The sequence below is a fragment of the Ascidiella aspersa genome, chromosome 8, assembly GCF_963924565.1.
Source record: "Ascidiella aspersa chromosome 8, kaAscAspe10.2, whole genome shotgun sequence".
Classification (NCBI taxonomy): Eukaryota; Metazoa; Chordata; class Ascidiacea; order Phlebobranchia; family Ascidiidae; genus Ascidiella; species Ascidiella aspersa.
In genome coordinates, this window is record NC_139454.1 from 15,632,444 (window position 1) to 15,763,281 (window position 130,838).

Sequence of the window (130,838 nt, forward strand, 5' to 3'; positions counted from 1 at the left end):
ATTAAGCAGAGGTTTAACACCTAGTAGGGCAACCATATTTTCAGCACCAAAAAAGAGGACATTTTTTGGCCAGCAAGTGAAACGATAGTATGAATTGTTACGTTTGAGAAAAACGTGCCATATCCATAAGTAAATGCATTCAGCTTCGAAATTAATACGTCCTTTTCTGAAACAAGGATACTTCTGGCGTAGCTCATCAGTAAACAGTGTTTTCCTCTTCGGCATTATAATATATAGCGTATTTTGCTTTATGCTTATCTAAATTAAAAAGAATAATAAAGAAAAATGAAAGCATCTGCTGAAAACCACTTGTATGCGATATACCAGTGGTTCTTGACCTTTTTTCAGCCGCGCCCCTTTGGTAATTTTCCTATGCTTTGCGCACCCCTACGAAACGCAATTCAGCATTTTCAATTAAATATCACTGAGACAAATTAAAAATATTGAAGATTGTTGTCGGTCGAGCGAAACGCGAAAACATTGAGTTTAGCTGGTTGAATTGGCACTAAACTGTAAATTCAGGAGGCTTTTCTCATTGGCACACAACAAATTGCTCGTGCACAAGCTAATTTTGGCAAACGTGTTGTGAGGGAATTTACTCGTTGTAAGGCTGTGATGTCGAGCGAAAACAAAAATGCCAAGCGCAAAAATTAAACATTGCGTTATCGTGTTTCAAATTATGTGACGACACACAACACAACGGCAATATTTGCAAAAAACATTATTGATTTGCGCAAAAAAGTTTTAGTCCCCCTGTTGATAGCCTGTTATCATATATAAAATATAATTAAAAAATAATTCGAACGGTGGATGACTTTTATTGTATAGGCCTATCTATAAGTTAGCAAATTTGTAATTATAGGGCCGTTATATTTACATGTTATGAAAACATGCAATGACACTCAAAGAGACTTTGTGGTAAAAAAGTTAAGGAAAGTAGAAAACCCAAGATAAGTGCAAAGCGCGAAATTTTTTTGCAGCTTTAACATTCAAGTTGGCAAAAACAGATTTTGTACAGCGCTGTCGGAGTGGTGTGCAACCCAAACAAAACCATTAGAATCATTGCAAAAAAAATAAATATTCACTTAGGGCGGCGCAAAAAGCATGGGTTAAACAAATTGCAAGATTCCATCAAGCTGGCCTCTTAAAACTATTTTTATGTTGTACTCTGCGTCATGAGCCGGGTGTTATTGCCGATGATTTAAAAATGTAATTTACCATGTTACTAAAAAGTATAATGTTACGGATAGCGTAATATCCTGGTTTGAGTGCTAAATAGTTCTGCAAAGTGGTAAACATTTTAATTTTTTCGAAATAAAACATTTTAATTCCTCTGATCGTAAATTGTTACAGCATATATGTAAATATTATGGTCCTCCGTTGACTTTTTTTTGGGGGGGGGGGGCTTGTTTTATTTTATTTTTTTTTGCTTATTTTGCCTGAAATGGGTTAACTACAAAAACAAAAAAAACAAACTAGCCGCAGCAACCTCATTTGCTTGACAGCCTTACCAACCAAAAATGTAAAGTAAGAAGTATTACTTAGTTTTGAGAAAGAATTGCTAAAATGGCTAACTTAAAGAGTGTTTACATTTTTAAATTTTTTTTGTAAATCTCAGATTTTTGTAAAACTGAAAAATCCGGGACAAACTGGTTAACCTGGCGGGACACCGGGACAAGGCCTTAAAACCGGGACTGTCCCGGCTAAACCAGGACGTATGGCAAGCCTAATTTGGACATATGTATTAAAGAGTATTGCTGTCTTTTTTCGCTTGTGATCTGTAATTAACTCATTTCCTATTTCGACAACTAGGTTTTTGTTCATTTTCTGCAATTATTTTTACGTTGTATTTGTTTATGCAATATTTTCCTAAAATAATAACGAGCGTCTTGTTTTTTTATGGCATTTTTATAGTTGTCTTTTGATATGCCAAAATATCAACTAAGCTTTCAAGAGTTTTGCATAATCTTAACAAAATATTTAGTTTGTGAACCACCAATCGTCAGTAAAACATCTAAAACGTTTGGTGGACGACGCCAAGACAATAAAGCAGTACTGAACAACAAGATCTTGTTTAAATTAACGTATTTCTAATAGGTCAAGATTTTGTCAAAAAAAATATATATTTTGAGGTTAAAATTTGTCAAAATTTCAATTTTTTAGGTCAAAATATATTCGCCCTAATTATTATATATAAAACAAAGAGTGACTTATTTCAAAAGAATGCTTTAAATATCCTTATTTTGACAAGATTGCAAGTAGGGATAGGTTAAAATGGTATACAAGTGTAATTTAATGGTATACAAATCTAAGTTAATGGTATACAAGTGTAATTTGAAGTTATACAAGTATAATTAATGAAAAAAAGTTAGGGCCTATTATGAGTCGCGCGCTGGGTTAAATTACTTGACTGCCAGATGCCGCCCGCGGGTTTCATTAAGTTCAATAATTTCTAGATGGGAGCATTTCTTTGTAGCAAAACAAGCTGAAATTTCGCATTAAAAAAGTTGTAATAAATTTGCTTTCCCGAACATTTGTTGTTTTTTTAAAGCCGGTCAGCGACAAAATTTTAGTTTTAAATCTTTTAGTTAAAAGTTACGTTGCTTCGTGAAAAAATCACATAGGTTCTTCCTGACAGCTGAGGTAATATGTAGGCTATACACTTTGGTGTACCTTTTGTCAGTTGTGCACCTCAAGTCCGATATACACGTGGATATGCAATATACCCGGTTAATAGGCACTGCTTTAGGCGATTAAACGCAAAAAAACATATTTATAGCTCCAATATCTGACAAAAAGGAGAAGTTTTTTCGGTCTTAGGGCTGGAGGTCAAGCACAGTTGTGAAGAGAGGTTGGGTTTGTAAGTAATTTATGTCATCATGAATGCGCAGGCGCGGATCTAGGATTTCAGTTTGGGGAGGGCCATGAATTTTTTTCAGATATGACGTCACAATTTTTTCAGATATGACGTCACAAAAGTATACCATTGCGTGACGTCATAATTCAGGTAAAAATAACATCGGCTGGCCGAATAAACTAATTCTTGCAAAATAACTTACTTTTTCCCAAAAAGGCGAGAGCAACCGCACATGCTTCCAAAAAAGCGCCGAGGCCACGTCGCCATAAAACCATAGCGTTGTCTGCTGCGGTCAGCTGTGGTTCTTCCATGACACTTCTCTCAATTTTTAAGTTACTGTAGTTGGTTTTTGCCAAATAAGGTTGCTGAAATGAGCAAAACTCTATGCAGAGTTAATCCTAACATTGGATAACTTATTCAAATCCGTACACAAGGGTCGGCAACCTTTGTGTAGTAGTCGCAGGCCAAAACCAAACTCAGAAAGGTCTCTGTTATTACAACTTTATAACAATTGTGAATGAGGTGGGCCTCGGATTTTTTTTGCACTTTAAAAACGTGTTTATAATTACTTTTAAGGAGGCAGTAAAGTCTTGGCGCAAATTCGCTAAAAAAGGCGTATACTTGGTTTAAAATTCGAGTCCACACGTCATCATCCCCCTACTACTGTTAAAAAAGTGTTATAAAACTACTTTGAGAAAACGCGATAAATTTGATAGTTAATCTATTTTAGTGTTTGTTAACCATTTGGGGCAGACCTGGCGAGCGAAGCGAGCGCGATTTTTTTAGTATACCGGTATTAATTTTAATTTCTTGTTTTTGTTACATTTAAAAAAAAATGGAACACTATATACGGATCTGTTCATAAGTTTAATGGTGAAAATAACGGCCCAAATAGACGTTAAAAGCGACATACTTTATTTTCAAACGTTTCAGCAATTTCTAATGCCATCATCAGTGATGCAAAAAAAATGGTTAAAAAATATTTGTCGATTATGTTTGAATATGTTTTCCGTTTTTCCGCGACGCACTTGGCAGCTTTCCACGGCGCAACAGTAAAGAAGCGCTGATCTAGTTCAAAAAGAGCATCAAAACGTAAACACGCTGGATGCATAAAGATCATTAGCGCGAAGCGCGAAAATTTTTCGCATTTACACACATAAAATAGTCAAAACGTATTTAAAATGGACTCGTGTCTAATTCGTCAAAGAGGCGGCGGGCCGTATGAAGTATATTGGCAGGCTGGTTCTGATACAGATGTGCATTAACAACAAAAAAGATTTTAATTGTACTTGGATTTAAGTTAGTTATTATATAGTCGAGGTCAGCGAACGGTCACTTAAGCCGTCTCTGCAAATCTGAAAAACGCCACTTTGCGCGAGTGCGCGAAACGAATTTTACCATTTTTTTTTTAAATATTCATTATATGGCGCTATAAGCTCGTACACCACTACAAAGCTTAAAAATATGTTTTATTTTGGCGAAAATAGGCCATACTACCTATAGGGAACATGTACATCTTTTTTAGTTTGGGGGGGGGGGGGGGGGGGGGGGGGCATGGCCATATCAATGACGTTTGACGAAGTAAATTTATTTTGGTAAAACCCGAATTAGATTAAAACTAGAATTAGTGCACACAAGCTCTTGGTGAAATAGATTAGAATTAGTCGCATTTTGCTCTAATTCTTTGAACTGAGTTGTCGAAGTTTGGTTCAGAAGCCCTAGTTAGCACTTTTTTCACCTGCCGAATCAGTTTTGTAAAATGTTGTGTTTACTAACAAACGTAAACTAGGTCGAAGTTTATAGGGTCTCCAGGCATAAGACCGAAATAAGAACAACATCAACGTCGGAATAAAACACAGTTCGAAATAAGTGCAAAAAATAATTGGAAGTGCATAATTTGAGATACCGAGAAGCTTGGGAGGCCGTTTACTTTCCCTAAAACACTTTAAAAAACACTGAACACATGTGAAGTTATTGTTAATATTGTCATTTCGTTCACATTTGGATTGAACGATTTGCCAACTAAAGATTGTCTATGTGCCTTAACTGCTTCGCCAGTGGTTACCAAACTGCAGTTCGTTGCCAATCATGAATATTTTTCGCACGCTCTTTGGGTCAACAGCCAAATAAGATGTATTTATCTGTCCTTGCTTTAAATTAAAGACGGGTTAAGGAAAAAGATGTGATGGTTTGGTTTAAAATTGGATTTCACACGGCGCCATCCTTGATAAAAAGGAAAATGTTAATAAAAATATTTTCAGAAACGCGATAATGTAGATAGGCGGAACTTTCTTTGGTGATATAGTTTCAGTGTAAGTTTGACGCCTGTAGTCGAAAGAGATTCGGGTATACTAATGCAAAAACAAGATTCTCGCGAAACGAAATACAATTTTGTGTATTGTGCTTATAGTTTATAAAAGAGGTTGGGGGAGGGTGATATTCGTTGGCGGGCCGGATGAAGTCTGTGGTCCGTAGGGTTCTGACCCCTGGTGTATAAAATAAAGTTTCTTAGTCACTGGGGATGTTTAAAGTAGAATCCCTTTGTTTGGGCGAAGGGGGGAGGGGCTAATCATAAAAAACCCTACTGTGACAGCTATTATTCGCACAACATTTGCTAACATTTGTTTATACATTGTAAAAAAAGACAATCTTTCAATTGTTTACCAATCAGAACAACTCCCATTTAAAGCAGTCGTGTAAACTGTATTGCACAAATATGTAAAAAAAAAACATTAAACAAATACCAGGTTGTTGTGAACTTTATATTTTGCCTATATTGTGAGTACAACGCAACAAAAAAACTCTTTAGCAATTCAGTTTCGTTATACAAAACATTTACCTGATCTGTTATGCAATCAAATAATGCACTGCAAAGAATATAAAAGTTTCTATTGCCAGTAATGCGTATCCAAAACGTGTCTATAGCGCTGTGCGTAACCTCGCTGAATATTGGCCTAAAGTTGACCTTGAGTAACCCCGTAGCGCATTACTCAAGTAACTCCGTAGCGTTTTACGATGGAATATTACTTTTGTAACTAAACGCAATTAACAAAATTGCGAGCTATGCACCTGACTATACACGTTAACTCGTCCAATAACGCTTGATTGACACTTAATTAGGCGAAGGTAATCGTGAGACGCGAAGAAATTGGCCGTCTGGAAAAACCCTGACGCGCACTACAAGGCTACATTTAAAACAAGCACCACTATTTTTTTCGTCACTACAAGCCTTTATCATACTTGCCACTCGCGTATCAACAAATATACGCAACCATACGGGAATAAAACGACGAAATATATGTTTCAATTACCCGAAATAAACCGTAAAATTGGATACGAATTCAAGTTGGTATCGAATCCAAGTGTTCGATATTCTAGTTTGAACATCCCTAGTAGTCACAAGAAACTTTGATAAACTAACAATTATTTTAGTAAAAAAACATATATGCAATATTTTTAAACAGTTCCATAGCCCACTGATAAGGGATTGATGTCCACTACTCGGCCATGGTCCACAGTTTGGGAATCACTGTGCTAGGGCTAGGCGATCAACCACATATTGGAAACAAGCCCGTGGAGGGTTTGGAGGTTTAACAATATGTTCAAGTGACACAATAGCGTTATATAAACAAAGGAAACAAAGCGCCTTCGCAACGTATCTTATAACAACACACGGACCTTTGTGAATCGGCCAGAATTAAAAGCCAGAAAGTCGAAATTATTATTAATCTCTCAGAAGGAACAGAATAGCGATTTAAATCTAGACATCGAGCAAATATAGGTTTCAGTTTTATGTAGTGAATATGTGTTAGGTATAAAAAACGTTTCAAAAACTGTAGGCTATATTTATTGTTTTTACAATAATGTAACAACATGTCCGGATGTAAAAGTGTTTCAAAAAGTTTCAAAAGTAGGCACATGCTGGATTACTTTACTAAATGTAAATTCCATATTATTAAAGGAAAATATAAATATTGGTTTAAATCAGTGTCTCTCAACCGGGGTGCCGCGGAACTCTAGGGTGCCATTTTTAAAACTCAAGGGTGCCGAGAGTTTTTTCAAATTCTTTAGGATTTCAATTTTTGCTCTATTGGTTAGCTTTTTAATACAATTTTTTGTGAACGATGAGAAATACTGAAAAGGTTTTATCAACCTTGTTGCAGAGTTAATGTGCTATTTCATTCTCGTTTATTGTAACGTTACAGTTAACCACTCAGCAAAAATACGAGCAAGGGTGCCGCGAACTATAATAATTTCTGTAGGGTGTCGCAAGCCAAAAAAGGTTGCGAAACACTGGTTTAAATGGTGTTAAAGTTTCTTTTCGCCTTGAACGTTATTCTGTTCGGTCAACAGGAATTTTATTTTAGGTTATGCGTTTATTTCGTGGTGATCAGAAAGCACTTAACTTACATCGTAAACCAGAAAAGGCGCTTGTTGTCCCCAAGCTACTCGCTGATGATTGTGTCTGAAAGGGGTCAACTAAATACTTCCCAGCAATAAGATAAACAAAACATGTTATAGGGATACTATCCATATGGAAGCGACATTTAATTACTGGCACAATATTAAAACAAACAAAAACGACCTAACAATCAAAAGCAATGCTTACTGTTAAACCAGCTGCAATAAACGCCATAGTTTTTGTACTTCGCCTAAATTTTGCGTGGTTAAACATACTGTAAGAAGCAATTAAACATTATCCCGTTACCATTAGGAGAAGTGTAAAGGCGCTCAGTTAAGCGGAACATATTTACTGTATAGGAATAGGTGATATACCATTTCCGTGTTGTTTTCCCGACGCCTCGTAATATGACATACTGGCGATAATTTAAAAATGATTGTGACAACTTAACGTGTACAGCAATGTTACATATGGCGTAAAATATTTGTTAGAGAAACAAGAATTGCAAAAACATTGTTTAAAATGGCCTAACAGTTTTCGTTCGTCCTAAACGCTGCACTACTGGCGCGAGTACAAATAACAATTGAGTCAGCCATAGCTTGACTTTCTCAGTGGGAGTTCCTGATAACAATCGTTGATTAACGTGACTCCAGATGCGAAACCCATTTAAGCAAAACCACCTTTGTCAAACCGGCACTTTTGATTGGCGATTGCAACTAGCGCAAGCGTAATATTACAGGTTCTAGGCGCCACATTTTCGGTAAATGGGAGTTTTTTTGTCATACGATGTATTCCCATGGTATTTTGTAATATACGCAAAGCTTTCTTTGGACTGAGGTTTCGCAGAAAGAAATTTAAAGCGATAACCCTCCTCTGTGAGTTTGTATATTCAGTTTTAAACTTTTCCATGGCTAAAAATTTTTTTCTGTTGGTGCTCAAAAAACAGAAAAGAAATGTTCCTGGTCAAGCGCCAAATTGAAACAAACACAACAGCTATAATAATGACGTCTTTGGTATTTGATCGAAATGCCGCATTTGTTGTCCGAAATATCGAGTATCGACAAAGTATCAGACAGCCCTAAATGTGATTCAACAAAATAAAATCTGATAGCGCCGTTTTCACCATAAAAATTCCCGCATCAGCAAATAATAGAGAGGAATTACTCCACTGTTTTTTATGCAAAAATAAAAAAAGTAGTGTTTTATGTAGTAAAATTATTGTTTTTTTATATGTTTAGATATTCCACACAAAATATGTAATGATATTTATTTTTACCTATTAATACAATATGAAACCAAAAGCAAAACGCGCTAAAGCAAAAGCGCAAAGTGATCCACAGCTTACTAAAGCGAAAAAGGCATTCGATTGTCCCATGAATGCAAACGGTAGCCAAAAAAGAAAAGAAAATCTAAACCAAAATGAAACCGTGTCGAAGTCAACTGCCGACCAATGGGAGTTCAATCAAAATGTTTGCCAAATATTTTCAACCGAAATTCCTGAAAATGGGGAATTAGGAAAGAAGAAAAACACTCCGAAGTGTGATGCAAAATCACAGATAGGAACACATAGAGTAAGTGATATAAGGATTGAAGAATCTGTTAAAAAGAGTTAAACGTATAGACCGTAACTTTTAAGTATGTTTCGTAATAGAACATTCCTTTAATTAAAATGTTTTGATTATACAGTACGAGCAAAGCCAGAACTCCGGTACATTGCCTATGCCACCTGACAGAAATATGTACTGTAAAAGCACCAGGAAAACCATTAAGGCGAGAAAGGCAACTCCTGACAATAGAACCTTCGACGCTCAACCCAGTACATTCAGCAGCAGCTTTGAGGAAGCTAGCAATAAAATTCAACAAAGTCCACATTTTATCAAGCATAGACCTACATTGTCCAAGAAAGCGCAGTATGATTATTTTGTGCCCAAATCGCACAGCTTAACGGTCGACGAAAAACGAAAGAAGTTATTGCCAACTCGAAATTCAAAAGGTTAGTTTTAGACTGTTTTCCACTCGTATCTACTAATTTAAGATATTTATTCTGTTGAAACGACTTTTTAGTAAAGAAATAAAAAAAAATTGATTCCATCCTATATAACGAATTATAAGTAGGCTACATGATAACAAGTTTACTTGTTTGTTTTCGACAACAAAATATTTTTAAAGAATAAATAGAGGCCTTTTGTAGGATTTTCAATGTTTTTAATGATATTGTCTTTTGGTGTGCTTATTGCATAATAATAATAATAATCTATTGTTTGAGCTACTTCGAAAATCATTTGGATTTTATTTGTTTGGTCCCATTTGACGTTAGTGTAACTGATATTATTATTTATTTAAAACTAACAAAATTTACTGTCGCATTTTAACTAAGTACCATATTATGCCTCACAAATGGTTCCAAAAACTCAACGTAATGATTGTATAACTACTATTGTTTGTTAGAGATCGTCAAATCAAGCACTGAACCAATAGAGATTCCTTTAAGTGTTTTATCGGAGCGCTACCAAGACAACATTTATACACCTCGATTACCAGATGAGGAACTTTTTAGATTTGGAGATGTTTATGAAGCCAACTTGTATCATGTAAGATCCCTAATTAGTGTATGATCCAAGAATTTTGTTTAGTTGTGGTCATGTAAACTTTTAGTATGACGTCACAAAGTCATATTATTATACAATAAATAGTACAAACACCTGTTTTCTCGAGTGAACTAAAAAAAAATAGGAAGCTAAAACCCAGTTTAATTAATCGCAAAAATGCTTTTATTGGTTTTAAATTGACAAAACTTTAACTTAAAGGATATGTCACTAACAAGTCGCAACAGCCACTCATAAGGCACTTTAAAAAAAAAAAACTGATATAAGTTTGCGCGGAGACCGAAAAAAAAAAATCCATAGTTTAACAAAGCTAAATGTATTGTGTTTTAGGGGTTGTGGTCTGGATGCCCTGTGGTAAAACAATGAGCCAAGAGTTAATTGTTAGCCACATTAACTTTTAAAATACGGCACAATGAATGTAGGACTGTTTTGGTAAATATAATAGTATAGCTAAAAATACCACTTCGATTAAGACCAAAATCATATAAAGCTGCACATGTACGTAGGGTAAGGCGTAACTTTCCTCGCCAAACAAATGAAAAGGATCCACGCTTCTACTTTTAACATCTCTCGTCTAAAACCGTTTTAGAAAACTGTGTTATAAAACATTACAAAAAAGTTTTACAGCCATAATACAAACCACAAAAATAAAGTTAACTAGCAATTTTTGAAAGTGGTGACTAGTTTTGCAATACCTAGAGAGTTGTGCCCGTGGTCAGTGGCTTAGCCAGCCGAAATATGTGTGGGGCTAAAACTTTGAACTTAAACTGGTAAGAGTATTTGATTTGAAATACCACCTCTTGATGCAGAAAAAAACAAGACACGCTGAGTAGACAAACTATAACTTAATTACTTAACACTAAAACTGTTACTTCACAGCGATTAATCGACTTTATATAAAACATAAACAAATAAGTATTTACAACGAATCAGTAATGATACTACGATGAAAGTCCATTAGTCGCTTCCCGCCAGCGAGGCTCGTTACAACTTATTAACTGCCGTATCGAACACAAATAAATATGCTAGTAAACTGTTTCGCGCAGCAACTTGTCGAGTTTTAACGCAATGCTTAAAATCGATTTAAAAAGAAAAAACAAATGACCAAAAGTAATGGGCCGAGGGCCCCCATGGGGGGCCGAGGGCCACGGTTGAGAAACCCTGGCTTAAACTGTGTAGCGTGGCTGCAAAATTGTGCGTTTGAGCACCTTAGAGAAAGCACTGTCTCTAATGTTGCTAAAACTGTTACAGGAGAATTGTTCATCACATCTGTATCGTGGTCTACACATGTAATAAACTGTATTTGCTGGTTATTTACTTAAGTTATAAATTTATAGCTTATTCACAAATACCTGGAAATCGACACGTTTCATAGGGTTGCGTACGTTGGACCCGAGAACGGTTCTTTAGCGCAGCAACTGGAGGAGTACTTCTGTCTTACTACACCTGTTCAATCAGTCTATCCAGGTGCTAATCACTAGAAAGATAGCAATCATTTAGTCTATATTTCAGTGGTTGTTAACCTTTTTCTATCCTTTTTGTTTAATTGTCCCATGACTTGCGCCCCTTTTGGATGAGAAATAAGTATTGTTACCAAAAGCAATTGGTTTTTGTCGATTGCATATCAGTAAAACAACTTGAAAAGCATATATAGTTAATTCCTATAGTCGCCCAAAGCGCGAAAAAACTTGGGTTTATTTTGTGTAAACTACCTAACTTTAACGGAGTTTTCGTTTTTAATTTTGTTTACAATTCTTGTTTTGTTTACCTAAAACAATAACAACAGCTTTTTGTTTATCCTGATTATTTTTACTAGGAAAGGTCGATTATCGAGATATCAAAGATACAAAAAAACTTCTTGCATTTAAAATAGCCCACGTTGGTGCCGAGGACTTCTTTTCGCAAGTAAGGACTTTTTTTACTTTGATTTAAACTACCTTAGAAAAAAGTTAACATCTAATTACAGAAGGCAGATGATTCGGCACACAAAATGGCACCATTTGACCGCATTATAATCCACGATGCGATACAAGTTTTTACAAATATCAACGTGACGCTCAAAAACATCATGAAAACGTTACACGAATTCGGAAAGGTATAACTTTCAAGATGTAGTTTTTTTACTTTGTATAATCATATATTGTTAGCCAATCAATATGCAATAGTATCTATCTTAAATACCAAGAACAGTAATGACTAGGGCCTAGACCCTAGACCCTAGGCCAAGTTATTATTAACCTTAATATGAAAAAAATCTAAATAAGATTTGCGTTTTTTTCCACAACTTTTTTTTACTTGTCGTTATTGTTGAGAGGCTAAGCAGATAAACCACGTGCTTGCTATCTATCTTTCGCTTGAGAAACTAAAATGCCAAGTTTTTAAACTTTTATAATCGATTCAACTTTACGTAAATTCTTTGGAAAATACAATTGAATACATTAGATTTTATTCAGCCTACCCATCTCGTTGCGACTAGCTTGAGGACGAGTTTTTTACGGTTTAAGCTTTGACTTAAATGTGCTTCTCATGCGACACATACAACAGCTTAGGGTACAAAGATTTCGGGGTTGTTGCGCCGCAGACACCATATATCTCGCGGCATCAGACAATAATAGACAGAATGAGTTTTAATCGGTTGCAAAAATCAACTGTTCGGGCAACGTTTTCACTTGATTGATATTGGGTGCATAATAAAATTTTGATAAAAAATTAAAATAAACAACAATTTTATACATCTTTTAAATTATATACATAGATTTTGTTAAATAATTTTTTATTTTTACTTCGTTTATTAACGAAAAATTAAATTTACACGTTGAATCAACTTTTTTTGAAAATCGATCACACTTTAAAAAAAAAATACTTCCCAGTACGACTCCAGAAGGGCTTTGTAAATTTTCATGTTTGCACGAAAACAATCTATTTGATTTTTGCGAAGGTTCTTATCATTCATAGGCCGGGAGTGCTCAACACACTTCCATACTTCTCCAACGCCAAGGCACGTTTCCTTGAAAACGACCTTCCTTACATGAACGTTATTCGTGCTTTGCAAAAGTTAGGTTTGTATATAGCGTAGTGGTTAATGAAGATTAATAAAAACGAACTTTTATTTCGCAAACCGTAAAATTTGTTACGGAATATGGTTGTGTTATTTTAAAAACGCATTTAACGTTGGGAATTCCCTCTCGATTGAAAAACGCTATGAGATTTTTCAAATCCTTGCAGGTGCTGATGTTGAATGGGATTTAGTTCATGTTCCTATCGTTATGTCCACATCAAAGTGGCTGGCAATGCTCAAGAAAAAGTTTCCGGCTCAAGTAGAAATAATGAGCCAATACGAGATAAGCTGTGGTCTACGCGAACTTTCCGAAGGACCGTTAAAATATATGGTAAGTTCATAATTCGAGGACTCCAAATGTATGTTGATTCGGAGAAATATCTCTGCAATACATTTTTGTATAGCATGGTGAGACAATGGAGGTCGAAGACAGACTTATGTTTATAACAGCATCTCATACAACGTTTGATTGTGCTTTTCCTTCAGTCCAACGGGTTGGTGGAGCCAGTCAGGTATTTTTTTTGTTTTTGACCTAGAAAACATTTGAAAAAGAAATATATAAGTTTTTAAGATTATTATATATAAAATGCTTTTTATATAAACAGTTTCCGATGCAATATCAAGATATCTTTTTTAAATATTTCGTACTTTCCTAAATATTCCGGTTGAAATTATTTTACTTTTATTTGATTCAGCTCCCTTACTCGGGCCTTGCCGATCTAAAGTACAAGCTCGATCTGACCAAAGATATTGAACAATTTCTACCAAAGTCAAAAGCCTCACAATACAAGATGAAGAGCTTATTTTAGAATGCTCTTTTTTCTATTTTTTTAACTTATCATGTTTTGACAGAGTTTTAGGTTGATAGTCCATCTTAAGAATTTTGCAATTCGAATTTAACCGTTACAGTTGTTCGTTTGACTGGATTTTTGGTTTCAATCTAAAGTTTTTCGATCTCTGTACATAACTTATAATTTTGAAACATAGCCCATACATGTATGTTTGTGAGCTTGATTGACCTAAGGTATGTGCCCTAATGCTTTGTCCTTTAAACTGCAGTCATCCTGTAGTCAGAACTTCTCAATTAATTAAAATTAGTTCAGCGTTTTTCGTATACGACGAGCTCCGCATACTGCCTGTTGCCACATGAGCAACCAGTTTGAACCACATGGGATTAGGTCTGGGTACATTAACTCGTGTGTTGTAGATTATAACTTTGTACAACGAAGCAGTTACAGATTTTTAGAGAGACACATGATATGGTAAAATATGAACGTGTGAGAGACAATTAGGTTTTTAAATTGTGTTCACCACGTAAAGCCTCAAAGTAAGTAGCAAGAATGCGTGCAGTCTATAACCCAGAGTCACTACATAAATCGATAAACAAAGCCGTTACCATAAATCTATTTCAGACATTTACCAAAACCAGTACACATTAGCCTCTAAAACAAATCATGGGTATCAAAATGTTAGTTTGCAGAAACCTGTTTAGGTAAACAAAACATAGAACCGTTAAAATCATCAATTGTTTGAAACCTCTGCCGAATACAGTGTTTTGGAGATTTTGTTGGTAGATTAACATAGTATTGTTTTAGGAAAAAGTTAGCATGAAAAAATGTGGTTTAAATTTTATAAAAAAATAGAATGAAAAATAACTGGACAAGCAATATAACAAATGCTGTAGTGTTACAAATGCGTTTGTATATAAGTGTTTGACAATAGCGTTTTTGGTACACTCGCCTTGCATGTCAAGTTGACCTGCGATTTCCTGCCAAGTGACAAAAGGGACATTCGCTCGTTAGCTTTCTCAAGGTGACGAAGTATCGACAGCTAGGTTGCGGCTCGTCGTTTGATGAATCAAATCACATAACAATCTAACAGCAAACGGTTTTGAATTTAAGTCACAAGAGTTTGGAATTTGAAAGCTCAGTGTATAATTTAGCAGATATTAGTATCAAAACGCGAGTACATTTCCTTAGTAAAGTAAAATTTTAATGTTTCCAACTAAGACTATTATGTTTAGGAACTTATTGATGCCTGTTTACGCGTAAAATTTAGGTAGAGTTCTCAAATTCACGAAGAATTGAATTTTTATTTTTAAGCCGTTTGTTAGCGATAGTGATTGAGGCCAAAGCCTAATGACTTCTTACAATGTGTTTACCCACGCAATACTTAGCAGAGTTTGCGAAATATTGCGTTTATTGCAGTAGTTAACAGTAAGCATTTGTTTTTTCAATGAGGATTTTTCTCACGTTTGACGCAGTTTAGCACCGGGATTACGTATTTGCTTAAACATGGCGCTATCAAGCAAGTCTAAGCAATTGCCGCTGCAACCTAAAGTTTTACGTTTGGGAGTTATTCTCAATAGACAAATATCGGGTTTTCGTTACTTAAAGCCAAGTGTTGTGCGCTATAGTTAACCGACTTCACATCATATGATTTGAAATTTCTATGTAGTGACACTCAGTTCAAACGTTTAGGCATAAGCAAATTTGTTATGACATTTAAAAAAATATGTATGCATTATTTATGTCATTTACGAAGATCTTACGAATAACCGGTAAATATTCTTTTCAACCTGGGGAACGCCGGGTATTTCGTCTGGTTATTAGTAGCATATATTTTCAAATATCTTACAAATAAATCTAAAGTTAAAATATAATGTTCTAATAAACCTAATTTACCCAAATTTGTTTAGCAATTAATATAAGATTGAAAAACTGCGAGAAATAAATGCAACTTGTCAACAAAGTGAAGTACTATACAGTGTTATTAGGTCGAGCGACTACAAGCGGTATCCAAGTTTCTTATCAGCCGCTTGGCAAGTCAGCACATGTCATACACCTACTGAATGCTTGTTTTGAACTTTTAAGGACTAAGGTTTTTTTTAATATGGGTCAAAGCAATTCGAGCGTTATCTCGTTGTTGAATTCCTCTGATACTGGGGAAAATATTGAGCCTGGAACTCAACGACAGGTGGAAACAATACTGCGTGAACTAGTCGACTTTTCCAACCAAACAGAAGCTCTTATCGCATTTGAAAATACGACGAAACGGAAATATAAAACAACACAGGAGAAATGCGCGTGTTTGAGTTTGGCAATTCATGTTTTGGAAATATGGGGAAGGTACAGATTGGTCCCTACATTTGCAGTGAGAAAAATTGAACTCGGTCATCAAATCAGCATCAACGGAAATGATGGACGTCGTCTGTTAAAGTCATTAGACAAGGGTTCCTCCATCATTATTGCTGATTCGTATCTTAGCCTGGCCAGGTAAGATTAACGATATTAGTTAACAATTGTCAAACCTACAAGAAAGGCTTTATTAATAAGTAAGACGCCTGGTGTTGAGCAGAGGTTCTTAACCTGTCGAACTAGTAGAAATTTCCATGTGGTTACCGAACAACTTTTAGGCCTTATGCGAAGTAAAATAGTGTTTTTTAAACTTAAGGGACGCTGTTGGCAAAAAGTTATTTCGCTTATACGGAAAACTTTTTGTCCTATTTAGGTTAACCAGTTCAACATTTAAATAAATCTGTCCGATTAACCCAAATCGAACAACTTTTCGTTCCAATTTAGGTTAAATGAACAGTATTTAAATCGTAAAGCTGTCTAATTTAGGTAACATAGAACACAATTTGTTTCTTTAAATTAAATCGAAAAGTTTATTTTTCTCTCTAAATTAAAAAATAATAGAATTACAAAATAACTTTAACGCCAGTGGTTTATAAAGCATATCAAAATTAGTCAATTTTCTGTTGTGGCTTAAGCTATATTGAAGCAGTTTTGTGTTTATAGGAACATGAGGTGTTATTCAAAGTTTTGTTCTACACTGGTTTAAATTAAAATTGGTTTGTCTGGCGCGTTTAATATATATATGTGGAAGCTGCTAATAAGCTTTTTGCTGCTGTGATCATGCGGTGAATACAACAAAGATCAAGCAAGAAAGAACTTACAACAGCTCACTAACCAACTAACCAAAAAACGAGTCATCTTTCATTTCTATTACTATGTAAACAATTTTATGATATTTTTGAGGTTAAAGTATTTTGTAGCACACTGAACAAGTCAAGTTCCAGTTCAAGTCATCTGAAGGTTAAGTCAAGTCCCCATGAGGTCATTATGACAGCAAGTGACCTTTAAGTCAAGTCAATCATAATAAAATAAAACGAAAACTGTTGAAATGAGTTAACTCGTATCATTTTGTAAGCGTTAACTCAACTAAAACTAACAAATCAGCGACTAGAAAAGGAATATAGTGTTGGGTTTTTACGTCATTGCAAGTCCAGGCCAAATTGCAAATCTGTTGAAATTATTGAACTCGTTTGTTGAAACATTGAACTCGCAAACACTAAAAACTAAACATAAAGAAAAAAGGTTAAAAAAAGTAAAGAGTTTAGGAAATGAGATACCTTGCCAAAACTATAAGAATCATGATATTTTGTCAAAAAAAGATGACATACAAAAATTTAAAAGAAACTTCCTGTTTTCAAAAGAGTCTTCCACAAAACAGTAATTAAAATAATGTAGTAATGCATTTTGGTTGCTTAGGTAAGGCCGTTGTCAGATTATTTTATGTCGAAAACAATATTTTATGTTTGGTTTATTAAGTATCGGAAAAACTATCAGTAAACACATAAAAAATGCGCTGAGCTTCAAAGAATCATACTGGTAAAACCAATTTTGGATGGGGATTTGTCCCCACAGTGCCGAACTATACCCCCCCCCCCCCAAAAAAAGTAAAGTATTCCGTTTCAAGATTCAAGATTGTTTCATAGACCTATTTCAAGAGTCAAAACTTGTTTGATAGACCTAGGCTACTATATAATAGTCATATTGCAAATAAGTTATGGAACAGCGCCAAGCGCGAAAAAAAACTAAGTTAAATAGCATAAATTTACATTTATTTTTTTGAGGGTTAGACTATCGCAGGGTTTCTTAACCGTGGCCCTCGCCCCCCCCTGGGGGGGCACGGAGCGCTCATTGGGGGGCCACCAGCATAACCTTTCAGCTATAGTTATTGCGAAAACTAAAGTGTCACTATTTTCAAAATTTACCAGTTAACTTAATTTTGTGTTTTTATTATGACTGTATACCTTACTTGTAACGTTTTGTAACGCATTTTTCTGACACCCGCTTTGACTAGTCAGTAGGGATGTTTAAAGTAGAATATTGAATCATTTTTATTCGGTTTGTCGCGGAAAGTTACGTCTAATTGGTCGTTCGTGAGTAGCAAGTTTGGTTGGAGACCTGTCGCTGTGGCGAAACAATTACTGTGCTGCTTAGATAGTCATGTATCGTGCGGCGTCAACGTTTTTTTCGAGTGGCCAATTATTCTTTGCCGATACCTTTCGCCTAATCATTAAGTGTCTGACAAATGCTGTTAGGCGAGCAACTAGTGTGTATTGCCATGTACAACGGTTCGCAATTTACTTTAAGGGCGTTCCGTTGCAAAAGAAACATTTCACCATAAAACGCATAAAGTACGCTACCCAGGTTATTCAAAAAGGTCATTTTTAGGCCAACATTCAGCGGTTTATGCAGCTTATTTGTCAAGTAGGCTAATAGTAAGGCATTAATAAACGAAAATCGAGTAATCATCTCGACGAATGTGGTGACATCGCTTGGCTCAGTACAAAACAAAGCCGAATATAAAAAATACCTTCGTGGCGTCGAAGAACAGAATTGGTAATGTCTAACTAAGTTAGTTTAAATTAAAATGACTTTTTATTAATTCATTAATTGCTGTATTGGTTATTAACGTGCAGAAGTAAAGCAAGTGAAAAGACTTTAGCACAATGCTTGGTATTTTTATAAGCAAGGGGGCCACGAGGGTTGAGAGGCTTTCAAAGGGGGCCACGAAGCATAAAAGGTTGAGAACCACTGGACTATCGTCTCGTGCCTTTGGATCTTCCCTGGCTATTACCACACTGTGTAAATATTAAAAGATTCGTAGTTTTAACCAAATAAAATATAAATAAAATTCACCATAAAAAGTAAAGATAACTTTAAAATTAAAACATGGTCACCAACGGCGATATAGCCACAACGAACAAATAAAACCTAGAAGCACGCGCTGTTGCTCAAAAAGAGAGTTTTAATTGTACATCTTAAACTTGGCTTCCTTTTGTGAGAGCGAGTTCAAACGACTCGACTTTTAAAGAACAGTTGGCTTTTGCGCAGTTGTGATGATAATGACTTTACTTAATTACCTCCAACTGAACGAATAAACTTTCGCAAATATGTAAAAGGTAATGAAGAATAACATTTTTGTATGAGAATTCATATTTGTAGACGGTCCTTTAGGCCTTAGGGTGTATGTGGATATACTCAATGGTACTGACTACTTCATCTAACTGTGTATGAAATAAAACATTTCAGGGCGAATTATTTCATATCAAACTACCAGAAGAGTATCGATTACGCACAGCAATGCCTTGACTGCGTTACCGGTCGACAAGGTGGCACCATAGAAAGTTTCTCTATCAGTGGATATTCCTACTTGTACAAAGGAAAAAGTTTCCTTGCTTTGGGTGATTTGCGACAAGCGATGAAGAACTTAGAAAAATCGCTCAGTATTGCAAACTTTCAAGATAACAAGAGGCTCGAATGCCTCTCTTGTTGCGCAATGGGAGCGCTTTACTTGGAAGTTAGAGATTACGAAAAGGTTTGTAGCCTACCTTTTATTTTAAGTTTCATTTTAATACAAAATCATGTAGAGCTCTTTTATGTATAGATTATCATTACCTTTAATGTTTTCTGTTGTTTAGAAATCCAAATAATCCAACCCTTCGAAAACTTGTGTACGTACATCGTTTTTTACTAGAATATTTACTTGCATTTGCCAACAGGCTATTTTCTTTCCCACAAAAGCTACCGAAATTTTGTCAGAGTACGGCAAAGATTGGGAGAAGAAATACCGTATCACATCAGAGATGTCACTTGCTTCGGCCTACAGAAAAGTCGGAAAACTTGACGAAGCAATGCGGACCAGCGAGGTTATAGAATGCTATTTAAATATTTTAAGTTTTACAACCTTCTGGAAAAGAGCACATGTCGGCGGAGTGGACAACATGCATATGATCGATTAGTTTTTCTGCGTTTTGAAAAAATAAATAACACTTTATTACTTTTTTCCACATGTTTAACTGTAGGGTGAGCACATAAACCTAGGTATAAATCGGCTTTTCCTTTGCGAAGTAATGAATTAGGGCGAAAAAATGTTAAATTTAAACGGCATTCTGCTAACAGCGACGAAGAAAAATATATTGACCAGCATCATGTAAATAAATCAGAATATCAAGCATAATTAGATCACCTCAAGTTCCTTAGCATTTGTTTTTATATTGCAAAAGTCCAACATACGCATTGCAAGAAAACATTTGCTGCTGTCCTAACTAGCTGCAGACCGCAGGTTGGCCCTGATTTGAGATATATGTTTTAAGCAGTTGAATGTGTTAACAGTGATCCGCAAACTTTTTTCACTCGCGGTACGTTAACAAGCTTCACTTTCTTTGTGACACTGACACAAAACATACCAAATCGAGAACAGACATGTTGGTAAGCAAACATTCATATCAGAAAAAAGCAAACGATGATTACAAGCGTCTAAGGACAAGACAAATTTGATTATGTTACTTCTATCTTCTAAAGTTATTAGTTACGGTCCTTTTGTTTAATGTCCTAGGCCAGTGGTTCACAACCTTTTCGGTGTGATGGACCCTGTTGATGGTTTGGCTAAACATGTAGACTACAAAACCAGTTAAACTGCATGGTGGATGTAGCGTTTTATTTGAGGGGGGCATACAAAAATTAATACATGACCTCACAAAGTCACGTCATAAAATATGATTAACGGAGCACCTTTAGGAAAGCTCCTGATGTCGGTCAAGCTATAAAACTATAGTGCTAAATATGCTATTAAATTTTAGCCTAAAAGTAGCGCGAATCGAGATAAATGCGGTTTATGCTTGGTAAAATCAATAAAACTTTCTATTTGGAACGATGCGTTAAGCATTAAGCGTACAGCTGAGATTTGCACATTGCTCGATATAATGTCTTTACGATTACAACAGTTGTTGTTGGCCAATCAACGATTTAAAGATTAAGTGGCGTGTGCGAGTGTTGGTGGATGGCATCGTGCCTGCACCGCTTTAAAATACCAAAAATCTGGATAAGGTCTTGGTTGCGATTCCAAAACCCAACAAACCACCAGAAGATCTGAAGAGCTATCGCCCCATTTCCTTGCTCTGTATTCCCTTGAAGATTCTCGAACGGCTTATCTACGCGCGCCGCGCGTATTGAATCAACTATTGACCCACTTCTTCAACGGAAGTAGCGTGTTTCCGGCACGAGAGATTAACGACGGATCAGGTCATGTTAATCACGCAGGACATGGAGGACCGTTTTGCAGCTAGAAAGAATACCGGGGCTGTGTGTGTTAAACCGCCTACGATACCGTCTGGCACCACGGCCGACAGACGCTTGGTCTGCATAATTTTGGAGCTTATCCAGAATCGCAGTTTCATCCTGACAACAGGAAACGGCAAGCTAAGTAGACCACGGCGCCTTACTAACGGCGTACCACAAGGCTCAGGTCTGATAGCCTACCTCTGCTCTACAACATATTCTACGCTTATGATTTGCCCGCGATGATTTTAAAAAAGTATGCTTATGATGACGACTTAGCCATCCTGAATCCCTCTTGGGATTGGCGGTCGTTAATGGAGACAATTCTTACACAAGACATGACAGACTTCGGCGATTACCCTAAAAATAAAGACAAATCCACGTCTGGTGGTGACCCAATTAACAAAAAAATTCGAAAATGCGTACCTCAAAGCAGCGACGCCTAGCAATGCTTCAAGTGACCTAAATGTGAGATATATCCTTTCAATTTGGATGTTTTATGGTGATTATATGCTGCAAAAGCCAATGATTTGCACTGCCGCGATCAGTATACAATCAAATACACACGACAACACTTGCCCTTATATTTTTTGTGATATACCTTCAACATCAAAAGGAAATATAAATTCTGAGTTTGCACACCAAAGGCCAGACATCTTTATTTCCAGGCATATAAATGGAAAAACAAAAAAGCGAAATAGCAAAAATTTATTTACTACTGTATATAAGTTACAACGACACACTGGAATCATACCCCTTGTAGGTAAACTATCTTTCCTGAGCAAACAAAGAGAAATGAAAGAATTGCATCCTTGTAAGAAGCAAGACGAAGAAGGAAGCTATGATAATACAGCGTGTTTCAACGGAAACACATAACATTTCATTTGCAACGAACTGTTAGCTCTTATCCTTGTGACAGGTTGATTTAGTGTCTATGATGTAATCGACATGCACATAAAATGTAATCCATGGAGTTAAGAAAATTAGACCTATCAAGTTTGTTCGTTAATTTTGTTCGTAATTTGTGTATTGTGAATCTTTACTGTGTACATCTTTTAAATAAAAGTTGGTGTCAATGTGTATCTGTTAATGTAACTATATTCTTTAGTTTATTTTAATTAGTGATATAAAATGTTGTAGTATGACGCTGGTCCACGTTGCCACGACATGTATTGCTGGGGTGTGGTGGGGTTGAAATCAAGGTGTTGAAATCAATTAAAATTTAAACGGGTAACCTTTTAATATAAATAACAATGTTTAGAGATATGGGATGCGACTCTTGCGAATAGAATAAAGGTTACTTCTTTAAAAGGGCGAAGATGGTCTTAAAGGTTCGCCTTAATTGTTCTGCATTTTCACCTGCTTGGATATATTTAATATTTTGTTTTATACAAATTCATTGTTAAACTATTCTCGTTGTTTTACATGCGTCTATAGGTAATTTACCGGACAGACGCCTTAAATGAAATATGTCTTAACTGCAGGATGTAATGCAGATAGCATTGGAGGAAAACAATCGTATGGCACAGGCTCGTTGTATGCTCTGTTTTGCTGATGTCCATAGAGTCAGAAAAGACCCGGACAGGGCGCTGCCACGCTATGCCGCTGCGCTGGGCCTGATGTTGGAGACTGGAGACCGGTTTGGTCAAGTTTTGGTTGCTATAGGGAAGGCCAAAGCTTTTGTACGAAAAAAGGATTTTCGTCAGGTGATGTTGGTTCATCCAAAGTTAAATAGGAAGTTTCGAATTAAGACTACTTTCTATAGGCTCATTATATTAAAATTCAAATTATATTTTTTAGGCGTTACATCAGTATTCTAATGGAATGCAGCTATCGGAATGCATTGGTAGCAAAGTAAGTTGATTTTAAGATAGGCTAGGATTTTTGCACTGTAACAACATATCAGCCCGCTTTTAAACAACAAGACAATCTCCAAACCAGTGCTCTTTAATCTTTTTTTCCCTGGTTCAGCGTTAACAACTTTTTAATAACGTATATGCACAAAAATAGAAATGCATAATGGTATGGACGAGCTAAAAAATCAAGTAAATACTTTAAGGAGGGATAGCGTCCGAGCGAAGTGCTTGCATATGTTGTATTTATTAGGTTTAAATTGCTAAACATTATTCTAAGTGTCTGTGAAATATTAATCATGTGGCCGCATTGTGAAAGTGAGACTAAACGGTCCGGAATGGCGTTCCGGTGAAAGAATTTATGCAGGTACGCTGTACCGGTAAAACAAATGTTACTGTTTTACCGGGTCTTGTCTTTTTTTAACCATTTAATTAAATGTAACAAAACTGAGATTTCATTTCCATGTTTGTTTATGCTAGATATCTAACGATAACCTCTGGTTTCGTCAGGTTACTTTATTTAGACGTCCCATTATGACGTAACTATCTGACGCCATCTCTGAAAATTTGAAAATTATTTAACTTTCATTCCCTCTATAGCAGTGTTTCCCAAACTTTTTTTCTCGCGTACCATTTTGAGCTTTTGTACAGTGTTCATGTACCACCTAAGTTACATCTGACTAGAATATCTCAAACTATACCTATTTTAGCATATAGATAAGAAAATGAGCATGTAGCTGTATTAGAGTTTAACAACTATCATTCCAGGAAGACTTAAAAGCCATAAATTAAGCAAAACACAGCAAATAGTTTTAATGCGATGGATGTAGTTGTTTTTTTCGCGACCAGCTGGTTGAGATGTCGTCGGGAGTATGCTTGGTTTCATAGCTGAATTAGCAAGCGCCTTCATACAAACAACATATTGCGGAACAGCTTTTCTATTGTGTTCAATAGCGATAAACCCGTAGTTTATGTAGCCTAAGTCTGGCTGTACTTTCGTTTAGACATGTTCCTAGTATAGTTAAATTAAACAAAATTAAATTCTCACACTATTCCTCTATTTTAAAAGAAATTACAGTAGTTCAATATGTACGAAATATCATTATACATATGGCAATACTACACTGCTGCTCTTCAGTTTATTACTACTAACATATTAAACCAGCCAAAAATTAACGTTTTATTATCTTCAACAAGCTAAGTGTTACGTCATAAACGTACGAAACCTCAAATTAAAGGTAATTAAAACGCAACATTGCAAATACCCAATCTGAAAGTTTTAAAAGTTGAAAGTTTTCGCAAGTTTATACATATGCTTTAAAAAGTTTTCGCAGATTTATACGTAGTCGCGTACCACCTGAAAGACTCTCGCGTACCACCGGTGGTACGCGTACCACAGTTTGGGAACCACTGCTCTATAGCAACGTACCCAACAGGAGTATGGTTCAACAAAAAAAAATCCAAAAAGATGAGTTTGCTCCAAGCGCAAGTAATTATATTATGCGTTTATTTCAATTGACTTCTATACGTTTTGTCAGTTGCATATCCTAACTTTGACGTGGTATGTACTCGGTCATACAGTACACTCAGTTGAAAAGCACTTCAAAAGTGCATTACAACTTATAGGCGAAGAAGACATATATTTGGGGTTTAACTAATTACGTACTAGTGGAATTGCTTAACAAACCGGATTCTTGTTGTGTGTACTTATAGATATTTTATTCCAAAATATAAAACATACATATGTTAGCCAAAGATGTTTTACATTTTTTATGTCATATGAATAGAACATTTTTAAACACTAATATTTAGTTTTTTTTGGATAATAAGTCCATTTCTTGACTTCGCCGTTACTACTCTATTCATTTTCGATTCGTAAAAATAAAAGTATTTAGCAAAGCATACTTTAATGGCTGAATATTATCATTTATTACTAGATGGCGTCAATGCGCATTCATGGAGAGTTGGCAGTTCTCTACCAAAGAATTTCAGACCAAGATCGAGCGAAGTCTAATACGTTAAGTTACCACAGACTAATAGAAGCTCTAGAACTGTTCTGTGGCGTTTGCAAGGAACCGATTGGAGAAAAACATGAACAGCTGGAGACACTGCCTTGCTCGCACATTTTTCATTTAAAGTATGTATTAAGACAAACTAAAATAAAAATTTTACCCTAATTAGAAAATGTTCGACAGTTAACAGGAAAATTAACAGTTTAAACTTTAAACTTATAACTGACGCTGACAGATACTGTTTGTTTGTTACGTATTTTTTCTATTTATATGCGTTGAATAAGTATTAAAGCTACTATAAAATTTTGACTACCTATAATGCTTATCTAACTGTATACCACATGTTATTTTATCAATTATAAAGGGGTTCTTCTTTATAATTGCTACAATTCCTGGCGGTAACAGTATACTCATGTTATTTATACTCATGTTATTTTATATGTATAAATTTATATCATCTAATTATTACTCAAAAAATATGTATAGGAACTGACGATTGTAGTATAGGCGAAAGGTATATCCTTTAAAAAAATGTCTGATGCTGGTTTTACCCTGGTTTTAACACTTTGCGTGTTATTGTTTATATCAGCGGAACGGTGATAAACAAGCAGAAACATGGCGCCAATGTTTTTTGATTAAATAAATATACGCCCTTATATTAAAAAATATATGTTACGTCGGAATAGCTTAACCAACTATATAAATAAATTTTAACGTAAGAACCCGTGTTGCGTCGCACAATACTGAGTTGCATAGTTTGAGTCGGTCTAGATAAGTACCAACAGTAAATTGATAGACGAGTTCACCAATTCCAACCGTTTCAATCAACAAACACTGGAGGGCTTACACAAATGGCTATTAAGTGCAGAAAGCAAAAAGTACAAAAAAATATATTGCAGGTAACAGCACACCTTGGGCCCTTGTTACACTTTTAGTATTTTTTTAGTATTTTGTACGTACAATTTGTAATACATGCGAAAAAATGTGCAAAGGATTACCCAACAGTTCAACAAGGTTCACACAACAGTTTTAAAAAAATCGTACTTATCAAAATATGAAATTCGTCAGCATTTTTAAACTTGACTTTGCAATTGCGTGACGCCGCCAGTTTATACCTAATTTACTTTTGACAGTATGCTCCTTAAACTACAATGGCAGTTTTTATTCGTTTCGATTTAGTGGAGTCAGATACCACGGTGGTCATGTCTCACCTGTTGAAATATACACGCATAGCAAACACCAATAACCAAAACAAAGACTGAGACATTTATTACATCTAATAAAATAATTGGCCTAAATCACCCGATTTTCGTAAACTGTACTCAATTAAAGCACTTTTATTTGTGTCAAGTTGTTTGCGTAAATGACTTAAGTTCAAGTCAAGTCACGTGTGGTACTGATCCCCTCAACCTCCCTAATGCTGTATGAACAATTTGTTTTTACTCAGATGTGCTACGGAGCGTGGAATACTGGACACACTTTCCTGTCCAAACTGCATCAAACCTTCTGCTAAGGTTTCTACCTTATAGGACTGTGAATAATTTCTGCTGTTAGGGTGTGAGCTTACTATACGAAATTGCTTTACTGTGGTTGATTTTAAAAATACCAAAATTTAATTCGGAACAGCTTTGGTAAATATTCAGATAGTTACTTACACATTAAGCAAAAAATACCTAAATCTCTTTTTTCTGAATTTAATGTCGTGTACATAAAGCATTTCAATTATTTCACACAACGAGAAAAATAATGTTTGTTTAAGGAATCAATCGCACTGTTGTGTCATTTTGTTTGCAATAGTCAATTTGATCTAAAACTTTAAACGTCAAATCAATATTGCCAAGCACTAAAGCCTGGAGTAGGTAGCAAATTTATTTTGTAAAACTTTATTGAAAACCGATACATTTTGTGTGAAGCGTGTTTTCCTTTTCCTGTGATGACATTGCGCAGAATATTTAGTTTCTAAGGTACGCCACTAAACACTATCGATTTGCTACAAGGAAGAATGGAAGAGTATCGATCGGTCTGCAGCGTGTTAAAGTGCCAATTTAATTTTCAGACGTTATAACAACAGCAATTTCTCAGAGTAAACAAGTCTCTCAGACGACATGTGTGATAAAGAAGCATTACTTTTATTGCGTTTGTAATAGTCCTATCAATAATGTAATTTGCTAAGGTTAGGCTACAACGTTATATTTAACAATCACCTTCCTTTTACATATAAATAAAGTATTTTATTGTTGATATGTATAGCTTACTAATATTGTGCTGGACGACATTTAAAAAAACTTTTTACGATTTATTTAATCTATAATTTATGATCAAATAAGCGTTTTTGACGAACTTCAAAAGGTTAAATGACTTTTTATTATCGAATGAGACAAAAACATATTAAAAAAGCACATACTAGCTGAAAACAAAAAAAAGGACAAAAGTAAAAAAAAAACACATACGGTATGAGAATGACGATAAACAGTAAATTGCAAAATATGAAAGAACATTTCTAAACCACTACGCCAAATATATGGAAAGGGTGTTTGGGGCTACGTGTAAGCCCTTCTTCCTAAAGTGGTCTAATGAGAATAACTGCAATATCAACAACGGGACCCCAAGAAATAGAATTATCAAAACACGAACATTCCTAAACACATTTGCATTGAATAGCTCACTCACTTCACATTGTACGACATCCGCAAGCCACCAAACAAATAGTCAGCGACATTGTCCGAAAGATTAAACCAAATAGGGTATTGTTGCCGGACAAATCTTTAAACTGATAAATTTTACATCAGGTCGGAGCTCAACTAAACTTGAAGTAATATTTAAAGAATATTGCATCTTGATATTCCGAAAATGGTCGTTCACAGAGCTCTATTAAACAATTTAAACTGCGAAGCAAAATTTAAACCCTAAGACAATTTAACGCCAATTTTTCTAACAGCACTTGTTTTGTTTAGTACCCGTCGAAAATGTATATCTTATTGTCTGGTTCACGATAAACCACAGTGGCAGTTGCATATAACAGCATAAAGCATGTCATTTTGTCTGCCAGGGCTAAAAGGGAGCAAATTTGTCACTTCATTTACGAAAGTGCGTTTTTATGCACGATTTTTGTGAAATTGAAGGTAAATTTAAGTAAACCAACAACGCAACGTAGGCTATACAGTACACTATACTAGAGCAAAATATTTGCGCAAAGCGGGGTTATACTGTTTTCGTTAAACAGGCAAAACATAACTTTGAAGAGGACGGTGAAACGTTCGCAAGAGCCGATAATCCCCCAAAAAACTGTAAAATGTTTTTTTGTATTCATAATTTTTTCCCACAATTCAAAAGAATTGCTTGCTTATAATTTTAGGTCCGCTTGTCCGTTAAAAAAAATTGCACCCGTCTCAATCTGAAAAGCTAAGTTTTCAACTAAAGATAAGCTCTAAGCCCTGTATGGTTGTTTTTAAGGCTATGTATCCATCAGATATCTTTGTCAAACCCGGAGTATATGCCATTGTGTAACTGGGCGGCGGGCATTTGTAAGCATTTCCTTCCAATGAAGTTTCTCTAGACCAGAGCTCTTGTGACCAAGGTAAATCTAAATATCACAGAGAATCAAACCCAACGCTTTTCTTTATAGATTTTACAACAAAAGTATACAGTATTAGGGTTCTTCATATTTCATACATTTAAGTACGTTTTAGTACTGTGCATTTCTGAAAGAAAATACCTTTAAACCCCTTTTTCTTCATACAATTAATGTTTATAAATGGGCTGCTATGTTTAAAAGAACATATAGGTTTATCAACTGGTTGTCGCGCGAATATTTGACGGGCAAATTTTCCACAACAATTTTAAATTTTCCACAACAAAATTTTATTTTCTGATATGCAACTTTGAATTAAACATAAAAACTCAACCGCCCTGACACGTCCACATTATATCAACGAATACGGAAGAAACAGGTCACGACAAATAGTGTGTTTATCACAGTCAAGGTCGTAAAAGCTTTTTGTGTCTTAGTAAAATTAGGATTTAATAAAATTTTGTTGGGGTATGTTTATTTTCCTTGTCATTTTTTTATTTGCAATGGTTTTATTGCTACACCAATTCACAGTTCTATATAAACTAAAGTGTAAAAATTAGCTAACCTTTCCGATAGTGTCGTTCCGCCCAATAGTGTCATGATCCATAACAGTAATTTCCACCTGAATGTCTCGAAGTCGATCCATTGGGGCACTGAATGTAAACTCTTCGCCAAAGTCCGGATCAAGGCTGTTTCTTACAACCGAGGTCTTTTTCTTTTCGATTCGCTTTCCGCGATGAAGGAGCCAAATTTTCACATACGGATCTATTTAAGTAAAAAACATACACCACGTTAAATGTTAGTTTAGAAGTCGAGTCGCCTGTGCGTGCCTGTACGCTAATTCGCAATGTTGGCAACGCGTGTAACGCTTTAAAATATATGTTTTAGGCTCTATGCAGTGATAATTTACCATTAAAATTTAATATGAAAAACAGTAAAACCTCACAGTAAAAAAAACGCCAGAACGCCACCTTACAAATATTATGTCAAGTGTTATACAATACATTTATCCGGTCAAATGTGGCCCACATACTCTTTTAATCGGCCAGTCATCTTATTTATATAGACTAGTGATGGAATCAATATCTTTTATTTTACACTAGCTTGTGATCAATATGCCTGGCCAAACGTTTCTGCATTTATTTCCTTTTTCTCTTGCCGCTAAGAGTGCCAAACTTGTATTTTAGTGTCTTACGTATTATGGCATGCCAATGAGTTAGCATGAAGGCGCCATGTGTCATACCTTTTCTCTGTGTCTATAACCCGATCTGTTAAAAAAGAAAAACAACTGGGCTGTTTAACTTGAACCCCAAAAAATATAATTTCTGCCAAATTATTTAATTAATGCAAATTTTTATACAGCCTTGCTATATGCCCTTTTTCGGTTCGTTCAACATTCGTTCAAGTCAGTTGTGGAGACAGTGCTTATCTTTTTATGCGCCCAAATACATTTAGTATGGCATGCTTTGACGTAACTTTTGACGTCATATGTAATTTTTTATGCTCATCAAAAACTACTATTTCTGGATAGGCCCTTGACACGCTATGAAACGATTATGTTTTTGTCAACATTGGAAGTGAAGAGTTTTCATTAAAATTAGATTTCTGTTGTACATCAAAGCTAACATATACTTTAGGTTCAGGTAACATGTAGTTTGGTTGACTATTCATTTTTAATTTATGAAATTTACTAAAAAGACAAAAAATCCAATGTTATGACCTAGTCCTATAGAATAAATGTATTGTTACCTGAGGTTCCATTTAAATCCATAGGTTTAAGGTTTCTTCCTTTAATAATCCCGATATCAAGAATCCCTTCAATTGGTTGGTAGCAAAGAGAAAGCTGAAGTTCTCCCCGTTTGTTCTTAGGGAGACAAATATGTGTGTTTTGATACGTGCGTGAAACAATATAAAATGACAACATTATTCATTTAAATTTTCGAATTTCTTGTTTCTCCAGCATTTACAGTAATAAAAATCTGCATGAGGATAAAGCGTACATCGATTTTTCCCAGGAAAGTAGTTTTTTCTGTCCAAATAAGAACCTGTCCGAGTATGAACTGACAAATTCTATACAGTCATGTTCATGTTTAAATTTGGTTTAATTTGTCTACCCCTTGTTTTTACTTATATGTATTAGCAAAAATAAGCCGCGGGCTGGATTTAATCGCTTGGCGGGCCGAATCCGGCCCGTATGTTGCCCAGGTATGGTATAGTACAAAGTATGTTGGCGTACCGATCCTTTACATGGAACAAGGTGTAGACATTGAACAAGCTCCTCTGCCAGATTAATGGTGTGTAGAGGAACCAAGACCTCACCAATTGGATCGTTACGACTAAACCTGTCGTAATCAAGCACTTGGAGATAAAGGACCCGCTGTTGAATCTTCTCATACGTAAGACCTAATATAAACACAGGAAACCGTGGTGAATGTTGGCTAACCAAACCTGAAATAAAATCACCGATAAAAATAGTAGAATACAGTTCTACTGTAGTAAGCACTGTTAAGGTTGTAATAAGTTCTTTGTGATAAGTAAATACTGTACAAGAGAAGTTTATTTTCTTTAATTATTTTTTATTGGCGATTTCGATATACTATCTTATGAGGTTACATTTTGATTTTCCTAATTTCAACTTAGCGCCTAATTTTTAGATTTAATTTTTATTTTGTCTTTGCTGCTTATAAACGAATAATATGTTTTATTAAACTTTCAAAAAATAAAAATATTTCACCCCAGCCCGCCCAATTTTTACCTTTGCTTGGCTACGCCACTAACTCTAACAATATTAAAGAGATAAGAATAACATTAACATCGAAATAAAACACAGTTCAGAATAGGATCAAAAGAGAACTAATAACTTACTGGCGGAATAAGATCCTAGATTAAAACGGCAAACGATTTGGTCACTTAAATTATTTGTTCCAACTTACTAGTTAAAGTCATCGTTTTTCGCACTTTTAAAACAAATACGCTGAAACAGATGGTTACGTCAACGACCTAAAAGTTACACGTCAAAAAACGAACCTAAGATAGCTATAAGATGGTAAACGGTGGACCGCGGATTGTAGCAAAATACAAGTGGACCGTTCGAAAATAAAATAATTTTTTTTTGGAACAGCTGTCTTTAATCCAATTTAAAATTGCCCAGTTCCAACGCACTTGCTTTGGCTACGCCTCAGTGGACGTAACGCAAATAAATCAATATTAAACTTTTATAAAACGTAATTTAGTTATCGAGTGAGAGCGACCTATAGCTACTGATTTTTGATATCTTAATTTGTTATTTAAAGTCTTAAATTAAAAAAATTTAAAGGAGGTGTGGAAACTATTTTGTTAAATATTGAGAGCGGTTCAATGAAATGAATATTTGGTGATAGAATGATAACTCTGGATTCTGGAATGTGCATAAAATATCTGAATGATATTTGTTATCAGACGTTAACCAAGAACAGTCAATGATCAACAAAAGATACATAAAACTTATTAAAATTGTTAAGAAAAACTCATTTTTCGACAATGTTTCTCGAATCAAAATTTAATAAACTTTTTTTCATTATATGCTTTATTGGTTTTGTACCCTACGTGACGTTACGACTATAAATTATGCATTCGCATTACTCGCACCCAGAGCGACATTGGCTTTCCAATTAGATGATTTTGTAATCGCGTGGGCTTGTGACCGCATAAACAGCTAATGAGCATGTGTAGTTCAAATGTTATAAATCGTATATAGCATATAATCGCGTGGGCTTGTGACCGCATAAACAGCTAATGAGCATGTGTAGTTCAAATGTTATAAATCGTATATACGATTTATAACATTTGAACTACACATGCTCATTAGCTGTTTATGCGGTCACAAGCCCACGCGATTACAAAATCAACAGAACAATATAATCGACAATGGCCAGCAGAAACGTTTAAAACAAGTTTAATACTTTTTTGGCCATCATTTCGCGCAAGTCATCTCCAAGTAGAATCACTGATAAAAGAAATACCTAATTTCAATCCAAGTCATTTGACTCACTGACTTAAGCCAAGTCAAGTCTTTGGAGCTTAATATTGTCATGGCTAAGATTATTTTCTGTTATTTATTCCTCTATGAAGATAGTTGAAAAAATGTTATTGAAGTTGTGTAAAATCTTTTTTTGGTGCTTATATCACCAAGTAAACCCGGGTTATATGTTAATAAGGCATTGCGATAACAGATTACAAGTTGCCTGTTAAACAATTTAAACAAAGACTAGTTGTCGTTGCACTCTGTACATGATTTACTTTAGGACACACCAACCTTCAAACGATAAGTTTTCATGCCAAGTTGGATTAAGGGTTTTGTGTCGAATTTTCGTTTCAAGTTTTCTTTTTCGATCAGGTAAAAGGCAGCACTTTACAAAGGGATCGCTTGTTCCTGACAGGTCCATAGCGGGAAGGTCATATGCCTACAAAATAACCATTTTTAGTTCTTAATTCAGCTTCAATACTTTTAGGTTTTTCATTCTAAACTAATTTATGCCGTAAAAATATTTTAAACCTTGTAAAATATGGTATAATTATTGTTTAATATGTTAAAGACAAGCCAATATGTTTCAGGCGTTACAAAAACCCAAAACGGTAAGCTTAATCAGTTTTTCATCAGTTTTACATTATAAGCGAAACGATTAGACGTCATGTTATGCAAACGAATACCACTTGCTGAATGGCTTGGAAAACTTACTCTGATAACTTTAACGCTGAGCGAGTTGTCGGCAAAAGCGTACTTGGTACTGAACTCCACTTTGCCCAGATATTCAGTGGGTGATTCTTCGTTGTTCTGCGAGAAAGTTCGGCGCAATTATAAGACATATATTTTGTACTAAAGTATATTTTAAAAGCACACCAACGCAAAAGTTGTTGCTTTCAGTTGAAGTAACTAGGCAAAGTTTAAGTAAGAGATTCCATTTGCCTAAACTTTATAGTCATCTGTTTTAAAATCTAGACACAATTAGGTACGCAAAACGCACTTACATCGAAGGATAGTTCAAAAGGCAACTTAAAACCTTCTGGAATGTAAGATGATGAGGTAAAGCGTGATCGTCCATTGGTACCAGTATTTCCGTCGGATGAGCCAGCGGAGTAGGACATGGATATTTGTCTTTGCGGAGGTTGGACACGACGGACACTAATAGTACCCATTGTAGGAGGCTGGTCATATCTTTAGGTTCAAACGAAGTATAAATCGCATGTTAGAAAAGTTCATATTTGTAACATAACAATGCTTTGATAGGCAAGAAGCATATTTGTCGCAAATACTGAGCCTATTATAGTTAAATAAAAACAGAATACTACTAGTGTTGCCAATACTTTATTTAAAATAAACTAAACCCGGCCTGCACAACATACAACCTGCACAACGTTTTAAAGCGGTTTGTATGCGGTCACAATGTGATATCAATTTTTCGATTTGCTACTTCTATTTAAAAAATCGGATTTGCTTTGAGCAAGTTGTGTATGGTTGAAATGACTGTAAGTAATAGACCAAAAAGTCGCATTTCATACTTTATAGTTTTACAAATATTTGCGAGTGGATTAATATATCGAGAAAGTTTTGCGCCTCAGAGTACGCGAAGTATCTGTTTTGGGGCTAAAAAACCGTGTACATTTTCTCCAGCCCCTAAACTATATTATTTGGTATGTTTTACTTTGTAACTATTTCCCTTCAAAGATCTACCTGTTATCAATATAAAAAGTTATTTACAATACTAAAAACTTAATCTAATTTCGTTTAATCTTGAAGCGTAACAAACTTGCTCAGCTTATGTGACACGCAATTGTACCACTCACAAGGAATTATTTTTTGACGAACGCGAAAATTCACTAGATTGCGTTCCATTCTTGTCGTTTCCAGAAAACCAGGAGTTGACTTTGCGCCAAAGATGGCCGGGCCCACCCTTCTCTGGTAAGCTGTTAGAAGTTTTGATGTTGCCCCTTTCGGCCTCATTTTCTGTCTCTGAATCATCCTAAGGAGATAGTTATGTAAACATATATATAAATCACATTGCCTTGACGTGGTTTAAATAACAATCTTTATTGTGCTTTGCTCAATCAATTGTTTTGTTATAAAGTTTTTTAATTGTAACTTTTTGTTTTAGATTGTTTTAAAGGCTGTTTTCACCTGGGCACAACCGGATACCTTTGCCAACAAGTGAAAACACACTAAGGATGGGGTCGAAAGCGTCCCCAGAAAACATTGTAAAGCATTGCATGATCGCCGAAATTCTTCTACTATCCGTGTTGTCTGTCACTTATTTCGTTGCTATTCGAAAGTATAGAACTATAGACCCGCGAAATTTAAATGGCATTTTTCAATTGTTAAGTATGTACTGTATAGCCTACTTAGTAAGGATAGCAGAACGTCGCAAAGCTAAACGAACTGGTGTACAACTCAGCGTGACACAAGTAAGACAATACACAAAAAAGTGTTAGTTTAGTTCAGGTTCTTTGGTTAACTTGGTTGTATAGTAAAGCATACCGGAAACTAAAAGCAGCAAGCAATGCCTGAACTGAACACATAGATCGTTACACACGATCACTGACAGACCTTTTAATAGAGTTGAAACAAAAACTGAAAATTTTGACATCTATGATTAAGCAAGATTATTCGGAACGAAATAATTTCAATTTGTACGGTACGGCGGTTACGAAATTTTCTTGCAAATCAATACAACCTGTCGTACTAAGTTGCGCAAAACACGCACATTGCTGATATTATAAAGACAAGTAAATTCAGACAAATGCAGAAAAAAAAAAGAATTTTATTAACATGGTAGTCACCTGCGATAACCCAAAGGATCTAGACATCCTTAAAAAAACGCTTTCACTCATTGCAGCTTTGCTGTCTAAAAACAAATCTTCTCAACATAAAAAACAATTATTTCCTGATCAAATGACCAATGACCTAAACAAAAATGTTAAGCGTTGATGACAATCAACATACTATATGTCATAACAATTTTATATGTTTTATATCAGACGTAAACTTGACGGACCATATTTATTTTATGTATAAGTGTAACAAATAAATCAGAAATGGAATACTAGCACTTTCCTTGCAAAGAAGTGAAAAATCATCAATTGCGTAAAATCTTTTTTGTAGTACACTATGTACAACTTTTGACAAGTCATATCTAGATAACTTTGAAAACTGACATGTAAAACTGAACAATAAAAACGTAATAAATAACTACGTTTGAGCAAAGCGAATAACTCTCTCTGTCGATTTGCTGTTTTGCCTTTCAAGTAACTCGAACTTTCGAAGAAGTTGTTGATTTACGACTTGAGTTTTACAATCACAAAACAGGCGCACAATATTCTTTCTTAAGCTGCGTGTCATACGTTCTCGCTTTTGACAAAAAATAAATTTCGGGTCTGGCAGAGCCGAACACCCGCCACGTTAACGACAATGGCTGAAGCGTTTACAATGAAAGCCAAATCAATATGGGAAGACAGCCTTCCAGCCTTATCTTGCCTGGCGCTGGCTTTAAGTGTAATTAAACTATTATTTTAAGGATTCCTAGACATAAGCTAAAGCACCAAACTGATTCTGCCTCTTACAGATTCGACAAGCTATACAACTCCTAGATTTATATCATCAAGTTTAACGGGTAAAAATACTTTTAGTAAGATGTATACCTAAGACAAGATATACAAAAGGTTATGATAAAAATAAGCAGTAATAGAAAAACGTACAGTTCGTATAGTGTTAAAAAAACAGATATATAAAATAATAATCTAATCATTCGAAAGAGAAAATAAGTAAAAGTCAAGTTGTGTTTAATCAAGTAAAGCCGTTTAATCATGTTCCAATCCGAATCATCGTTCAAGTCAAATTGTGATTCAACTTGTCTCCGTCAATGTATGCCCATTACCATTAAAAACAAAATCTCTAACCGTTGCCGTTACGGTGCAATCAATTCGATTTATTAGGGCCAGAATTTCCACACGACACAACACATCAAGACATATCTCATGGGAGACGAAGATCGTCAGGCAACCGGCCATGACCTGAGCTGTCATTTTATGTCATGTTTGAAAAGCTATATTAGAATTAAATTCGTAAAACACTTCTAACAGTGAAAAAAATAAAATAACTATCGCGAGTAAAAAGGAACTGTGTAAATCGCGGTTATAAGAGAATCAGTTTTACTGTATTGTGTTTTTGCGAAAAAATTATATCAGATCTATGAGTAAATGTAAATCGGCGATGATGTTCTATCCGTGGTCGTATCTTATTGCTGGTGATATGTGCATTTACAATTATCTGTCGTATAATTAGCCATGTATATTTCGAGGTCGTTTATTTCATTATAACGCCTTTGAGGTCATGACAAAATCCCGTAAACCTGCCTATTATCATATTTAATGAACACTTTTATAAAAAAGGTATATTCTCCCAATATGTCAGTTTAAATTTTGTTTTCATATGATGAGCTACTATTATTAACTGATATATACTGTGTAGGCTCATATGTTTGCATACCCATATACCTCCTAAGTAGCGATATCTGATACGTGTTTTTCTCACTACTGATGACCTACTTTTTTTAATATACCCTTTACTGACACCTAGCGGAAGTTTAAAGTTTAGAGGATACGCTATTAACCAATACATATCAAAAGATGAAAATCGATTGGCTATTCAAAATTGCCACTTAATATAAATTATTAACAGGCAAAAAATAGCAAGTAACATATATATATGATGTTTGCCTCACATTCACAAGCATGTCGAATCTTGAAACACGGACAGTCGGACACAAAATCGATGTTCTATTAATGTCGTCATGCAGACATTTAATCAATACTTACGATTATTACAAATTTTCAAGAACCTACACGACCCCCACTTGGGCGTATGTAAGCATAATATATAATCATCATATACAATTTGACAAAATGTTCACACTTCTTTACAGATTGTTTTCAAACCGATTTACGCGATAAACATTAAAGTAACTAGAGTTCCTCTTTAAGGTTTATTTGCGTCATAATGACTTTTTATCCTAAAAGCGAAAAATGTATTGTCGGCTTAGATCAGCGCTTCTCAACCGGTGCGCCGCGGCGCACTGGTGCGCCATGGAAGGCTGCCAGGTGCGCCGCGAGCAAAATAAAAAATAAATTAATATATATAAAACATGTATTTTTTACTTTCCTATTAAGCTTAGCCCATTGATTCCACAGTAATTTCAAGTGGAATACACAATAAGACCTACAAAGCAACAATCAGCAGCGACCTAATAACGCCAAATTCACCACGACAGACTAAAATATAAAATAGTCTAGATAAGACCTATACATGTCGAAATAAGTCCAAAATTACTCGGAATATGACTAAACTGGACAAAATAAGCCATAGACTGTAGAGAAAGCCGGGTATAGGATGATTGGAGACACCTGTCTGGCATTGGCCGTTTGCTGTCGACAGTTGGGCGCCGCTGTTTTAGCCCTGGATTTTTTACGCCTGTATGGGCTAATGGGCGGGTAGTTTGTGGTGTTAGCAATTGGGTTAGGTTTGAAAATATTTTGGGAGTTAGTGATAGTTATCGGTGGGGTTTGGATTAAAAGGTTGTTTAGGCCTTATTTTGGCCATTTAGGTCTGATTCCGATTTCGTCATTATTGCGACTATAGGTATTAGTCCTATTTTCGCCTTATTCCTAACTGTCTTTTGTTCCGAAGTTGATATTGTTTTTATTTGGGTCTCAAGGCTGAAGTCCCTTTAAAGATATGCAACTATAAAGCCTATATAACAAAAAATTGCAGGCAATTAAAGTGAAATAGAGGTAAAACTAAAAAAATTCGCGCTCGCTTCGCTCGCAAGTGCGGCGCCACGTTCTCAGATGTCTCTAGGTGCGCTCCAAGTACAAAAGGTTGACATTCGAGACTGGCGCTCCTAGAGCTCGGAGCAAAATAAGTGAAAAAGTCAGTTATGCACAAGCGGCAGGCGAAAGTGCAATGAGTGCACGGAAAAGGCCAAACTGTTTAAGCTTTAGAGCAGTGGTTCTCATCCTGGGGGTCGCAAGGGGTTGTCTGGGGGGTTGCCGTGTAGAATTTCAAAAAAAAAATAATCATAAGAATTAGGCAATATGAACTAAAAGTTTAGCAATATAGAAGGAGCAAAAGCAACCGCCAGTCTAACGTTTGTCTTTGTGTGGCTTTTGCTGCAGTGAACTTGTCGCGTTTATGACGTCACAATTACACTTTTAATTAATGAATCCAGCCTATCTTCAGTCAAACGATGTCTAATAAAAATGAATGTACGCTCAAACCAGGATTGCCAGAAGGCCTAAAATTCGAACCAAAAACGACAATTTTTTCTAATTTTAACTGCTGTGTCCGACGGTTTGTAAATCATCAGTACAGTAAGCTATCTGTCCCAATTTTGCCGAATTTATTTGGAACATTTGATGAAGTAAAACCATTGGCTCACGAGGCCTTCAAAATAGTTTATACCAACTTTACAAACGTAAGGACAAAAATTTTTAATTCCTGTGCAGCACAAAACCGTCAGGTGGACTATAGGGCGCTCTAGTTTCAAATTGAAATTTAGGCCAACTTACAATAAAACTCGTGCTAGGTTTACAATAGGTTACAGGCAAACTATTTCAACTTTTAGCGGTATTATAACTTTTTACATAGCCTTTTCTACAACATCCACAGAATTTCGAAAATAAAATTTTGGTGTTGCAGTTTTGGCAAAAGGAAATAAAATTTACAGAAACTTTATTATTGCACTGCTGTTAACGTCTAACCGTTTTGTAAATTTGTGAGAAATTTGGCTGCCACCAAGAACATTTACCTCTACTGATTCCCTTTAGTCTCGCACTAGGTACATGGTACATATTATTTGACCTAAAATGTGTGAATTTCACACCAACAATGTCCTAAGCCTAAACCAAGCATCTGGCAACCCTGGCTCAAACCGTAACTTTAGCTTGTTATATGCATAGCGCATTTTAGCCAAATCTTAATACAATCCTAGTCTAATTTTTTTATCTCTATTTGAATTTTGCCAATTTTAAAATGTTTTTTTTATTTACTCAGGTTTATGTATCACACACTATAATTAGGGGGTCGCACAAGTTATCGAAAACTTAAAAGGGGTCGCGAGAACAAAAAGGTTGAGAACCACTGCTTTAGAGGCACTAACCAGCTTAAAAGAGAATATTTATGGAATTTAATGAATGAGGTCGATTTTCCTCTGAAATAAATTATAGGAATTGCAGAAATGAAAGGGACTCTAGTAGACGTGACGTGTACGTCCAGGGAAAATGTACTTGACCTTCATAGAAGTCTACTGAATGTGTCATACATTCGGAATGCTCGTCTTTACGAGTCCGATGTGATTAATGTGGGAATTGGTTGGGTACCAATTCCACTCCCGAATAAAGCTATTGCAAGCCGGATTGAAGAACAGTTTGGAGAAGTAAAAAAAGTGACAAACAGAAAAGACAAAGAAGGATTGTTAACCGGAATGAGAATTGCAACAATGAACAAAGCGGATTTAGAAAAAAATCCAATACCAAGTTATTTACGAATGAACGGTTGTGAATTTTATGTAACCTACCACGGACAAAAAAGGACTTGCAAGTATTGTGGCGAAACTGGCCACAAACAAGCTGATTGCGCAAAGCGAAAAGCTGATTACCCACAGCTTCACAGTAAAGCAAACCAATCAACAATTGCGCCAGGCCAGATTACCAGCTCATCAACGCCTCTGCGCTCAAAAGCCGGTGACAAAACTCAGCGCAAACGCACGAGAATAGAAACGAATCACTTCCCGGGGTTGATGCAATCCCCGTTGATAAGCAAAACAACGCAGAATCTCCGAGCTTACAACTACAAACATCCCGAAAGCGACCCCGCACCAGTCCACCTTTTCTCCCTGACAATAAATCAAGAAGCATGAGCGAAGTTACCGTCTCACTGGATTACCCAAATTGTCACACGGACAGTCTTCTGGATCCCCAATGCCGTCAGTTTTACTGCTGCAAATGCAAACAAGAATATAGAGTTACCAACGCATGCTGTGATGACACCGTCTTGTTTTTGGTGCCCTTGGAGGAAACAGTGGCCAACTGAAGTGCCAGGCCAAAATGAGACTTATTCCCTGCTGTGAGGAAATACAACCGGAGTTTGGAATGGACGGCGATATGCTCGAGTGCATCCAATGCAAAAGGTACGCAATAACGTGTGTGTGTAACACTGTAAATGCCCTTCCAAACATTACCATGTCCAAGGAATGTTTAAATCATCTATGCAAATATAAACTGATACACTGCAGTTGCGTGAAAAAGTCCGACGAGGTTATTGCACCGAGACGGCCATATAACTGCAGTTGCGGGTTCCAATATGAATGGGTTATCGAACTAGGAGTACAGATGAAAAATTAGATGTATTATGATAACTATTTTGGTGTATATTTTTTGTTGTTGTATAATGAGCTTCAATATCGCATCAATTAATGTGGGGGGGTTTCGAAATCCGCGCAAACGAAAGCCAATCTTAAATTTCTTAGAGAGAAAACCTTTAATATTGTCCTTTTGCAGGAAACACACTCCTCAGTAAGAGACGAAAAATTATGGGAAATGGAGTGGGGATCTAAAATATTATGGGCACATGGCTCTACTCGCAGTAAAGGAGTTGCCATTCTATTGACAAAAAATACCTCGATGTCGATTAAGGAGCTAGAAATAGACCTCGAAGGGAGGTATCTAGTTACCTCGTTAACGGTTGAAGGCAAAGAGTTTAAATTGTGCAACGTTTACGCCCCAAACAAGAACGATTCTAAGTTTTTTGACCGACTATTTGCGAAACTGGCATCTATTGACAACTCGGAGTTAATTTTGGGGGGTGATTTTAATACGATTTTGCAGGGTAACTTCGATAAAAACCAGGGTCCCTCTCATTCTAACCGAAACTCTTGTGCCAGAGTTGTATCGCACATGCAATCCTACAAGTTAAGTGATGCGTTTCGATATTTGCACCCTACGGCCCGCCAATACTCAAGGTTTCAGGTAAACCCCATGACCGCCACGCGTATTTGTTTCTTTTTAATATCGGAGTCATTATTAAATTACCTAAATTCCGCAAATATCACACAAGCCATTTAATCAGATCATAAAATAGTAACCCTTTCGATGACAGTCTCGAGTTCTTCTCGTGGCAAAGGATACTGGAAGCTAAACACAAATCTCTTGCTCAACAACGAATACATAAAAAACGCGAGGCACACAATACGTGATTATGTGGCCAACAATCCTAAACATGAGGCGAATCCACACATTCGGTGGGATGCTCTTAAAGCAGTAATCCGTGGGGAGTCCATTAAACACAGCGAGCAAACCGCAGTCAACCGCAATATCTAGAACGGGCAATAGAAGACATTGAACGAGAATTAACGCTGACAAATCAACTTAACACGGTTCAAAGCGATAAGTTGGTCAAATTAAAACTGGAGTTAGATAACTTGATTGAAAGACGTACACAAGGTGCTATTATTAGAAGCAGAGCGCGTTGGGCAGAGATGGGTGAAAAAAACACAAAGTACTTTCTAAACTTAGAGAAACGACACGTCCAAAAAAAATCAATCAACCGCCTAAAAGTGGGTGATCAAATCCAAACAGATCCAAAGAACATTCTAAAAGAACTGGCCAATTTTTTTGAAAATCTATACAAATGATGCGATGCTAAATATACTAAGACACAAATTAACGTACACTTATCGACATTAAATCTGCCAAGGCTAGACGCAATGCAGAAAGAATCGACCGAGCGCCCAATCACGCTTGAGGAAATTCTAGCGGCAATTAACACTATGCCCAGGAATAAATCCCCGGGCCTTGATGGATTGCCGGTAGAATTTTATCAGACTTTTTGGCATGAGATAAAAACCTTGTTTTACGACGCTTGTATGTATAGTGTATACTGAAGAAACCGGTAAATTTAGTCAAAGTCAAGCGCAAGGTGTAGTAACACTGATCCCCAAGGCACATAAAGATCCTTCGCTGATAACTAATCTCCGCCCCATCTCTTTGCTTAATGTGGACTATAAAATTATGTCAAAAGTTATAAACAACAGGTTAAAAGCCAATATCGAGTTCCTAATCAGTCGAGACCAAAATGGCTTTATGAAGGGTAGATATATTGGGGATAATCTTCGCCTGCTCTTTGATATGATCGATTCCTCCGATTTTTATAAATTTCCGGGTTCCATACTATCTTTGGACATTTACAAAGCGTTTGACACTGTTGGTTGCGATTTTATTTACGCAGCATTAGGAAATTTTGGCTTCGAACATAACCTAATAAACTGGATAAAATGTTGTTATGCGGAACCTACCTGTAAAATAACTAACAACAACTTTTTGTCGCGCGAATTTAAAATCGAAAGAGGTGTCCGGCAAGGAGACCCATTATCTCCGACGCCTTTTTTTGCTATGTATCGAATGTCTAGCAACGGCGTTGCGAAAAGACGAATTTGTAGGAATACAACTGAATAACGACGAATTTAAAGTATCTCTACTTGCTGATGATACGTTAGTCTTTTTAAGAGGCGAACAGAAAGATTTCGAACGAATATTTGGTGTGCTAGATAAATTTGGAGACATGTCCGGATGTAAAATCAATATGCAAAAATCGCTTGCATTCCATGTAGGAGCCAATCGCTCTTCGACAGAAAAACCTTACGCGAACAAAGGCCTCGAGTGGCCAGAACACTCATTTAAGTACTTAGGTGTAAAAATTCCACTAAAAAACCCAAAGGAACTTTTTCCGCTTGACTTTGGTTAAGTTATAAATAAAATTAGTGCAGTCTTAAACATTTGGTCCGCTCGGGGGCTAACTCTTCTGGGACGAATTTGTATCCTAAAAAGCTTAGTGATTCTCACACTAATTTACAAAATTTGTGTTCTTCCGGTCAACCTGCCCGAAACATGGATGCGTAAACTAAAAACGAAATTATTTCAGTTTATATGGGGGTCTAGATGTGAGAGAGTTAAGCGAACAAAAATATGCGAAAATACTGAACACGGAGGAGCAAATATGTTGGACGTTGACGCATATATTATGTCGCTGAATATTAAATGGATGTCAAAACTTTTTGACGACGAGTATAATGCACCGTGGAAAACGCTTGAAAAAGGCGTTCGAACAGACAAAGAACTCGAATGCAGGCTGCGAGAAGACTTATCTGTCGCATCGAGGCAATGTTCCAAACTAATACCTCTACGCACTACTAGAAAGGCAATATCAGACTGTAGGAAGTATATGACAATAACACAATTGCAAACGCTCAAGGCCCGTCCTTTATGGGTAAACAAAAACGTCCGACGCAAGACAGAAACGTTTTATGTAAAGCCACTTATCAATGCGGGAGTTTTTGACCACAATGATCTACTAAACGAATCGGGACACTATATGACCTATGACCAACTGGCAGTTAAGTACAAATTCCACCCAACAATATTGATTTTAAAACCTTTATTAAAATGATCGCTGCTCTCCCACTCGAGTGGGACCACTCCACGGCAGGCTCGCCACCCGATACTAAACTAGTCACCACTTTAAGGCAGATACTTCAGGTACATAGCTCATCAAAAACTTTATACATTGAGATAAAAACATACACTACTGATCGTCCGCATAAAGAACAACGCAAGTGGGAACGGGATTTAAATCTTGTACCGAACACAACTCCTTGGGACAGGTTATATGAAAACACTCGTAAAGCCACAATTGAAACTAAACTGCGATCCTTTCAAATTAAGCTTAATCGTCGTGCGATTGTGACCAATGATGCGCTATCCTCTTTTGATATAACTGAAACCAACCGGTGTGTATTTTGCAATTTAAATGTTGAAACAATTTCTCATGTGATTTTTTATTGCGAACATGTTGTAAAGTTTTGGGAAGAAGTCACTGCTTGGATTTCATCAAAACTTTTTATATCCATACAAACCATTCCAGTAACTGTTCTGTTTGGTATTGTAAATGAGGATGATTTGCTAAACTGGTTACTGATTTGTGCTCGCTTTGTGATTTATCGATGTAAATACACTAAAACTTTTTCTTCTTTATTAATGTTAAAGAACATGGTAAAAACAGTGAAAAAATCAGAATACCATATTGCGCTAGGAAATAAGAATCTTGCTGCTTTTCGAGTTGAATGGTCCAGTCTGTAAACGTATACCTGTCGCTTCTTATTAAGTGCTATCAATCTTTTATCTCTCGTGCGTCATTTTCTTTCGCCATGTAACTTATTATCGCATAAATTAAAAATAGGTTGAGAAACACTGGCTTAGATTGTTGAAATACAATTTGATTGCCATAAACAGGTAAAGCACTTGAACAAAACAATAATAACAGAGTTACATATGATTTTGGGTCCAAAACTAAATAGATCTTACTATAAATTAGAAAAATATTTCATAGCATTATTTTTTATGCATAATTTTATACAATCTCGTTTCTCTAAATTGTTTAAAACTTTAAATGGACAAAAAATGTCGTTACGTAAAGTTTTAATATTTGCAACCAGATCTTCGCTGCTTAAATGGCCACGGTTCATGTTATATTAGATGTCAAAATATTCTGCTCCTAAATTCTTAGTTTATGTTGTGTATTTTTTTCTTATTTTTTAGATATGATAAATAGTACACGGCGACCCCCTGACAACTTTGGAGGTCGCGACACCCTGGTTAGGAACCAGTGGTGTAGAGTTTATCGCAAGTTGGCCAAAGGGATTGTCTGTTTTGAAAAGCTCAAGAAGGATTTTGGAAAAACCTGGTAACAATTGTCGATTTATTACTGCAATAAACACAAATACACATATAAAAGGCATTCTTGTAATGCCTAATTCAATTGCATTAACCGCTTTATGTGCTTCGTGTTCTGTCTAAAATTACTAGTTCTTTCATTCTTTAGGCTACGTCCAAAATCAAAACAAATATTGTTATTTATCTCCACCCAAATGCAACTTTTTGTGATATTCATCCCCAACAAAACCGCTTAGTTTGGGCGGTTGATAACAATCAAAGCTCCAAAACCCTTTAAGTGTTGATTCACAAAACAAACAGATTAGATCTGGATTCGGTACAACTTAAAACTGCATTGCTTAAAGTATTTTATACGAGAAACAAAAGTAACTCATTAATAATTAAAAATGATAGGACAGCCAGTCACACAGTATAGGAAACTTGTTTACAGATCTTGGCTTTATGTTTGCTGTAAGGTTTAACCTGCTATCACATCCATTGTTCGTAAAATTAATATTGTTATTTTTTTAAATAGTATATAGCCAGGGTTACTATTTTTTGGAGCTCAAAATCAGAACGCTTTCAAACAGTCACTAGATCAAGCATTTTTCGATGTCATTCAAGAATGACGTCAGTCACAAAAATTCGTCATATTAAACATGTAACTTGAGGCCTGTTGTGTCCAGTCAATCTATAGTGACGTACCATTAAATTCACATTACACGTAGGTAGGGAAATGAAAACGAACATCAAATATCACTCTTCATCAAGAGTGGCCAGAGGCCGTTCACAACAAGCTAATATCCGTGTAATGCATAAGAAAAATGTTAGCTGACCAAAAACAGGAAATTTTGGTTGACTAATTAGTACGCTGGACAATGATCTTAAAATCTGGACTGTCCAGGTTAAACGGAACGTTGTAAGCCCAAGCAAAATATATTGTATTCCACCAATTGAAGTGTCCATGTTAACTATACAAGTCAAGTATTGTGTAAGGACAAAAGTAAACATATTTGAACAACATAACATTTCAGATATGGTTTCATCATGCCGACCTGACAGAATAATAGTGTAGGCTAATTAATGGAACGGCACTGGTTTGATTTTTAGAAAAACTATTAACCTGAAACACTCACGTATTTGTCGGGTGATGATCCGAAACAGTAGAGACAAGTGACCAGAATAAGAATAAACATGGAGCAAACTGAGAAGACAAGCACTACAATTGAGTTCAGGGCGAAATAGGTTTCTGTCAAGAAAAAAATATATATTAAAAGGCTTGAAAAGACACGGGTTGATAAAACTATTATTAAGCGTAGCAAAGCGCGCATCAGTTTCCAGCGTGGCGAAACTATTACAATATAAATTTACAAAAAACAACAACTTTATTTTATGAGACATGGCGCACAACACTGTGTTATTATAGTTAAATGGACTACTTGACAAAGGATACGCTGATCGAACTGTAGGGGAGTTCTGCAATGAAAATCCGAAAACATCTCGCATATCGCAAAGAGTTTTCGCATTTACATAATTAAATTTAAGAGAAAATATGGTTTGGGGGGAAATGGTTTACCAAAACTATTTATTAGACTATTTTTTTTTTCTCTGTTCTATTTTCGTTCCTATATCTACATAATAAAAGAGAAAGTTTGTGAGATGTGTGTGGCAAGATGTTCGCCCAGTCGGTGATGATTATAATATGAAATTCGAGCAGCATTAACTCTGCGGCGCTTTAGCTCAGTGGTAGAAAACTGGTCTCGTGTGTTCGAACCTCACTGGTGGAAAACTGTTGTAATGCTCACTTTCAATTTACAATGTGTTGCATCACACTGTTACGTCACACTTAATGCGATTTACAAAATGTTTTTACAAAATGTTACAATGTGATTTGTCACTTACCAAGATTGTGTTTAAGGTTTAAGCACGTATCCCAGACCCCAGCATTAGTTAATTTAATATAGGTATATTTAGAAGTGTTTGTGTTAGGCAGAGTTTAAGTAAAGGATAGTCCAAGTTTAACGTATCCGCGCAAAACTTAAAAACTAAATTTTATAGTTTTTTTAATTTTGTAAACGATTTATGTGCATTTTTAATTGTTTTTGACTCGAAATAATTTTGACAATTTTGACAAATTTCAACCTAACGTGTAAATTTTAACAAAATTTTGATTCTTTTTTGAAAAGCCAAAAAATAAATCGCCCTATTGGTTACATTATAAATTTGGTGTAATGTGTCGGCAATTTGTTACATCAGTGGTAGACAATCTTTTGGGGGCGACAAATTACTGAGATTTTTTTGAATTGTTAAGTATCAAGTTTTACTAACACAAATATCTTTTTTTTACTATTTTTTGTCGTTTCCTAACATATTTTATGCCAATAACGTGATATACTCTTCTCAGTGATTTTAATCTTGCTTTGCCTTATATTGTTTTTGCGCTATATTTTGATCTTGTTTGTTCTTATATTAGATACAGTGATCGGATTGTGCGAGAGTCCAGTTTGTCAGGGGGATTGCATCAGGCTTTTTATCAAACTATATTTTTCGCCAAGTTTTTCCTACAGAAAAGCAAATTTTTGGTTAAAATTTTTAACATTTTACTACTCTATTTCCCGCTTTATTTTTACGATCTTTTGGTGGCCCTCGCGATCAATATGTGCGATTGTGCGACCTTTTTCGTCAAGAGCTTAACCTGTTTTCCACGTTTCGTACAAATAAAGCTGTCTTAATTTTAGGTTCGTACTTTAGCTGCCTACAAATTAAACATAAATATTGGATATAAACTTGGCCAGTTTGCCAATTTAAAATTTTGAAATTCGGTCTAAACTAGACGTGTTGCCACAAATAGCAGACCGCCCTTTAGACACACATTAACATGTTGTATTTCCAACTTTTTTGCCTGCGGCGCATACTGCGTTTGAACCTTATGCGATTTCGCTAATGACTTGACTTTTTGTTGAAAATGAACATTTTAGTTAAAGTTTAAATAACCTACATTTCACGTACAAACTAGAATTTGTAAACAGCATCCTAAATATACATAGGTTTTGTTTATAATAATTTTGCGTATTTTAACTTGAGTTTCGGAGTAGTTAATAAATGATCGTATGTTCAACTGCCGACACGAGTAAAACAGCGGATTTTAAGGGAATTACTTACAATTGATTTGGAGTTTAATCTATTTAGCTTACAGCAAACAGAAGGGCAAAAACGATTGATTTGGAAGAACAGGTCTAGTTTTACAACCCACAGAATGAAATATTTAACGCGACGGAACTAAAGGAGACGATCCGGTGAATGTAAAACTCAAGCTCTGCTATTAAGGAGGCTTTTGCTTGCGAATGAAACACGATTTAATCTTATGTGGCCACATAAATCGCAATTATTTGATCCAAAAAGGAATAGATTTTAAACTGATAAAAATCTTATTTTGTTTTAGGTATTTTTGTTTCAGTAGCTTAGGCAGCAAACATAAAGTTATGCTATTTCAACTAATACAATCAACTACTAAGTACAAGTTTTCGATGTTGCAACATGTTTTGCTTGTTTCAAGAGATTTTTGGGGGTCCTAAAGTGGCCTTAAAATATATACGTCTAATAAACTTACATATTATTTAGCGCCATGTGGACTCGACTCCCTACAAAATGCAAGTGCTGCCTAATTTGTTAGTTAAGGCATTTTTTTCTGTGATATGAGCATTGTATCGTAAGTAACATCTATTCAACTTTAAAACAATATAAACGCAATGTATTATTTTCCGTACTTATTGCGAACTTATAACGTGATTTCAGTGCGGCTATTTAGTTGTGGAATTGATAGTGCTAATCTTGTAGACTTGTTTAATGCGTCTTGTCTAAAAGTCTCCTTGGAAAATGTTTTTCATATTTAAATATTTTTTTCGCGGCTTGCGCGAATGAGTTTACTTAAATTACAATTACAAACCAAATCGTTAGAGAATACCACGCTGCTTAAGATTACAAAAATTAGACGTCACAAATTCGTACAGGGTCGGCACTGATGCTACTCTATATCTATGAAGTGCCGATACCACCACTTGGCATTGGCCCGATTCGATATTATCGGACATCCCTACTGGCGGCCGTGAGAAAAATAAAGACTGCTGATGCGGGTGTCAATAGCTAAAAGGTTGTGCATCCCTGGTTTCTCTGGCGTCACCTTGGTTTACCAAAAAACAAAACTTTTGCCTTTGCGACCCACTTGATCAGTTCACTGATATATTGTTTTCATATAGTTGCCTTTAGGTTACAACTTACAACAATATATTGAACTTACCACAAATATAAATGTAGTTTGGATACATATGGCCGTTTCTATTTATATTAGATGTAAGTTTGAACATATCACTTTAAATAAGATATAATATGATGAGAATTGCTATTCAGTTTGGGGTCGCTTGATATGTTCTTTTCTGGCTTTTAAGTATAGCGGCGCATATTGGATGGTTTGTATATAGACACACATAAAAATTAAATTTAAGCAGTTAGTAATGCCATTGCTATTTGTTCAGCTTCTTTAAAGATGTTTATTCTGGTGACGTTCCGCAAATAAAAGACCCTCTGTGCGTTAACGCCTTCGTGTAAACACTGTGGTTTGTTGCCACAGTTAGAATGAACATAATTCTTATCGAAATCATACCTAATACAATTGGATTTTACTCGCAAACAGGGCTGCGGAGTCGGTGAAAAACAACCCGAATCCAACTCCCGAGTTCGACTCCGGATAAATTGGCGATTTCGTCGAGTCCCGAGTCCGGTATCGACTCTACGCAGCATGTATTTCAACAAGTAACGTATCTAAATAAAGGTGGTTGTTCGGCAACCCCCTCCCACTCATGTCATATAAATTCTTCCACTGACAATACATGGTTGGAAAATTACCACCATTTGCTACTTTACAATGTACAGTTGGCGGAAATATCAGTTTAAAAATTTGTTACTGTGCATGAGCACGTTGGACTCGGGACTCGTGGCCCCTCAGGCCCCCCTGGCTACGCCTATGATCCGTACCCTAAAATTCAACGCCGAAACGCCGAAGTTACAATATTGTAATATCAATGTCGATCCTACTGAGCTAATCGATGAGAGAGTTGAAATGATAAAAACAGTATAACACTTACCCATTGCGCTATCTTGACTGGCGTCGAATTCAATCATTGGTTAATTTGCCTTTAACTTTACAAGACTTTAAAATGTAAATGCTACAAGTAACGCTTTTCAGTAGCAGGTCAGCAGTGATACTTCTAAATATTTAACAAGACGTCTAAAACTTATCGCTAGTTTTGACAAAGGTCATAAAAGTGCACTACACGAAAATATACTTTATTTATAATATGAATTAACTTGTCACATAGCCCTGTATTGATTCACCCAGTGCTTGTTGTCTAAAGTTACATAATTCAGCGGGACAGACAGAAAATCAATCTTACTACAAATAGGACAAGGCGTTAATTATACTACGTACTACGTCGCAGCTATCAACATGAATTGACTTGAATTTATCTTACAAACCACAATTGTCTACTCTAGTTGATAATCCAATCTTCCCTCAACTAAAAAAACAAGTTCTTTACAAAATCGTTTGGGGACAAACGACATGACTTACGTCACATCTTTCAGCAGTTACGGGGAAAATATAATTGTTGCAGTGATGCGTAACGCTGTTCAGACAAAGGTGGTGTTTTTTGTAGCGACGATTGAAAACATACAGTTTGTCGCTAATGTTTAACTGATATTATGTTGATGTGATGCATCTACAATTTTAGTGTGAAATCAAGGACAACTATGACCTACCTAGTCTAGTGTAGGCCGTACATATTTTTCCTTTTCCATTAAAAGTTTACAGTCGAAAGTATAATCATCTGGTTCATAGTTTTAACGAATGTGTCCTTAACAGGTAGTTTTGTATAGAGCATGTACTGATAACATCACGCGGGAATCCGTTCTTGGGAGTTGTGGTTTTGGGGTATAGGCTTTTTTTCATTCTATACGAGATAAACTAAAAACTCTTTTTGAAATCGGTTGAAAAGCAATCATGAATAGTTGACTTCTCTTATAACTCTGTCTAAACTATAAATGTATACTACTAAATAACACATTTCCAACAACTCATACTGTCATTTTACATAATTGTCCTGCCATTACCAAACGATAAGCCTATTATAGGGTCTTATTCCTGCGTCTGGTAGAATTGCAACACAATAATAAGGTATCAAAAACGAACACATGTTGTTCTTTGTCTTTCCAATTACCATTTTTGTTTTTTTTATTTTCGATAAAGGTGTTACATAAAACACTGGCATTGGTAAGTAACCCCTCCAACCGGAACAATGTTTACCGTTAACTACACGCAGAAACTGACAACTACTTGCTACTTGCTTACGAATTGCGGCGTTTAAAATGACTGGAAACCTGCCGAACTTCACGGTTGACTGATAACAATAATAATCTGAAGACATTCTTGATAGGGTAAGAGGACAGAAAATAAGTGCCGTTGTCTGCCGATAACTTAATTTTCGCGGTTTTCACTGCACGCCCACAAAGTCAACAAAACTGGCTTGTAAATCCGATGATTACGACTGATGGAAATATTATTCTAATACCGACTATTTCAAAACTTAACTCGTTTGCTAGAGGTTAAGAAGTATTTCTAACAAATTTTCGAACTGCGTCGTATTATTTATGAGTACTATGTTTTAAAAGTTGCTAAAATTTGTTCTACAAGCAAACACATTTAACATAAGTACTCATTTGTTTACTGTTGTTCGTCACTCAAAATTCACTGGTCTTTTTTCTGTTAACGACGACTGTTCACAGCTAACCTAAGTTAATCCTTCAGCGAATTGCTATAAAACAAGTAACAAGTATGGTCTGATCTTAAGGCTCAGGCCACACAAAGACTTACATCGATCTGATACTGGTCTTTAAACTCCGTTTGCTTTGGAGGCAGTCGTGACTCGCCCTGTTTACACATTCTGCTTGGGCGGACCAAATACAACACGCTATGATCTCATTTACATAATCAAATTTCAACAGAGGCATGTGAACCGACCGCCTTTTTTAATAAAACGGCAAACAGCGCTAGAAATGCACTGTAACAAAAATCTAACAAATTTAACTATTGTAAAGAAATAGATATAAAGACTTACTCATCTGCTATTCCAATCTTATTCAAGTTGTGATTTTAAGTAGCCTAACACATGAATATTTTATTTGCGAAAATTCCATTGAATTAACATGAAAACTGGTGCAAATGTGCCATATTGCTTGACGTAATTGCATTTGTTCTACTAGAGGGAAAATTGTTTTTATTTAAAGCAAGCCAAGCGACATTAGGCGGCAGAGGTTTTAGGATCAATTTATGGAAGAGAAAAACGCGCATGTCGAATTTTTTTTGCATTATTTATCGATCATTACTCTGGGCCAGGGACATTCAACAAAATATTCCGAGGGGAAATCTTAAATAGAAACTCTAATGCAAACACTACAATGCCACTTTTGAGTAAACCAAAGAAATAGAAACCGAATATTCTTTAAAACACCGAAAAAATTGAACAACTTAATAACTCTTTTGTGTGTGAAGTATTCGGTAAAACAAACGTTATAATCGGCGTGACCATTGGCAGCCCTTGCGCAAATACTTGCTTATTAATGCCAATTGGTCGCGCTTGAAACAAAAATAAATTTATAATCACTTCATTCGTCATCCCTAACAAAGCCCGTCATTAATAAATTATATTTGGAGGTTTGTGTTTAGCAATCTTACGTTCGTTCAATTTCCAAGACAATTGATGTCCAGGAGGGTTGCGTGTGGATAGTGCACAGGAATCCGTTTTATAAAAATTAGATTACTAAGCCCTGCGGACGAATAAGTCGAGTGGGCCCTATATTTATTACGCAATTTTATCAAATTTTTACGTTATGCAAAACATAAAAAAAAAATTTTGAAACCTTATCGATAATATTCCCTAACTGCTTTGACGATTTAGTTTTTAAACTCTATAGTATAACGGCACTTATTGTTTAAAAAGTGTTCTACTTAGGTATCATTTACTTAAAATATAATAACAGATAAATCGTTTAAATAATGATAAATTTTTATTGTTACTACGATTTATTTTTTATTACAGATTTTTTTCACTTAGCACAGCATTACTCTGCTAACAATATTATCTCACCTATATATGTCTGTTTCTATGTTTTGAAAGACATGAGTAATTGTACAGTGGGTTTGGAGCTGTTGCCCGTCATTTACCTAACAGGACTAAGCACTTTTTACAAAAAATCAGATAAAACACGATTACACTTCACCAGTCGCCGTTTTTTGTACATTAAAAAACAAACTGTGTGCACTCTAGCTTTAGTTAAGACGCGGTTAATTACAAAATGTTACGTCTTTAATACGGTAGGTTATGTGCTAAAAACTGCGGTTTCACGTTCGCACTAACACACGTTTCTGGAGTATCTATAAGATGCCGAATTTTGTTTGCATTTTCGTAACACTTGAGAGCGTTGTGATGTTCATGGAGTCTTTCCCAGCAGGCTCCCAAGTTATGGAATATTTCGGCAACTTGTGCTTGTGCAGCGTATGACGTATTCTTTTTTTCGTGCAGGAATGTTTTTGCCATTTCTAGAGCCCTCTCAAACACTATGATTGCTCTAAAACAAAAAATTGTGCTTTTCTTATAATTCGCTGTTAGGATAAAGATATTACGGTTCCTAATTTAATCGTTCATTAATTATGCCTTGGCCGCTAAGTAAAATTGACAAGTATATGTAAAAAGGAATAATATATGTAATATAATTTATTTTCGTTAGACGAGAATAGTTTTGCTGTCTGTACTGGTATACCTGTGGGTGTTTGAGTGTAGTGACCAGGCACATCCGAGAGAAACAAGAGACTGAAGTATTTCGGGGTGACTGATGTGTTTGCCGTACATCGTTTGTCGCATATGTAATGAATACTCGAAGCACGTAATCGCCTTAGGTGCATCGCCTACTTTCATACAAATTGTTCCAAGCCTAGAATTTAAGTCAGAGTTACACGCCTTTTTTGTCTAATAAAAAAATCAGAATCTTATACGAGGGCCGATACAAGTTCGCACGATAGAAGAAAATCCTCCAATAATCAGTATCAGGTATTAAAAAATCACAATATACCAAATCAGAAAACATTTTGTAAAATAGGCATACAATTTTTGTGTTTGAAGTCGCTTTAAGGCTTTATTCGTCCAAAATGCAAATATTGAATAAACAGCCTACCTTCCGAGAGCGTGTGCGCTGTCAGACCTTGGATTGTTCAGCTGAATCTCTGTCTCTATCATGGCGCTCTGCCACAAGGTTTCCGCCACCAGTAAATGTCGCTCTTCAAGTGCAATCGCCGCTTTTTCGATTTTTTCAATGAATATCTTATTGCCATAAATGTTAGTACATAGATCCGGTATATTTTTCTTGTTTTTAACGTAAGCCCATCTTCGCCAATTTTTGGTTGTCTTGTCGTGATACATTATGTCACCTGAGCCTGTTGTAAGATTTCCAGTTCTATGAAATTGCACTGCTCCCGACAACTTAACGCCCGGTATAGGTACGATTTCACGTTTAAACAGTACATGTTGGGACATAATTTCCGCCCACAGTGCAACTTGCCAAACTACCACCTGAATAAGACAAATAAGGCTATAAACCAAGATAAAATACAACATAAGATTTACGAAAACTATTTTGTGTTGAAGTACAATACGTTTCAGATAACCTTCAAGGTCGGTAATACTAAGTGTTACGTTTGGAAGTGTAAAAAATACAAAAATTGATGTTTTCCTTGCCCTACCTTAATCTTTCAGGTATAACATTTCAAGTTACCATTTGAATTGCGAAACAACCCCTTGCCTGAATAGAACTTGGCTGGTCGTAATTTCAGCATTTGATTTGTCAAGCAGCTAAAAAACATTGTACAATATGCTTGAACCTCATACTAAACAAATTTGATTTATCTTTGCTGCTACAGCAATATAATAGACTTATCTGGTTAACTGCGTTGTAAAAAACAACTGTTCAGCACAGATGCTGCGAGTCTTTTTGTATGCTATTGGCTATTATGTATAGTATTACATTCCGAATAAAGAGTTAAACTCGCCGAAGGTCATAAGAAAACAAAGAAAGATCGCGTTGGTTTTCCTGATATGATCGCAAGATAAACTAAAACCTATCAACGTTAAAACTACATTTTTGAGCGTTATTTTGCAAACTTTCTCTTACCGTTGTATCATGAAATCAATTTTTCATTGTCAAAAAAATGAAACTTATAGGGTTTTAATTTACTTTTCGCATTTTACAAATGTTTATGGTCAATAAATATTGTAAGTTTTGGTAAACATATTTTAGCGTCATTTGTTTTGTCTGTTTTTAACAGGTTCAACCTTTTAAATCATTAACTTGTAGCCCTAACCCCTGCTTTATATAGTTGTGTATTCCTGATTTAGCCAATAGTTTTGAACAGTATTTCCTTTTTGTCGCTTGTGATTTGCAATTATCCTATTTCTTATTTGGATGATATACTAGGTCCTAATTGTTAATTTTCTGCAATTGTTTTTACCTGGTATTTCAACTGTTTACACAACATTTTTCAAAAATACCCAGCGTCTTGTATTTCTTTGGCATTTTTATCGCTGTTTGTCTTTTTGAGGTGACAAGAACATCAAAATTATGTGGTTGACGACTAGCCAAGACACTAATTTAGTACTTTATACAACAATTTGATATTTAAATCAATGTATTTTTCATAGGTCAAAATTTTGTCAAAAAATTAGATTTCAAGGTCAAAATTAATTGTCACAATTTCGATTTTTCTGGTCAAAATTTCTCATTTATTTGGTATAAATAATCTCCCTGGTAATCACATCACCAAAACCGATTTAGCCCTTCCGTACCAATGCGTTATGTCTCTCTTACTTTCGTCGTAACAAATTGCAAATGCACACTCAAAACGATAAAGGACAACGTGTAGTGGCTTACTAATCTGCTCACAACAAAGAAATGATCAAAACGCTGTCTGTCAGTGAACAATATAATCTTTCCCGATACTTGATTATTATTATTCACCATACTAAATGAATGGTAAAGCCTTTAAGAGTTATACTTGCTGACAAAGTCGTAGCATACCTGGAGACCTTTTGAGAGTGCAAATTTGTTTGTGACATAGGCTTGCTTGCAAGTTTTTTTTTACATAAGCCTCATCGTTGCGGTATGGTTAAGGAAATGAACGACAAATTTGTTTTATGTTGGTTGCGTATGTAAGCTTTTGATTTGAATTGACGTTTTCTTATCGTATTAGGAGACCAAACGTCACAGCGTGTTTAAAAATTTAGGATTTACCAAAGCCTAAATGTATCGCCTAATGCAGGGGTCGGCAACCCCTGGCACGCGTGCCAAAAGTGGCCCGCGAGATGATTTTCCGGGGTACGCCAAATGATTTAACGCGCATGTTATATCGCCTAAATAACTACCACATCAATAACTCTATTATTACGTCAGTAGCGCTCAACAAATGGTTGCACACATTTCTAGTTCAATCTGCAGTGTTCGTGTCACAAATTAGTGTCTTACCTGTTGTATTTACAATTATTTTTCTAACCGTTCGTATTACGTTACAATGCCCTGAAATTGGCGTAATGGTTACTGCGTTAAAGCAGAGCAGTTTGCAATAAAAGTAAGTAGGCTACGTGTGTTTTTGTGCGACTGAGAAACCAAGCTAAAAGCGAAACTGATTGTTAACACTCATATAGGTATCGGTTGAAAAGCTTCGAAATATATAGGCCTAATCCAAAATAACTGGCAAAGTATTGTGTTCGTGACAGTTCGTTTTTTTTTCAGCAGGGTTAGGGTATCTTTACAAAATTTATTAGATTTAACGGCATCTTCCAATAGATACGTCAATAAGATGTCAGATCACAGCAGGGCTGCGGAGTTGGACTCGAGTAAGACTAGGTAGAATTAAACGAGTCCGAGGTGTGCGCATGCGCAGTGCAAAATTTCGAACTGATAACTGTAAACTGTAAAATTGTTAAGGTGGAATACTATATGATGGCATATATTCTATGATCCCTACGAGTGGATTGCTGATATCCATCTTATTTTAGTTACGTAAATCGGTGAAATATAGGTTGTAGAGTCTGAGCTGTACTCGGGAGTCGGGACTCGATAAAATTGCACACTTGGCGGGAGTCGGACTCGAACCTTTTTAACCGACTCCGCAGCCCTGGTTGCCAGTGCCAAACCAAACATAGAAAAATGTTTTGGCACGCGAGTTGTTGATATTCTGAATATTTATAAACTGGCACATTGCTTACGAAAGGTTGCCGACCCCTGGCCTAATGTCTTGGCAAAGCCAAGCCTAAATGTCTAGGCGGGTCCGTATTAAATTTAACAATTTAAAATTTGTCTCTTTATTTAAAAGGAATGCAGTTAAACTGATTCGGAAATGCCAATTGGCAAAACTTTGAAGATTATGCTTTCAGGGTATTGATGGCGCATTAGGGTATAAAATTCCAACAAGAGTCGTGATTTTTTTATTTAGCCTGTCACTGCACAATGACAGGCGAGTTTGTACCTGTCACTACGAGTTTCTCTGATTATAAAGGTGTAGGCTACTTAACGCCTCAGATATTTTTCTCAAAGTATCTGTTTTTTCAGCAAGTGTTAAAAATGTGTTGTGATTGTAACTGCGATAAAAGGCCAAACAAATTCGTTGCATATTGCTGCATTATTAAGAGTTAAAAAATACTCTATGATCAACAGGAGTCGTGACTTTTTTTATGTAGCCCGTCACTGTCACTGACAGCTGTCACTGCGCAATGGCACACGAATTTTACCTATTACTGCGAGTTTCTCTAATTATAAAGGTATACTTAACGCATTAAATATGTTTCTTAAAAGTATCTGTTTTTTCACCCTATCCGTCAGAAATCAGTGCAGTTCTAAGCAAAAAGGTCTACGACAATCAGTGCATTCAAAGGATCAAAAAGTCCGACTTTTAGACTTTGAGGTCTTGGACAATGCACTAATTTGCATTAACAAATGTTAATAAGAAGATTAAGTTTAACAATACTTGACCCAATCAAACCCAAACGCTAACCAGCGCCCTAACCCAAATAATGTGCGATAATTTAATAATTATAACGCTTCAGGCCCCAATACCACAGAAGTCTTAAGCTTCAGGCCCCCAATAGGACCGAATTGCTTAAGACTTCTGTGTGCAGTGTTGCATTTTCTCACTATTGGCAAAAATATAAGTTTTGGACACAACCTGGACAGTTGACATATTACAGTTTACAGAACTTTGTTAAGAGTGTTAAACATAGAGAGTTTTTTTATTATAATGTACACATGTTAAAAAATTGTTTGGGCGATTTACTGCTGTGATTCTGGGCCCTGTAGAGTAAATTAAGATTAATCCCTTCCCCAAACAAAATCAAGGTTAAATAATTTAATAAAAATATACTAGGATTCGCTATTCTGGATTCGTTATTCAAGATTCGAAACCTATTATTCTAGAATACCTTGGGATTCTACTTTGATCATCCCTAGTCGTGCCCCTTAAATGATGTGTTCGCCAAAGGAATGTATAAACCTTGCCATGTTTTGGCGATAAACAAGGCTATTAATAATAAAATTAGACAACAAAACTTAGCGGCGAAGGCGCAAAAAAAAAAGTCATTAACAAATACATATGGGACATGTGAAGGTACAACCTGGGGCCTGGGGTGTACGTACATGTCTGTGTTTCTTGCTTTAAAAGTGCTACATAGATAAGCTGTTTTCAGGAAAACTTGTGTGAAAACGTCCTGCTCAAAACCAGATTGAAAAGCACAAAAAAATATTCTTTGGATAAATTTCCAATTTATATTGCTCGAAATAATGATATTTATAATAAAATTTAATATAAATTGTCACAGTCACATTGCAACATGCCCCATAGTATGCATTACCTTTGGGATAGATTTGTTGAAAACAAAGACACATAAACCTAGCGAAAGTTCGCGCGGATCGCAATAATTTTTTGCATTTGTGTAATTAAACAGCCAAAAATATACTTTAGGCCTTAGGGTGAGAAGCATAGCCTGGTACATCCTTAATATGCCGATGCGAATGTTATACCTGTACATTTAACAGGAATTGGAAATTCAACTCAATATACAGGAAATCAACTCAATATAGAAGTACTTGCCAATTCAAAGTAAAACTGCCAACACGTAACAATTGTATGATCAAAAGTGTGTACTTTTTAAAATAATAAACAGTCTATATGCGTTTCAAAATGGCATAATTTCTGCCAATTGTAGTGTGTAATGTTATTACTTATTACATATTTCCGCTTTTTTAAAATATATGTGATTAAATATGTGTGGAAACAACCACAAGGTATTTTGCAAATTGGATGTTGAAAAAAAATTTAAAAAAAATTCAAGTTTTTTTGGTGCTGCACCAGTATGGCAGAATGCTGGCGACTTGGCGACTATGTCAGCCGAATAGTTAGCCAAAAAACCAAAGAAATTGGTGCAAAAAAAATTAAAGTAACAAAAAATTTCAAAAAAAAAATAAAAAAAATGTTTTCTTTTTTTTTTGAAATTTTTTGTTACTTTAATTTTTTTTGCACCAATTTCTTTGGTTTTTTGGCTAACTATTCGGCTGACATAGTCGCCAAGTCGCCAGCATTCTGCCATACTGGTGCAGCACCAAAAAAACTTGAGGTTGTCATGTGCAACTAAGGTCAAAAGTGCTAGTGTAACAGACAGATTGGTCTGTTGTCTGTTGACAAAAAAAATCGTGAATGCACTTTCCATAGTGGCCCATCAAGGTGTTGCAATTTATTTTCTAAAGTTGGTTTGCGGAGCAACAAAAAGTTGGTTTAGTGTATGCCAACATACAGTTTAACATTTATAATTTCAAACACAGGCAATATATTTTAGAAATTAATATTGAACTTTTTTGTAAACTATGGATGTTGAACAGGCATTTGGTAAAGTTGGTTCTTTCGGAAGATTTCAAGTGCTCTTATTTGTTTCTTTGGCTTTAATGAACGTAAGTTTTTTTTAGAACATTATTTGCCAAATAAAATGTGCTGGTTAAATAATCTGTTTTTTTAAGTGCTTACTAATTTTTTCGGCAAAGTTACCTTGCATTGTTCTTTAGTGAAAAAAAACGAGACAGGGTGTGCGGTTTTTGTATATTTTGCTAGGGGGTTATAGGGCGGTTCTACTATATTATACCAGGGGGGGTATAGCGCAGTTCCACTATACTTTACCAGGGTGTTATTCCTTAGTTATTCTATATTCTTTAAACGGGTCTTATTTGTCAGTGTCCATATACTCCCAATGTTGTGCTTCCAGTTTCGGTGTTTTAGCAGGCAAAAGCGAATGTGGCCCGAAGTTGCTTGTTATAGGTTGGATATGGTGCACTTTTACAAGATTGATTGCCAGTGGTCTTAATATAAATTTTGCTGCGAAGCAAACCTATAACTTGTCTTTATAATTAAAAAATATTTGACAATATTTTCTTGCACCCCTATACGCCTCTCATGGGGACAAAAGTCAATATTGTAACATAATCGATTTAGTTCTTTACAGCTATCTACTCCAATCTAGCGGCAGAAACCTTCAATACAGAATTCGTTCATATCGCTTGCTTTATTCTGGCCGCGAAACGGCTGGCTCCCTGCTGTGCTTTTTTTGTCCAGCGCATGCAACATTCATTGTGCAAAGTGTCTCTTCGCGTGCGACTTGTCTTTTAGAAAGAGGCTTCTCTTAGTAAATTAACTTATTGCTCTTACAAAACAACATATTTTACCGCCGCAAGTTTAAATGAAAAATCTGCCAGGCAGTGTACACCACTCTGTTTGCAATTTTTATTCCTTAAAAAAATCACTTTAATTTCTATATTTTTGGTTAATTATTTTCCCCCATGGGTTAATTATTTTGAGTTGAAGCTCAAAAATTTTCTGTGAAGCAACCTATAATTTGTCTTTATAATTGAAAACTATTTAACAATGTTTTCTTTAGTTTTTTAGACACCTCTAAACACAAAAACGGCCGAAATTTAATTTTGCCCCCCTAAAATACTCCCCTTTTTCCAAGAGGTGAGATGTTGATTTTAACAACAGCTTTGAATGGTTCTCTAACATTTGTGAAATTTTTAGATTTTTATGTCATTTCCTTTTGGTGTAAATATATCATTAAAATTTCCCAAAGTGTTTTGCATTTTGACCCCCCGGATGAACAGTTCAGGGGTAAGGTTTAAAATTTTGTTACTTAGCATTGTATATGTCATGTATCGATCATCCATAAATAAATCAGATTATTTTTATATTTTTTATCTCTGAAAAGTGCTTAAAACCATAAGTAACAAAAAATGACAGTTTTACCCCCCTAAAAAGGGTTTCTAACAGTTGTGAAAATTTCATGTTCTGACTATGTTTTTTTCCTTGAGCCACAAAAAAATTGAAAAAAAATAATAATAATTTGGACAAAAACAACATGTGTCCAAAAAAAATGTTTTTTTTCGGGCCGCTTAAATATGACTTTAATCAAAACCTTATAAGTAGGGCGATTATTTTTTGACTTGTCAAAAAAAGTCAAAATTTACATATTAGGTTAAAATTTGTCAAAATTCTTTCAAGTCAAAATCGATTAGAATGCACATAACCGTTAACAAAATTTAAAAAAACTTAAGTCAGAATTTTGAAATTGTCGTTCAGTTAATGTTTTATCATAAATAATTAGTTTGGAATTATATTCAAAAATTTTTTAACTCTATTATATCTTTATTAAAGCAATATATATACGGTATATGCAAGCAGGTGGAAATAACCACCCAGACTTAGTTTATCGCATTAGGTTCAGCTCGAACTTTGTTTTTGCTATATATAAGTGTGTATCTCTGATTTGGACAAATGTATTAAGCAGTATTTTTAATTTTTAACTTTTACACCTTGTATTTCAACTGTTTACACAACATATTTCTAAAATAACCACCGTCTTGTTTTTTTTTGTATATTTATACTTGTTTTTAGTTTGAAATGACAAAAATATCAACTACACATTCCCAAGAGTATTGCGTAAAACCGAAAAAAGGACTGAATTGTGTTTCACCGGTAGTCAGTAATACATCAAAAATAAGTGGTTGACGACTTCAAGGCACTAATGCACTACCTCAAACAATGATATGTTGTTTAAATCAATTTATTTCTGATAGGTCAAATTTTGTCAAACAAATATATTTTTAGTTCAAAGTTTGTCAAAATTTCTATTTTTTTAGGTCAAAAAATCGCCCTACTTATAAGTGTTTAAAAAAACATGACAAAGGAATAAAGTTGCAAAGAACATATAAAAAGGGGTATACTACATACAAGAATAATTGTTTCCAGTAAAAGGTACTTATATTTTAAAATATTTTTTTTTAGACATTTCTTGCGTTGCAAATGGTACAAAATACATTTGTAGGATATGCACCAAAATTAAACAGTTCAACTGGTGGAAGAGGAAAAGTGGGATTACACATGACAACCATTGTTACAGAAGTTTGTAGCTTTTTGGTTGATTATAGCTATTATTATAAATTTGTAATATAAGAAACTTGTTCGTTTTTAAGGCAGTTGAACTTAATTTTTTTTTCTATCATATACCCTTTTGTTATTGACTAGATTTGTTGAGCGTGGTTTAATTTTTTTAGTTTGGGGCAAAGTTCTGTTATATAGTGGCATTAAAAAGTAGTTATAAGTTATTAATATTACGATATTATGCTTTATAATTTTATTTTACTCAAAGTGGGGATTGTATGACAAACTCTGGATAACAAGTCTTGTTCAGTCTATATTTATGTTTGGGGTTTTACTAGGCAATATGTTGATGGGCCAATTATCTGACATATACGGAAGGAAGTCAGTACTTTATAAGGGTGAGTGTAAGAATTCTTAAGTTTTAAAATTAATCCTACTCTGTAGTTAAATGGTTTTGCAAATTTTCACTAACTGACCTTCTAGATCAGAAATGGCCAATCAAAATGTTGAACACTAACAATACTGAGTATAGTATATTGTAGCGAATTATTAATTACTGCAGTACTGCTTAAATTAATACAATAATCAGTACATTAAGCAAACAAAATAAACATTGTTGTCCTAAAAATCTTAAAAACAACATGAACTTAAGAGCCACACTGGGGAAAAATCTGCATGTGGCTGCGAGCCACAGGTTGACCCCCTTCCATAATACAACAACATGTCTGCTGTGAAAAAAATATAATAACCGGTTTGAAGAAAAAAACTTAACAGAGATTGCATCCATTAGTCATCTTCATCATCAATATACGTACATATATTTTAGTAAGTTAACCTAAAAAGCTGCAGTGAATAACCAAAACATCAGTATATATTTAGTTTGGTTAATGCACACAGGAATTGTAGTGGTTTGACATTGAATCTTCATGTGGCGCTTCTGAATTATAAACATATATGTATAACATGCTTCCCGCTCCAGAGCCAAAGCCAAAGCCATCATATAAATATTCAAAGGCTTCAGCTCTGGCTCAGTAGCTGCAGTTTTTTTTTAAAGTTGCCTTTACTCCGGCTCCATTATATTACATTTGACACACTAAACAGTTTAGTTTTTACTGAACCAGTTTACAATTTATTGGCATTATTCTGAAAAAAAAACAAAGAAAATAAAACAAGAAAAAAAGTCAACTTCTTGTTTTTATAGCATCTAATAAAGAACAATACCATACATTAACTAGATTGGTAGTTACTTGTTGTATATTTTGTCAGGGAGTATTTTTAGGGCCATATTTTTAAAGTCGGTTTGTAAAAGTAATTGGGTCATAATAAATAGGGTATTTGCCAGGTTATTTCAATCTGTTATTATAAATGGGTTAGTTTGACTGGCGGATGGCGATCGCGATATGTTCGCCCGGTTAGTCGCTGGCATGGCAGACAGACCACATTGTCACCTACTAGATAGAACGGCAAAAAAAAGACCGGCGACGCCAAAGTGTGCTTGCTTATCCATGGGCGTGCGCAACATATCGTAAATCTCTTAACGTAACCGCACAAAACTTTTTTTTAACTGCAATTACCTGCAGGGACATACAAATCAAATTCAAATTAAGTATATTACTTTAAAAAATAAATTTTAATGTTTCCAACTTGAGACTTTTTACGTTTGTGAGTGGTTCCAAAATTGCTTTTTCGTTACTTACTTTTTTGCATTGTATAAAAAACTGTGTAAAAATAGTAATTTAATTCCACAAGACAAAGAATCATATGGGCCGAAAATTAATTTTTTCGGGACATATCTTGTTTTTGCTCTTATTATATGGGCCGAAAATTTATTTTCAGGACATATCTTGTTTTTGCCGTTATTATATGGGCCGAAAATTTATTTTCGGGACATATCTTGTTTTTGCTCTTATTATATGGGCCGAAAATTTATTTTCCGGACATATCTTGTTTTTGCCCGAAAATGTTTCAGACCGATTTTTGTCCGGAGCTTTATAGAAAAAGTATATATCGTAGAACTTTCAAATTTGCAGACATGGCGTAGAGTGGTATGAAGGTGCAATGTCGAGGTTTATGAGGCTGCATCCCTAGGTGCCTTTGACTGGGGGGCATAAACCTGAAATATTGCGTTTTAGCTCTCTGTAGCTAACGACTGCCATCTAGCAGCAGAAAAACTTCCATAAAGAATTCGTTCATATTTGCTTGCTTTGTCCAGCTCGTGAAGTGACGAAGCAACTGGATGCCTGCTACGCTTTATTGTAAATGGGGCGTCAGCGTTTTTTCGGGCGACCAATTACTTCGCGATAAGCTTCGCCTAATAATCAAGTGTCAATAGGTTGTATTTACCGCCGCAAATTTAAATGCGAAATCTTGAGGCAGTACACGCCTCTCTGTTAGCACCTGTTGTGCATGTAGCTCCAACCAACATACCAACATCAGGTCTAGACAACTAGCAAAACTTACGATTTAATAGTTTGCGTATTAGGCACATAATAGTGTTTTTCATATTGTTTAAATCTACAGATTTAAAGCCTGTTTTAACAGTGATTGCTCGGACCAAGCCATGGTAAAAATTTACCGAGTAACGATTTTTTCAAATATTCTCCAAATTGTATTTCATTGTATTGTTGTGGTAATACACAAAGAGGTAAGGCCGTGAATATACTTTCACCCACCGTACAATTAACGTAGGGAAGCATTGGGGATAGGGATGTTCAAAGAAGAATATCCACGACTCATTTATAATGCTTGCTTTCAATGCGGCGTCAGCGTTTTTTCGGGCGACCAATTATTCGCGATAAGCTTCGCCTAATAATCAAGTGCCAATAGGTTGTATTTACTGACGCAAATTTAAATGCGAAATCTTGAGGCTGTTAGCACCTGTTGTGCATGTTGCTCCAACCACATCAGGCCTAAACAACTAGCAAAACTTTCGATTTAATAGTTTGCGTATTAGGTACATAACAGTGTTTTTCATATTGTTTGAAACTACAGATTTAAAGCCTGTTTTAACAGTGATTGCTTGGACCAAGCCATGGTAAAAATTTACCGAGTAAAAGTTGGCAAAAGTATAGCAAACCATGGACATTAAACCATTTTAAGAGAATTATTTTTGCTTTTTAAACATGTTAGCTGGCCAAAGTGTAATAACATGCTTGTGCGCATTATCTACGTAAATTCTATTTATCAAATATATGTTTCGATCATTTCCCAAATACTACGACGCCATACTTGAACCCCTTTCGCATCAAAGCCAGAAGTTAAGTGGGGAAGTTTTCGGCCCATATCTGTTTTTGCTTGCAGAAACAAGTTAAGGAAAAAAATATATAATATAAAATAAACAATACAAAATACAAAATACAAAATATAAAAAAACAAAAAAAAACACCAGGCCCTGAAAATATATCCCCTGACAAAATATACAACAACCGCACCCCCGTCTAGTTATATGGGCCGAAAATTTATTTTCGGGACATATCTTGTTTTTGCCCGAAAATGTTTCAGACCGATTTTTGTCCGAAGCTTTATAGAAAAAGTATACATCGTAGAACCTTCAAATTTTCAGACATGGCGTAGAGTGGTATGAAGGTGCAATGTCGAGGTTTATGAGGCTACACCCCTAGGTGCCTTTGACTGGGGGGCAAAAACCTGAAATATTGCGTTTTAGCTCTCTGTAGCTAACGACTGCCTTCTAGCAGCAGAAAAACTTCCATACAGAATTCGTTCATATTCGCTTGCTTTGTCCAGCTCGTGAAGCGACGAAGCGATAGGACGCCTGCTGCGTTTTATTGTGCCGTGTCCAAAACTGGGCGAGTGCGGCATTTAAAAAAAAGGCTTCTCTTCAGTAAAATTACAAAATGCTCTTAAGAAACAACATATTTTACCGCCGCAAATTTAAATGCGAAATCTGGTGGCAATATACACCTCTCTCTCTTTGCACCTGTTTTGCATGTTACCAATCCAACATACCAACACCAGGCCAACACCACTTAAAATTGTTTGTTGATATGGTGGAATGAAGCAACATACGAAACAGGTGCAAATAGCAGATATTCTCCAAATACGTTTTTTCAAATATTTTTCAAATCGTATTTCATCGTATTGTCGCGGTAATACAAAAAGAGGTAAGGCCGTGAATAAAGTTTCGCCCACCGTGCAATTAACGCAGGGAAGCATTGCGAGTAGGGATGTTCAAAGCAGAATATCGGCGACACATTTATAATGCTTGCTTTAAATTCGGAGTCAGCGGTTTTTCGGGCGACCAATTACTTCGCGATAAGCTTCGCCTAATAATCAAGTGTCAATAGCGTGTATTTTCCGTCGCAAATTTAAATGCGAAACTTGAGGCAGTGTACGCCTCTCTGTTACCACCTGTTGTGCATGTTGCTCCAACCAACATACCAATATCAGGCCTAAACAACTAGCAAAACTTTCGATTTAATAGTTTGCGTATTAGGCACATAATAGTGTTTTTCATATTGTTTGAAACTACAGATTTAAAGCCTGTTTTAACAGTGATTGCTCGGACCTAGCCATGGTAAAAATTTACCAAGCAAAAGTTTGCAAAAGTATAGCAAACCATAGGCGTTAAACCATTTTAAGTCTTTAAGAGAATGATTATATATTTGCTTTTCAAATACGTAAGCTGGTCAAAATGTAATAAAATGGCCATACGCATTATTTACGTAAATTCTATTTATCAAATATATGTTTCGATCATTCCCCAAATACTACGCCATTTTTGAACCCCTATCGCATCAAAGTGGGGAAGTTTTCGGCCCATATTTGTTTTTGCTTGCAGAAACAAGTTAAGGAAAATGAAAAACAAAATACGAAATATATAATATAAAATACACAATACAAAATGCAAAATATTAAAAAATAAAAAGTATAAACTAAAAAATAAAAATTAAAAAATGAATATGAAAAAAAAATTGAAAAAAAAAAAAATAAATAAAATCAATTGAAAAAAAAAATTAAAAAAAAATAAAAATAAACACTAAGCCCTGAAAATATACCCCCTGACAAAATATACAACAACCACACCCCCGTCTAGTTCTTTTTTGGTTTCCTATGGTATGTTTCAGACCGATTTTTGTCCGAAGCTTTATAGAAAAAGTAGACATCGTAGAACCTTCAAATTTTCAGACATGGCGTAGAGTGGTATGTAGGTGCTTTGTAAAAGTTTATGAGGCTGCACCCCCAGGGGCCTTTGCTTGGGGGGTAAAAACCTGAAATATTGCGTTTTAGCACTTTGTAGCTAACGACTGCCATCTAGTTCTTTTTTGGTTTTTATGGTTTGCTTGGTATGTTTCAGACCAATTTTTGTCCGAAGCATTATAGAAAAGGTATACATCGTAGAACTTTCAAATATTCAGACATGGCGTAGAGTGGTATGAAGTTGAATTCGCAAAACTTTCTATTTAAAAGGTGGTTTATTAGGCACATAAACTTGTTTTATATATTGCTCGGACAAAGACATGGTAAAAATTTACCCAGGAAAAGTTGGCAAAAGTATTGCAAACCATAGACGTTAAACCATTAGAGAATGATAATATTTGCTTTTTAAACATGTTAGCTGGCCAAAGGGTGATAACATGCTTGTACGCATTATCTACGTAAATTGTATTTATCAAATATATGTTTTGATCATTTCCCAAATACTACGACGCCATATTTGAACCCCTTTCGCATCAAAGCCAGAAGTTAAGTGGGGACGTTTTCGGCCCATATCTGTTTTTGCTTGCAGAAGCAAGTTAAGAAAAAAAATATAAAATATATAATATAAAATGTACATTACAAAATACAAAATATCAAAAAATTAAAAAAAATTAGAAAAAAAAATTTAAAATAAAAAAAAACACCAAGCCCTGAAAATATTCCCCCTGACTAAATATACAACAACCGCACCACCGTCTACTTGAATTTGTTTCTTTAAAATTTGCTTTTTGGTTACATACTTAGTTGCATTGTATAAAAACTTCAAGCGCAATTACCTATGTGGATATTAAAATCAAATCAAGTATAGCGCCTTAATTAAAATAAATTTTACTGTTTCCAACTTAAGACTTTTATGTTAAAGAATTTCTTGAACTATGTTATTTTGCAAAATTTAGGTAGAGTTCGCATAATTTCGCATTTATTGCGGCGGTTTTAATAGTAACCAATTCTTCAGTTTCTTTATTACTTCGCAGTCCTGACCCTGCCACCCTAGCAAAGAAAATAGAAGTTAAAAAATTGGTTTATAAAAATATATTAGGATTTCAATTTCTGGATTCGTTATAAGATTTGACACCTAATATTCTACTTTCAACATCCCTAGTCACATATCATCATCAAACAATTTTTGCTTGAGGAAACTCCCAGTTGGGCAAGTGGATGTCTTAATCACAACCAGGCCTAATTGCACTACCATTGACGAGTGGGCGAGTGCAAATTCCCAATCCTACAAAGCTTTTAACTGAGCAATAGTTCTGTCACTACACATGTTTTAAAATTAAGAATTTGCATTAGGAAATTAAATACATCTATTGTAGAAGATGTAGTGGTGGTGTCTTGTCGGACAGGACTCCGTAAAAAGGCATATGCTACATAGGGTAAAAAGAAAACTGGTATGGTTGTTAAACTACCATGCAACATCTGCCTAGGATATTTGTCCGGGACATAGCAAAATAACGAATAATAAAATACCATAGCTCTACACTTGTTTGAATATGTCTTATCTATTTTTTTTCAGTTTATGGAATGTTAGTGTTCACTGCATTTATTGAAACTTTTGCAAACAACTATCAGACCTTTATCGCTATTCGCTTTTTTGTTGGAATCTTTGAAGGAGGAACTGTACTTGTTTCATTTGTTTTACTTCAAGAATTGCTAGGCTCTACTGTGTGGACAGTCTCAGGTATCATGCCTTTTCTAGTTCAAAAGTTTTATTTGTGATTAGTTCTACAAGACACATGTTTGACAAAAAATTACCTAAAAGGTATGATTTTGTGTACAAACTAACATACTGTAATGAAATGTTGATTTGAATCTAATATGTTAATTTAAACAGCCTAATTGAAAAGGATATTAAAATACTGAAACCTATTTTATAGGAAATATTGTACCTGCATTATTTGCTATTGGCATTGCCCTCCTAGCTGCTATTGCAAGTATATTTACCAACTGGAGAGACCTGTGTTTGGTAACATCCTTGCCTGGAGTAATTCTTTGTCTAGGCTTTTTGTAGGTTGATTACAAAGATGCATGTTTGGTTGTTTATTAATTGATATAGACTAGCCACATATTTAAATGTCTCACTTTAGCTTTGTTCCTGAGTCACCCAGATGGCTATACTCGCAAGGCAAGACTTCTCAGGCTGAGGATGTGTTGCGCTACATTGCAAAGTACAATGGCAGGTCACCCAAAGAATGTGAGGATTTTTTTCCAACATGTGTTTATTAGATAAATTATTACTTAGTTATGTTTTATGAAATAAGGTAACAATTTTTTTTCATAAAAGGCCCTGTATCTCAAGACTAACGCTTGAGGGCTGCTAAACTGTAAAGTTTGGAGAGCATGAGCCGGATATAATAATTGTATTTACCTGGTTTAGCTTAATTACTATAATAATAAGATATATTTAAGGAAACATTTGAGAAATATGCCACAGGCTGATAGAATTGAATTGATTGGGTAGGAGGTCGGATCTAACCCACAGGCCGTAGTTTGTTGACCCATTAATTGAAGGGGAACACACAATAAGACCTAAAAAGCAACAATAACTGAAGCACAAAAATCTATAAAACCATAGTACTAAGACAATGAAATATAAAGCCGAATACACAGTAATATCCAGTACAGCATAAATATCTACTTAGTCTTTAAGATAAAACCTAAATCTGCTGAAATACCTCCTAAATTCATTGAAATAAGGCCTAAATGGCCAAAATAACGCCTGTAACTGTAGTAGGTAGAAGGTATGGGACGATCAGGGGTCGTCGGTCTGGCATCGGCCGTTTTGGGTGCAACGTTTGGACGCCCTAGTTTGACCAGCATCATTAGGGTTTTAGGCACCAGGTTTTTGGCCCTGTTTGCTGTTATTGGTTGGTGTTCAGTGGGGTTAAAAATAGGTTAGGGTTGAAATTATTAGGGCAGTTAGTGATGTACTTCTGGGTGGAGTTTGGGGTTAGGTAAAGTGTTGTTTAGGCCTTTTCCGTCAGGTTTAGGACTTATTGGATTTAGACAGTACTACGACTTTTAGGTACTAGTCCTATTTTGGTCTTATTTCGAACTGTGTTTTAATTGTTTTTATTTTGGTCTTATGGCTGGAGTCCAATTGAAGATATTTGTGTTTTCTAGGTGATTTAATTATTTTAACTCCTAAATCAGCCGCTGGAAAACAAAAAGGAAAGAAATACACAATTAAAGACTTGTTTGCTTTTCAAACAATTGCAGTTCGAACTTTGGCTATGGGCTACCTTTGGTAGGTAATTGTTACTTATAACTAGGGCCATTTTTATTTTAACCTAAAAAAAAAAAATTTAACTTTATTTTAACCTAAAAAAATTGATTGTTTGTAGAGGCCACATTTCTTCTTTGAACTGATGCCAGTTGCCCAAACATAATATTTTGTCGATTTCAGACCCAAACGTAATATTTTGTCGCAAAGTCAAGGTGTTTTATAGATTATAAAAAAGTGTGTCGGGTTTTTTTGGTGATAGATTTAGATTGAAGGCATTTTTGTATTACAGAATGTCAGTAGGCTATTCCTAAAATTCAAACTGTTGATCTTCGAAAATACCACGTTTATCAAGATGAAGTATTTTATAAGAATTGTTTAAATATGTAAAAATAAATAAAAAAATGGACAATTTGCGATAAAAGTTACTGCTGATTCAAGTGGACATTGTTACATATTTCCTGCTTTTATAGGTTGATATGGTTTAATTGTGTCGCAGTTCCTGATTTACAACGCTTCCACGACGATTTTTACAAAAATTATTCTCAAGAAACACAAAAACTTTGTCAAAACCCATAATTTGACAAATTTTGACTTTATTAAAAAAAATTAACTTTATTGTAAATTTTACCTTTATTTTGACGTATAAACTTCTTATGAACAGTCCCCTAGATGCTGAAAACAACTTTATTCTTTGATTCGTGGTCAGACGAGGTCCTTAAAAAATTTTAACTTTATTGACTTTTGCTGGCCGTACTTACAACCCTTTGGTCTTGGGTATTTCTTACAATATAGTGGTTTATTCAGCATGGATTGGCTTATAGTAAATACCAGACTGTAATTTAAAAAAGTGGTCAACTGGTCATAACATTTTGTTAAATTGTTTGTAACAATAAAAGCAAGTATCTTTTTGTTTCTACCTGTAGAAAGGAACCTGCGCTACTGCAGTGTTTCCCATCCTTTTTACACCAGTGCCCCCTTAGGCTCCATATAATTTCATATCGCCCCCTCATCTTGCTCTGCAGTAAAGTATTATATTAATCGTTATCTAACATCATATTGTCTGCAAAATAACTAAGGCATGTGGGTAACAGAACAAATAACTTACCTACAATAATAATTGCGTTAAGGTTTAACACACACTTGTGCAAAGTATTTTGTGCTACTGAAATTAAAATATCTGACGATTCAACATTGTTTCATAATGAAATTCAGTTTTGTCGTTAGCTCAACATAAAAGATTAATTCCTAATATACATACATTATTTCACAAGGTTATGTCACTACCAGGAAAAAAAACTTTCTGCACCAAGGCTTTAAATCAGGGGTCATGAACATTTTTTAGTCGCGGGCACCAACTAAACTCAGAAAGGTCTCTGCGGGTCGCACAACATGTTAACAAGGATTGTGTTATTAAAATATTAGAACAACTGTGAATCAGGCGGGCCTCGGATTTCTTTGAGCGTAAAAATGTGTTTAATAAATTTAAGGAGGTTGACGCGAAGCGCGAAAAAAACACGTTTGTTCGGTTTAAAATTCGAGTCCACAGTTCGTCATCCATACTACTAATGAAAAGTGTAATAAAACTACTTTAAGAAAACGCGATAACCTTAATGGTGCCTAGTTCAGTGTTTGTTAACCTTCTTAGGTCCGGGCGCACCTGGAGCGAAGCGAGCGCGATTTTTTGGGGGGTATACGGCATTGCTTGAAAAAAATTCTTGCTAGTTTTTATTACATTGCCAAAAAATATTAAAAAATTTAAAAAAATATAGGCCCAATGATTTTGAATACGTTCTGTTTGTCCGCGACGCACTTGGCAGCCTTACACGCCGCAACAACGGTAAAGAAGCACAGATCTAGTTCAAAAGACTGCATCAAAGCGTAAACTAACCGGAAGCAGAAAGATGATTGGCGCGAAGCGCGAAATTTTTTTGCACGTACGTAGTTAAACTCGTCAAAAGTATTTGAAATGGACTCATGTCTAGTTGTCAAAGAGGCGGCGGGCCGTAGGTTTGGCAACCCATGCTTTGAATATACAAACATTTTCCGCGACGTACCAACAACCAACAACATTACCTAAGAAAGCCAATTGTTACGCCAGAAGTTACCAGTTGGCTGAAAACTACTACAAGTTCACAATACGAAAGTTGCCGTTTAAGCTTAAATGTTACCTACAGTGCTGTTTGTTACGTTTTTATGTAAACTTTTATAAAAAAAATTATGTGAACTTTTATAAATGGTACTGCGACTAGAACCTTTATGTAACGCCCCTTATGTGCGTTCAGGGCCCTCCAAATGAAAAAAGATCCAAAACGCCCCCTTGTAACTCGCCAACGCCCACGAGGGGGCGACACCGCCTAAGCTTTTTAGCACTTCAAACTTTTTTTGGTTGTAGCCTGATTAACCGCCATATATTTGTTTGCATTAGTAAAGCAAATGGGCTTTAAATATAAAAATAATATACCATTAAATAGAGCAGATTTTTATTTCCCTCTTTAAAAAATATAAATAATCTTCTGTTAAAATAATATATAACTATTTAAAAAAAAAGGTTTTTTTAATTAATGTTGATGCCTCCTTTACATTACGCGATAAATATGCTATAGCTATGGTCTCAGTCTCACTTGGAAAATAATTTGTATACTACAATATAATGCAACGTTGTATGTTTTCCCCAACGTTTGTTTTATCAGAGCAGTCATGCAAATCTAACCACATTATTTCTTGTTAACTACTGCATATCTAGAACTCCTATTCTAACAGCTAGGGTACAAACACATGTTGGTGCTACGCAGGAAGAAAATAAATAAAATAAATGTTAGGTATACTGCAAACACATACAACAAAATTTTGGCGCACTATAATAATATTCCATGCTTTCTACATTTGACTTGCTTTATGGATTACAAAGCTGGCCTAGCAGTTCTCACCCTTTGCTTTATAAAAAAACTCAATTACTTTTGTTTGTTTTTTACTAAACTATTTCGGAACCCTTCTTTGCGTTTCTGGATATACCCTGTATGCAGTGTTTCCACTTTGCGGATAAAAGTTTGGAAATTTACGCACACAAAAAAAATTAAAATGTTTTTTTGCAAAAATCTCCAGTCGTATCTGGAGCCAACATGATCACTATTTTGCAAGGAATATGAAATATATTACCTTGCGTACCCTATGTTTACTTTAAACAATAAATTCAAAGTTTAAAAACCAGATTAAAATCAGGATCTTTTAAAAAAAATGTCTGATCCTGGTTTTACTCTGGTTTTCAAACTTTGACGCGCGTCAGCGGAACAGTGGTCGACAAGCAGAAACCTGCTGCCAATGGTTTTGGATTTCATAAAGATACGCCCTTCTATGTTTACTTTACTACACTCAAGTTGCAAAAAGTGCCCTAACTAGTTTTTAAAGAGCTTTATTCGAGCTACGTAGGGACAAAACAGTGCTCAAATGAGTCGAGTTACGTACGAACAAAAAAAGTTCCCAAATTAGTTTTAATCGAGCTTCGTACGGACAAAAAAGTGCTCAAAACTACCCACGGACAAAAAAGTGCTGAAATGAGTTTTATTCGAGTTACGTACGCACAAAAAAGTGCCCAAATTAGTTTTATTCGAGCTTCGTACGGACAAAAAAAGTGCTCAAATTAGTTTTATTCGAGCTTTGTACGGACAAAAAAGTGCACAAATTAGTTTTATTCGAGCTACGTACGGACAAAAAAGTGCTCAAATTAGTTTTAATCGAGCTACGTATACGACCAAAAAGAGTGCCCAAATCGCTTTGTTGAAAGCTATGTACGGACGAAAAACTGCTCAAAATACTATTATACAAGTATTGTCTTTTTATATTTTATTAGAAGAAATTTCCTGCGTTGTCCCTAAATAGAATATTCACTAGTTTAATTCTAACTGCCAAGGTCGAGATTCGCGTTGTCCCGGCGATGTCAATTATTTACCATTCATAAAAACATGTATCCCGGTACTAAACTGCGTCCAACCAAACAAAAGAAACGTTTGAAAATTAAAATTGTTTACTGTTAAAACCGCTGCAACAAACGTGATATTCTGCAAACTCTTCCTAAATTTTGCGTGGCTAACCACACTGCAAAAAATAATAAAGCTTTGGCCTAAATCACTATCAAATTCTTCTCGGGTAGGTGAGTAGCACGATGTCTGTGTAAGTTTCCTGTTCCTAAACACGTAATCCCAGTACCTAATGGCGTTCAACATAAGAAAAATCCGTAACTCGTTTTACGTAAAAAATTGCTTAACTGTTAAACCATGTATGTGTGTTATAATTGTGGTCCTTCAGGCGTCTACTGCGCGCTACCCTTGGCTAAGTCTGCCAAACCAACTACCAAACGAAATCACCTCTCCTGGAATGCAATATTCCAAATAAATATAGTCATTTTATCTGCCTGCATAAAAATGACTTTCTTTCTATTTAAAACTATTCGTGAAACCTCTCTTAAGATGCACACATTGCTCTGTCTCTCTTGGGCCATGTGTTTCGCTTCAGGTAAATCTACCGCTGTGGTAAGACGCCAGCAGCAGACTAAAAACTAACAAAAACTAACCAAAACCCAAAAAGGTCTTTTTGCGGAACCAGGCTATATTGGGCACTTTTACGTTTGATAATTTACACTCTTTGCACACTGATTTTCGCCACTTGCACAAATTTTTTGGCACCTGTGGTAACAAATAGAGGAAACACTGCCTGTATGTATGGCAAATCACTATATATATCTTATGTTATTATGTGATTAGGAAAATGTTATACTAGGCTTAACATTTTAATGATGTATTTCTTCAGGTTTGTCTGCAGCTTTTCATACTATGGTTTAACGATGGGGGCATCTGATTTAAACCCAAACATATACATGAGTGTGGCATTGTCTGGTCTTGTTGAACTTCCATCATATGTTTTGTGCGCTTTTCTCATTGATAGAAAATGGTAATAATTTTAATGTATACTTTTTATTTTGTATATATTTATTTGTAAAAAAATATGTCCTAACTTTACAGCCATGGTAGTATGTGTCACTAAAAAATAAGCACGCTCATGATGACCAGGGCTACCATCTGCTCAGACCAAAAAATAAGCATGATACACCAAAAAAATAAGCACGCTCCTGATGACCAGGGCAAGATCCAGGATTCCATTGGTGAAATGCAAGCTTTTAGGAATAATGCCATTAAATAAAATAAAAACCTATAAAAACACCTATTTTTGTATGCGCAAAACGTAGCTTAATCACACGAAGCGCGAAAATAATGCTGTTATTTGATCGAAGTTGGTAAAACCTTTTTATTAAGAGACCAAGCGGCGCCAAACCCACATTAATTAGAGGCGTTTATAAAATATTATCATATCACTAATTATACTATGTGAATTACGCTAGAGCTTTTTAGTTCACAAAATTCACAAAAAATACAAAAATTATTGAACTGTTAAGAGCCACTCATAACAAATTGACAACGACTTGGTATGTTGTACTGTGCAGTGACCACTATGATGGGCCTACATAAAAATTAGCATGTGACTTGTGGCCCATGTCGGTTATCTAAGCCTGTAGCTCTGCACAATATTGCTTTATGAACGCGTAAAATTGCTTACTACTGCAGCTTACTACTTTCACAATCCATTGTTATTATGTAATAATAATGCATTGTTTATAATCTGGGTCAAAGAACCTGGTAAATATAAGTAAATGAAGCTCCCCACTCCTCTGTCAAAGTGAAATAATTGATAAAGAACACTTTTAGCAACTTAAATAAGACAAACTTGGCTCACAACTCTAAAATAAGCACGTTTCTTAGAAATAAGCACATTCGTGTTTTCTAAGACACTGTACCCAAAAATAAGCACAAATCTTAGAAATAATCACGGTATGGCAACCCTGACTGACCGATTGTCACTTCATTATATTGATCGAACTGTGAAAATTATAACTTTACTCTGTTAACGTCAAACGAATATTATAGACCAAGTTGCATTGTTTTTATATTTAAGTTTGGGGCAAAATTTTATTAAAACTGGTAACCACTGGTGTTGCGTCCAGTATATTAATGTATTTGCATTTCTTCATTAGTTTAATGGTAATGTAGTATATTATACATTCTGTTTAAAAGAAGTAAGTTATTTTAATAGGGCTGGAAGAAAACGGACTCTTTCATCAATGCTTTTTATTGGAGGAATAGCTTGTATGGGAATTATGTTTGTACATAATACACCCAATGGTAACACTAGCCTTAATTGTTTTAATTTTTGCTTCAGTAGTATAATCTGTGCTATAGGCTTGTTTAGTGAAGAATTTTAGAAAGCATAAATCATTTTATAAAACACTGTTGTATTTCAAACTACATAACCTTTGATGTGTATTGTAAAAACAATGTGTAACTTCTTTTTTTATATTTATAAAACATTGAAATTACAATAGGTATACTTTTTTTAGGATCCTCAACAGCTAAGTTTGGGTTGGGTCTAACCGGTAAACTGGCCATATCAGCTGCATTCTCAATCAGCTATATATATGCATCAGAACTCTTTCCAACTGTGATAAGAAATGTTGGTATGGGTACCTCGTCAATGTGTGCCAGAATAGGAGGAATCTTGTCTCCTTTTGTAAACAACTTGGTAGGTTCAGTTATTATTCCTCATAATTTATGCCGATGATATATTTTTTTTATATTCTAACATTACTAAATGATGGTAATAAATAATAATTATTTCAAAGTTTAATTTTTTTGTAAATTATGTTTTTTTGTGTGTGATCATTTATAACTTAGTTTAAGTACCTGGTGTTCATCATGCGTTTGGATATTGATCCTGGAGGTAATAAATGAATATTATTTTGGTAAGACATCAATTGGCCCTGCCTTTCCGTACTTCGTGTTTGGAGCCGTATCCCTGGTTGCTGCCATAGTTGCGTTGGTGCTTCCAGAGACCCTCAACTTGGCAATCCCCGACACACTTAATGACATTAAAGATAAACCTAAACGTGTTGGACGAAGAAAGTATGCGGCAGATGACGATGATAAGGTAAAACTTTATTATGAGATCACTCTATTATGTCATATGCAAGTTGTCCTTTACACCACAACGAATGGCTGTTACTTTGACATAACTTGAATTGGGTTCCACATTAGGAAATAAAGAAATTTCTCTAGGAAGAAATACGTAAAAGAAAAATTAAACATGAGAAGCTTATAACGTTGTGGCAGGCCGGGCCATTGCGTAAAGGTGCTATCTAATCCCAGGTAAAATCATTTATGTATGTTTATAGTGGCATTAGTTATTTTTAACCATTTAGTTTCGCAAAAATCCAGTTGATTTATTGGTGGCTGTTCTAAAAAAAAAATTTTAAAACACTGCAAAATGACGGGTTTAAGTTTGGGCATGTGTTCAACGACATAGTGCCATGAAAGAGCGGCTTTGTCGGTCATATGTTTTCCACATCGCTCTTTGGGCCCTCTATCAAACTAAAAACTAATTCTTGGTTTGTCCCACGTGTCACGTACCTTGCTCCACAAGTTTACAAGAATCCATGAATGTACCGTGGTTGGTGCAACAAAGCACCTGTTTTAATTGAATGGTTCCACTATAATTTGGAGTTGCGAGCTTTTTGGGCACCATATCTTTACTATCTTTAAAGTGGCCATACAGACAGCAGTTACCGCATGGTGATGATTCTCCAGTGGCTGGGCTAGGATAGTCTGATGTTTTTAATTAGATTGGTAATTGGTTGCGATGCCCCCAATGTTGGTGGTCGTTTATATACTACCATTGCAGGGGGCTGCAGCCTCCTTTCGTTTTTATTGGTTTTAAGGAAAAGCTGGCGGCAAAACTACGAGGTTCGTTTTTTTTCTTGATCGGACGTTGTCGGGGCCCGTCTTTTAACTGGGACGCATCTTTAATTATTTGCTGCATCATCCTTCGAGGAAAATGCGATCGAGCGAATTTTGTACTGAGGTCTTCGAGATTAATAAAACGGTGATAGGATGGCCCACGTATATGTTATGTGGAAAAATACTGGTCACGTCATTACAGTAACTGTTCCGCATATGCAAAACTTTAATATGACCAATTGTTGTGTCGGGACAAGCCTAGTGAAGCGTATTAGGACGTAACAAATTAAACTTTATCGCTGGCTTGGAATGTAGTGTACTGCAGTTTGTCGTTCTACGAAATTATAAGGAAATAGTGGAACATTATTTACGTGTATTTTTTTTCTACTGCCGGTGCAATACTCGTCTATACCCGTTTGAGAATATAATACTGCAATCGGGTGTAGGAGATGTTCAAGCATAGCAGTAAAGCGAAACGTAATGTTTCCCGCAGCTTGAATAATGTTTCCCGCAGCTTGAACCGCAGTCGAATAGGGTTGTCCAGTACCGTTGTCATTTCCACTTGTTCTTCTGTCATTTTATGCGATTTAATTAATGGGACCCTATAGAGCAGGGGTGTTCAAATGATTTCCGCCATGATCCACAAAATCCAAACCTTACAACATGATGATCCACTAAATACGAATAGTAAACATATTGAACATGCTTAATTTTGTCGTGCTTTATTTATGTAAATGTACCTAACAACATACTAATAACTTTCTAAAAGTCAAAAGTGAAGTGTGCTACAGCTGCAAGATTGTTTCAGTGAGAAAAATAATGAATTGGTTTGGGTCTCACAATAGCATCGAATCGGGGCTTTCTGTCACTTACTTGATATCCTCAAAAGTTCATGAAGATGAGCATTGGTGAGTCTCGTTCTATGCTTGTTTTTTACAAAATTAATTGATGAAAATAACAGCTCACAAAGGTACGTAGAAGCGAAGCGAGTAAGGACCCTTCTAGCCAGCCTGGTTATATTTGGATACCTTTCCAAGGTTACAAGTGATAACAAAACACATTTGGGTCTGCGATAGAAATCTCATCTCCTTTAAGATTACACAGTTCTACCTACATTTTAGACACCAGCAATGCATATTCAGTGAAATGTTGGGTTTTTAAGTGCCATTAACATCAGCAGACAGTGGATGAGAGATTAGCTCTATAACTGAACTGATTTCATAAAACTCCCTGAACCTGTTACAAAACTCAGTGTCCAATTTAGCTCAGAAATTCGACAAGGCAGACAGATCCTTACATATATCTTCTTGTAGAGTCACTTTTAAGCACGGGAAGTGGGGCATGTTTTTGGTAATATCCGAAACAAATAGCAACAGTTTGCAACTGCTGACCACAGTTGAATGATATTGTGCTCCTTGCCCTAAAGCTTCAAGTTCAGAGTATTTAGATGGGTAAAACAATCAGCAAGAAAAGCCAAGTTACATAGATTGTTACCTTCAAGCAGATTGCTAGTTTGACCCTTTTCATTCAAATACATGACCAACTCTTTACGAAGGTCCCACAGCCTTATCAAAGCATTGCCCTTACTTAACCATCGCACGTTGTTATGCGTAAGTAAATAAGTCACAAAAATCACCATTATGCTGATCTAGAAAGTTCCTTAGTTGCCGGTGCTTTAGCGATGAGTTTGCTTTAAGTTTATTGATAAGTTGCATTGCATCAGCCGTAAGCCCTTCGGACAGCTTGGCACAGTACGGATTGGTGGTTGATGCAATGGATTCCTATCAGATCAGGACAGTCATCGGTTCTTAAGTCACTGACCACACCTTCATAAAAATTCGATGAGTTATCTACTATAAAGTCATTGAATACAGATTTTTTGCAATGAAATATTTAATAGACTTAATATACTTGACTTAATACACCTGTTTTCTTACACCTGCAATTACTTGACATTCGCCTATCGTGGCGGGTGCACCATCATTGGAAAGTGCGCAGATGTTCTGAATTGGCACTGAAGGTCTTTAAGTTTATTTATGAGTGCATCATATATCGCAGCTGCTGTAGTATTGTCATGTAGTGTGATCAGTGTTAGCAGTTCTTCATTGAACACTTCGTGGTGAAAGCATGCAAATTTGTGTATAACTACAAAATAATAAAAAACATACAGAATATTTTTGGCACTGGAGCAATACAATTATCCATTAACAACCAATGTTATAATTATAATATCAACTCACCTTACAAATATTACAAGCTGGGCACAATTAATTAGTAATATATGTTGATTCATTGAAAGCTAGTGCATAGCAATCGGCTTCCTTGACCTCGGTCAACACCTGGTCATGCAAATCCAAAGCGATATCAGTGCATCTCCGTGTAAATGTGAATCTGGAGAGCGGGAGAGTTGTCATGCTAGTGATCACTTCTTTCTTATTTGGATGCATGATTTTGACTGTTTCAACAATGCATTCTTTAACGACTTCAGCATGACTGTATGTCATCCGCTTGCCCAGAATGTGACTGATGCTAAGTGTTGCTTCTGTGGCTTTTGATTGTTCAGACACAAATGTTGATAGGCATTGTTTCTGAGAACTGGCAGACTTATTTAAGGGCAGACTTATTTCTATTTTCTGGCACATGAGCCAGGCCTGATTTCTCATTAAAATGTGTATGATGAGTAAAGAAATTTCGTTTGATGTTTTGACTCTTTATCATGCCTAAAGTGCTGTCACACAATAAGCATTTGGGTTTATTACTTGGGCTTAGCACAAACAAGTACTCTTCAGTCCAATTACTATTGAATTGTCTGTTTTCTGAATTAATTTTGCGCTTCTTACTCACCGTGTTGATAATAGCTCTAATGATGCGAGAAAGGGAACAGAATGGCAGCCTCAAAAACTTTTTTTTCTGTTCAATATTAAATTATGCTAAAAGTATAAGAATACATATATTTTTTTGCTATTATAAACTCATAAAATTAATTTTAACGCTAACAAGTTTTAACTATTAGTTTCGCTTTTAGCTTGGTTTTCCAGTCGCTCAACGACAACACACGTGTTTTCCTTGCAACTTTTAATGTCTAATGACCGACTTGAACGCATTGTGACGTAATACGAACGGTTAGTCTTAAACGCACATAGGAAAGAATGTTCAATACAACAATTGGTATCCACATGAATATACTGCAAATTTTTAAGACTACATTGGAAGATCCACACAAAATGTTCTAAAGATTCGGATCCCGATCGAGATCCGCCATTTGAACACCACCGGTCTTGAGTTCTTTGACGAGATAATAAAAATAGAATTTCCTGCTATTGGTAAAACATACTGTTTAGCTCCAAATATCAGTATTTCTTGAAAAAAAATTAAAAAAGTTAACGCCAGTTGAAAAAAATTAGCCGGTTGGGTAGTTTCCTATTGTTTTGTCACGTTGAAACCCTGTTCACAGTTTCCATGGCCTGCCTGTAGTTAAATATATTCGATCGCCTTATTTTATAAAGATATACCGTGTTAAGAACCAACGAGCTTTTGTGTATTTCTACTTATTTTATGTAATTGTTTATATTGTAACATAAAAAGTTTAATGGCTTTAAGTCCAACCCTTCAGTCCAACCCTTCTAGCTGTTGAGTGCGCAGTAGGCCATTCGCCCTGATGTATATTCGTAATCGCTTTTGAAAGCAATTTTTATTGTTTACCGAAATGATCTTGCCTGGCGGCCAAGAAAGCAGTAAATTGTTTATCTGTTGTAAGTTGCCTTTCACTTTAAACCAGAAGGGGGCACACTTTTTAAAATGTGACAGGTTGCTCTGAAAAAAAAATAAGATTTCAACTTTTTAGATTTTAGTTCATTTAAAGAACAGAAAGATAGTTTTTTACTTTTCCCGACTTTAACATATATACTTGAACAAAAAGAGTTTACTGGATTGTTAATTATTTGAAGGTTCATTTACAACTACTGTCAGAAGAAGAGTTGGAATCGAGTCCACTTTGAATGTATCACTGGGAATCTTCTGTACCACAATCACAAGATATTTTGGCTTATATTTATTCGCCTAAATCATATTTTTATATTCCTCTTCTCTGATAAATGTTACCTATCATGTATCGTTTGTTTATTTTAGGTAGAAAGTGCCTTGCACATATTGTTGTAGATTTACTATCCCAATTTACTGTTAGTTTACATTCGTTACCGAGTATTCTGTTTGTGCTGTAACATAGTGCACTTTCTCGATTACATGTAGCCAATCTGTTTACTCTATAGCAATCTTATTTGTTATATGTTAAAAGATTTGTAAATGCTTATATAGGCCTCCATTATATTAAAAAGTGCTTTTTACCATTGACCGGGATTTGAACTGCGCACGGCAGTAGAAACTAAAAAATAACCTTTTGTTAAGTTGTTATTGGTGGTAGTAGGTTTTAGTAGTAAAATATATCCATAATATACAAAATATATAGTTTTTAGACATTATCTGGCTGCTAAAAAATAGCAGTTTTAACTTTACGATGCACTAACAATATTCCTTTTACCTGAACACTTTTTCGGCTTACACTACTGTACACAATGTATTATTTTATTAAACTTTCCTCAGCTATAATTTTCCAGCCAGGCTTTAATTTTATTTTTGCTCCATTCACAAGGAGATATTACTTTAGTGAGAGTTTTTTTGAGGTCTAGCGTGTTATTGTTATTTTGCTGTGCAGCTAATACAAGTCTTTTCATTATTTAATTGTGATAGATTTATTTTAACTTTTTGGATTTTGACTGAAATTATCTTCAGTCTTCACTTAAAGGTAAAAATAGGCATCTTAACCGATGTGTTGTCAAATAAGTAATCGTGAAAAAAGGGATGAATTGTAAATAGTAATATAGACCAAGGCTGATAAATGCACACATCAGACGGCGTAGTGGGGCAGCCAAAACAGAAGTAAGTAAATCTACTTTAAACGAGACGTTTTTTAGAATAAGCAAGCAAAATGAGTGAAAGAGTTTGTTAAGCACAAGTGGAAGTGCACTGACAAGGCCTAACTGTTTAAGCTTAATAGGAGTTAATGAGCTTAATATAGAAGACTTCTGGAATCTAATGAGAGGTTGACTTTCCTCTGAAAATATAGTAGACATTGCTGAAAATGAAAGGGACTCTGGTAGACGTGACGTGTACGTTCAGGAAGATGTGCTTGACCTCCAGAGAAGACTACTTGATGTGTCATACATTCGGACACAGTTTGGCGTAACCTTGTAATGTCACGGTGCGACTTAACTATATTCAAACAAAAAATCCTAGATCCGCGCCTCGTAACAACTGAATGGTTCGAAATTAGGCCACTGTCGTCATTGTACGTTAAGGCGCGCGCGGTGGCTACGTCTCTTGGCTTATCATTTAGGCCAGGGCTCGGCAACCTTTTTCTAGTCGCGGGCCAAAACCAAACTTGAAAAGGTCTCTGCGGGCCGCACAAAATGATAACTAAGAATTGTGTTATTAAAATGTTAGAACAACTGTGAATCATGCTTGGATATTTTTTGCACTTAAAACGTGTTTAATTTAATTTGCAGAGGCAGGAAAGTGTTGATGCAAAGCGAATGAAAAGTGTAATAAAAATACTTTGAGGGACGCGATAACATTTAAAGTTAGTCTAGCTCCGTGTGTTTGTTAACTGCGTTTCAAGTCAAGGCGCAGCTGACGAGCGTAGCGAGCAAGATTTTTTTTGGTAGACCGGTATTTCTTCTAAATTTTTCGCAAGCTTTTATTACATTGCCGAAAATGGAAAAATGTTAAAAAATATATATTCAATATTTTTTAATACTTTTTAATACTTTTTGAACATTCGCGCGAAGCACGAAATTTTTTCGCAATTACGTATAGTTAGTCAAATAGTATGTCAAATAGACTTGTGTCTAATTTGTCAAAGAGCCGGCGGGCCGGATAATTCACATCGGCGGGTCTAGTCCGGCCCGCGGGCCGTAGGTTGCCGACCCCTGATTTAGGCTGATGTTTCGTTTCAGTTAGTTGAATTCATTTCAACTCAGGACTCTTTAATAAACAGACCCTTACCTACAAATTATTAGATTAATAAACAGACGCTTACCTACAAATTATTTAGCAAAAAAGTAACTTTGTCTTTACTTGAACTTTAATAACAAAGGCATCATTTTACTGCGCTATCCTTATAGCTGACAATTTTCGTTAACGAGAAAAGTTATGGGTTCGTTTTGCCCCAGGGGTCCGTTTTGCCCCGCTTTCCCCTACTTAAAACATGTCTGTCAAATCCGCTGAATGAAGCCAACATATCAAGCACGAGCATTTTTTGTGTGTATAATGTGTTGTGTCTCCTCAATCAAAGTTAGCCAATTTAAACCAAATAAACGCATTTTTTCCGCGTTTGTGCGAAACAGCTCTTAAGATCAAAACAGCCACATAATAATATATTTACGATGATGTTTTATGGGTTTCCAGCAAATGATTACATTCCTTTATTACCTTGGTGTAAAGTTTGAAAACATTCGCTGCATATGTTTGTACTCCTGGTAGTTGTAGTTGAGTTATTAAAAACCTTGTAGTTGAGTTATTAAAATATAATTTATATTTAATTTCCAGTGATATAGAAGGTACCATAGGAACATAAAAAAAGGAACATCAAAAAAATTCCTGGTTATTTCATAAGATCGAAATACTTGCTTTATTAAGATGTTCATATTTGGCGTTTATTTTGGGGCCCCCTATAGGGACGCCAAGCAATTCTTAGGGGGCGCGAGCTCTAAGTTTAAGATTTAATTATTTTGCAATGATTCTAATAATGGTTTCGTTTGTGTTGTAAACCACTTCTACAGCGCTGTACAAACTCTGTTTTTGCCAACTTCAACATTGACACGGCAAAAAATTTTAGCGCTTCGCGCGAATCTTATGTTGTCTATTTTTGTTAACTTTTTTAGCACAAAGTAACTTTTAAGTGCCATTGCATGTTTTTATATCATCGTAGTATAACGGCCCTATTTAATTACAATTTTGCTAACTTATAGATAAACGATAAAAATCATCCACCGTTCAAACTATTTTTTATCATATTTTATATATGATAACAGGTTAGCATCAGTGGGAGTCAAACTTTTTGCGCGAATCGATTTGCAATATTGCCGTTGTATTGTGTGTCGTCACATCTTTTGAAACACGATAACGCAATGTTTAATCTTTGCACTTGACATTTTTATTTAATTAGTTCGTGCATGTGCAATTTGATGTTGTGTGCCCAATGCGAAAAACCTTCTGAATTTACAATTTAGGGTCAATTCAACCATTTAAACTCAATTTTTTTTTTTTTTCGACTGACAACAAGCTTAACTATTTTCAAGTTGTCTCAGTGATATTTAATTGAAAATGCCGAATTGCTTTTCGTATATGGGCTGCGCAAGGCATAAGAAAATTATCAACAGGGGGCGTGGCTGAAAAAAGGTTAAAAACCACTGGTCGATAGCATACAGGTGGTTCTCAGCGGATACTTGTATTTTCCTCATTATTCTTTAAATTTAGACAACCATAAAGCAAAATGAGCTATAATCTGTAATGCCGTAGAGGAAAACTCTGTTTACTGATGGGTGTGGTAAATTTGTGCCATGTACCTTATTCTATGTTATGTATTACGCCGTGTTTATTTGTGACATGTTGTGTTGCAGGTAATGTTTAGTTTAAATTCAGTTCATAAAAACCTAGCAATCCCTAGGTCACCACAATTTTATGAACTGCTTTGTTAACATTGACCTTGTGCTTTACCAATCGCCATGGAGAGACTGATGAGGCCAGACCGTCTGGAACTTGATCCCAATGACCCAGAGGCCATTAAAATGTATAAACATTGGTGGCGTTCATTTGATGGTTTTATTCGAGCCATTGAGAAAACACAAAATAGCCACCGGAGTGGAACCAGCCAAGAAACAGGTGGTGTTATTACTTTATCATCAGAAGAAAAATTAGACCTCCTTGTCAATGGCATATCACATAAACTCTACTCCTATGTAGAATCCTGTGAAACCTTTCAATCTGCTAAAGAGACTCTTAACAAAGTTTTTCTGAAAGAAAATAACATCACAGTAGCTCGTCATTTATTGATGGTGAGAAAACAGAAACCGGATGAGAACTTAACTGATTTCATGTATGCTTTGCATGAGCTTTCTAAATCCTGTGATTTTCAGGATGTCGATGCAGATACTTATCGACAAGAAATGGTTCGCGACTCCTTTATTAGTGGCATGGTAGCCCCCGACATCCGACAAAGACTTCTTGAGAAAAATAAGGTTACCTGTAAAGAAGCCTTCGATCAAGCCTTGGTGTTAGAACGAGCAAGGAATGAGGCCGTGACCTTTATTAAGGAAACTACAAATGTGACCATTGCAGCCTCAGAGACTCCTGAGTCCACTGTTTTTGCAATAGCTAAGAAAGATTGTTTCTACTGTGGAGGTTCTATGCATCCTGGAGGCCGCTCCTCTTGTCCAGCTAGAGAAGCCACTTGTAACTCCTGTGGTCGCAAAGGTCACTATGCTAAAAAGTGTTTGTCGAGAATAAGAAAGAAGGGATTTAGTAGTTCCTTCAAGACATCGGCTTCAGTTCTGCCACAAACAGAAAGTGGAGAGTCTACTTTTGCATCTATCACAAATTCTTTCATATATATGATGAATGGGCACCCTGATCCACCTTTAGGTTTATATCCCGCACTTATTAAAGTCTCCCTTGGTGCCAGGATGCTAAACGCTTTGGTGGATTCTGGAGCAACTGGATGTTACTTGGATAGTCGAGTATGTCAGGAACATCACTTACCTGTTTCTGGGCAAAGATCCAAAGTAGGTATGGCTTCACGAAAGGCTTCAGCTGAGGTAATTGGCACTACTTGTACAACATTGTGGCTAAATAAATCCCGCTATTCTCTGACATTTGAGGTGGTTGATGAGTTATGTGCTGAAGTTATTCTGGGACAATCATTTCTCGGCCTTCATAAAGGGGCATTCTTTCACTTTAAGGGTCCTCGTCCTCTTCTTAACATTTGCCCTACTTACCCAAATAATAGCACTTGTAGTGTGGCTGCAGCCAATGTGAAACCATTTAGACTCTTTACAGATCTAGAAAGGGGATTCAGACCTATTGCTGTAAAATCACGTCGGTATTCAGCTGATGACCAATATTTTATCCGTAAGGAAGTTTCAAAACTTCTAGAAGAGGATATTATTGAACCTTCAAGAAGTCCTTGGCGTGCACAAGTTTTGGTTGCAAAGAGTGGTAATCACCGCCGTCGATTGGTCATTGATTACTCTCAAACTGTGAATCGCTTTACATTTCTAGATGCATATCCGCTGCCCAGGATAGATGATCAAGTAAATGCTGTTGCTAAAGGCTCTTTAGCACGCTTGATTTGCGCTCTGCCTATCATCAGATTCCCCTGCATGAAGAAGATAGACCTTTTACCGCTTTTGAGGCCGATGGTCGACTATATCAGTATAAAAGACTGCCTTTTGGACTGACCAATGGAGTATCTGTTTTTCAAAGACTGATAGATGTTATCATTTCAAAATATAGGTTAAGAAAAACGTTTGCCTACCTGGACAATGTAACTGTGGTGGGAAACTCACAGGAGGAACATGACAGAAATCTTGAAGCCCTATTACATGCTGCCGGGAAGGAAGGCCTCACCTTCAACGAAGAAAAGTCACATATTGCAAAGAAGGAAATTCAACTGTTGGGATACCTGGTAAAGCCTGGTAAAATCCAGCCTGATCCTGAGCGGTTGAAGCCACTCTTGGACATGCCCATGCCTCAAACACTTGCTGAACTCCGACGCGCTGTGGGTCTATTTGCATACTATGCCCGTTGGGTTCATCAGTTTTCAGATAAGGTTCGACCCCTTGTCAAAGCCATTCAGGAAAAGGCTCTCCCATTGGCTAAACCACAAGCTATGGCTTTTGCAGAGCTTAGAAAAAGTTTGGCTTCCGCCTGTCTGAAAAATATTGATCCTTATCAACCCTTTACTGTGGAGTGTGATGCCTCCCAATTTGCACTGGCCGCTACCCTGAACCAATGTGGTCGCCCTGTCGCTTTTTACTCCCGGACCTTTACGAAAAGCGAACTCAACTACCCTATCGTGGAGAAGGAGGCTACAGCTATTATGGAGGCTACGAGAAAATGGAGTCATTTCTTGCATGGTAACACCTTTACATTATTGACTGACCAGCGTGCTCTTTCTTATATGTTTGATCCTGTCCGCCCAGGTAAAATTAAAAATGCTAAGTTCCAGCTGTGGCGAGCTGAACTGGGGGCCTTTTCATATCGCGTTCACCACCGTCCTGGTAAACTAAACACTGCTCCGGATGCCCTTTCAAGAATTTCTTCTCTATGTTTCATGGGAAATGCTGGACTAGTCCAAATCCATAGGCAATTGGGGCACCCTGGGGTAACACGCCTACTTCATTTTATAAAAGCGCGCAACTTACCTTACTCTATTAATGAGGTTCGGCAAACATGTGCAGAATGTAAAGTTTGTGCCGAAGTAAAACCTCGTTTTCACCGCAAGTCTAATGAGTCTTTAATCAAAGCTTCTTCTCCATGGGAAAGAATTAGCATTGATTTTAAAGGACCTGTCAGGGGTAGAAGACATTACATTCTCTTTGTGGTGGATGAATTTTCCCGTTTTCCTTTTGCAATTCCCTGTTCTGACATGACTACGAAAACCGTCATAGCTTCGCTAACTTCACTTTTTGCTCTTTTTGGTCTACCCTCTTTCGTCCACAGTGACCGGGGCACAGCCTTTGCTTCTGGTGAATTTAAAAAGTTTTTGACCGATAGAGGAGTGGTACCAAGTCGGACTACTCCCTATCATCCTACTGGTAACAGCCAATGTGAAAGAGTGAACCAAACCATATGGCGAACAGTTAAACTCCTTTTAAAGGACAGGGGTCTGGGAGAAGATAGATGGGAAGAAATCTTAGTGGAGGCCCTTCATTCCGTAAGATCTCTGCTTTGCACCTCAACAAACCAAACCCCTCATGAGCGTTTCTTAAACTTCGGACGAAGAACTATGCTGGGAAGATCATTACCATCATGGCTGCTCCAGCCTGGAAAAGTTTTGATGAGACGATTTGTGCGAAATAAAGGAGATCCCTTAGTTGATGAGGTAGACTTGCTGGAAGCCAATCAAAGTTTTGCACATATTCGGCTTCCAGGGGGGCGTGAATCGACAGTGTCTGTGCAGGATTTAGCTCCTTGCCCTGAAGACCATGAAGTCCCTCCACTGCCAGATGCAGAATCCTTTGGCGAGTCTCTTGAAAATGGAGTCCCAATTTCTACCAATTCGCCTCCCCATACTACTAGGCCATCTACAGTTACTACACCAGAATCTGCATTGGACAGATCATCGGTAGAAGATTTGGCTCATGGTACAGATGAGTTACCTCCTACTTCACCTTCTCCTTTTGCGTTTCCACCTGCTTCGCCTACTGGTTTGCAAGTGAGGCGTTCATCCAGAATTCATAAACCCCCTTCACGGTTTGGGGATTGGACTCATTAAAAATGAACCCTTAAAATTGTTTAAATGAAACAATGTTTTTTTGTTGGGTGTACAGTGTACTTTCATTATTTAGAGGGGAAAAATGTGGTAAATTTGTGCCATGTACCTTATTCTATGTTATGTATTACGCCGTGTTTATTTGTGACATGTTGTGTTGCAGGTAATGTTTAGTTTAAATTCAGTTCATAAAAACCTAGCAATCCCTAGGTCACCACAATGGGCTACGACAAAAGTATCCTTGTTTTAGAAAAGGACGTATATTAATTTCGAAGCTGAATGCATTACTTGTGGATATGGCACGATTTTCTTAAACGTAACCATTCTACTTTTTTTTACTTGCAGGCAAAATTATGTACTCTTTATGGGTGCTAAAAATATGGTAGCCCTATTCTAAGCAAGATATTTTACACACTCGGGAAATCGCAAGCAATACAACGAAAGTGACTAGTATTTAAATTTGCATTTTTACGTAAAGTATTGGTCGCTTAAACAGAAACGCAAGAAACAGGGTTTATCAAAAGTAATACCAATGAAATCAATCATGCATTGCCATGCAGTTATGGAGACGAAGGTGAAAATAACGACGAAGCAGTTGCACTAGTCAACAATTTGCTCAATGATGTGGCCTCTTGGCCTGAATTTATAGATCACCATTTGAAAGTTGAGCTAGTCAAAGCAGGACCAGATAAGTATCAAAACAAGGATGGCCCATTTGGTTCCAGCAGCATAATAATTAAATTTGGAGATAGCACTAAGCTTGAGCGAAGAAGTGTTTCCAAAGAATGGTTCTATAAAATACTCAAAAACGGTGACAGAATTTTGAGAAGTTGTTTATTATATTTGAAAAAGGAATCTGGATTGTATTGTTACTATTGTAAGTTGTTCCACTTTACTGGCTATGCTTTATTTATCACAAAATGTTTCAATATTTTTTGGCATTAAAATCCACGCATATTTGAGCATGAGAATTCCAAAATCCACAAAGAATGCATAAACAAATGGAAAGAGCTTGCAATGAGACTACAATTGACAAGATCATGCAGAAACATAAGGATAAAGAGCGAAAAAAGTGGAAAGCAATTTTAGAAAGCGTTGTTGATGTCATATTATTTCTAAGTAAGCAAACCTCCTTTTCGAGGATATCGTGAAGCTTTTGAATCCAACAACCAAGGGAATTTTTTAGAGAAGGTGAAGCTTCTGGCAAAATATAGTCCCGTACTCATACTTATCTTTTTCCCTCAAAATGAGCTTATTTTGCTTCTCAGTAAACAAGTCAAAAACATCGCTTTTAAAGAGGTGCGCGAAGCTAAATATTTTGTGATTATGTGCGACAGTACTCCGGAGATATCACATACTGATCAAATTACTCTTAGTCAGATATGTAACAATCAAAAACAGTATGCCCAACTATAGGAATCGTTTTTGAATTTCTTTTTGTTAAGCGGAAAAACGGCAGCTGAAATTTCTCAATATATTATTTTAGAACTTGAACTAAACAACTTAGATGTGATAATGTGTAGGGGACAAGGCTACGACAACGCACCAACTATGTCGGGAATTTATACTGGAGTTCAGCAAAAAATCAAAAACATAAATCCAAAAGCACTATTCGTGGAAATCACACCCTAAATCTTGCAGGTGTTCATGCCGTCGGATTGTCGCAATTAAGCGACAGATTTTTCGCTGTTTTAGAAAGATTGTATGTTTTTTTGCTGCCTCTACTCATAGATGGGATGTCCTTCTGGGGTGGGCGACATTCTAAAGCATGCGCCAATCGCGCTGAAGCGAGTGATTGATACGCCAAGGAGCGCACATCACGCTGCTGTAAAGGCACTTCACGCAGGTTTTGATGAGATTATGGATGCTCTAGAGGAGGGATGTCCAACCCACGGGCCGCTATGCGGCCCGCCTGATGTTTAGGTGCCGCCCATCACTTATTCTCACTCTCAGTAGCCTTTATTTAAAACAATTGTTTTCACCATCATCAAAACGTGTAGAACTCGCAGTGTTTGATGTAGGCCTAATCTTATATATTTTAAAACTATAATCGAGTCTAATGTCGCATTTCAACATCCGTCGAACACGTTTGTGCACCATTATTGTTAAGCAAGATTGGTGTTTTTCTAAATGTGTGTTTTTGCGGACCTTTTTAAGGACATATTTCAGCCCAAAGGTGTCGTACCATGTCATGATACGGCATGGCGATATTTACTTGCATATTTACGCACGAGTTTACTCTCAAAGAGCGGGTGTTTATAAGTTAAGTTGTCTTATGACGTCAAGATTTAATTTCATAGGTTTTGCTGCTTCGTAGGTGCATTTAATTTCATAGGTTCCCCATTTAATTTCATAGGTTTTTCTGCTTCGTAGGTGTGCCGGGAGGTGCTGCAAGTGAAAGGTTGCGAAGGACTGCTCTGACTAACAACTAACATAAAAAAACGATTGTCATTCCAACTACAGATATAAGTCAATTTCGTAAAAGGAAAAAAATTATTGACAATAATTCAATGATAATGTAACAATTTGCCAAATCTAATTCGCAAAAATTGCTTAATAATGGTGTGAAATCAGACGCCACTGTTTTGAATTGAAAACAAAATATTGAATTAAAAACCATTGCCAACTATTGAAAACAAAAAAAACTAACTGAGGGCCGAATTTTTCCAGGGCCTAAGGCTATAGCCTTATTGGTTAATCCGGCCCTGCCTATGTTTTAAAACTTTCTATAATAGGCTACTGCCGCAACGTGTAGAGACTGTAGTATGTGATTGATAAGTTTATTCCAGAAGGACCTTTCTCATTCCATATCGGGCCACTTGCCAATTCCGCACCCCTAGACATCGTATTTTGCCTGGTGTCGCATTATACATGATTTAAACTTGTAGCGACACGTCATCACATTGTTATTTATCAAAGAAAATTCTTTGTTTTATCGCTGATCACCGTTTAATGTTTCGTCATGGAAAAATACTAAAAAAAACAGAAAGATTGTTTGTTTTTAAAAAAAACATTGCGGCAAAAGTTTGCAACGAAAGCTGTTTGACACCAATTTTATGCGTCAGAGCTGTATCTGATCTCACGCGCATCCGTTTCATAAAAATAACATATGTTTTAGAGCGCCGTCCAGCGCCGTGGTGTAAACAAAACTTATATTTTCGCAGCCTCGTGAAATGTACATTGCTTTTATTTGTCTGAAGCAGCCCTATGTTGCAGTCGCAATTTTTGACGTAGAAATTGTATTTTCACGTCAGAGATATGTATAGAAAAAGTTTTTTAGGTAACGCCCTTTGTCACGTGATTTTTTGTTAAATGTTGTAAGAATTGACTACGTAAATCCTTCCTCTTTCCACAGAAATTTTCTAACTGATTTTCGTCTATAAATAGTGTGCACAATCAATAAAGAATGCCCAATACGCAGACAACATAAGTCGAATGGTTGTTTTCTGAGCTATAAGGCTTAATACGAAGCAGAAGATGAACAATTCAATTTGAAGGCAGTATCTACCTTGTAGTTTGATACACCGAGGCAAAAAAGACATTTAATGATTCTCACAATCACCTACCTCTACAAACTCGACGTTTTCTCGACGCCCCATTTGTGAGATTAAAAATTACATTATTTTAAACTTTGTTGATGGAAAAAAAATGACAATATCAAAATGGTTTGAATATCATATTAAAAACATAGACTCAATTCAAAACTTCTGAAGACATTATTGGGCTCAGGGGTGGCAATATAACCTAACACAACTCTTTGCTCTTCTTGCATCGAGTCAAACCCCACCCGAGCCCACCCTTCATGCAGGGATGTCTGGCTTGTGTCATCCAAGCTTTTTGTATGTAGAAATGCATTACAAAGTTGTCTTCTGTTGAAAACTTTTTTTTCAATAACTAAAATGTTTTTAAAATTAAGTCTTTATTTTTGTTGAATGAAAATTGTAAAATAAATTACCAAAATTTCTCTGTACATACTGAATCAAAAATCGGTTTAATTTTACATATGGCCTAAACTTGTGTCGAAGTACTCAACAAGTCACAAGACAAAACAGAGAGTTATAGGTCATTATTTGATTTGATTGCAATGTGCTTCCTGCTGGTTGCGCGTTTGTAACTATGTCATGTATGAAAAAAAAATGTTTTGCTTTGTTTGAGCAGCCTCCATTTGTGAAAGTTTAGACACAGGTTATGTTTCTAGATTTTTCGTTTATTTGAAAAACAATTGGTTCCTACAGCATTGAGAGAATGTTTAAAACATCATAGTGTTCTTTTTATGTTGAGTTTTGATATACCTTTGATATGCACACATCCTAAACTAAGTTTCTCCTGATATTTTTACCTATTTTATTTTGCGTTGCTTTTTTAGGCTCACAAAATACTTTTCTAATGAACTGAAAGGCATTTTAGGTTGAACTTTATTTTCACAAACGGACGGCACAACACAATGAATTGATTTACCATAATTAACTAATGTTTCTTTTTAGGAGTTGATGGCTCGCAAGTTTCCGGGTTGTACGCGGAAAACAAACTTTGGCTGCTTTCTTGAGATTTACTTCGCTTTCTTTGTGTGGAAATTTCCCGCAAAGACCGTATCGTAGACCTGTGCGGCTGTTCCCCTGTAAGTCTGGAGTTGACGTCTTTCTTGGCGGCTTCCGAATATGAAGATAGGTCCTTTTTTGAACTGTTCGAGATTTGGATTGTCTTTTGACAGATCTGCAACTGTAGGCAGGTCTTTGAAGACGGCCTTTACAATCTTTAAGTGGATTGCCATTAGAAACAAAGAAGCACCAATTAACATCCACTGCCTGGTTGATAAATGCCTCATTTGCTTAATCGCTGACATTTTTTTTGAGGGCTTTAAAAGAGGTTAACTGCTTTTCATCTTTTTTTTTGAAAAAATTACTGTGTTTAAGAAGCGCTTTAAGCATTGTTCCCATCTCAGCAAGGGTCTCTTCCTCCGAGAGCAGTTCCAAATCTTCCTCAATTCGTTTCCAATTTTCCGAGAGTGCTTCGTTCAGTTCTGAAATTGCAATACCTGGCCTTGCTAGCCACTCCGTCGTGAATGGCTTAATGTGTTTGAAAATATAATCTTCCGACATGTTCATCGCCGGGATAGTTGCCATGCCGTAAGGCTAAAAAATGTGTTGATGAAGATGCTAATTTTATTCACCTTTAATCATATGAGCCTGACTTAAATAAACGTCACCATTACTGACTTATTTAAATATAACGAGCATGACAGAAAACGTTTTTTAAAGAAACAAAAAACATAAGTTTTCGTTTAAATTAAAACATCCCCAAATTTAATTAAAATATTTCGTCATAACTATCGTTCCGTGACCAGTTTAGCTATTCTTACAAAACGTGTTGCATTCTTACCTCTTTTCAATTTGGCAGTCGTCAGAGATGGTGGGTGTAAATTTTATCCAAAGAAATCGCCTTTGTTAAAGAATTAAACGGACAAAATATAAACTTATTTTAATAACTAGCGGTTTAAGTTTAGAATGTTTTTTGTGTTAAAATATTTTCGGGCGCTGGTCTAGAATCCTACCACAGTTCTAAAATCAAGGCACAAAATTTGAGTTAGAATGCGGGTTAGCGGTTGGGTGTGGGTGGGTCAAGTATTATTATATTCTTTATTTAATAATAATACTTGACCCACCTTAACCCAAACGCTAACCCGCACCCTAACCCAAATGGCGTTTCGTTGTGGTAGGATTGTAGACCAGCGCCTATTTTCGATATATTTTGGCATGTACATGTATAGTGAAATCAAGTGTGTGCTTTTGCGATGTTTGTCCCAATCCTACCACGTTTATGTCCCCGGGTTATATTGCTAACATATTAGTTACGGTCAGTATTTGGGTGAGGCAAGTATTATTATTATATTTGTTCTCCCATATTAATTGTTTGGGCGGTGTCCTACCACCGCGTTGAAACACTAATTGTTGCAACTCACAATATTTGGGTTAGGGTAACGGTAAGTGTTTGACTGAGGTTAGGGCAAATATTATTATATTAAATGTTAATTAATGTTGCGCAACTTAGCCAAAATATTAATGTTCGTTTGTGGCTACCACATTTATTAAATCAACGTATAATATTCGGGTTAGGGTACGAGTTTGGGTGTTTAATAATAATACATGTCCCACCTTGACCACGATCGCTAACCCAAAACATTTGCGTTGTGGTAAGATGCTAGACCAGCGTCTTTTTTATTTAATAATATTGCATAACCTACCAAAATAATGTTTTGTTGTTGTAAGGTTCTAGACCAGCGACATTTATTCTCCCATACTTAATTTCGTCGCTCTTTGATAATATACTGGAAGATGCCGACTGCATTATATAATTTTGAGACTGCCAAAGATTTATCCAATACTACGCGCTGGTCTAGAATCCTACCACAGCATTGAAACAATTAAAGCAAAGCACAATATTTGGGTTAGGGTAAGAGTTAGCTTTGGTTGTGATTGGGTCCAGTATTATTATAATCATTATTTATTAAAAATACTTGACCCACCCTTGCCCAAACGCTAACCCAAAGAATGTTCATTGTGGTAGGATTGTACACCAGGGCCCAATACTCTTGCTGCTATCCAAACCAACTACTTTCATTTTTTCACATCAGACGAGTAATATTTTAACCACAATAACGCCACACAAGCCTTCAAATAGCTGTGTGATTTTTATAGGAGGGTAAATCATGGAATAAAACAAAACTGGGAAATAAATTTAGCTTATAATACTTGACTAACCCAAACAATGTTTGTTGATTTAATAGTTGAACGCATCAATGTCTGACATAACAATTCTATAAACTATATTAGTGAGGATTTTTTTGCCAAGGTCCAAATAATTAGTTATCATCCAGTGTTATTTGGATTAGAGTGAAGGTTAACATTAAGATTATGGTGAGTCTTGATATACTTAATTCTTCCAGTTTGTGATTATGAAATCGATATTCTTAACCCCTTGTACTATTTTATGGAAGTAATTTTTCTATATTTTCTTTTTAGTCTCATAGAAAGTTTTCTGCGCCACGTCATGGATCTCTTGGCTTTCTACCGAGAAAGCGGTCTTCAAGGCACAGGGGCAAGGTGAAAGCCTTTCCTAGAGATGACCCTGCTAAACCATGCCATTTAACTGCTTTTATCAGTTATAAAGCTGGCATGACACACATTGTTCGGGAGGTTGACAGACCTGGATCAAGTAAGTAGGCTTCATTTTTATTTGTAGTAAACGTACCAATACAATAATGATACAGATTTAACTATGGATTTTGGTCATTATAAAGGGATAACATTCAATGCTAGATAAGTGCAACCCCTCGTTGACGCATTTAAGTCCTGTAAATTTGAAACGCTATACAATTGCAGTGTCAGAACAGCCTCTGATGTTCCAATCACAAACTGTATCAGCAAAATTAATGATGCTTAATCAAAAAATTTGCTGATATATGTTTTAAAGTCAGTGACAGGCGAGCTGCTAAATGAAACAACGTACATGAGCGGTGATTAGGCAATGGCAGCTATAAGCACCAGCGTCAGATGTCTTTTTTAATGCAAGGTGCAATGTTGCCGGTGTGACATTGTAGCAATAACGTTTTTAATTTTGATCAATATTTACTGAGATTTCAAAGAGGGAAGGACTAAAATCCTGGCGCTGTTCTCACTCAGCTGCGTCATAGCCAGACTTGGACAACTAGATAATTCTAGTTTTCTAATTCATTGAATTAGAGCAAAATGCGGCTAATTCTACTTCTAATCTAATTTGTGTATTGCTTGTTTGCTCTAATTCTAGTTCTAATCTAATTCGGATTTTACCAAAAATGCTACTTTGTCCAACGGCATTTTTAGTCTCTCAGTTCAAACACAGAATTTCAATTAAAATTTTCTGGTTGGAACGACTTGTATGTAACTTTTACAGGCTAAAAATTCATACAAATTAGCACACATATTTACCATTCACGTTCTTATAAGAATAAATTGTGATTAAATTAAATTGGTTGTAAAAGCTAAATGTGATACTTGTTCAAATTCTAGTTGAAATGATTTTTTAGGAATTCGGTAATTCTAATCTAATTTGAAAAAAACTCAAAACGGTCTAATTCTAATTTGGAAAAACTAAAATGCTCTTAATTTTAATTCTAATCTAATTTAAAAAAGCTGAAATAAATCTAGTTGTCCAAGTCTGGTCATAGCCGCGCATTTCGTGTAAAATCAACGTAAAATGTGGCCAACCTCAAAAATTTCACCCAAAGCATAAAACTTTGTTGTGCTAATGGTTGTCATTGTACTACATTTTCAGTCATGCAAATTTCAGAACTAATGTTGTTACATCTGCGCATTTCAAGCTGGAAAATTGTCTACCCTGCGCAAAATCCAAAGTTTCCAATCTGATGTAACGCGTATTTCAGATTCCCATATCACCAGGGTTGGGAAAAAAATAATCAAAATATGGCTTTTTCTTATTAGGCAGTTACACCCCGGTTTATTCTATACCGTCAACTTTTCTGTCTTGGTTTAAAAAAATTCCATGTTAATTGTATTATAAAAATAAACCTTGAAAAAATGCCAGTAAAAACATCTAAGTTTTAGAGCCAAAATTAATCTGCTATATTAAAGCCTCCATTAACATAAATGTTTAGTGTTTTTAATTAAAAAAAAAACACTTAGTGCTTGGAAAAAAGTTATGCCTGAATTCCACCCTCTCCTCCCCTAGAGTAGACATGCCACTGTAGGCTGGTGTAGTGAATTCCTTACGCTGTGATTTGACGGCCAGGGCTAACATATAAATACTGCATCTGTTGCATGGTGCTTTCAAGCCTCAAAACATACGGATTCTTGTTCCTACTAGTCAAAAATTTATTTAACTTGTAGACAAGAACTAATAATTTTTTTTCTTCCAGAGGTTAATAAGAAAGAGGTGGTTGAACCAGTTACTATTTTGGAAACCCCTCCAATGATTGTGGTTGGTGTGATTGGCTACATTCAGACACCACGTGGTCTGCGAACTCTGAAAACAATCTTTGCTGAACATCTTAGTGATGAGTGCAAACGTCGCTTTTATAAGAACTGGTGAGTAAATGTTGTGTAGTGTATTTAAATTTTTACTGGTGATGATAACCAAGACGGGCGGTCTGAATTTTGCATGCTGATTCGTCTTTAACTCTGAAGTTAAGTTAAGTAAAAAGTAAGTTATTTCTATAAGTTCTCAGAATAACTTTTACTGTAATACATTCCTTGCTCCTCTCAGTATGTTTACTGATGAGCCATGCAGCTTCAGGGTGAACAGTTGGGCTACACAAACATGCTAAACAATTAATTGTTTTGCATAAGACTGTGCCCACAAAATCCCTCTGGACCATTGTCTCCGCTCTGCTAAAAAAATGCAGATGAGGCATGGTCCAATCTGCAGATACCAAAGGTTGTGGTTTGATGACTTACCAGGTATTCATGCAAGAAGAAGGCATTTACCAAAGCTTGTCGTAAGTGGCAAGATGAAGATGGCAAGCGACAGATTGATAGAGATTTCAGTCAACTGAAGAAATACTGCAAAATCATCCGTGTGATTGCCCACACTCAGGTATGATATTTTTTATGCTTTGTGTGTATAATCACATATTTCATATGATGAGTTGCACTGACACCTCTTGTAGGAGCATCCTTTGTGGTGCATTGAACAGAAAATGCACTTACTGATGAATATTTTTATGTTATACTATATATTTTTGCGTTCTTTAATATTATTATAGTTAGTTTATTATCATTATTCAGATGAAGCTCCTTCCATTGAGACAGAAGAAATCCCATATCATGGAAATCCAAGTTAATGGAGGCACTGTTGCTGATAAGGTTGATTATGCTAGGGATCTCTTGGAAAAGCCATTCTCTGTGTCAAGTGTGTTCAATAAGGATGAGATGATTGACGTTATTGGTGTTAACAAGGGCCATGGAGAAAAGGGTACGACTATTTTCCAATAATGTTAAAGATTAATTAGTTTGTGCAATGCATGATGATGCGCATTGATTTGCCCTTGCCGGGGCAACCTGAATATGTTTCTGTTGAAACCAACAATGCTGCCTTCCTTCTGACATAAAAGCAGTATCCTATAATATCAGTTTTTTAGGAAGTAAAAAATTGGTTTGGATCTTAATATTTGTGACATTTACAGGAGTTACATCTCGTTGGCATACCAAGAAACTGCCTCGTAAGACACACAAGGGTCTTCGCAAAGTTGCTTGCATTGGGGCTTGGCATCCTGCCAGAGTTGCATATTCTGTTGCCAGATCTGGTATGTTAATTTTAATTTACTAACGCAAACCAAGGTGTTTTAAATCCATTAATGTTATGCACTGTTCAGTTGTGTGTGTTAGAATTCTGAATTTAACAATTCAAATTGTTACATTTATTCTGTGTCCAATGACCATGTAATGATAACAAACAATTTCTTTTCTTTTTTTTGGTTATTTAAGGTTTGCACCTGTAAAACGCAGTAAGAAAATTACAATTATGAATGGGTTGATTAACTAAAACAATAGAACCCTATATAGCACCAACAGTATTCTTCAACTTTTTTATCTGCCCATAGCTTAAATAAAACTCTTTGTTTGCACCTTAGCCTAATCAAAATTAATTGGAGCACTTTCTTAGCTTTTGTGTGGCTAGAATGTAAAGAAAAAGTAGGAAGGGCTACTAAGGGTATATTATGCTTTGATATTCTTGCAAAATATTGATAAATACTGTCTGTGGTAGTATTTAAGCTGTAGATTTATTATAAAAACGCAACTTGTTTCCACTAGGTCAAAAGGGCTACCACCATCGTACCGAGATCAACAAGAAGATTTACAGAATTGGAGCTGGCATTCACAAGGAGGGTGGAAAGCTTATAAAAAATAACGCATCCACTGAAACCGATCTGACCGACAAAAGTATTACACCGATGGTAAGGCAGGCACTTGAGAAAAATAGAAGTCTTCTATAAAACTAACATTTATTTTTAATAATAGGGTGGTTTTCCGCATTACGGTGAAGTCAAAAACGACTTTGTGATGATCAAAGGATGTTGTATTGGTCCCAAAAAGCGGGTTCTCACTCTGCGAAAGTCGCTCATTACCCACACAAAGCGCGTTGCTTTGGAGAAGATAAATTTGAAGTGGATCGATACCGCATCTAAATTCGGTCACGGTCGTTTCCAGACCCACGAGGAGAAGCGTGCCTTTATGGGCCCTCTAAAGAAGGATCGCCTTGCTGCAACATCGTAATCGTTTGTTTACGCACGTTGGCGCTATGGAGTCGTCACAATAAAATGGCCAACTTAATGATGAAACTTAGCGATAGCGAGCAGCTTAGAGTGTATATCAAATGGATACTTATTTCAATAATCTCCGGCAATCCAATATATTTTATGCATGAAGTTTGGGAAGTTTCCGTTAAATTAATGTTTCTTAAACTTTTTATCGCTAGTAGCACCCCTCAGAAATCACATAGTTTGCGGCATCCTAGAATGTCCCAATAAACTAAACTGGAAAAACGCACTTCAAACTCTACATAACGTAAGAAGTTATTATTTGATTTTTCCACTCTTTATCTTTACAAACCAATTGTATCTCTCAGCACCCCGGTTGAGAACGACTGCCCTTAAATGTATGTTGGTGAAGCTGCGGGAAATTTGCAAGCCTAGCTATATGGAGTACTAGTTACTGTTTAAACGAGGTTTTGAAACCGGATTGTTCAGCAAAAACTATATAAAATAGTTAAACGCCGATAACTTTTATCGTTTGTTTCTGTAAGATCTTCGAAAAAATCGTACTTCTGCTAAAACATGTTCACAACTTTACCCTAGTGTCCAACCCATGTGCATTATAACTTCTAACTAAACCATATTGTTCCGACTAAACATCCCTAATCTGTCAGAAAAAGTTATAGTTATATAGTCCATCAACCTAAAAACTATTAAAAATTAGTAGCCAAGCTGGCAAATCCATGATCGATTTCTTCCCGGTTAAGAACCACTACCTTAGGTAATCAGTTTTGTCTTGATTGTGAGTTTGTCATTGGACCGCGACTAGGAAATGGTTGCCGACCACCTCTGTTATAACGTACTCTCAACACATTCGCTTGATTTGGACATAAATTAAATTACTTCTGTGCAAATCCATTAAACTTTTTTTATCAAAAAAAAAATACTTACACGGCGGCGGAACAAGCCTAGTGGGTAGCCCTGCCACAATATGATGCGTTGGTTAATAAATTTATTATAATTTTACTTGGTGGTGGTTATCCCAGATGGAGTCTTCTCGTCCTTGTAGCCTAGACTAACTTGAAGTCACATGCTAAGCTGAGGCTATTTGTACCTTCTTCAAATAGCTTTAGTTTCGAGTATTGTACAGATCGTTAAAATCTGAAAGACAAACTGAAAAGGTACTTGAGTTGGCGCCTTTTTATGATGCACCTGCTACACGCGATTTTAGAGTAAAGCCCTTGGATTTAAAACTGTACTAGCTTGAATAGATATCAAGGTACTTAATACGGTCACTTAAAGTTGTAGAGGTTAACGAAGAGTATGAAAAGCATTTAAAATAAAATCTGAAATTTATAGTATGAGAACGAGAGTAGAATTAAAAAAAAACGGTATACGTCAAGTCGAATGTGAATTAATTTATATAATAAAAAAAACATTTTAAGAATTAATATCTCGAATATCCCGAATATACCATGCACGCAAGTTTGAAAAAATGCTTTTAATTGGATTAAGTTGGCGGAACTATGACTTGCGACAAAACCAGATTCCCCATGCACTGTAAATCAAAACCGTGGAAATTCCCACCAAAAAGGGCGGGCCCCCGAAAACACCCTAGGGTGGTATAGCAACACCTTTTTAAATCAGGGTGGATCTTTCCACCCTAATGTTTACCACTGATTCTGGTGGAAATTTCCACCAGAAAGGGCGGGCCTTCAGAAACACCCCTGGGTGGGGCAGCTACACCCTTTTATTTTTAGGTGTAGCTCTCCACCACAATGTCTACCACCAGCCTCGGTGGAAATTGCGCACACTTGCGTGGAATCAAACACCCATAATACCTTACACGCAATAAACAGCAACTATTTTCTAAAAACAAAATTAGTTTATTAAAATAGCAGAACATAAGCACTGAAATGAGAGAAGTTACAGTACCATTAAAAAAATGACATATAACAGCATGCTACCGTACAACAAGTGTCAACGAAGAACAAACAATATTAAAATTCACCACGTATTCTCAAGACAAATAATCCTGCACTGTCTATAATGTTCAAGCAACAGCATAAAAAAATAATAATACAATTATACTTTGGGAGCACCAATCTATCAATATTGTCAGAAAAGCTCGTAAGAAAATTAGTTCAACTTGGCAGCAAAAAGCAGCTTTAACCAAATTAGGATTTATATGCTAAAAATAATGGTGCATCACAAGGTAACCCTTTAGAAATCGGATTTACAGAATTATGATCTAGTTAGTATGTAAGCAAGTGCTTGCTTTTTTGAGTGGCTTAAGCAAATTATGTACAACAATAAACCAGACAGGAATGCAACATTTAAATCAGGGGTAGAAAACCTTATCTGTTGAGGCTTATAACATTTTCTAACGAATAAAGGTAAACAAAAGAACTGAAATCATAGACAAAAAGAACTGAAATCATAGACAGCATTGAAATACTCAATGATAATGGCACAGCAGCATTTTTTGGTACAAGCTATTTATGTATAGCGTCACAATAAAATAAAAATATGGTTAACAGAGTCCCTGTCCTGTTTGAGACCACAAGCATGTGAGACCAGACCTTATAGCATTTGGGTGTATCAGGAAGTTAATATTATAAATAACTTTGTTTCTTATGGAAGCCTAATTACACATTAGCTGAAAGAAAAGTAAGCTAATTACAAAGGTGGTGCTGTTTTAACAACATGAAGTGGGTTTAGAGGCCATTTAAAATACGCTGTACACTGGTGTTAACTCGTTCAATAGAAATTCCTAACAAACAGCTTAGTAGTTGCAAGGTTTTTGTGATAGGTTTAGGAAATGTAATGTTGAAGCACCAATAGCTTGACAAAAGTGCTTCCACACCCTCAACGATGTCTTCTGTGCAACACAAAGGTTGCCCATCAACATAGAGTGAAAAAACATTTTTGCTGCATACTCCAATAGGGTATGGAGTCTGGACATCCGGCAAGTCATTCTAAAAAAGTGGATGATTATTGATTAAACAACAAAAGTAAAATATATAAAGCAGTTATATGCATATAAAAAAAACCTCAATTAAAAACACAAGAATATACTTCTTAAAAACAACGTAATTTTTGGTAGGGTGTTATTAGATGCATAATAGCAAAAGAGGATATTAATATTCATAACTTATCACACATATTGATTGATTACTCACATCAGCAAAAATTACAAAATTGTCTGAACTTTCTTTTACAATTGTTGGCAATAGCACCAAGGTCTTTGTCAAGGAATCTAAATCAAAAGTTAATTAAATCAAATAAATTTGTTAAATATATTATGGATTGTTTTTTATATACTGTTTTACTTATTTTTATGAAACATACCTTTGTCAATCAATTGATGAAAAGACTTTGGTTTTACAAATTTTTGAAGATGTTCAAGTTTTTCACTCGTTTTTAGTTCATTCATTTTTTTAGAAATGTTTATTGTTAGTATGGTTTCAGCTTCCAAAATTAGCTACATAAAACAAGATTTATTACTTCGTTGAATATATAAGTAAATATGCATACCATTACTGTGCTGAAAAAATAAGATTTAAAACAAATTCTGGAAACTCAAATTAAATATACACAGAATTATACATACCATTACTGTGCTGTTCAGAGCAGGAAACTCTTTAATAATTTCAGAAATCGGATGATTCTGAAGGACCATTTTTCGTCTTATATTAAATGTCCGTTGCATCCTATCCTTAATAAGATCTGTGTTTGGAGTTGTTTTCTTTAACTCCCCCTTCATTACCAATATATGGCATTTTATGCTTTCTTCGTCTTCTAAAATATCTTCACCAAGCTAGAATTAAAACAAAAAAGTAAAAAATATGTGTTTTAACAAATATTTTTTGCGTTAATTTACCTTTTGTGTCTTGGGTCTTGGCGAAAAGAGTTCTTCTTCGTCACTCTTTCTTACCCCATATTTTATTTTCATTTTTTGTACTTGTGCATTAGAATGTAGAGGGCGACGCATGTCCTTTAGTCTCTGTCTTAAACTTCCAACCCATGTTCCCTAAATAACACAATGCATCAGAAAAATTTACCAGACTATATATATATATATATACCTAAAGAACAAAGACATACAATCGGTGATTTTGAATGTTTATCCTTTAGCACCGGGTACTTTCTGACAAGATCTAGCAGGATGTGACGAATTTGAATTGGTGCTGGATACCTGGAATTGCAAACCAATAAATGGGTCAAATAAATATAAATACTATTAAGAGCTTTAACATCACAGAAATTATATTACAGTAATAGGCTGCATTATTTTCTAACTATCATAAGAAAGAAGATGAAATATAAAACGCTATGCTTACATGTCATGTGTAGATATAGTGTCACACAGAACTTGAACAATTTTATTTCTAATGTTTTTCGGAATGTTTGTGGTTGAGGTGGCTGTAGCAAGTACCTCAACCACAAACTTTGGGAAATCCGGCAACTTAAAATTAATGAACCAGTCCTCTGTTGAAGAAACAGATAAATTGGCTGCACTGCTACTGCTTTCTATGGATGTTTCACACACAGATGTGTCTGAAAGACTACTTTCTCTTTGAAGATCACATTCTAAAAGTAACAAAACCAAGTTAGCACTGCAAAAATATTTGTTTTTACTTTGCATTCTTAAATGACAAATCACCAAGCAAATTAACTATAGTGGCCTGCTCAACACATTTTAATAGTCAACTAAAGCAGACATTATTTATATATACTGTATATATAATTATTAATATTATAGAAACATTTCAATCGGTAAATCAGGGTTGCTAGACAATTTCATAAAAACAATGGTTTATAGCCTTTCAAAGACTTTGAAATAAGGTCGCTTGACGTTTTATAATTTAAAAAAATAACAAAAAAAAATATAATTGCCATTGTCAAAAAAATAAAAAATAGTTCATTATTTTTAACGACACTTTTTAAATACATAACTTAGCGGACATCAAAAAATTAAAAAAACTTTTAAAAAGCAAAGTTTTTTTAATAACTATTTAAAATGCGATTCAATTCAACACATTTTAAAGATTCTATGGTGTGGCAACCCTGTAAACATATCAAAACTGTTACTGTAATTAATATTACTCACAGGTTACTTCATGCCTACGGTGCTTATTGTACTCTATTTATTTATATAGGAGCAGCAAAACGTACCTTGAACCAAAATTTTGCCTGACGAAGGCAAATCATTTTCCACATCAACCCAATCTTCAAATTGTTGATTATATATTTGCAATTTAAATAAAGAAATTGCAAACAATTTTGCTATAGATGATTCCAGTTTTGATGAATCACAGCTTATAATTCTTTTACTGTCTTTGTATGTAACGTGGTAACTTATTTTGTGGCAGACAACAATACAATTTTTTAACTACACCTGAAATATAATAAAACTCAAGGGTTTTATATGAGAACACAAACAAGCATAGTTAAAGTATAAATTTAGACGATTCTATGTCGTAACCTTACATGCAGTGATCCATTTATTAAGTATTGCTCTAAAGTATGGTGTGGAAGCTGCTCCTTTTTTAAAAAAACTACATCGTCTGTGCAGATCACTTCAAAACTTTGCATAGGTTTGTTAAATGACATGGATGTCAAAAAAATACCACAAACAATTAATTCATTATTTAAAAGTAAAAGGTAAACAATTTTAACAAACACTGGGATTTCATCAACAACATCAATAATACACACACTATTATTAGAATGAACTCTACCATTTAAAGAAACGCTTGACAACGTTAGTAAGTTTTTTGAGTCTATACCAGCACATTTGCTTGTGACAAACTTTTGCACATACATAGGAAGCTCAGAAACCTCAACAATTTGCCTTCCATAATATTGGTCATCTTCACAAAGACAAGTCTTCCCACTAAGTTCCCAACACTTCAACATTTGCACCCGTTTTGACACTGTTAAGGTTATATTCTTAAAGTTGCGACACCTTAAAGCCACATTTTTCACTCGGCGATGAAAGGATTCATATCGCATACACCAAAAATTCCTAAGAGGCCCAAACCTTAAAATCATCTCAGGATAATGTAAGAGAAAGTGAAACTTGGGAACAAGTATGTCAGGGCTTAATTTAAAACATGAATTGAGAAATTCATTGATTAAATGCTTTAGGTAGGGTATCCATTCTTTTTTAATGCTTGGTGCAATAACAATCTCCATTACTTGTGCTAGTAAAATATACAGCCCCCAAAATGGATCCTTTTCTGGAACACAGTTTGCCATAATAAAAGGAAGTAATCGAAACAAACACCAAGTTTCACTTGCACTTAAAGAAACCTTTCCATCACTGCGGACTACATCATTGGGTAAACATCTAGGTTTATTAGTTTTGTCAGTTGTTCCAAATTTAAATGATTTAATCAAAGAGTTTAGTTTGCTAAAAGAGCATATTCTTGATGTAGCAAAGTGCCTAAACATTGCTTTTAAAGTAGCTGGAATGACACCTTCCAAGCAGTCGTGCATCACATCCGGAGGAAGACAAAGCGTCACATGAAAACCACAAAGTTGATGCAATGGGCAATCCCCTCGTACTCCGTATACTTGTAACAATGTGTGATCATTGGAAACATCCTTTACGTATGTGTCATGAGTAGTCGGTGTACGAGATGTACACTCATAAGAATCAAATTTTGTTCTAAAATTTTTGTATGAACACATGCAATATCTTGATATCCGTCCACTGCTAAAACATCTTGAAAATCCTCCAATGTCATGTGCAGCAAGATTATCCGCAGACATAATAGCAATAGTTCCAAATATTAGTTTTGGATGGCCATTTCTGTTTACTAAAATGCCCTTGGTTTCAAGTTGCTTGCAATCTTCTAGCAGTGGAGCTAACACTTTTTCGTACCCAACCTTGGAAACCTGGGCGGAATTCACTACCAAAGCTAGAAAGATGTTTTTTAAAGAAGATCTAAATTTAGCAGGTATGTTACCAACAGTAAAATATACACAGAATAATTTATTCCTTTTGCGTGAGGAACCAAGAGGGTTACATAGTTCGATCTCATCACAGTACAGGAATATTTGTATAAATTCAGCATTTCCTTGAAAGTATGAATGTGTTTGAAACAAACTGCCAGATGAAAAATTAGTTAGTGTGTCACTGTCGTCATATGAGGTTACACAAGATTTGCTGAACTGTTTAAATACATCTTCATGTGCTAAATATTGCTGCAGTGTTTCAATTATAGAAACATAATGTAATACTGTGGAGTTGGGTAAATTTACTGTGATTGGATCGATGAGACCAAGGCCTTTGCAGTAGTCGTTAAAAATTGTCTTGTTTTGCAGTTTTTCCCATGTCAAACCTAAAAAATTATCATCAATTAAATATTCATAGCATGTTGACAAATTTGTACCAGTAGAAATTGATTTTGTTGCTTGAATTACATCAGTATGAAATTTAGAAAATAAAGTAATGACATCGTCAATAACACTTTTTAAAGTAGATCTAGGGAGAACATATTTTTCTTGGCTTTTAATAATAAATAGTACCAAATTTTTTACAAATTGTTTTTCATTGTAGAACAATTCATTATCAACAATATTGTCAGTGTTGCTGGTTGGATTAGTTGCTCCAGATTCTGCAGCTTCATTATAATTGTCAATCTGCATTTCAAATTGGCTTGTTGTTAAAATGTTTAAATCAGTTAACAACTCTTGGTGCTGTCTTTCTAGGTGCTTATCGTAACTTCTCATGTTTTTGTATTGTCGTAAGCACCCACTTACTTTACATGTTAACTTTGAAACTGACGAAATGTAATGAGATTCTCTTAAATGTTGCAGTAAATCTTTTTTGTTGAGAAATAAACTATGACAGGCAGCATGAGGACATTCAATACCTTGTACAGCAGTATCCATCATTAAATAAGTAGTAAAATAATCAAAATGACTCAATATTGGGTTACACAAGCCTATAACAAAACATATTGGGTAAAACTGTTAATCTGAACGATCAGCTTTTTATGATTTATGTAATTTAAACTACCAAGTTTTTAGAACAAACAATTTTCAGTCCATTCTTACTGTTCTGGCCGATAAGACGTGCCCTTAAAAAATGTGGTAATTTTTCTAATGAATCAAATTACATATGCCCTAAAACTTTACGAACTCGAACGGCTGCCCTAACCTAACTCAATATGCAACATACTGTAAACTATAGCAGAATCCTAAATATTCGACTGTGGTCAGCAAATACTAATTAGCACCGATTCTAATACTTTTTACCATACACAACACATACAGTACAACAACACACAACTTAAATATAATTTTAACGCACAGTATCAAATTATTTTAATCTGTACATTGCATATTTTTATACTCTTAACAAAACCGACAGAAAAGACTTTCGAAATCGATTGGTTGTCCTCTGCGCCACGCGATTGACCTTGCGCAATCTTATTGGTGGCAGGTCAAAGGTCGAATATTTTATTTACAGTTGGGGAGTGTATGTCATGAGAATTGGACTTGTATAACTTATATTTATGTAAGTTTGACAATTTCAAGAGAATTTAAATAAGATACAGGAATTTTCTGTTCTTATAAAAAAATATATTGGTTTCCTACAGTTGCAATATTGTTATGAACCGGTATTTAATACTTTATTACCCCAAAATCAGACAAGAATACATTCCAGGATTTGCACAAATTACAAAATCTGCATTAGTCCCGTAGGCTAAAAGGTTTTGTAATTAACAATTGTAAACAAATTATGCTTTACTTTATCGATGTATTTAATGGTGGAATATTCCACCGCCACTTATTTTCCACCAATATGATATTCATTTACTGTTAAAAATGGGGTGGAAATCAACACCGGTGGCATAAACCCCACATAAGGGTGTTCCTGAACACCCTAACGAAAAATCTCCACCTTAAAGGTGGTATTTCTCCACCTTTCCACCCTCTTTTTCCACCATTTGGATTTACAGTGTGCGCAATGAATTTATATAGGCTAAATAACGCCAAAAAGGTTCATCATAACCGACATAAATGAACCTTGTCGTAAAGGTGAGAAAACTTAAATAGTAAGCGTAGTGCATCCAATGCTCTGTTTGCAGTGCACTAGGCTACACTTATAACATTCGCGCAAATCCCGACAAATAAGAATATCACAAACACATTAAGCTGTTTAATATTTGGTCAACCGGTAGTATACATCGGACTATTAGAAGTTCTAACAAGACTCACCCCACATAATAATAAGCTACTAGTTCGTGTGACTGTCTGATGTTTTATTTGGGCACGTGCGGGTAATTAGATAATTGCCTACAAAAATCATCCCTTGTTTACACAAAACATGCGTTTACCTTTTAGTGTGTGAAAAGAAGGTTGCCTCACACCTCCTTACATTTTTTCACCAATTTTTGTCTTTTAAACGTGTTTTTCGCTTTTGTGCAACAAAAATGGCAGACTCATTTATAGGATTTTTATCAAAATGTAGCAAATTTTAAATTCAGACGATTTATGAAAGACCTGGAAATGTAGCCTAAGGTACATCGTTTGCTTTAGGATTAGAGGCAAAGCATAAACATATCTAAAAGCTTGAAAAGTAGTACAAAATATAGTAATATCGGGCCTGAGGTTCTAAATTATCTCATTAGGTGTTAGAGATTTTTTATTCTTTTTGTGTAATAAACGAAACTTAAATTCTATTATACAATTCGGTTTGAAACTTCATAAAATAAATTGTTTAATTATATTTCTTTGCAAATCACACTTACGTCATTAGAATAGGAATATCAACTCGTTATTTTACACACCGATAGATAAGAATTGCAAATTAACCCATTTGTCGTTGTTGTCGCAAAATACGAAGAAAGGGTATGTCGTTTCAAAATGTTCGAAGGTTAAATGTTAAGTAATCAGACGTCGGAGAGAAACAATTTTTGCTCTCAAGTGGAAGCGATCCCATTAGGACAGGGTGTTGTATTGCGCTGATTTTACGGGAGACACTTAACTTGCAAACTTCGTTCCAAAACACCCCGCTGCGATCCGGCGTCTTTGGGTTTAAATTTAAACAGAGGCACCTTCTGAAGTGCAAACACCCGGCGAGTATCACTTTCACCTGAGTACTCGTTCGGTAGCGTATCGACGATGCTTTTAAAGTGACGCCGTTTCTGCCACGCTTTATTTGATTTGCCACCAAAACAAACCTGATGGAAAAGGCAGGGACACTCAGTCAATCTCATTCCCTTCACTTAGCGAATTCTTTTATGAGGCAAAACAAAATGCCTTCCGGGCGTCATTTTTTTTTAAATAACCAAATCTATCTGTAGAGTACTAACGGTATATAATTAGCAACTAAATAATTTGTTTAAGACAAACCCGATTAGCTGCCGCGGAAAACTTACTTTGAATTATTACATCAGTGGTTAAGGAAAGCCACCAAAGTATTATGGCGCGCTGCTGTTTCGTTTCTATGGATTGTAGATTGGAATGTGTTTGTCACCGCGGAGCACCTGCATGTTTAGCCATATTGTGGACGTTCGTGCTGCGATTAGACTAACCCCACCCAATTAAAGTGACGAACTTCACGTATTGGGATCACGCTGGACGATGGGAACGGAAATCGTGTTCAGACATTTCTTTTTTCCGGTGGCACCAATGAAGAATACTTTATTATTCAGCTTTAACTTTAACCTTGAATTCGTCATTTCTGTCTATATCGACGAGGGGCATGCACTTGTTTTCAAGAGCTATTGAATTATAAAATGAAAAGCAACATATTTAATGATAATCTCAAATAACTATGGTGAAGTAATCACGTGGCACTTATAACTATGATTTTACTACGGCGCTTTTATAAACTTGTCAAAAATTGTCAAACTTTGTCAAAATTGACACGGTATGTCAAATTCGTTAACTGAAAGATGATACAAGCTCGTATCTAAACGTCTCAATCAAGATGAAGTCGATATACTCGACCTTTTTCTCTTTTTGATATGCCAGAAATATAAAATAAGCTTTTTTAAGAGTTCAGTATAAAAATAATACATTTTTGTCAAAATTTTAGTTTTGTTGGTCAAAATTCAGAATGACTTATAATTTGAGATTAGCACAAAATCAATTTGGAGGTCTATCGTTTATGTGGCAATGTTGTTTTACTTATATTAAAGATTTTTAGTGACCCACTGGTCTTTTAAAGAATAACGAACTATACTTAAATAATCTATAAAATAATAAATATTTTCACTAAATATTTGTAATAAGACAATAACGTTAACCTGTAAAATATTATACATTCCTAATATTAATGTAAATTCTAATTTCCGTAACTGAAATTAAATCGTAACACCTTACGGATTACCGGCGCAGCGGTTAGTATTATTTGTAATGGAGATGCAGTAGCAAGTTTACAATTAATTACAACTTGTATATTTGACACGCGCTAAGAAAGGTGCCCATCCCAAATCTACTATATTGTTTTATGGGCTTGGCGGATCTAGGGGAAATACTGGTTAACTTCGGTGTAGTCAGTAGGCCCGAAAAGCCGTACGCGAAACTAGTATCATTCTTAAGTTCTAAATACGCCAAAATGCATTGCTCTTTTTATGGTTTGAGCTTAATTCTAACCTTAACCTTCTATGACGCATTTTCAAATGTTCTTATAAACGCACTGATTTTGTTAATTCACTATAAGTTTACTACGATTGGTTTAATATGATAAATTGTATTAGATTTGTTTTTTGCCTTTGACAATTAGGTGAACAACACTTAACTCAAGATAGTCATTTTTTAGCCTATTAAAAACTACCTCAGGTTGCAGTAGAATTTCAGTATATTGAATGATAGATTTTTTCACTACCTCAAGTTTAACGTAAACGAGTTGAATATCACTTGTGTAAAAAGTCAATGTTTTAGTCGCTTGGAGATTATGAGCGCTAAATATTACGCTTAATTGTCAGGTTTCAGCCATTTGCCAATAGCAGCGCAACTGTGAGGGTTGCTTCACAGTTCAAAGACGCAACACGAACATTGGCGCGACGAGTCAGCCAGGCGATACTGAGTTTTAAGGGCTTGTCGCGTGCGTTTTGACCTTGGCTCTGGGCCGCCATACACATAAAACAATGTCTGTTTATTGTTTTCACTTTCGCAGCTAATGCACTTTTGCCGGCACCGGGTGTCCCTCAAAGCACCGACCGCATACACGATCTACCGGTTTGGCAATAGAACGCAAAACCGCAACCTGAATACTTTCTGCTTCAGAGTGTGGCAACCTCAACCTCGATTTAAAACAAAATTAATCTCAGCGCAAAAATGTAGCTGACGCAATAAGTGCAGACACAAGACTGTTTAACTGAAAGGATCACCAGCCTAAAATGCAAAACACCATTGAGTCGCAAAGTCTGTATTACCATTTAAATAGATAGACATGCACGGAAAACATAACAAATACTTTTTAAATATAATGTTTTGCTAATCTCAAAATATCTTTAGCCTACTACTATTGTAAAGAATTCTTTGGAATTTTTCGTCACGAATATACTATGTCACTAGATTTTAAACTATGTATAGGTGTTTTGAATTCTAAACGCTTCGGTACGTTGCATGGCATTTACGATAATTTCAAGTTATGCAAGAAAAGGTCAAGACAATGTAGCCAGGTAGGTTATCCGTTTATAATAATGATATTACGTAAATTTATATCTGATGTAGCAAGTTACGTTGAAACATAACAAATCAACATTGATATAAAAACATTACTTTCGCTTTAACACAATACTAAACTTTTCGAAATAATTCTAGTCGATCATATAAATTAAACAGGTTCTGCAATTGTAGAGAGAACACCAACATTTTGAGTCTCAGCGCCAACTCTGGCGATTAAAACACAGAAATGGACTATACCTTGGTGCGCACGTCAAAAACCTGTCTGACAGGATAGTTTATTTAGTTCGATAGTTTGTAGCTAAACGGCTGAAGGAAATATTCTGACGAAAACCGAACTGGTAATCTTAGTCTGTGATTTAAAGATTAGAGACAGTTTGTGTCAATAAGGCTACCGATAGGCCTTCACCTTACTCCGCCAATACCACAGCATCAAAACCATATAAAACCGTTTTTTCGCTGTGCGCCAATCGATACCATCTCTGTAATGTAGCTTTTTTATTGACGCTAACACCTCTCCAACCTAAAACTTTAACAAAATAAAGCGAAAAGTGTATTGTTCGTAACATTACTCCTTTATGGCGTCTACGTTTAGATGTAATGTTGTGATTTCACGCTTTATCGTAAGTTTATTAGGTCACGGCATAAATAGACAACTTTGATAAATTTTTCATTCCCCAAATAGACTTTAATAAAATTGTCATGCCCCAAAGAAAAATCCTAGATCTGCGCCTGTTTCACTCAAGGGGTGAAAGGAGTGTTTATCTTATAGTAAATATAATATAAAAATTACCGGAAGAAAAAGGAAAACTTACAAAGACGTGTTGAAAATTAACGTTTTATTAAAACGCCATAAAACAAAAAACTTAAGAAACCATAGGTTATGGCTTGATGTCGTGTGCAAATAGGCAACTAAAAAGCTAGTCAAATCACATTCAAGGATGTGCTGACCAATTTGCGAATTGAAAAAATCGTTTGCTGGAATTACATATCATAAATACAGTTTAAAAAAAAACCTAACGCATTACCCACCCAAAAGAAATTCTGCAGAAGTGCATGGTGTAGAAAGTTAAATTCGTACTAAAAACAATGCGCAATTTTTGCAATTAAGTCTTTGAAATACGTAAAAATATAGTTTTACTTGCACCACTGCTCTATTGTGCACAATTCTCAAGATTATCTATCGTGGTTTGTAGCAAAAATATCACCTCTTCTATGTTCCTTTCATGTGACTACATATGGGTTTTCAATTCTTAGTGGAACTTTTAACAAGCGACTTTTACCTAATAGGGGCAATTCTTTATAACAGTCACATCATAAATCACCCACTCTTGCGCGGCGCCAACACTTTTTTCTCATGAGGGTGGCATAGCGAAGGTGACGCCAAGTTTGTTCTAGATTAAAGATTCCACAGTCCGCTGCGCCTGGAGTCGTACTCTTGACAGGAAAAAGACAAAAAGGCGGTAAAAAGTTCTTGCCACAATTACCTGAAGAGTTATACCTACCGTGCAATCAATCAACCGACAGACCACCGCGCCGGCTTCTGTCTGCTTCGTTTTACACAGATCTAAATGTAGCCAAATGCAGAAGTTTACGACGGTTCAAAGTAAATGTTTTGTTTATTTTTCCCCTGCTATAGGTTACCTTAATCGAGTTCTTGCCGGTTTGTTTAAATCTATTTTAACCATAATTGCCCCGGTCGTATTCACTGTTGAATCTGTTATATAGTACATTTGTAAAACTTTACAATTGGTACATTCGATCAAGCCATTTCCCTAATTGTTTTTTAATTTAGAAATGCAAGTTGTCTATCGCATTAGGGCGTTCAGGAATCAAAGTAATGTTGAAAAAATTATTTTAAATCCCGCGCATTTTGAAGCAGTTATAAACTCTATCATTTGGCGGCCAGTAAACTATGTGTACTATATATAAAGCCCTTTATTTTTAGGCTGCTAATAAAACAAAAATATTTAAAAATCGATTATATTTAGGCCGTGGATTGTCATGACATTCCATTGGTTTTGTGACGTGCGGTGACGGAACTCTAAATTAAACCGCACAATATTTTTTAATTCACGAATTAATCAAGCTATGAAGCCCGTATATATATTATATAAATATTATATAAATGTAATAACGCTTCGCTCATTTTAGCTCGCCTCGCAGCTCCGAATTTTCTAATGTTAATTTCGCGCAATATTTTGCAAAATGTAACAAGTGGGTTAAAATATAGTCAAGTGGTGCTTAATATGCGTTATAGTCGTTTACTTGGTGTCTTCTGTGTTTAATGAAGGCATGTTGTTGGTTGGTGCAGTTAAAAATCGTAGCACGATTTCGGCGCATAGCAAGACTTAAAGGCAATTTCTTGTTAATACCTGCAGCACAGCACAAACAAATTTGTTTCATAAACGTGGCAGCTCAAAATGTTTTTCTCACGTTCCCTCTCAAAATGACCTTGGGAGAAACACCTCCGCTTTTCTCCAACTGCTGCAGGCCTCATTGCGATTGCCAAAAAAAGTTGTACATTGTCACATAGGAGCATGAATACAATAATATTCCTTATTCCGCAAATCGTAAACATTCGTACGTGCGGGATCTCCGCGACTAACTTCCAGCGCTCAAAGCATAACACGCACGTTGTTTGGAACAAAATAAAGGGCGACCGAAAAGTCACGTAGGGCGTAGGCCGTAGGCATTGCAGTTTTACACAACATAATATGTTGCGCAAATCTGGTCTTTCAGGAAGGGGATGACAAAAGAATAAGTTTTGCAAACTGCTTTATTCAAACATCGTGTAAGGATTTTATAATCGACCATGTAGCTTTTTCATCAACATATACAAAACGAAAACTAAAGTGTTGTTATCATTGATTAAGAAATATTTATCGCAGTATTTTTTAGGTTTGTTTTTATATAATCTCCTTACTCTATGAAGTGTTCAAGTGGGGAAAAATGTTGTTACAGAGACATATATAAATGTTGTTACATAAAGAGTCGCAAAACAGGTCTTGGTCTAACGGTTTCTATTATAAAACTTCGCCAATTCATTGAAAACATGAGTAGTTGTGACATCATAAAAACGACTGGTTCTCTACTAGGCAATTGTCATTATTTGACAAATAGTACACGGCGACTTCCCTGACAACCTTTTGCGATTTCAGGTTGGAAATCACTGCCAAAAATGAGTATAATTGATCACAATATTATATAATTAAGTCAAATTGACCCAATTTTAATTCAGAATAGCATTTTAAACAGCGTGCACTGTTATATAAGCCAAGGCTGGTGGGTGGTGAGTCCTGCTAAAAGGTATTCAGCGCCATTTCGATGGACTGCATTTAAGCAACTTATTGTGATCTTACTCATGGTTGACAGTTCTCTGTCAAATTTATTTTTTGTTTTCTGATTTTATTGCAGTTTAGCCTAAAATGAAATCTGAAAAACATGTACCACTCATATAATAATTTGTTCGAATGAAATGGAAATCTGTTAGGCAACATTTTTTGTTTAGACCAGTGGTTCTCAAACTTTTTATAAAAAAATTACACAACGGTCCTCCAGCATTTTTTTTAATTGCTCACGGTCCCTTGAAAATAGACACAAATCAACACAACATAAAACGTTGTTTTTAATGGTATCAATGAGACAGGTGTAATTGCTTCTTTGCTATCAGCTCGGCTATGTTAACCTCTAACAAATCACTTTATTTGAGTGGAGCAATCACGAACAGTTGTAAAACCGTGACCGTGCAGCCCACAGTCTGTCAGCGCAGCAAACTGTAAAAACGTAATTCTCATCAGCACAAACAATGCAACACTATGACGTCACAATGCACAATTCAACTCTAGGCGTGCAATTAAGTAAGTGAATGAAAAACTGCTCAGCTTTGTTTGAAAAAGTAAGTTGCCTGAAAATTTGAATGCACAAACAATTTTCTTCTTTAAGAGCGTTGTGTTGTTTTTTGATAGGTGCTTCACGGTCCCAGAAAATTGTCTCGCGGACCCCAGTTTGAGAACCACTGGTTTAGACGAAGTTTGATATTGGTTCACGGAAACAAATGTATTGAGTAAAGTGTAAACTGTAAATAGGTAAGTGTATTAATGTAACGTCGAAGTTTTCTTAATTTGTACAGTTGACAGATTTATTTTCCAACTTTTGCTGCGTAAATGCAGAAAGTTTTCGAACTTGTGGCAAATTGTAATCGCTATTTTTAGAGGAAGAGTTTGTTCAGCACAAAAGCGCGGTAAGTCGCTCATGACATTCTGGCTCCTGATTAAAATTCATGACAAGTTACAATGACACAACTTGCAGGGATACGCATTTTCATGCTGCTACTTTAAAGATTAATCCAAAATATTTAGCAAACTTGTATAGGATATGGCCGATTGACCGTCCATAAGGAAAGTTACCTTAATTGTGATGCCTCGCTAGGACTACGCTAAACTAATTATTGCCCTAAAATGTCAAAATTTTATGCTAACACCAGGTTCCTCAAAGTAACCCTGCATATACCTATTTGTAATCGATATTTATTAAGACTAGTCCTAGTTGTTTCAATGAATTATATTGCCAGGGAAATTCTGCCTCCGTGAAAAGATTTTTGTATTTTACTTGTCAGTAGTGTCAAAAGGTTATGAACCACTGTACTGGCGCATCCTTCCCTTAGCTCCCACATGCATATATATTTGTAAGTCAAATATGCTCTTTTTAATAGCAAAAAGTTACGCGACACACTTGAATCTTTAGAAGCACACTACGGAGCACCGCGGTTCAACAGTTTTGAAATCCGGCAAAAAATATAAGAAAACACCATAAAATATTTTTAAAACGCAAACTTTTTAATAAATTAAGGGTTGCTAAATGTTATGTAGTGATATAGCATCAAATAATATCTATTTCAAATCAATTCTGCCCTTGGTTTTCCATAAACAACACATATAATTTAAGTACATATCATAATACCTCCAAGATTTTCAAACAAACTTGAAATTACAAACTTTGGAGCAAATCGGTATGCTGAATGTAATAATTAACAATAACAGGCGCAGTAAGCGAGCGAATAAATAGATATATACAATTAAGTGTGCTTCAGTGGGTTTCTCGATTCTTTCGGTAGGTGTTTGGGTTTAAAACCGCCTATTAAAACGAATTACATTTTACGAATTTTATTGAACGCTATATATCAGAGTTGGCGTACCACTGATCCAACGAGTCTTTAAATGACCAACTACAGATGTTTAATGACCCAATTCTCTCTCTAGAAATACCGAAATATAATCAAACATTTCAGAAAAGAACAAATCTTTCACCAAATTGTTATTATAAGGCACTATACTGTTTAAACCAGGGCTTCTTATATTGGGGATCGTGCCAAGTGTTTGGGGTCGCAGATGGGCCTACATTAAGTTCGCTTTAACAAAAGAGTGCAGAAAAACAGACAATTAAAACAATTTGCTAATATCTGTTAAACGTAAATGGTGGCGCAAAGTATATAAAATTAAAGCGCTTGCAGACTAAAAAAAATTTTGCTGAAAACCCTTCTGCGTAATTCGTTCGTTCCCATAAAAAAATGCTGTAGCTTTGTTAACTTTTTTTGGTTCTTTATATTCGTCCCATTCCTGATTCGCAAATCGTCAGAAAATCTTTAATTGTTAAGTCCACAAAAGTTTTGCATTAAATAAACGTTTAATTAAATGTATAACGCACTTGTGCTTATTTTGAGGTCTCGTTTGTGACCAACACAATAAAAAGGTTCGCCATTTCTGCCATATGCAACGCAAAAGCACATTATCACTGGTAACACATTAAAAACTAATTATTATCCAAAATGGTAACAATACAATACTTTTAACAGTTACCACAAATATATTTTACGAACTCTGTACCGCCACTGATAAAACGGGTAGAGTTCAACAAAGGATATTTTAATATGTGTAAATTTTAAATTGGTGGTAGTAGTCTATAAAAAAAATTGACTAACCATAACATGTTAAAATAAAAATATTTTACTAAAACAATCGTCACGCTAAAAAGCACAATACAATCAATTCGTTTGATCTTAATGATATAGCATTGGCAAGTTTCTCAGTATTTTTTTAATTTGGCATACTTGAAACAAACCCTGTCTTAGTGATAATTAAATGGTATTTCAGAATGATTTGTAGCCGTTGAAGGGTTGCTACCTAGCCTCACTTTACGAACAAGTTCAAGACCATCTAGCTGCGACCCAGCATCTTTAAACAAAGGTGACACTCCAGTCACAAGTTGGTGTGGAGTAAAGGACGAGGTCGAGCAGCTTGCAATTGTTTGGCAATGTGTTGACATGTGGCGCTTTAGGTCGCAATTGCGTCGGAAAACTTTACTAGAAAAAACAACACAAAGTTAATCCTAAATACGCAAAGTAATTATAACGAATCATGCAAATTGTAAGAAACAATGTAACGGTGTTTACAGATTATGTCGTTGTTCCTTGTTTGAAATTGTTTTTCTGCTTCATATTTCGTATAATCGCTACACCAAATTGTGATATCTTATTTTATTTTTTGGTGGCTGTGCTTGGATTATTGTTCACACTCGTGACAAAACCTTTGAATTGCCAACACCACGCCACTTCTATTTGCCTAGCAGTCAATAGGTAGGGCGCGGTTTCGTTTTTAAAATTTACTAAACATACGATCTCGAATTTCATCGCGTTGTTGTGCCGATAGCTTGAGCCAACTTTAGTTCACGGTAGCGGCTATTGCCTAAAGCAATCGTGTCTTGTTAGGCAGTAATCTTATTCTCATGCCACATCAAGACAATTGCCAATGCAGCAGCGTCAAGCCGCTGTTAACGCGTATGCGAATAAGAACTTTAAAAGCAAACACTGATGGCCAATTGGCTTGCAAATATTATCAATTTTATCAATATTTCAAGCTGGTTATAATTGTAATGGTGTAAACTGTAAACACTGCTTTAAAGTAGTGCTGAAAATAATTTCCAATTGTCTTGTTTTAAACGGTTACTTTTGTAATGTACGAGTACAAGCAATTGATAGAATACTTTAAGGTTCCTTTGTTAACTTCACTAAAGCCTGTAATAAGTTTTAAAGGTTTCATTGTTTATGCTGTTTACTCGTCCGCCCTTACCTACATGCTCCACATTGAAAAGGCTTTATTGTAGTATGAGTAAGTGAGTGCGTTTTCAAGTTGCTTCGTTGGTTAAAGCTTTTGCCGCACGTTGTACACTGATAGGGTGCATCCTGCAAAATAGAATACCAAATATATTCATAAAAATTTATTCTTGTACTCTAACAGTTTATAAAACCTTGAGTCCAAGTCAAGTCATTTTCAAAACAACTTAATTCTAACTTAAAGTCATCAATTACCATTCCAGTAAAAGTTTTATTGAAAAACGATTAACTTTGTATTTGGATATTGTTTCTATGGTGGCAAAGAGGTGTAAAGTAATCAGTAATCACTAATCAAATAATCAATAATGACATAACATTTATACCTTGAGATGAACAGTCTTGTGAACTGCCAGAGTTCTTGACTGACAGAACCCCTTCCCGCAATGAGTGCATATAAAAGGCTTTTCTTTACGGTGAATGTACCTGTACACGATTAAACGCCGTTACAAATATTTGAATATACTGCCCAGTAGTGTTAATAATGAATATTTCGCTCGATATATATAAAAAATGTAATATGTTTTTGTAAAACCATATGTTTTTGTAAACCGTAGATAATAAATTAAAAATGGAAGACTGTGCTCAAATAAAGTTAAAAACTATGACACCGAATTTAAACAAACAACTAACATTTTTTTTAGTTTAAAGACCAAGATTGGTATAAGCACGTTAACCATAGTGACAAAGATAGCGCTAAATTTTCAAAATGGCGTCGACGTGTCATATATACTATGTAATATGTAAAAGGCAACTTCAGGTGTTGTTTCTGTCTACGATAACGACACAACTGTAAATTCAATAAATATGTCTTTTATCTATACTATTTTGTTAATACTAACATTTTTAGTTATATAAAAATAAAATTAGGCAAAGATGTTCCACTTTACAAACTACGCCCATCTAGAACAAAATGGACTCGTTTAGCTGTAGAGAACGGTATAATATATAAAATATTGCACGAATATCCCAAACGCCTTTATACGTTTTGCTTAAACAGTTGAATGTAAGTTTTTAAGTAATGTTCAGATGTACTTACAAGCTATAAACGGCATATCGCTTGTACACCAATAGGTATACTTACCTAAATATGGCGAGTACAAAAACAATTTAATTATGGTTTAGCTAACTAAGTCTAAATTTGCTAAAATAAATAAACAAAATATCATGGATATTAAACTGCTTGTACCAGAAAATTTTATTAGAAATATAAGCGTTTCTATTTTTTACTATTTGTGCGCTCCAATAGCACATTGCGCAATGACCATATTACATACCGCTAAAAAGGCGGCAAACAAATGTTGTCAAGTGACGTAATGAAATAATGGTTTTTCGAACGTTTACACCAAATTTGCACAAATCGGTATGCTAATTGTTACAATTAATGATAATCGGCGCAGCAAGGAAGCAAATAGATAGATATATACAGATAAGTGTCTTTCAGTAGGGTTCTTAATTCTTTCTATGGGTGATTGTGTTTGACACAGCTTATTAAAACAAATTACATTTTACGAATTTTATTTTACGCCATATGCAATGCAACAGCATATTACCATTAGTAACGCTTGAAAATAAATTATAACGCAAAATGTTAGCAATTCCATATTTCATAATTGCTTAGTAAAACTTGAAAATAAATAAAGAGATATTCGAACGTTTAATATGTTTTTACTACGCCTTATGACAGTGCCTCTCAACCTTTTTTCGCGGCGACCCAAATATTAAGCGTTAAGTATGACAACTAAGCTTTGGCGACCCAATTGTTTTTTTCTTGTAAGCGAAATAAAAACTAGCTTCTTGTAAGCGAACAAAAAATAGGCATTAGCATAAAGAATTTTGAATTTTAAAATTTAATTATAAGACATTATTTGTATTGCTTCCTTAAATTTTCTTAATTGGAAATATTTCACAGAACCAATCTCAATAAACATATAAACTACTGTGGTCGGCGACCCAACCAAACCAAACAGCGACCCAATTTTGTAGGTTGAGAAGCACTGCCTTAGTTTGAAGAAGCACTGCCTTATGACAACCTCCAACAACTATATGCTCTAAAGTTTAGAAAAGCATTTTACGAAATCTGCACCGCTACATAGGATTTTTGAGTTTGGGTAAATTTTCAATTGGTATAGTGATAGTCTACAAACAAAATAGATTTTGACATAGTAAGACCAAAAAAAAAACATGCATTGCTCAGCCCGTGGAAAAACTTCGACTGTTTAAATCTAACGGATTTTTTTTTGCATTACCAAATTATAGAAAATACGTATACATATTTCTTTTTAAAAATTGTCTATAATTTAATGCAGGAAAAAAAATTAAAACATCAAAACTTCGAAAGCCCTAATGTGGTATGTATATAAGGATCACGAAATACGCGTGAATTTAGAATAATATCAATGTCAAAATAAGACACTCTTCGCAATAATACCAAAATAGGAAAGATCGAAAATCGGAATACGACCAAAGCACGTCAGAATAAAACCAACCTTATGAATATAACCAACTTTGAATTTAACTTTACCTATCATACCCACGCCTAACCCCATATAAGGTCAAACCATTGCGATGGGTTTCGAAGTTTTTCCAATAGGTTTATGTATCATTTCGACGTAGATATTACTGCGTATTTGTTTTTAGTTGGCTTAATACTATAATACAGTAATCCTGTGGTATTATAAAAAAAAGCTTTAGATTTATTGTTTATAGTGCCTATTATTGTGTGTTCTCGCATAAAATACAATACTCCTAGAAGAGTAAAGAAATTCTTGCGGTCGATGAACGAACAATAGTAATAAATAAATAAATTTATACTCTAAAACAGAATAGTTTATATTGACCCGAAGGACTTATAATAATTGAAAGATGCGGAGTGCAAATAATCGTCCGCTTTAAATCTTCCTACGGTAATAAGTTTACGATCTTGGATAGCTCGTTGCCGTTATTAATTTAATTCATTTCTTAAAGTAGGTTTTATTGAATTTTGTAATTAGTATACCAAGTTTATTGAATGGTCATTTAAATCAAAAAACTGTCGGCGAGCGGCTGCAACTTTAGTTTTTGCGACGTAATTTATCGGACTTTGGATTTAAAGGCTATTTTTTTTAATGCTTTGGTTTCCCGTGGCTCACTTTTTTACTGTTAGATAACAACTCTCGAATGTAGCATTTTGTCATTTGATTTGACTAGAATATTGCATTTAAAATTCGCTAGTATTTTTCTCTGAAAGCCAAGATTTGTCAAAATATTAGTTGGGGTCCCGACTACATCAAGTAACATACCAGGTCGACCAAAATAAAAAAAACTAAGGGTACAATACATGACTTAAATAGCTTTTCTGACATCTACCATAGTTAATTTTGTTTAGCACATAAATATGCCAGTAATTAAAATATACTTTTATTCGTCGCATTTTATTTAGGCTTGTTAAAACACTAGTTTCCACGATCGCTATAATTTTTGAAATATGTGGTGTTATTTGACATTTTTATTCCCACCTGTTTTACTACAGCTTATAACATCGTTAAATCGTTAAGTGCTCGCTTTAGAGTTATTATCGCAAAAGTATTTGTGTGTACTAGCTAGAACAAGATCTATTTGGTTTTAACAAGCTATAGTTTTAAAGTATTACTATAATAAGTTAAAAATTAATTTTAACTCGTGTAAGTTTACACAAACGTAACCGAATTTAAAGTAAATTACGAACCTGTGATCACGTAAGTGGTCCTGTCTTCTAAAAGCCTTTTTGCAAATTTCGCAGGAATATGGCCTCTCGTCGGTATGCGTCCTAACATGAATCTGAAGGTTATACGACTTTGTAAACTCACGATTGCAGAAGTGGCAAATGTAGCGCTTTTTGGGGCGTGTTGGAAACTTGGTTGACAAACTCTTGTTTCGCTGTACAAATGGTAACGGCAAAGTTGAGCCAAGCTGCAATTGCGACGACCCTATACATTTTCGTTTAAGCCGTGATTCGGCCTTGACATTCTGTTCCGAAATACGTTCCACTTGATCGTCAATTTTACCTATGATACCCGATGTCTCGCCGCTCAACGACTGAGAACAGCCGTATTTATCACTTAAAATATTACTACTCTTTTGTGGAACTAATGAGATTCCATGTTTACCGGCAGCAATGAAGTCAACACCTTCGTTGGTTCTGGTGGGGTTTTGCCGTTGTCTTTGCAAAAACTGGCTGACTGGCGGCTGAGAAGCGCTAAAGCAGTTGTATGTTGCAGGTACTGTCCCTTTATACATTGTGTGATTGAGTATATTAGCATAAATACTAACAGGATCGGCAGTCGAAACACCAGCGAAGGTAGAACGAACAGTTAGGTCATCTGGTTGAACGTTACTTAGCGTTCTTGTGTTACCAGCAATGTTCGCCAGTCTATGCATTGATGTAATAAAGTCAAGAAAAGCACCACCATAAGCATAATAATACGCGGACATTTGCAACAAATTGGGATATGGAGTAATCGTAGGAGTTGCATTGAAATCTGTCGGAAGATTTGAATTGCTAAATCCAAGTTTGACTCTTTCTGTCGGAAGGGCATTGACCGTTCCTGGCGATGATTGAAACATTCCCGGCAGTGGGATGTTAGTTGGATTGAATACAGGAATATGGTTAGATAGCATTCCATCTAAATTTAGTGGAGCATTGGAATATCTTAAGGAGGAACTTGCCTCCAAATCCGTCTGATTAAGAAACCTCTTTCCACCTGAAGACAGATCAGTGCGTAAACTGCAATTAGAGTTACGTTTTGTGGGTATTTTTCGTCTATCTTCCTTCCGGCCTGTCGGTCTTTTTGACCTGTCAGCTGAACAAAAACTAAGAATTCTATCATTTGTTGGCGTTTTCAGGAAGTTTTCTGATTCAGAATTTGATCGCGCGCTTGATGTTGACAAGGGGCGGTACAGGTCGCAACGGCGAAGACTCACGGATTCCGAATCATCAAAAACGGAAGAACTTGATATACAATCCTCATCACTAGTTCCGGCGTTCTCTACGGTATCCAAAGTCCGCTTTCTTTTGTATTCAACCATGCTCAAAACTTTTGCCTTTTCAAACCTACTACTGATTGTCTCGCTTCTGGATTCACCGAACCTAATCATCGATTGGACTATCGTTTATTATCTATCGTGCAACCCAAATCTTGCGGAAGCGGATGTTGAACTACCATTGGAAACAGTGGAAGCTTAAATATAAGTCATGTCATGCCGTAACCTTCCGTTTTTCATTTTTGTCTTTAATTCAGCTCCCGGCTACTACTAACAAAGGCGTTGTAAACTCAGACGGTAGCAGTTTGCCTTTTTCTGCTTCTCTCTTGCAGGTGTTCAAGTTCAGTGACAGAATAATGGGCGTTGATCATCGGTGCAAAATATTTTTAGTTTTTGTTTTCCTGTAGACATGAGTAGAACGATATAATTGAATCGCCATATTATTTTGTTTTTTTAAATAATGAATTTTAAAGCCAAAAAGGCCGAATAAGTTAAAATGATCTGGATTAAGACGTTTCGATACCTGATTGTATTATCATCAGTCAATTTTTTAATTCATTGAGCTACATTAGATCTGGGCACAGTGTACCTTATTATTTTGTTTTGGTTTTTCTACGCCAGCGTGGTCAAACTTCTTTTCATCGCGGGCCAAAAACAATTATTTTTATCCTGGGGGCCAATATTTTTAAATAGCGATTCTTGGGCTTATTGCTGTCAAATTATACATAGCCTATTGCAGTGGTTCTTAACGTTTTTTCAGCCGCTTTGGTAATTTTCCTATGCCTTTCGCCATCCTGCAAAAAGCAATTCGGCATTTTCAATTAAATATCACTAAGACAACTTGAAAATAGTAAAGTTTGTTGTCGGTCGCGCCAGGCGCGAATGAAATTTTGCCGTTTCAATGTTAAAGTTGGCCAAAACAGACTTTGTAGCCTACAGCGCTGTAGGAGTTGTGTAAAACCTAAACGAAACCATTAGAATCTATGCAAAAAAATTTAAATATTAACTTGGAGCTCGCGCTCCCCTAGGCGCACCAGGTTAAGAACCGCAGGCCTATGGCATGGATACTAACTTTATGATATGTCCACCTTTGTTCAGCTACGGTAGTTATGAAATCACAAAGGATCATTTACGAAGTTTTTTTTTGGTCAATTACAATAACAAAAAACAAAAATTGATATTGCTAGATTGCAGCAAAGCTGACTATCAGTTCGTGGGCCAGAAAAGCGGAAGGGCCTGCAGTTGGACCACACTGTTCTACGCTATAAAACAAAAGGACATCTTTGAATGAGTTAAGTTTCATCTTTTACGTGATACCCTAATGGCACCCGATTTTACTATTGCTTAAAACCAACATTAGATTAAATATAATATTTATCTCGAATTATTGTTTTTCGCTCACAGACTCTCCAAGTTCGGCAACAAAACAATAAAAAGTTTGCAGTCGGCTAATCCGAGATTAAACAGAGATCGTAAAACAGAATGCTGGCCGATAATATAAAGATTTGTGGCATGAAAACGAATTTATTCTAAATCCCGATATGAAATCGCCAAATTAATTTGCCAAGTCGTGATTCTATATGATAGTAAACAGTTTTGTTCTGACTGGGAAGGTGCGCGCCATGCTCAGCGCGATTAAACGTGCATCAAATCGAAACCGGGTGATGACGCTGGGCCACGCTCGACCTTTAGGCCGCCGCGGCGGCTTTTTGCTTACGTGAGGTGCCTACGTGCCTGGCGAAAACATTCAGCGGCGATTCTTGACACGATTTGCGGCCTCAGAGATTTAGCCTCATTCTAGTCGCCGCATATCACGATAACCGAGAATGTCGGTGTGATCACGAATTATAGCTCAACTATGGAGAAAAGACTGTAAGTTGTTGTTTCGAATGTTTTCATTAATTATTGCCTGGTGTTTACGCAAATTGATTTTACCACGCCCCAAGTGTATAATCGTACGGAAAACTACAATCGATTCGTCTACAATTTCAAAGTAGAAAAATTAGATTTTTTTTAATTTATAAACCTTTCAACAACATATACCGTAATATATACCCAATCAATTTCGAACAGGACATAAAGAGTATAGTCTATGGTATATTTGTGTGTATCCTAGTGGGGTAGAAAATCTCTTAACGGGTGAGAATATTTCAATATCGCAGTTCATCAGCGCTAGTAGATTGAAGGACGCGCCGCACAGACTTGTTATCTACGCCTTGACAGACACGTAAGCAAGGGAGCCAACTAAACACGGAAGGCGGAGCGCGGTAGCTTGACGAACGATTTCGCTCGAGATCAAACTGCGATTGTCTCGAAAATGATACGGCTGGCTCATCAAAATGAGCAGAAGTGCGCGGATCGGCCGATCTCCGGACCATTTGCCCTGTTGAGGGAGCAAGTAATAACAGACGGCCAACGACATTTGGTATTATGTTGCAAAGTGCCAATTGAGCAACGTTGGAAAATTTCCAACAACGCTTTTACGATATGCGAACGCTACTTTTCCTATACCCTTGCTGGCATGCCGATCATTGGGTAGTAACGTGACATTGCTACATGACACGCAATACAGCCTCATAATAAAATACATACAACACATGCTGGTGTTACATGGCAATGTATCGCTGTTATCCGATTTATAGTTTCTGCAATTTATAGTCTTTGCCTTTTAATCATAGAATATTAATAAGACCAAATGAGGTCAATATTAATCTGCATCAGGCGAATAACGGCATCTGTCATCAACAGTATTTCTCGTACCTCATTCAAATTACGTGGTAAACTTCTAACTGCGACTTATTTGTGCTATATTACCATATTAGTTGTTACATAAATTTGGTTATTTCAAGACGATCAGGACAGATCACCACGGTCGTCATTTGTAGAAATGATGTTTACCATCGTTGAAATCGTTTTTAACGGCGACCATTTTGCCGATGGAAGTTGGCAATGCGAAAACGAAAAAAATCCATCACAGCCGTTAAGATTTTTTTCTTCTTGGCGTCGCCGAAGGTTACAGCAACCGAGTGTTTTATCGAAAAATGTGGCCGAAATCCCTTCCCGAGGTGGGGTGACCTTAGCGTAACACAGGCATCATCTAGCGTCTTACGATACAGTGTTTTATCAAAGTAGTAAGAAACACTAACGGTTTTAAACTATATGTGGTCGCGAAGTCTGTTTGATTAAGGGTTAAAGACGTGTTTTGTTGTATTGAATGCTGTACTTCAAACTTGTGTATAAACTACATCTTAGCGTGGTGCAGGAATTAAAGGCAATCTCGGTTGGAACTGTGGCGACATTTGCTATGCCCTTTAGCATTTCCTAGTCCTGTTTTGCGCGAAACATGCTGAACAGTAAACATTAACTGCTGGCAGCATAGCCCCAGCTATTAATTTGCCGTAAATGTCAATCATATAGCGTACGCAGGAAAGTTGTCTTTCAACAGGCGTTAAACTAATGTAATTCGTAAGTAGAAACGCCTACATATTTTTTGAAGATGTTATAATCGTCGTTTCAATCAAATATGATCGGCTCTGTATGCCCTATATGTATAAGCTTGAAAAGCAGAATATTTACGTTTTGAAAACCGCAATCTGTAAGAGTACAACATTGCCAGCAGTCTCCTGCGATTTAGCTAATATTGTAGTTTGGCTAATACGCGGTATATAGTTTGCGGTCGTGGGACAGCGTACAGACGAGTAGTACAACCACCTTAAAAAAAGTTATTTTATTTAGAAAATTTAAGAATTGTAAAAACTTGATATTTGTTTACAAAATACAGCAAACGACCGAAATTAAAATGATGACC

The 130,838-nt window shown here is 35.7% G+C and overlaps 9 protein-coding genes and 2 pseudogenes across 11 annotated transcripts; 6 read left to right on the forward strand and 5 right to left on the reverse strand.

The window, feature by feature from the left end:
• Positions 1-8,501: 8,501 nt before the first annotated feature.
• On the forward strand, positions 8,502-14,443 carry LOC146136295 (uncharacterized). The gene is made up of 10 exons (XM_083395549.1): positions 8,502-8,830; positions 8,946-9,252; positions 9,708-9,850; positions 11,203-11,332; positions 11,682-11,770; positions 11,832-11,960; positions 12,804-12,924; positions 13,091-13,254; positions 13,328-13,435; positions 13,619-14,443. Exons 1-10 carry the CDS (start codon positions 8,549-8,551, stop codon positions 13,730-13,732), a joined length of 1,587 nt encoding a protein of 528 aa, XP_083251675.1. The 5' UTR covers positions 8,502-8,548; the 3' UTR covers positions 13,733-14,443.
• Positions 14,444-15,799: 1,356 nt separating this feature from the next.
• On the forward strand, positions 15,800-27,176 carry LOC146136296 (43 kDa receptor-associated protein of the synapse-like). Its single transcript, XM_083395088.1, has 7 exons — positions 15,800-16,198; positions 19,307-19,592; positions 19,777-19,923; positions 22,819-23,040; positions 23,135-23,188; positions 25,125-25,324; positions 26,647-27,176. The coding sequence occupies exons 1-7, from the start codon at positions 15,816-15,818 to the stop codon at positions 26,726-26,728; spliced, it is 1,374 nt and encodes a 457-aa protein (XP_083251214.1). The 5' UTR covers positions 15,800-15,815; the 3' UTR covers positions 26,729-27,176.
• A 380-nt stretch (positions 27,177-27,556) lies between these two features.
• On the reverse strand, positions 27,557-51,623 carry LOC146136297 (synaptotagmin-7-like). Of its 3 annotated transcripts, none has more exons than XM_083395149.1 (10): positions 51,376-51,623; positions 46,698-46,810; positions 34,594-34,769; positions 33,778-33,964; positions 33,488-33,583; positions 33,065-33,212; positions 31,007-31,173; positions 30,520-30,634; positions 29,336-29,535; positions 27,557-28,782 (listed from the first exon to the last, which is right to left on the reverse strand). In XM_083395149.1, exons 2-10 carry the CDS (start codon positions 46,755-46,757, stop codon positions 28,678-28,680), a joined length of 1,254 nt encoding a protein of 417 aa, XP_083251275.1. In that variant the 5' UTR covers positions 46,758-46,810; positions 51,376-51,623; the 3' UTR covers positions 27,557-28,677. The 3 variants fall into 3 exon arrangements, with proteins under 3 accessions (XP_083251275.1, XP_083251274.1, XP_083251273.1); XM_083395148.1 differs by lacking the exon at positions 51,376-51,623 and adding an exon at positions 50,703-50,882; XM_083395147.1 differs by lacking the exon at positions 51,376-51,623 and having other exon boundaries at positions 46,698-47,128.
• Positions 39,987-41,199, forward strand: LOC146136298 (uncharacterized; annotated as a pseudogene).
• Positions 51,624-52,826: 1,203 nt separating the features above from the next.
• LOC146136299 (uncharacterized) lies at positions 52,827-55,226 on the reverse strand. The gene is made up of 3 exons (XM_083395829.1): positions 54,844-55,226; positions 54,433-54,603; positions 52,827-54,240 (listed from the first exon to the last, which is right to left on the reverse strand). Exons 1-3 carry the CDS (start codon positions 55,200-55,202, stop codon positions 53,979-53,981), a joined length of 792 nt encoding a protein of 263 aa, XP_083251955.1. The 5' UTR covers positions 55,203-55,226; the 3' UTR covers positions 52,827-53,978.
• A 5,303-nt stretch (positions 55,227-60,529) lies between these two features.
• On the forward strand, positions 60,530-84,137 carry LOC146136300 (solute carrier family 22 member 15-like). The gene is made up of 12 exons (XM_083395269.1): positions 60,530-60,657; positions 63,035-63,151; positions 63,399-63,528; positions 69,864-70,028; positions 70,225-70,354; positions 70,435-70,541; positions 71,471-71,594; positions 76,377-76,517; positions 77,715-77,803; positions 78,019-78,200; positions 78,426-78,605; positions 83,359-84,137. Exons 1-12 carry the CDS (start codon positions 60,574-60,576, stop codon positions 83,407-83,409), a joined length of 1,500 nt encoding a protein of 499 aa, XP_083251395.1. The 5' UTR covers positions 60,530-60,573; the 3' UTR covers positions 83,410-84,137.
• Positions 80,677-81,915, reverse strand: LOC146136301 (zinc finger BED domain-containing protein 5-like; annotated as a pseudogene).
• A 3,055-nt stretch (positions 84,138-87,192) lies between the features above and the next one.
• Positions 87,193-91,028, forward strand: LOC146136302 (uncharacterized). Its single transcript, XM_083396197.1, has 2 exons — positions 87,193-88,701; positions 90,447-91,028. Exons 1-2 carry the CDS (start codon positions 87,193-87,195, stop codon positions 90,960-90,962), a joined length of 2,025 nt encoding a protein of 674 aa, XP_083252323.1. The 3' UTR covers positions 90,963-91,028.
• A 5,296-nt stretch (positions 91,029-96,324) lies between these two features.
• On the forward strand, positions 96,325-102,283 carry LOC146136303 (large ribosomal subunit protein uL3-like). Its single transcript, XM_083395074.1, has 8 exons — positions 96,325-96,368; positions 97,979-98,171; positions 99,871-100,039; positions 100,412-100,547; positions 100,739-100,925; positions 101,137-101,256; positions 101,765-101,907; positions 101,972-102,283. The coding sequence occupies exons 1-8, from the start codon at positions 96,366-96,368 to the stop codon at positions 102,224-102,226; spliced, it is 1,206 nt and encodes a 401-aa protein (XP_083251200.1). The 5' UTR covers positions 96,325-96,365; the 3' UTR covers positions 102,227-102,283.
• A 2,638-nt stretch (positions 102,284-104,921) lies between these two features.
• LOC146136304 (sterile alpha motif domain-containing protein 3-like) lies at positions 104,922-108,080 on the reverse strand. Its single transcript, XM_083396198.1, has 9 exons — positions 108,032-108,080; positions 107,383-107,493; positions 106,548-106,797; positions 106,312-106,402; positions 106,088-106,237; positions 105,818-106,024; positions 105,556-105,688; positions 105,366-105,463; positions 104,922-105,182 (listed from the first exon to the last, which is right to left on the reverse strand). Exons 1-9 carry the CDS (start codon positions 108,078-108,080, stop codon positions 104,922-104,924), a joined length of 1,350 nt encoding a protein of 449 aa, XP_083252324.1.
• Positions 108,081-119,631: 11,551 nt separating this feature from the next.
• Positions 119,632-127,386, reverse strand: LOC146136305 (uncharacterized). The gene is made up of 4 exons (XM_083395460.1): positions 125,736-127,386; positions 122,356-122,455; positions 121,989-122,101; positions 119,632-121,222 (listed from the first exon to the last, which is right to left on the reverse strand). The coding sequence occupies exons 1-4, from the start codon at positions 127,142-127,144 to the stop codon at positions 120,988-120,990; spliced, it is 1,857 nt and encodes a 618-aa protein (XP_083251586.1). The 5' UTR covers positions 127,145-127,386; the 3' UTR covers positions 119,632-120,987.
• Between the last annotated feature and the right edge of the window lie 3,452 nt (positions 127,387-130,838).

Bases quoted from the DNA above. Each gene is read 5' to 3' on its own strand.
- LOC146136304 (XM_083396198.1), bottom strand. From the start codon at position 108,080: ATGACCAATATTATGGAAGGCAAATTGTTGAGGTTTCTGAGCTTCCTA. The intron at 106,025-106,087 runs GTAAATTAACGC...TTTTAATTCTAG, and splicing joins CAAGACCCAAGACACAAAAG to CTTGGTGAAGATATTTTAGA. The intron at 105,183-105,365 runs GTGATAAGTTAT...CCACTTTTTTAG, and splicing joins TGAGTAATCAATCAATATGT to AATGACTTGCCGGATGTCCA.
- LOC146136297 (XM_083395147.1), bottom strand. From the start codon at position 46,892: ATGCGCGCTTTGCTACGCTTAATAATAGTTTTATCAACCCGTGTCTTT. The intron at 33,965-34,593 runs GTGAGTGGTACA...TTGAACCTAAAG, and splicing joins TCGTCAAAAAATAATTCCTT to ATATGACCAGCCTCCTACAA. The intron at 29,536-30,519 runs GTAACAATACAT...TTACTTAAATAG, and splicing joins GGATTTAAATGGAACCTCAG to ATCCGTATGTGAAAATTTGG.
- LOC146136305 (XM_083395460.1), bottom strand. From the start codon at position 127,144: ATGATTAGGTTCGGTGAATCCAGAAGCGAGACAATCAGTAGTAGGTTT. The intron at 122,102-122,355 runs GTATAAATGTTA...TCTATTTTGCAG, and splicing joins ACAAGACTGTTCATCTCAAG to GATGCACCCTATCAGTGTAC. The intron at 121,223-121,988 runs GTAAGGGCGGAC...TGTTTTTTCTAG, and splicing joins TTTCAATGTGGAGCATGTAG to TAAAGTTTTCCGACGCAATT.
- LOC146136302 (XM_083396197.1), top strand. From the start codon at position 87,193: ATGGAGAGACTGATGAGGCCAGACCGTCTGGAACTTGATCCCAATGAC. The intron at 88,702-90,446 runs GTCATTGATTAC...ACCCCTCATGAG, and splicing joins GTAATCACCGCCGTCGATTG to CGTTTCTTAAACTTCGGACG.
- LOC146136300 (XM_083395269.1), top strand. From the start codon at position 60,574: ATGGATGTTGAACAGGCATTTGGTAAAGTTGGTTCTTTCGGAAGATTT. The intron at 70,355-70,434 runs GTAGGTTGATTA...GTCTCACTTTAG, and splicing joins ATTCTTTGTCTAGGCTTTTT to CTTTGTTCCTGAGTCACCCA. The intron at 77,804-78,018 runs GTAACACTAGCC...TACTTTTTTTAG, and splicing joins TGTACATAATACACCCAATG to GATCCTCAACAGCTAAGTTT.
- LOC146136296 (XM_083395088.1), top strand. From the start codon at position 15,816: ATGGGTCAAAGCAATTCGAGCGTTATCTCGTTGTTGAATTCCTCTGAT. The intron at 23,041-23,134 runs GTGATGTTGGTT...TATATTTTTTAG, and splicing joins GAAAAAAGGATTTTCGTCAG to GCGTTACATCAGTATTCTAA. The intron at 23,189-25,124 runs GTAAGTTGATTT...ATTTATTACTAG, and splicing joins CGGAATGCATTGGTAGCAAA to ATGGCGTCAATGCGCATTCA.
- LOC146136299 (XM_083395829.1), bottom strand. From the start codon at position 55,202: ATGTCCCAACATGTACTGTTTAAACGTGAAATCGTACCTATACCGGGC. The intron at 54,604-54,843 runs GTAGGCTGTTTA...CTTAAATTCTAG, and splicing joins AGCGCACACGCTCTCGGAAG to GCTTGGAACAATTTGTATGA. The intron at 54,241-54,432 runs GTATACCAGTAC...TTTTTGTTTTAG, and splicing joins CTACACTCAAACACCCACAG to AGCAATCATAGTGTTTGAGA.
- LOC146136303 (XM_083395074.1), top strand. The intron at 100,040-100,411 runs GTGAGTAAATGT...ATGACTTACCAG, and splicing joins CGTCGCTTTTATAAGAACTG to GTATTCATGCAAGAAGAAGG. The intron at 101,908-101,971 runs GTAAGGCAGGCA...TTTTAATAATAG, and splicing joins ACAAAAGTATTACACCGATG to GGTGGTTTTCCGCATTACGG.
- LOC146136295 (XM_083395549.1), top strand. From the start codon at position 8,549: ATGAAACCAAAAGCAAAACGCGCTAAAGCAAAAGCGCAAAGTGATCCA. The intron at 11,333-11,681 runs GTGCTAATCACT...TATTTTTACTAG, and splicing joins TGTTCAATCAGTCTATCCAG to GAAAGGTCGATTATCGAGAT. The intron at 11,961-12,803 runs GTATAACTTTCA...ATTTTTGCGAAG, and splicing joins CGTTACACGAATTCGGAAAG to GTTCTTATCATTCATAGGCC.